General features: G+C 35.3%; 1 protein-coding gene across 3 annotated transcripts; it reads right to left on the minus strand.

Moving 5' to 3' along the window:
- Positions 1 to 10562: 10562 nt before the first annotated feature.
- On the minus strand, positions 10563 to 113205 carry SCN7A (sodium voltage-gated channel alpha subunit 7). Of its 3 annotated transcripts, XR_013402014.1 has the most exons (26): positions 112603 to 112746; positions 92831 to 93075; positions 89601 to 89719; positions 89153 to 89242; positions 81531 to 81659; positions 79952 to 80043; positions 75032 to 75238; positions 74692 to 74761; positions 71665 to 71806; positions 66479 to 66685; positions 56957 to 57053; positions 54295 to 54533; positions 53042 to 53215; positions 50639 to 50995; positions 41568 to 42002; positions 38423 to 38528; positions 36472 to 36626; positions 29642 to 29815; positions 27553 to 27660; positions 23130 to 23408; positions 20179 to 20232; positions 19666 to 19803; positions 17348 to 17452; positions 16796 to 17066; positions 16556 to 16665; positions 10668 to 13738 (listed from the first exon to the last, which is right to left on the minus strand). XR_013402014.1 is itself a non-coding variant. In XM_015110281.3 (25 exons), exons 2-25 carry the CDS (start codon positions 93059 to 93061, stop codon positions 12672 to 12674), a joined length of 5046 nt encoding a protein of 1681 aa, XP_014965767.3. In that variant the 5' UTR covers positions 93062 to 93075; positions 112843 to 113205; the 3' UTR covers positions 10563 to 12671. The 3 variants fall into 3 exon arrangements, 2 of the variants coding, with proteins under 2 accessions (XP_014965767.3, XP_077813269.1); XM_015110281.3 differs by lacking the exons at positions 16556 to 16665; positions 112603 to 112746 and adding an exon at positions 112843 to 113205 and having other exon boundaries at positions 10563 to 13738; XM_077957143.1 differs by lacking the exon at positions 16556 to 16665 and having other exon boundaries at positions 10563 to 13738.
- Positions 113206 to 144179: the final 30974 nt, after the last annotated feature.

A 144179-nucleotide genomic window follows, 5' to 3' on the forward strand; every position in this document is an offset into this window, starting at 1 on the left:
CTGAAGAAATTCCTTTGGCCTTTACTGTAGTATAGCACTACTGGTGGTAAATTCAATTATTTTGTGTTTGTCTTAAAAAACATCTATTTATCTTCATTTTGGAAATATTACCCATATTTTACATTGCCATATATTGGCTCATGGGTCACAGAAGCACTTTGTTTTTTCCTCTCCTTGTTAAATTTAGTTTTTATTCCTACAGCTTCAAGTTCATTGATCTCTTCTGCAGTGTCTAATCTGCATTTAAACCCATTCAGTTTATTTTTCATTTTGGATGATTTTTTTTAAATCCCTAACACTTCCATTTGGGTATTTAAAAAACATCTCCAATTTCTCTTATTATTATATTTAAGTGTTCCTTTATGTTTTTGTTCATAGTTATACTGTATATAATAGCTAGTTTAAGATTCTAGTCTGCGGATTTCATAGTTTGTATTGTAACCAATTTTGTTTCTTTTTCCTTCTAGTTAAAAGTCATATTATCTGCTTCTTCCCTACCTAAATATTTTCACTGAACACTGGACATTGTGAATTTTATAATGTGCTATATTTTACTATATTTCTAAAATATGTCAGGCACTTAAACTCTGTTCAGAGTAGTTTAACCTCTTTGAGGCTTGGATTGAAGTATATTTAAGTCAGGTCCAGAGCAGCATTTCATAGCGAACAGGGATCCTCACATTTTTGTTTGTTCAGGATCCCTTCTGTCATGTTTCACAGTCCTGTGTTACCTACTTTTCAATGTCTAAAAATATTTGTTTCATGCCTTTTATCTCATTTTCTAGTTGTTTACAATGACACAGCAGTTCCCACAATAGTTAATCCATCCTAAACGGAAACAGAAGACCCTAACTTTACTTTTAAAGAATCTTAAATAAATCTAATTTTCTCAGTGATTGCACCCCCACAATAATGACAACCTGAAATTTCATTTTTTTCTCTTCAGCATTAGAATATTTAATTTTTGTGCATTAAACCAATGAAGATGAGCTGGGATAGCTAAGATATGGAAAACATAACCATAGCAGAGTAGTGATTAAATAAAACTTTCTGTAATCAACAACATAGAATCTGCAGAGCACTGACATGAATAACTCTATCTTATAATCTCAGAAACAAAAATATCCCATACAATTAATATTATACAAGATCTATTAACAACAATATTCACCAAGGGAAAACAATCAATATAAAACATACAGACAACATTACAATGTCTTAGACATGCCTATGAGTGTTTACTACATAATAATTCATGGTATAGTTATGATAGTATACCACATTTCCATTTTCTTGTTGATTTGTGTAAAAAGTCAAGAGGCTGATATCTGTAGTATACGATCAGGCCATGGGTGTCATCCACTCTACCCCCATCAATAGCAGCAATTACACTTAGGCAATTGTGTTAATAATTTTGGCTAATTGAAGTAAAAGCACAAAGACTGTTATATTGTACATTTAATACATAGTCTGTTATTGAGGGAAAAATACCCTCTATTTTCTTCATCTAAAATAATAAAAAGGTAATGTGATCATACTGGAGAACGATGATAGCTATTCCAGGAAGGTGCCTGGCATCTTCTGACACTTCTTGTCATCGGTGTTAAGAAAATAGAACAGAGTGGATTCATGTCCTACAATCTATTCCATCAGTGGCACATCAGCGCTGAATATTACATCACAAGCCCTTGTCCAATTGTAAGATGGCCTCATGATAGCTGCTTGTGCTTCTTAAATACTCTAGAGTGAAAGAATTTCTCTGGATTTTCACACTTGAGGCTTTTAAATATTCTATATTTCTGTTTAGTGATAAAATTCTGGTTGTTGTTCTAATTTATGTGAGTTTTCGGTAAAAGTACTGCAGATCAGTGTAAGCTAATGCACATGCAATCAATGCCTTGCAAGGCTTTTCATCACACTTTCTTCCTGTATAGATCGATTGCTAATAAAGGTATCCAATTACTTCCCTCAGAGTGTACTTGGGAATAGCATTAAGTGAAGGAAGCTTGATATGGTCACCTGTTTATAACTGTACATTATTCACAAGACCTTTCCTGTGTGCATAAAACGCTGCAGCAGCAGAGATCCCTAGCAGACCTTGACTGCAGTAGAACCTTTGTGTACACTGGAAGGATCCAGTGTTGTTGTTGTTGTATTTCTGCAGAAAGCAATGTGAGGACACAGAAATAATTTAAATACTTTAAATTATTTAGTAATTTAAAGGTCAAGAGAAAAGTAAACATCTTAGAGATAAATATTCATCACTTCTGTGATGTAAAAATAAAAATAAAAACAACTCATCTCCCTTAATCAAACTGATATTACTATCATGGAATCTTGCTTGTCCTAAATATGTCAGTGCTCCAACTTGGTCTAAAAAGGTTCACTCAGTTGAGAAAACAAATCGTTTTCCTGACCAGAACTATCAACCATGATTGTTAGAACAATTAAAAAGAAATATTTGTTCAGTAAACCAAGGGGGCTCTTTCACATATGAAACAAGGTGAAATAATGATCAAAAAGGTATTCCTGCTTTACATTGCACTGTTTCATGGGTTCATGATAAATTCCTTCCTGTTAGTTTTTGTTTAAGAATCTTGGAGAGATTTCTACTAAGCAAAAGAAGTAAAAGTCAGTGTAGGATTAGCAACTACTGCTTATAATACCTATACTGTTAATTAAGAGTCAATTATAATGGGATATTATGTTAGACAGCTATACTACCTGTTAACACTGTGAAATTACATTCAGGTTTAGGTTTCAGATAATGTAATCATCTTAATGATGATATCTAGTTAGAAAATAAAGTTTTATTCCATCTAAAGCTCCTATTTATTTATTTATTTATTTATTGAGACAGAGTCTCGCTCTGTCACCCAGGCTGGAGTACAGTGGCACGATCTCGGCTCACCGCAATCTCCACCTCCCATATTCAAGCAATTCTCCTGCTTCAGCCTCCTGAGTATCTGGGATTACAGTTGTGCGCCACCACACTCAGCTATTTTTTATATTTTTAGTATAGATGGGGTTTCACCATGTTGGTTAGTCTATTCTCGAACTCCTGACCTCGTGATCTGCTCACTTTGGCCTCCCAAAGTTCTGAGATTACAGGCATGAGCCAACGTGCCTGGCTAAAGCTCCGATTTATTAAGAAAAATATTGAAGACTTTTAATCACTGTGTGTGTCCTGAATTGTTTGCAATTTTGCTCCTCAGAGTGACAGAGCATGGCACTCATTTTTATGAGCAATTCTACTGTGGTTCCAAGCTTGTGCAACATACTCAATAAAATACAAGAATCATAGTATGCACCCTATAATAGTTTCCTTCTTTCTTTTCCTTCCTTCCTTCCTTCTTTCCTTCCTTCCTTCCTTCCTTCCTTCCTCTTTCCTTCATCTTTCTTTTTTTCTCTCTTTATCTTGATTTTAATGAAGAGAAATAAGATTTAAGCTTACCCTGGGGAACACTACTATAGGAGATAAAATTTGAGTTATTTCCGTTTCTAAACCTACTAAAGGCCCAAAGTTCAGCTGATGCATGAAACAGGGATATGCAATTATTGTAGAAAGAAGAAGTCACACTCCAAGGAGACCATCTGAAGAAAAGTAAGCAAAGGGGCCTATAAATACTGTAGGCAAGGTTTAAGAGGAAACCAAAGGATTATGCTTCTAAGACTGAAGGGACAAGGGAATAGTTGCCAAAAATTGCCCTAGAGATTAGATGTAGATGTAAGAAACAGTTACAGAAATTGTGGCCATAGGTAAAGAACGGAAGCTACACCCAGTGACTGGGGAGGGAGCAAACACTTGGTCTGGTGCTTCCCATTGGTCAAACTCAACCAGAAGCCACAGGTCAAGAGAACCCATTGAAACAGCTCTTGTGAGTGAGTCTCTAAGAGCTGAGGGCAAGGAGAAGAAGGGTAAAGAGTAGTTCTGGCAGGGCAAAAGGAAGATATCCAGTACAGATGATAAACTGTTACAAATACACTACTCTGACAAATTTCATTTATTCTTCAATCAATGTTGTTTAGCAGTGCTTCCTAAGATGATGAAAATGTAATAAATTTGTGCTGTCAAATACGGTGGACCCTAGATACAGGCTTTTATTGAATACTTGAAATGTGGCTAGTGGGATTTAGAAACTGAAGTCTTAATTTTATTTGCTAATTAATTTAAATTTGAATAGTCACATGTGACTAGTAGCTACCAGTACAGACCTAAGTAACTGTATCATAAATTTAACTGTGCATTACAATCAGTTGAAGGGCTTGCTAACACAAGCCCCACTCCCATAATTTCTGATTCTGTGGTAGGGTCACTGAATATGCATTTCTGAAAAGTTTCCAGACACATCATATTAAAATGTTGAAAATTAAAGGCAGAAAAATCTGGAATGCAGCCAGAGAGAGATGATGCAGCCAGAGAGAGATGATGGTGATAGAAATAGCTGACTTATATTTTCATTAAACCCCATATTGACTTAAAGTGTACATACAGAGTTGCAAATTGACACTGAAATTCAATCGTAACACATAGGTAAAACTAAACCACAATACACTGATGTCAAGAAATGGTTCTAAGTAAGAAACACAGTAATGTGAAATTGTAAAACACGAATGAGAAACAATAGCCCCCCAAATTCTGTATACAACATAGATGTACTATTTAAAAAGAATCCTCTTAGATAACTACAATTTTCAATTGTGAATGTGCACCCACGGAGAGTAGTTTTGTTTGTTTGTTTGTTTTAAGATTCAAGATGTACATGTGCTTCTTTGTTACATGGATATTACATGAGTAGTGGTGAGGTTTAGGCTTATAAAGTACCCATCACCTCACTCAAATATTGAACATTGTACCCAATTGGTAATTTGTCAGCCCTCAGCTCCCTCCCACCTTCTTCGCTTTGGAGTCCCTAGAGTCCATTATCCCACTTATAAGTGAGAACATAAGATATTTTACATTCTCTAGCAGACATAATCCTTAAAGACTGGCTGAATAGAATTCTTCTAACAGAAAAGATGAATAAAATAAGAGATCATGGAGCATCAGGAAGGAAGAAGTAATAATGCAAAAAGCAGAAATATAGGTCATAATGAGCTTTGTACGTGATGTTTGATGATTGGAACAAAATTATAGCATAATCTCATTCTCATGATGATATTATAAAAATGGGGAAGAAAAGGGAAGGTTAAAATAGTAATACAAGTAGACTCATAAAGAGATAGATAGATAGTGAGAGAGACAAGTAGATACAGGAATACTCAGAACAACCACTACCAAAAATGATACACTCAAAATCACTATAATTAAATCAGATGAAATTCTAAAATATGTTCCAGGAACATGCAGGAAGAAGAGAAAAGATAAACAGAGGTCTGAGTCCAGAGAAAACAAACAGGAAAGAACTAATAAATGGCAATCTTAAGAACTGGCATATCAACAATTGCCTCAAGTGTAAGAATTTTAAATACATCAACAAAAAAATAGATAAAAAATATACCTCAGCTAAAGGCTGCTTACAAGAAACTCCCTTCAAATTCAATGACATATATAGGTTGAAAGTAAAATGGTGAAAAAAAATTGCCATGCAAACTTTAATTAAAAAAAACAAAATGGGCTACATTGTTATCTGATAAAGTTGACCTCAGAGAAAGAAAATTATTAAATACAAAAACGGACATACATAATGACAAAAAGCAAGCTATTAGGAAGAAATAACAGTCATATCTATATGCATCAAACAACAGAGTTTCAAAATACATGTAAGAAAATCTGAGAGTGCTGAAAGGAGAAACAGAAAAATTCATAATTGTAGTTGGGGATTTCAACAGCTCCTTCTCAGGAACTGATAAAAACACCAGACAGAAAATCAAAAAAGATTCTATATCCTGATTATCTGAACAACACAATCAGCGAACAGGATCTAACAAACATATACGCAACACTTCATCCAACAATTGCAGAATACACATTTTCTCCAAGTGTCCATGAAGCAATTACTAAGATAGACCATGAAGCAATTACTAAGATAGACCATATCCAGGGTCATAAAACAAACCTCAATAAATTTAAAAGAATTAAAGTCATATATAGTGTATTCTCTGACCACAAAGGATTAAAATTATAAATTAAATACATAAAACAAAGGAATATCTCCAAATCTGTAGAAATTAAACAGCACACTTCTAAATCCATGGGCCTAAGAGAAAGCCTGTGTATTTCTTATATAAGCAAGAAAGAATGAAATAACAAATAGGATAATCCTATAAAATAGAAAAATGGAAAACAACAGGAAAAATCAATGAAACAAAAGTCTGTTTTTAAAAAAGTCAATTGATAAACCTGTAAATAAAAGTAAAATACATACCATATTAATGAGTAAGGAAAAACAAGGCAAAAATACCCAAACGATTCTCAAAACCATTTGATAGGGTTTTGATGGCAACTCTATCAAAATCCCAGCTTGGCTTTTTTGTAGAAGTTAACAAGCTTATCATAAAATTTATGTAGAAACAGCCCTAGAATAACCTATCTTGAAAAAAAAAATTAGAACAAAGTTGAAGGAGTCATATCTTCTTATTTCCAGGCTTACTACACAGCTACCGCAATCTAAACAGTTTGGTGATGGAAAAAGAATAGATATATAGGTCAAAGGAATAGAAAATCCAGAAATAAACTGTTACATTTATGGTCAATTGATTTCAACAAGAGTGTCAAGACAATTGAATGGGGAAAGAACAATATTCAACAAATGGTGCTGGGACAGCTGGATAGCAATATGCAAAAGCATGATCTTAGACCCCTTTCTCAAACAATACACACACAAAAATTAACTCAGAAGCATAAACTTAAATATAAGAGCTAAAAACACAACACTCTTAGAAGAAAACGTGGGAGTAAATCGTTGTAAGCTTGGATTAGGCAATAGTTTCTCAAATATCCTAAAAGTACAAGTAAAAGCTTGATAAATTGGACTTCAACAAAATTAAAACTTTTGTGTATCAAAGGACATAATCAAGAAAGTAAAAAGACAACTCACATAACGTGAGAAAAATATTTGCCAACCATATGCCTAATAAAGAACTGCTATGTAAAATATAGGAAGAACCGCAATAAAAGATAAATAATCCAACTAAAAATGGGCAATGGATTTGAATAGGCATCCCTCCAAAGACATACAGATATCCAGTAAACTCATGAAAATGTTCTCAACATAATTAGCCATTAGCAAAGTGCAAAGCAAGACTACAGTGAGAATCTACTTCATACTCAGGATTGCTATAAACAAAAATACAGATAGCAAATGTTAGCAAGAATGTGAAAAAATGACACCTACATACATTGCTGGTGGGAATATAAAATGGTTGCAACAATTTTGAAAACCAGTAGAGCAGTTTGTCAGTAAATTAAACACAGTGGTACCAATTTCACCTCTAAGTATATAGTGAAGAGAATTGAAATAATGGATCTACCCAAAAATTGTACACTAATGTTCATAGCAGCATTATTCATAATACTCAAAATGTGGAAACAATCCAAATGATGAATGGATAAATAAAATATAATATATCCACATAGTTAAACATTATTCAGCAATAAAGAGGAATGAAGTACTGATATCTGCTACAACATTTGAAATATTGTGCTAAATGAAAGAAGCCAGTCAAAAAAATCACATATTTACACTCCCACCAACAGTGTATAAGAAGAGAATGTGGTACATATATGCCATGTAATACTATGCAGCCATAAAAAAGAATGAGATCATGTCCTTTGCTGGGACATGGATGGAGATGGAGGCCATTATCCTTAGCAAACTAACACAGGAGTAGAAAACTAAATACTGCATGTTCTCACTTATAAGTAGGAGCTAAATGATGAGAACAGATGAACACATAGAGGGGAACAACACACCCTGGGGTCTATTGGAGGGTGAAAGGTGGTAGGAGGGAGAGAATCAGGAAAAATAACTAATGGGTACTAGGCTTAATACCTGGGTGATGAACTAATTTGTACCGCAAACCCCCATGACACAAGTTTACCTATGTAACAAACCTGCACTTGTACCCCTGAACTTAAAATAAAAGTTAAACAAAAAAGAAAAACGATCACATATTATATTATTTCATTAATATGAACTGTCTAGAACAGATAAATCTATAGAGACAGAAAGTAAATTCATGGTTTTCTAGGGTTAGGTGGTGGTGGAATATGGAGTGACTCTCAGAGATAAAACTGTTACAAACTTGAATTGCTGTGATGCTTGTACAGCTCTGTTAATATACTAAAACCATCTAATTATATACTTTACAAGGATATATTAATCATGTCTCAATTAATGTATTTTTAAAAGAATGATTGATAGACAATACGAGCAATTTAATGTATAAGATAGCCATTGCTTGGTAATTGAGAAAGCCCACTTTAAGTGTTCTCTTTTTTTTTTTAATTTAGAGACAAGGTCTCACTATGTTGTCCAGGCTGGTCTTGAACTCCTGGGCTCAAGCAAGCCTCCCAATTTGGCCACCCAAAGTGCTGGGATTCCAGAAATGAGCTGCTGCACCCAGTCTAAGTGTTCCTTTGAAGTCATCTCAACCTTAACACTCTTGAGTTGTCATTTTTCTTTCCCTCACATGAACACATCCTAGATTCCAACTCTACCATCTCATGCCATTTTTTGAATGCTTTTTGCATAAGTAGAGAGACTTCGGGTTTATGGACTCTATTTTTCACACTTCTATATTTGCTGTTACTTCAGCTTAGGATGTCATTCCTCATTTTCATCATCACCTCCCACAAAATCCCATTTACTTGAACACTTAGCTCAAGATCCAGCTTTTCTGCTAAGTTCAGTAAGACTTTCCACTAGCTCTTGGTGAGGATCTCCATTATTGGAAGGGAGTTAACAAATAGTTCCAACATGGTGTTTTGTCACACTAAGAAATGACTTTAAGGATAAGAGCAATCCTATTTATCTCTAAATTGTTGTGCCTAATACCTAGGAGGCGCTCAACAGATTTCTATAAAATGACAAAATGGAGGGAGAAAATAGGGAAAAAATGGTGATAAAATTGTGTATAAATGTGGACTGCAAACTTATGGATCATTTGAAGGTGTAGACTTTCAAACAGCCTAGGCTAGAATCCAGGAGTATAGGGTTATGCCACCTGGACAGTGAGTAGAACCTGGGGCTGGAGTTGAGATAGAATTCTTTGAGCCAGTGTGTGATTATAAGTAATTGAAGACAGAGGTTTCTATATGGATGAGGAGATGATTAAGTGTCTAACCCTGAAAGTTTTAGTTTACCAAACATAAAGATGAAAATTTCCACTTGTGAAGACTCAGTCATTCACTGGAGTTCTTTATTGACCATTATAGCTAAGAATGCAGACCCAGAATTTATGGAAAGGAACAGATAACAGAAGAGAAAGTTCAAAAACCAAAGAAGAAAATAAAACATGTCTGAGAAGCGATTTGAGGTGTCCAGAGTAATTCTGCTCAGATTTTCTAGCTAATCTCTGCAATAGGGATTTCATCGTCTCCTTGGCTCATATCTCTTTATCCTCCAGCATGAAGAACTATAAGCTGGATGCCCAGGTCTCATCTCTGTGGTGGACTCTTCTCCTTACACATGCCTGTGTGTTTAATAAAATCGCTTCTTTAATTGACAAAGTCCTCCTTTTCTGCAGGGGCCCACTTTACTCACTTCACCTCTGATATCCAACACAGAACCCATTATTCCTTCCTATATGTGTATTACAATGTACACTCATAGTATAAAAATTATCACATATTAGGATAACCAGCTGCATAGTTATGTTTCCCCTCAGTAGTCAGTAAGCTCTTCAGTCTCAGATATATCTTTATCTGAATAGGATCTGAGTTTACCTTTAGTATTCAGCATTCACAAAATGTTGAATTTTTCAACTTCTGTAATTTTCTCTCTCGTGACATCCCTTTTTTTCAGGGAATGTCTCTACTTTTAAAATTCCCTCCACTAAATGGGGAAAGTGGGACAGAGGGAGATGGAGAGAGAGAGAGAGAGAAAGCGAGAGTGAGTGTGAGAGAAAACATATCAAGGTTCTGTAACTGGACCTGGTTTAGAGTCCTGGCCGTTTTACTTATAAGGTCTCTGCCATATAAAAACTTCATGACCTTTCTAAACCTAACTTTTTTCACTCATGAACTAAGAGTGATCACTTCTTCATGCATGATAAATACATAGGATAAGGCTGGGCATAGGAGTGTGCTCAATAAATGGTAGCTGTTACCATTATCTTTAAAACAATTTCAAGTGTATTATATCTATTAATGAAGCACAATAAAATTTTTGAAGATGCAGAAATTGATAAATAGTAGTGTACCAATAAATTTATTTTCAGTATTTTCTTCCAGAAAGCAAATTCTAATAATATGAAAATACATCTAGTAAAATTATCATTATAATTTTGATAGAAGAGTGATCTTTTTATATCTTGTTAATGTGTAGGGGCCTCTGGTAAGCTTACTAAAATTTGTTTTACAAAATTATGTGATCTAAAGAGAGCACAACTGTTTCCAGTTTTAAGCCTGAATTAACAAACTTTAATGTAAAGCTTATTTTTAAAAAGTATACTACACAAGGTTGCCAACATGATTTATCAAATTAAAAACAAACATAGCTTAATGTGGTTTACAAGTTACATTTATTATTTTCTATAGTATCTAAAAAGTAACATATTGTTAAGACTTTGTTAAAAATAACTCTTTACACAGCTTTTGGAAGCTAACTGGCAAACAAGGTTTACAAGTAAAAGACATACTTTTCAAACCAAAATCAGTTTGTTGTCTTTATGCAATCTACAGAAGCAAGTTATGATTCAGTTTAAGTATCTGAAGCAGTTTCCACAGTAAAGGATTCCCAAGAAATAGAAAACAGAGAAGCTTAGATGAAGCACCAACTGTCACATTTTCACCAAGTCAACACTGGTTCCTCACTGGTCCCCATAACATGACAGAGAGCAGAGGGAGAAAGGGAAGGAACACTTAGAGAGGAAAAAAACACCCTGAAATTACATTCATTTAGGGCATCCCCTAAAGGCATCTTGGTTAGGTTATTCAATTTCTGAGGGGCAAAAAAAGATTATAATAATTAAGGCTTGAGATCATGCATTCAGAATAAAATACAATTACTGATCCATAAATTATATGGAATGTTACATAACATACTTAAAGGATGATATTTAAATCAATAACATAAATTTTCTTTCTGAATCTTTTAGGACTTAGCAGGCTCACTGAAATCAATCTTCATACAGTCGGAATAACTTGCAGAATCTCAAACTACATGGAAGTAAATGACTATATTTATATGAATAAGTCAAAGGACAACTATTTATGTCTATATTTAAAAAATAATTTCATAGTGAAAACTAATGTTTAGGATTTTACAGTTCTTTGAATATAAAACATTTTATAGAGTATTGATGTATATGATAAGATTAAAAACATTGAAAATGTAAATATATAAGGGAAAACTCACTTGTACATACTAATGTTATAAAACAACAACAAATTTAAACTTTTATCTCCTAATTCATAGTTCCCATAGTTTGAGTGACCATTGCCTTTCTCTAAGTTATAAAGAATTATAACGTACGGTAAAAAGTACCTTAAAGTTGCCACAACTTCCCAGTTAAGGGTCAAGACACTGTGAGAATCCCTGTACATAATGGTAGCTCTCAACTCTTCTAATTCATGTTTAAACATACATTTGTCAGATCTTATATATTTAATGTTACATTAGAAATAACTGGTAAAAATACATCAATTTCATAATAAGGTAAAGCTTGAGTCTATTAACATATTATCTATTACATCATTTTAGTAAATGTATACTTTTTTAAAAAATAGGTGGAAATGAGAAGAAAATGCAAAAAAATGTAGGCCTTAACTCTCCTTTATGCTTCCTGTTTCATGAATCTGCCCTGTTCGAGAGCCAGAGCTTAGGTGGAACTAGCCAGAGATGAGAAACCAGGAGCTCGAGCACAATGAAATCCTATTCATTCCCCGTTCCAAAATGAAAAGAAAACAAGAACATACAAAAATAAACATAGAGCTCCAACCAATCTTTTTCAAATGCAGTTTTAATCAGCCCAAGAATCTCTGAGGCTGATCTCAAAGGCACTTTCTAAAGAACTGCTCTCTCCTTTCTTCCAATTGACATTTGTCTAGGCAAGTTGATGATTTAATAGCCGGTAGCATTTCACCATCCCACATCAGGAAAGTATTTGCTTACCTGTGAGTCTTAATAGTGGTGACTTGAAGCCCATTAAATTATACATAAAATATACAAGAAAGCCCCTGCTGCTGCTGATCTCTTATCACCACTTCCCTTCATTCCCTAGAAGGCACACATCATATAAGCCATGTAGAGAAAACAAACATGAGATTGTCAAATGGCCACTTTAACCCACTTTAAACTCACTGCAGCAATATTAAGGGTTCTCTGGACTTGTTAGATATAATGCTAAAAAGTGAATTGGCATGAAGTCTTGTGAATATAAGCTTAATTACCACGGGTTGTAAAGAATTGATTATTATCTCTACTTTTTCTGATCTTTTATTCCTGGCTTAGGCTTTCAACATTTTCAGATATGTGAAGAAATATGCAAAGAGGTGGTAAGTGGGATTAGATCTGGCTTTGAATAGGTGACTTTTCCTTAGCTTTGTCAAAATAGGCACCTTCTTTAGTAGCGTGAACATCTCTATCATCATCTATCATATGAATGTGTGATGTATTTTTGTCATTTCGCCTCAAGCGGTAATTTTTATAAGCACGTTGAATGATGGTTGCTGAAACTGCCTCTTGTTTTCGTTTCAAAGTAGTCGTAATTGGCTCACATGTGATCTTAAAAGGGTTGGCTAACAAAAACCCTGATTCTATTTCTGAAAGAAGTTTCTCCATCCTCACATCTTTACCCATAACTCTCTTTGTAAAAGCAAGTAGGATATCGAGGCAATGAATTCTGTCCCCAACAGCCATGGGGAGGTCCAAAGCAATGAGCTGGCCCTTGTTTGGTTTTGCCATGAAAAGAGGAGGATCAAGAGCAGCTGCAAAATCTGAAAGCTTGCTAGAGTCTATGTACTGGGTCCTATCAGGATCAAACCTTTTCCATACCTGAAAGAATTTCCTAAAATCATCTTCACTCAAGGTCTTGTTTTTCTTCTTAGAAGCAATATTTAAAAACTCCATGACAACAACAATATACATATTTACAATGATCAGCCATGATATGAGGATATAACTGACAAAATAAAAAATCCCAACAGAGGGGTTCCCACAATCTCCTCTAACTTGAGTCCCAGGGTTAATTTTATCAGGATCACAGTCAGACCATTTACTGTTGAAAATTGCATCAAGCATCCCATCCCAACCAGCAAATATTGCAACTTGAAAAAGACAGAGCATACTGCTGCCAAAGGTTTCAAAATTAGACACATCATTAATTCCAGCTTCTTTTTTAACATAGGCAAAATTGTACATTCCAAATATGGCATAGATGAACATGACCAGGAAGATGAGAAGAATGATGTTCAATAATGCCGGGAGGGACAACATCAAAGGAAGCATCAGATTATGAAACACCTTTGGTCCTTTTCCAAGACGCAGCATGTGAATGATCCGTGAGAGAAGTATCAGTTGCTCAAATGAAGGAGACACAAGGTAGGATCCTACTGTCATAGGCAGACATAGTCCTGGGGGTGGGAAAAGATAAAGCGGGCTATACAATTATTCAAACACAATTGTATTTTGAGGACTATAAATTATTTTACACTTAATCGTTTTTCCCTATATTTTATTAATCCTTTATTGATCCCTTCCATTTTACTAATCATTCTCATTTAACAGTTAGTATGTTGAAAGTTTGGGTCGGCCAAACACCAACTGTATCAATGCTTATGGTATCTAGCTAAATTTGGAAGATTATTTTTCTGTAACATAATCTAAGAGTAGCACAGATCAAGCAGTTGTGGAATTACAGATGACCTGATTCTGTAATGTAGGACAATAGTCATAATTTTTTATTGCTATTGGATCAAGAAATTTTTTATTGCTATTGGATCAAGAAATTGGATCATAAATTTTTATTGCTATTGGATCAAAAATATGCAACTTTTATTGAATGCCCAATAAATATATCACATCAATATGCAAAGATGAATGACATGATTTCTGTCTTCGGGAACCTTATAATTTAGAAACTAGTGATAGACATTTAAAATAATTATAAGGCAGAAAGACCTAATTGGTAAATGTAATTACAGAAATGTCTGGCATTTCATGATTCATAGATTATAATTTAATTTCTTTATTTCATAAATAGTACTGGGGCTCCAGGAACTTTAAATATGAGTTGAATAAATAAGTCTTTCTTTTTTAGAACTTTTTTGTAACTGAGGTAGTTAGATGAGGGAAGTATGGCAGTGATTAACACAAGAACTATCAAACATGTTAAAATTATAATTACATTAAAGACATGTTCTCTGGAAGTATTAGAGAGAATGTAGTTTATTTTGAGTTGAGAAGGTAGTGGAAGGAAGAATCCCAAGAGACTTCTAAGTGATACGGGAGGTTTGTTGAATCTGGAGGAATCATGTCTCACATTTCTGTTAAACTTGGTCTCTGTCTAAGATAACATTTCTCGCTGATGTTCTATCCTATCAATACCCTATCTCTATAGTGCTTTAGTGAATCTTCTACTCTGACCTAAATTCTCATTTCCCTTCAACCTTCCAAATTCTTTCATTATGATGGAAGTATCACTAAATTGTGAATTAATTCCTCTGCATTCTCATCACTAATTTTTTAACCCAATCTCTTTTTTTTTAGGGGGGGGAGGTTCTTTTTTTAAATTTTGTTTTTCTTTATTTCTTCTAAAAAAACCCACCAGGATACATGTGCAGAACATGCAGGTTTGTTACACAGTGATACATGTGCCATGGTGGTTTGCTGCACCTATGGACCAGTCCTCTAAGTTCCTTACCCTCATGCCCCACCCTCCAACAGGCCCTGGTGTGCGTTGTTCCCCTCTCAGTGTCCATGTGTTCTCATTGTCCAACTCCCACTTATAAGTAAGAATATGCAGTGTTTGGATTTCTGTTCCTGTTTCAGTTTGCAGAGGATGATGGCTAAATCTGGCTCTATCTTGAAGCCTCTATTTCCCTTGCAACCCTCTCAAATACAGGGAGCTCATTCTTCCCCACTCCACTTTCCTCAGATTAGAAAGAAAAAATATATATCTTTCTTTCTTTTCAATATGATTTCTGGTCACTTTTCCTTCCTATTATCTTTATAAAGAAAGAGATTTTTGACACTGTGGGTCATGCCATTCAGCTATATCATTTTCTACCATTCCTTGGCTCTATAGTCTACTCATTCTTCATTCATATTCATTGAATACTTCAATAATTGACTCAACCTCTCTCATTTCACCTTAGCATCTACCATCAACAATCCATTTAAAAGCTGCTTTCTGTCTTTGGTCTTCTCAAGTTATTATATTCTTCTCCATGATTTTACAAATCCACACTTACAATCACATTCTGGACCCAGGATACCTTGCCTTCTGAAATTTCAAATTCAAACTGCTTTCCCTCTGACTGCAATTGCTTTTCGTTCCAGTTCTCTGATGAAGTCCCCTTCAGTCTTACAGGACTCTAATTCCATCCTTCCTCTGCCTTCCTCCTATCAGCTCCCTCCTGTCTTCACATACTTTTCTATCAGTTTTTCTGATAGTTTCTTCTTTTCTAAAACTTATGGTTTTTTTCAGTAGTTAGTTGCATTGTTTCCACTATCAACTGAATGAGTGAATATTTGGAAGCACATCTGGGCAAACAGTTTATCTACATTTTCTACTACTCAATACATAGAATAGTGCTTGATGCAGTAAACCTAAATATTGTTCCTACTCTCATGGAACTTACATCATAATATGTGTGTTACGGGGAAGCAGACAAACTTCTCTCTGCCCAAAACTCTTTGACACTAAATTCTTTGCTTGGCTATCTCCTTATCTGAAAAGTCTCTAATTAGATTTCACGTCTTCCATAAAGTTTTCTCCGACCTCTACTCACTGATTAGGTGACCTCCTTCTGCTATGCTGCTGCAGCACCCTGTGCCTTCCCTACCATAACCTTAATAGCACATATTAAAATGTACTGTTTAATTATCTATATCCTTTAATAGACTGTAAACTATGTATACACAGAAATTATACCTATCTTGTTTACTACTGAATTTTTTGCATATAATACAGCCTTTATTCACAAAGAGAATTATCAAGTATATTTATTAAATAAGAGAGAGATCTCCAAAGTAAGAGAAAACAAGCAACAAATTTATTAAAGCCTGAAACTCTAGTATTGTATAAGTTATAAATAGTTTTAGAGATTAGAGAGAAGGAAATAATAGCAGACTTGAAAGGTTACATCATTCTAAGGCATAAAGATCTTTCTAGCGTCATCCAGAAAATTAATGTATATTACAGAATGAAGGGGTGACTAAACATTCACCTGGTGGCTTGTGATGCAAAGTCTATGTTATTAGTCCAAGAAATATTTTTGAACATCTTATCTCTATCAGGCATGGGTGGTACATGTATGAATACAAATGTGAAGCATTCCTGTTGAAAATAAAAGAAGATCCCTATCTGTTTTGCTTATTAGGAGACTATATTTCATGAGATATTTAGTGTAAGAGCTTGCTTGAATTAATATTATTATGAATAAAAATTTGACTAAAGAAAATCTCACCTGTGATGGAGAAAATAACCACCATAAAATCAAAAATGTTCCACACAATGGTGAAATAAAAACAACGGAGAGCGATGAGCTTCAGTATACATTCCATAGTATATAGCATAACAAAAATTGAGTTAATCCAGTAGAGAGCAATGTACATTTCTAGACTCTGACCATCAGTGTCTATCATCATGGCTATTGCTTGGAAACATATAAGAACCATAACAATGACATTAAAAACTTGGCTTGTTACCAAGTCAAAAACGAATCCTTGGAGTTTGTTCTGTGGGTAAAAAAACAGGTGTAATAGTCCCATTAATAGGATACATATACATATATATGGTCTTTATACTCTACAACTTTCTTCCCAAAATAAACGAGAGTGTGAACCTAAATTTTTGTCAAACTATAACATATAGTAAAAACAAACAAACAAACAAAATGACCATGAAAAGCTTTGTTAAGGGACACAAAAATTTTGTCAAAAGCATTTGTTAAGGCTTTTAAAATAATGTATAAAAAACACCTCCATTGAAGTTTCAAAAAATCTAGACATTTTCTTACTCGTGGGCGAGGTACTGGTCTTTGAGAGTCCTCATACATTAACTTCTTCAGCCTGCGGTACTGTTTTCTCTGTTTAACTGTGATAAAGATATTTGTGCCTCCCAGGTAAAGAAAGGAAAGAAAAATATATTAAAATCACACTTAATCCAAATTTTCCCTTATATTAGTATGCATTTTAAAGACTTGGCAATTATTGATTTACTCTTCTAAAGAAAGGCTTAACTTCAGTGAACGAAATCATGTTTGAACATGTCTGACTTTCTGCCCAAAAATCCATACAAAGCACATACAGAATACACGACGATAGTGACAGAAATTCAGTAATCTCTACGGGCACTCTCTTAGGGAAGCGTCAACTCTATTTTCACATAGGGTTGTAGAAGAGGGCAAAGGAGAAACAGCAGGGGATATCTGGAAATATTTACTAAGAAAGGTTGAGTTCAACAGCTAAAGGAAAAGTTGATTTGTATCTTTTAATAAGCAGAAATAAACAGAAATGATCATATGTGATCATTTTTATATGATTGTATATTGTTTTATTTTTCAAATACTATCAGAAGATTTTTTTTACTATTATTCCAAAAGTACCTTGTGCTTGCTTCTTCATAGCACGTTTGAGGACTTACTAATTTTTGTGTTTATAATGCTAATTTCAGTATCTTATGTAATATATGTGAAGTGAATAATGTCATGTCCTAGGAATTAGGAATTGTTACTGCTCTAAATCAGGACCTGCTCGCTTAAATTGATGGCAAACACCAATTCGAAGCCTAGAAGCAAATCTTAGTATGTTATCCTGCAGGGTTGATATTCGTAGAAAGCTGAAGCATCCAATCAAAATCACATTTGATCACTCGGCTGTCTACTCCTATTTCACTGGTGGAGACTCAAGAGTGATATACAGTAGTTCCCCCTTATCTGAAGTCTCACTTTCCACAGAGTCAGTTAGCCATGGTCAACCACAGCTGGAAGTTATTGCATGAAAAAATACTAAAAATAAATAGTTAATACATTTTAAATTTCATGTGGGTCTGAGTTGTGTGATGAAATCTTGTGCCATCCTGCTCTGTGGAGATTGGAATGTGAATCATCCCTTTGTCCAGCATATCCACTCAGTCTATGCCACCCACACATTAGTCACTTTGCAGGTATCTCTGTTATCGCAGCGATTGTGTTCAAATAATCCTTATTTTAATTAATAATAACCCCTAAAATGTAAGAGAAGTGATGCTGGCATTCGAATATGCCAAAAGGAAGCTGCAAAGTGCTTCCTTTAAGAGAAAAGGTGAAAGTGCTTGACTTAAGGAAAGAAAATATATATATATATGCTGAGGCTGCCAAATCTATGGTATGAATGAATCTTCTGTCCAGGAAATTGTGAAGAATGAAAAATAAATGTATGCTTGATTTGCTGTTATACTTCAAACTGCAAATGGCCACAGTGCATGATAAGCCTTAGTCATGGAAAAGCCATCTTAACGTGAACAGAAACATGTTTTGATTTACAGCAATCAGGTTAGGTACTACCCTGCAGTTTCAGACATTCACTGGAGGTGTTGGAACAAAGTCCCCATGGATAAGGAGGGTCTACTGTACCAGATTTTACACATGGCTAAAGTTTGATTACATGGCTGAAGATAAAATTTCAAAATTAAACTATTCTTTCCTTTGACTTTTTTGGAAGGCTTCCCAAAAGAGATTAGGTGCCTGTGTAAAACAACTCGACTTACATGTCTTTTTAGTCGTTTGCATTTGTGGAGGCCCTGAAGGAAGTCGCTTTTTAGAAATGGTATGAAACAGTAGTTACTCAATTCTGTCTCTGAACTCTGTCTTATCGGGTTCAAGCACTCCTACTTAGGCCACCCAATTAGGATTTATGACTCTCTCTACTTCTAGCAGAAAGAACTACTCTAACTTAGAAAGATGTCCATGCTGGCTGACTCCGAAGGCTTTAAATATAACAGTGAGTAAAAGAGTGCTTTTTTTTCTGGAACTCTTCACATATTTGTTAAGATAGAAAATTTTACTTACAGTATTTATTTTCAGTACATCACAATTTTCAAAACACTTGTAATTTTTACACAGACACTTATAATTTTTAACTTTTAAACTTGACTGTGTAGTACATATTTTGGATTTAAAAGTCAATGTAAAGATGAACATTTTGGCAATGTTCATCAAAGTGCAGGAACATTAATCATGATTTTTTAAGATACATGTCAAATAAAAATGACATTATTTGAAGCAGGGCATTTATATATTTATGTATATGCCTGATTTCCTCAGACATTGGATAAACAAATAATATTTATACTTATCTTTATTTTATGCCTGTTGAAATTATCAATAATAACACTAATCAGCATACTCAGAGGGAGAAATACTCCAAATATAATAAAGTTGATAAAGTAACAATACATGTAGATGTTGACTTCAAAATGAGGCTGTATATTTACCTAGAAGTTTAAAATAAGCAAATTATTGATATCGGCTTTTTAAAACAAGTTTTATAAAACAATTTATGACAAGAAAACCCAACAATGAAACTGTTTTCTTTTTGCTCTTTGGCAAAAGGATATCATTGCTTTGTATGAATGTTAAAATTCATTTCATTCATTTAACCATTGTTGCAAAATCTGGTAACCTTTCAAATGAGCCTATGGGACCTCAATCATTGTATATAATAACTCTAGAAGAATTTCACTGCCAATGAAATATGCAATCTGAAAAGCGTTTAATTTCTATTCATTATTACTGGTGTCCTGTGCTCAAATTGCAAAAATGAGTTTGCTTGTATCCTAACAATGACTTTAAAATGACATTATACTTACAGCAACAGAATCAATTGCTGAATTCATAATAGTGATCCATCCATTAAATGTTGCCTGTAAAAATGACATGCATTTAAAATTTATGCTTCCTGGCAAATAAAAAGTAAAATCTCAATCTGTTATTAGTGCACTGAAACATTTGGCATAGGTTTGCCACACTTCCATATACTGTGTAATTGGGATTCTCAACATTTTCATTATTACATTGTCTGTTAACAACTATTTCAAGTACTTAGTTTATTTGTAGTTAGTAACAAAATATTTTAAGACAGTATGACTAGAAAAAGATAAATAGAGAAACAAATATATAAATGGTAAATAAATACATGCGGCCATGTGTCATGGTGACTTGTAGTTGCTATACATTTTCTTTTCTGTGAGAGACATAAGAGGAATTGTTCAACTCTTCACATCTGCTAGATACTGAGTCACTGAGTAGCAGTTCCTCAAAATGCTACTAAAAAGTAGCAACTTGGATTGGACCAAATAATTATTACCTGTGATGGTTAATACTGACTGTCAACTTGATTGGATTGAAGGATGCAAAGTATTGATCCTGGGCATGTCTGTGAGGGTGTTGCCAAAGGAGATTAACATTTGAGTCAATGGGCTGGGAAAGGCAGACCCACCCTTAATCTGGTGGACACAATCTAATCAGCTGTCAGCAAATATAAAGCAGGCAGGAAAATGTGAAAAGACGAGACTGGCCTAGCCTCCCAGCCTATATTTTTCTCCCATGCTGGATGCTTCCTGCCCTCAAACATTGGACTCCAAATTCTCCAGTTTTGAGGCTGGGACTGGCTCTCCTTGCTCCTCAAGCTTGCAGACAGCCTATTGTGGGACCCTGTGATCATTGATCATGTAAGTTAATACTTAATATATTCCCCTTTTATATATATATATGTGTGTGTATATATATTCACATATATATCCTATATATACATATATATCCTATATATATATATGAAGGAAGTGGAGAAGCAAGTAAATTTAACAGAGGAAATACAGATACTGGCCCAAACTATTTTTACCACCACTGATCAAGTTATGGGATAATGTATTAGTCAGGGTTCCCTAGAGGGACAGAACTTATGGGAGAGATATATATATATACACACACACACAAAAAAATATATATATATAGAATATATATTATTATATGGGATAATATATAATATATAATGGGATAAATAATATATAATGGGATATATAATATATATTATTATATAGGATAATATATAATAGGATATATATTATATATATATAAGAAGATATATATATCCTATTAGTTCTGTCCCTCTAGGGAAACCCTGACTAATACATTACCCTATAATCTGATCGGTGGTGGTAAAAATAGTGTGGGCCAGTATCTGTATTTCCTCTGTTAAATTTACTTGCATCTCCACTTCCTCCATCCAATGGGGCAGGGACAGTATTTAACTTTCATCTCTTTTTTTTTTTTTTTTTTTTTTTTTTTTGAGAGAGTGTCTCACTTTGTCACCAGGTTGGAGTTCAGTGGCATGATCTCAGCTCACTGCAACCTCCACCTGCCAGGTTCAAGCAATTCTCCTGCCTCAGCCTCCCAAGTAGCTGGGACCACAGGCATGCGCCACCACACCCAGCTAATTTTTGTATTTTTAGCAGAGATGGGGTTTCACCATGTTGGCTAGGATAGTCTTGATCTCTTGACCTCATGATCTGCCCACCTCGGCGGCCTCCCAAAGTGCTGGGATTACAGGCATGAGCCACCGCGCCTGGGCTGTCTCTTTAAATTAGCCTAGTGTCGTATGTTGCAGGAAGTCAGGGACCTCGAATGTAGGGACCGGCTAGAGTCATGGTAGAGGAACATAAATTGTGAAGATTTCGCTTTAATATGGACATTTATCAGTTCCCAAATTAATACTTTTATAATTTCTTACGCCTGTCTTACTTTAATCTCTTAATCCTGTTATCTTCGTAAGCTGAGGATGTACATCTCACTGGTACCTCAGGACCACTGTGATAATTGTGTTAACTGTACAAATTGATTGTAAAACATGTGTGTTTGAACAATATGAAATCAGTGCACTTTGAAAAAGAACAGAATAACAGCGAGTTTTAGGGAACAAGGGAAGACAACCATAAGGTCTCACTGCCTGCAGGGTTGGGCAAAAAGAGCCATATTTTTCTTCTTGCAGAGAGCCTATAAACGGATGTACAAGTAGGGAAGATATCACTAAATTCTTGTCCTAGCAAGGAATATTGATATTAATACTCTGGGAAAGGAATTCATTCCTGCGGGGAGGTCTATAAACAGCCACTCTGGGAATGTCTGTCCTATGCAGTTGAGATAAGGACTGAGATAAGCCCTGGTCTCCTGCAGTACCCTCAGGCTTACTAGGATTGGGAAACTCCATCCTGGCAAATTTTTGGTCAGACAGGTTCTCTGCTCTTGAACCCTGTTTTCTGTTAAGATGTTTATCAAGACAATATGTGCACCGCTGAACATATAGGCCCTCATCAGGAGTTCTGATTTTGTCCTTGTCCTGTTTCCACAGAAGCATGTGATCTGTGTTCTGCTTTTTGCCCCTTGAAGCATGTGACCTACTCCCTGTTTGTACACCCCCTCCCCTTTTGAAATCCTTAATAAAAACATGCTGGTTTTAAGGCTCAGGTGGACACCATGGTCCTACCAATATGTGATGTCACCCCCGTCGGCCCAGCTGTAAAATTCCTCTCTTTGTACTCTTTTTCTTTATTTCTCAGCCAGCTGACATGGAAAATAGAAAGAACCTACACTGAAATATTGGGGGCGGGTTCCCCTGATAGTTGTATGTCCCATTACATTTATCTACTAATTGCTAAAATATTTTATAACCAAATGTATTAATCACCCACATTTTGTCCTTTGCATTCAACCTACAATATGGATGAATATATAATTAATAAGGAAAAGTCAAAAGTGTACTTACTACTTGAAGCAGAGAAAGGAAACCATTTCCAACATTATCAAAGTTCATTTTTGCATTTTCCCATGGCATGGATTCATTAAACAGAAGGCTTTCACACTGACTCTTATTCATGACTTCAGATGAAGGAAACCTTTCTCCACTTGTTGGGTCAATGCATTCATAGAATCTGCCAGCAAATAAGTCTACTCCCATGATACTAAAAATCAGCCAGATCATCAGGCAGACAAGAAACACATTCAAAGTAGGTAAGGTTGTTTTGATCAAAGCTCTCACAACCACCTGGCATATATAAAAAATGTAAACTTTAGATAGGAAATCTGAAACTGTTTAGTTTTTGATCAGTTTGAAAAATACTAATTGATATAATGACATATTTTTTAAAAACCTTAAAAGGCTGTATCTAAAGATTTAACAGCCCACTTGCTGGTACTGGAACAACCTAAATAGCAATTCAATTTTTATTTAGAAAATACAATCAAATCAGGCCAGGCATGGTGGCTCATGCCTGTAATCCCAGCACTTTGGGAGGCCGAAGCGGGTGGATCACCATGTCAGGAGATCAAGATCATCCTGGCTAACATGGTGAAACCCCTTCTCTACTTAAAATACAAAAAATTAGCCGGGCGTGGTGGCGGGTGCCTATAGTCCCAGTTACTTGGAAGGCTGAGGCAGGAGAATCATTTGAACCCAGGAGGCGGAGCTTGCAGTGAGCAGAGATAGTGCCACTGAACTCCAGCCTGGGCGACAGAGCCAGACTCCATCCAAAAAAAAAAAAAGAAAATACATTCAAATCCAGATATTCTTAAAATGTTTGTGCTAAAAAAATCATTAAATGACAATAGAGCTTATTAGTACAAATACTAGAAAAATAATTATTTTGCTGACTCAATATGTGTGTGTGTGTATATATGCTTATTGATTTCCTGTATTGTGCCAGAAATGATCATTCAAGATAATTGAACCCATGTGTATGTATGAGGTTATCTTAAAATATATATATTATACATTTTAAGTGAAATAGAATATGTGAAAGAGTAGTCAGGGGAATCAGAAGACCAATAGATTGTACTGTCAATGAAGCCAAGGGAAGAGATTGCTTCAGGAAACTAAACGGGTTGCTGTACTTCACAAAGATTCAATCATCACTGAACCATTTGGTGTCACTGGTGAATCACTCCAGAGTAGGAAGCTTGGGAGATGAATCCACCACCTAAACTTGAATACCAGCAATAATCTATAATCACTGTCATTATTTCCTCAACTGACCTCACTCTTTAAAATTCAATTCAGAATTGTATTCTTATTACTCCACTGAAGCTGCTAAGGCAAATGCAAATCAGTTGCTATATCTAATATAACAATATGTTTTACTATTTCTGCTACTTATTTTTCTCTTAGCTTCTTTTTGTTTGCGTGTGTGTGTGTGTGTGTGTGTGTGTGTGTGTGTGTTTGTTTTTTGTTTTTTGTTTTTTTAGTAGATATAGGGTTTCACCATGTTGGTCAGGCTGGTCTTGAACTCCTGACCTCAGGTGATCCACCCACTTTGGCCTCCCAAAGTGATGGGATTACAGGCGTGAACCACTGTGCCCGGCCTCTCTTTATTTTATACTTTTGCTTTCCCTTTCCTGACCTTCTTTCACTTTCTTCCTGAGGCACCATTGATTCGTTTTCTACCATTCTAACCTTTCCTTCCTTCAGTCATTACTAGATACTAATACTTTGGCCTGCATATTCTTGCTGATATTCCATAGTTGTCTGTCTTTGAATTAATATTTTGGCTTTTAACTATGATTTCAGTAACACTTTTATTTCTAAAACTAGATCTTTTGTTAATACTTTTAAATATTTTGAAAGGTCCATTAATGGTTCTGCTAAAGAAAAATGCTATGTCTTTTAGAAAATCCACATATAGTGAATAAAAAGAGTGGATATAGTTGACACATATATTTGAAAAGTAGACAGCACCTAAGATCTTAAACTTATTAAAAACATAAATCATTAATTTTATAAGCATGTAGCTTCCTAATATACTCAATGATATACCTTCCTAATATACTCAATGATATACCTTCAGCGATAATTTACAGAACTTCCAGAGGTTGAGATGAGGCTTCAGGTCTGAACCCGACTTTGCTCTAAGCCTGGCTACTGTTTTCCTGACCTTGAATTGTCCACAGCCTTGTCTCATTGCCATTCTAATGAACGTACAGCATTAAATAGTACCGGGCCTAATTTCTGACAGAGTCAGTCTCCCTGGCAAATCTCTTCCTGCTTTTCTCTAAATTGGGGCAGACAACTTGCTGATTGTGTTACTTTTTTTTCCTCCCTATATGTCTAAACTTATTAGGAAAAAGAATTGGTATTATCTCGTTTTTTGAAAATAAAAAAGAGTTTGTTTATTTTAGCTACATACTTACTTAGGGGTGTGTGTGTGTATTTTGAGTAAATAGGCCCTCTGTAGTTTACATGTTAGAATATTCTATAATGTTTTCCTATCACTGAACAGTATTTATACTGGAAAGGTGGCTGTCTTTTTTTTTTTTTTTTTTTTTTTTTTGAGACAGTCTCACTCTGTCACTCAGTCTGGAGTGCAGTGGAGCGATGTCGGCTCACTGCAGCCTTGACTTCCCAGGCTCAGGTGACCCTCTCACTTCACCTCACCTCAGCATCTCAAGTAGCTGGGACTACAGGTGCATACACCACACCTGGCTATTTTGTATTTTTTGTAGAGACAGGGTCTTACTGTGTTACCCGGGCTGGTCTCAAACTCCTGAGCTCAAGCGATCTGTTCGTCTTGGTCTCCCAAACTGCTAGGATTACAGGTGTAAGCCACTGTGCCCAGGCTGCTTTGTCATTTTAACTTCAACCTTATCGAACCATTCAACCACCTTATTTTCAGCTTATTTTCCACCTTATTTTGGTTTAAAAGCACTGGGGAATATCACCACCTTGTGGATCTTCATGATATGGTTAATGAAGTCTGTTTCTTAAGTTATTCTATGTTACAATTACTATTTTAGATTTTTTGTTTCTGAAGTGTATAATTAGGATTTTGCCACATTTGGAATTTTTATGTATTTACCACATAATCAAAATATTAATGTCCCAACACAAATAAATCAAATGTATTTAACAAACAGATCAGGCCTAAGCACTATTATTATGAGTCAATGACACATTTGTATGAATTACAAGAATATTATCAGGAATCATGGACTAAGTATATATACACAAATATAATTAATGTACTTAAGTACTTTATACAATCATATAAAAGTGAAATTATTAAAATTTCTGAAATTATTTTTTAAATAAAATACATATTTTTAATTACTTATATTTCTGTTTGTATGTATAATAACCACTCAAATTTTGAGAGAAAAATAAACATTCGCTTTTTACCAAGTGGAAAGAGTTTAAGTGTTATGGTTTCTTAATCAATAACAGTTTAAATGTAATATATAATGTTTAAAATACAGAGATAAAGGTTAAACGTTAATAATTTTCTCACTAGGTTCTACCATAGCAATGAATATGTGATATGAGGTAGTAAAGTGGTAGACTGGTATAAAAAAATCTATGTAAATAAAAATGCAAAAACACATAAATGTATTATAAAATAAAATAAAAGGTACATTTGAATGTGTTCTGTCATTTCTGTATACAATGGGTCACTGTATAGCTACATACTTATACTACTTGTGGTGGTCAGCGACTCCATTTTTTTTCTATTAGGTCGAGCATTATGCGATTTCCATTTCAGGTACAAAAGATTGAACACCGGCCATTTTATAATATTCAATCGATTTTCTTTACATTGTTCAGACACTGGCCATTTTATAATATTCAATCTATTTTCTTTACATTGTTCAGACACTGGCCATTTTATAATATTCAATCTATTTTCTTTACATTGTTCAGAAGAGGTTTTAACATGTGAGTGATGAAGACAGGACATTGCTTGTGATTGTGACATTTAAAAAATTAAATTTATCTTAAAATTCAAACTTTTCTTTCATTCAGTGAGTAATCACTTAGGACATACAATGTTTGTATAATTTTAAAGTTTGTTAACTAATCCAAGTTTCATTTTCTAACAATTGTATTTTTAAAATGGAGACAATTTCATTAATATGCATATGTATATGGGGTAGAAATATACTTTTAAAACTATATTTTCTCTCTCAAATACTAGTTTCTTTTACTTGTCTGTGTTGGTTTTTATACTTTATGAGGAATAAGAACGTAGAATCTTAATAAACGTACCTATTCCTCTCTGTTTCTAAGCAATGAAATGTAAGGTTTTTATTGTATTAATACTGTTAAAGGTACAAATGAGAAGAAAACAAAGCTTCCTAATTTGTGCAAATTTAGTAATTCCAAATAAAAATCTGTAGATATAGCTTAGAAACTTATCTCTTACCTTCATTCTTTCAAATTGAGATAGAACTCTGAGGGGCCGAAGGAATTTCATGGAAATAAGTGGTTTTAGTTCTTCCCGAGTTTTGCCTATTAAGCTAAGACAAAACACCTATATATATTTTTTTAAAAAAGTGAATAGGATTCCGTATTAATATAACATGTAAAATAAAATAAACTTTGCATTTATTACAACAGATATATACAACAAAAACTTACCAGTAAATTTGTGAATTACTTTTACATATATTTCAAAATACATTAATAATCACTTACAGAAAGTTATAAGAAAATCGTTTAGTGTTAAAATCACTTTAAAAAGATAAAACTAAATTATTTTCTGGTAATAAGGAATGTATTTTAGTGAGATAAATAAAAGTTATATATTTTATACACTTTATGATCAACTATTTATAGAGACATCTGTTTTCAGTTTGAAATTAGATTAAGAATCAGTTTCATAATTACTTGTAATACAGTGATCGTATGCAGATATTCATTAAAACAAAATAAGAAACATATTTACAAATGCATTCATATACAAATATAGTTAAGACAATATACAAGATAGGCTTTCAGAGGATAAGCATCAAAGAAGATATGAATATTGTTAAGTCAAAAGTACACACATTACAAAAAGTATAACCAGATACAAAGGTAAATTTTAAAAGTAAATATATTCAAGGTTAATAAATGTTCATAAATACTGACTAAGGTGGTAAAGCTAAGATTAACTTTTATTATATCTTCAGATTTTTCTACATTTTCAAGTCAACATTATGAAAATTTTCTTCTTTTTACCCTTTGCTAAAGAGATAGCCTTGAAGTAGGCTTTGAACTTTGGGTATTATTTTCATAAGCATGAAGGAATCTGGACACAGAACAATGACTGGGAAACAAGAAGACGAGTCGCAGGCATAGTATGGTTTGGCTAGAGCAAAAGGCTAATTTGAAAGAGTAAACTTAGGAAAGAGAGGTCAGCTATTTTAAATCATTAATTGTAGGTTGAGGAGATTCTATCATTATTTACAGAATAGAGAGCCATCCATTCATTCAACAAAAATACTGAGAACCTTCTAATATGACAGAAATTGTTCTAGGCACAGGACTTAAAGGAGGGAAGAAAACTAAGAAAAAATTCTACCCTAATGGAACTTATATGTTAGTGGGAGAAAACAGACAATAAACAAAATAAATGAACAAATGGTACAATATTAATAAGGGGTATGGAGATGAAGGAAGCAGACAAAGAGAAAGGGAGTATTGGAGTGGTTGCAGTTTAAATAGTGTTGTAAGGAAAGACATTCAAAGGTTTCATTTTGGCTAAGGCATCAATGCCAGCCAATGTTCCAGCTGGAAGGAAAAATAAGTACACAGGCACTAAGAAGAAAATAATCTTGACATATTTGAAGTGCTCCATGAAAGCTGGTGCTGATGGATCAGTAAATAGACTTGGACAGGGGAAAGGGAGCATAACAGGGAATATGTTTGGATTACACAGATACTCGTAGAGCACTGATTGCAAAGATTGTTGATTTTACCCTGAATGAGATGGGTGTTTATCATAAGGTTTCAAGAGAAGTGACATGAGCTGACTTCCATTTCACAACACAGTTACTCTGGTTGCTATGTGGAAAACAGAATGAAGGTGTGCAGGGCAGAAGCAAGGACACCACTTTGGAATCTATTGTAGAGATCTAAGTGAGAAATTTGGGGAGCTTGGATCAGCCCAACACTTGTGAACATCATAAGTAGTCTAATTGTGATATATGATTTAAGAGTTAAGCCAACAAAAAAAAAGACTTTAGGGTGCTGATATCATCAAGATATTATGCAACAAACTTACATGATTAGCAGTAAATTCAAGGTGATTATTGTAATAATCCAGGAATAAAGTGCTGAACTTTTAAAATTTTGGAAAGAGAAGAAAATGATAGATGTTAAATATTATGAACTAAGAAAGGTGTTATATACCAATAATGTAGATGGAGAGGGAAAGGAAAGATATAATAAACTGACAGGAAGTGAAAGAGTAAGACTGAGGAAGAAAAAGTAAATCAAATAGCCTTTTAAATTTTCTTTAAAATACGTACAATAACAACCACGAAGTCCAGCCTGTACCAGCCATTAGAGAAATAGGCTTTAAAACCATATGCCATCCATTTTAGAAGCATTTCCAGAATGAAGATGTAAGTGAAGATCATGTCAGCATATTCTAATAAAATTTTAATTGTCTTTCTCTGATCAATATATATATCTTCAAAAGCCTGTGGGTTAAAAAAAACATATGATGATTAGGTGTAGAGGTAACTTCTAAAAACTCTTTTGACATAGAAGGGAACAAAATTTCATATCTAATAGCCATATGGTGAGCACTGTCAGAGGTTGTAGGCTCCAGGGCTGGTTCACTATGCTTGTATTTATTGACATAATCCATAAGTATTATTATTTGACCCCATGCCTATGACAGACATCATTAATTGATCCCAGAACTAGTTCTTATATAGGCTGAACCTGGCTTCATAACTGTTTTAAATAGCAATCCAAAAATCCCCTCCAAAATCAGTTAATCAAACTTAAGAGATGAAACCTTTAGTAACATCTGACATGAATCTTATCTGTAATTCCAGGTAGCAATTCACAGATATATACCACTTATTCATAGAGAAACAGATATGTTTTTAAAATGTCTTTAGAAATCCATAAGGCTATCAGGTAAACCAGTTGAAATACTGAAGATTAATTAAAACTATAATTGTTTCTCCAAAGCTTCTCAGTTTTAATGTCAACCTTAATTTGACTATGGAATATGTAGAGTCTGATCATGTCATTGAAAGCAATTTCATAAATATTTTAGCACTGAACACAGGCAGGCAGACTTTCAATATCAATATACATAAAAGGACAAAAAGTAAGCAAGGATTAAAATAGTCTCGTATAAAGAATGATGTGATTCCTTTTTTTTTTAAAATTAAACTTTAAGTTCTAGGGTACATATGCACAACGTGCAGGTTTGTTACATATGTATACATGTGCCATGTTGGTGTGCTGCACCCATTAACTCATCATTTACATTAGGTATATCTCCTAATCAAGTGGGCTTCATCCCTGGGAGCAAGGATGGTTCAACATACGCAAACCAATAAACGTAATCCTGCATATAAACAGAACCAAAGACAAAAACCACATGATTATCTCAATAGATGCAGAAAAGGCCTTGACAAAATTTGACAGCTCTTCATGCTAAAAACTCTCAATAAATTTGGTATTGATGGAACGTATCTCAAAATTATAAGAGCTATTTATGACAAACCCACAGCCAATATCATACTGAATGGGCAAAAACTGGAAAAATTCCCTTTGAAAACTGGCACAAGACAGGGATGCCCTCTCTCACCACTCCTGTTCAACATAGTGTTGGAAGTTCTGGCTAGGGCAATCAGGCAAGAGAAAGAAATCAAGGGTATTCAGTTAGGAAAAGAAGAAGTCAAATTGTCCCTGTTTGCAGATGACATGATTGTATATTTAGAAAACCCCATTGCCTCAGCCCAAAATCTCCTTAAGCTGATAAGCAACTTCAGCAAAGTCTCAGGATACAAAATCAATGTGCAAAAATCACAAGCATTCTTATACACCAGTAACAGACAAACAGAGAGCCAAATCAGGAATGAACTTCCATTCACAATAGCTTCAAAGAGAATAAAATACCTAGGAATCCAACTTACAAGGGATGTAAAGGACCTCTTCAAGGAGAACTACAAACCATGGCTCAGTGAAATAAAAGAGGACACAAACAAATGAAAGAACATACCATGCTTATGGATAGGAAGAATCAATATTGTGAAAATGGCCATACTGCCCAAGGTTATTTATAGATTCAATGCCATTCCCATCAAGCTACCAACGACTTTCTTCACAGAATTGGAACAAACTGCTTTAAAGTTCATATGGAACCAAAAAAAGAGCTTGCATTGCCAAGACAATCCTAAGCCAAAAGAACAAAGCTGGAGGCATCATGCTACCTGACTTCAAACTATACTACAAGGCTACAGTAACCAAAACAGCATGGTGCCGGTACCAAAACAGAGATATAGACCAATGGAACAGAACAGAGCCCTCAGAAATAATACCACACATCTACAGCCATCTGGTCTTTGACAAACCTGACAAAAACAAGAAAGGGGGAAAGGATTCCCTATTTAATAAATGGTGCTGAGAAAATTGGCTAGCCTAAGTAGAAAGCTGAAACTGGATCCTTTCCTTACTCCCTATACGAAAATTAATTCAAGATGGATTAGAGACTTAAATGTTAGACCTAAAACCATAAAAACCCTAGAAGAAAACCTAGGTAATACCATTCAGGACATAGGCATGGGCAAGGACTTCATGTCTAAAACATCAAAAGCAACGACAACAAAAGCCAAAATTGACAAATGGGACCTAATTAAACTAAAGAGCTTCTGCACAGCAAAAGAAACTACCATCAGAGTGAACAGGCAACCTACAGAATGGGAGAAAATCTTTGGAATCTACTCATCTGACAAAGGGCTAATATCCACAACCTATAAAGAACCCAATCAAATTTACAAGAAAAAAACAAACAACCCCATCAAAAAGTGGGCAAAGGATATGAACAGACACTTCTCCAAAGAAGACATTCATACAGCCAACAGACACATGAAGAAATGCTCATCATCACTCGCCATCAGAGGAAATGCAAATCAAAACCACAATGAGATACCATCTCACACCAGTTAGAATGGCAATCATTAAAAAATCAGGAAACAACAGGTGCTGGAGAGGATGTGGAGAAATAGGAACACTTTTACGCTGTTGGTGGGACTGTAAACTAGTTCAACCATTGTGGAAAACAGTGTGGCAATTCCTCAAGGATCTAGAACTAGAAATACTATTTGACCCAGCCATACCATTACTGGGGATATACCCAAAGGATTATAAGTCATGCTGCTATAAAGACACATGCACACATGTTTACTGTGGCACTATTCACAATAGCAAAGACTTGGAATCAACCCAAATGTCCATCACTGACAGACTGGATTAAGAAAATGTGGCACATATACACCATGGAATACTATACAGCCATAAAAAAGGATGAGTTTGTGTCCTTTGTAGGGACATGGATGCAGCTGGAAACCATCATTCTCAGCAAACTATTGCAAGAACAGAAAACCAAATACCGCATGTTCTCACTCATAGGTGGGAACTGAACAATTAGATCACTTGGACACATGAAGGGGAGCATCATACACAGGGATAGCATTAGGAATGATGTGATTCTTGAAATGTACTGTTAAATGGAAGTAAATACAAAATAACAATAGATTTTATGACTTTTAATTGAACCAATTGTGGTATAAATGAGTCCATAAAGATTATAAACATAAAGTTCTTAAAAATTTTTTATTTCGTTACATGTATTTATTTATTATTCAATTATTCAGGTACATAATGCGAAATATAATAAAAAGATGTACAAAAGCCTCCACTTCAATTAGCATGGGCAGAGTAGATTTCACCAGACCAATGATCCTACTGCAAAGAACCAGAAAAACAGTACAAAGTTTTAAAAGCATTTGTTTTTAAAGGCATCACAGAGCTGCTGTATCAATAAAGAGCAGATGATCCCTAATTGTAGAAAGGAGAAGGTCAAGAATATGTTCAGAACAAAAATATTTAACATGTGAATTCTAATAAAAAGAAGGCTAGTATCAAATTAGGCAAGATACATAACTTAGGATAGTTCATAATAATAGAGGGATCAATACTACAAGTACATACATACTACAAGTACATACATCTGTATGTCCAAAACAATGGGTCACCAAACATATAAAGCAAAACTGATGACACTAAAAGAAGGTTTAGAAAAAAAAGCAATCATAGTGGGATAATTTAACACATTATATCTATAGCTAACCAAAGAAAACATCTTTGCTATATCACTAAGGCTCCCATTATAGATGAGAACAATGGTAATAACAAACTACAATTGCACCCAGCTACACCATATGACACATGCTTTTCAAGTACATGTTGAACACTGTCGTAGATGGTGGAGTTGCCTACAAAGAACTCCTTTACTATCATATCTAACTATTTCACAGCAACCGAGTGTTGCTTGATAACACACAACTAAAGCCCTCTCTGGAGAATTACCTCTGCTATAGGAGAGCCACCCCGCCTGAGAGGCAATCTTTCCACTCCTAGAGGGACCCAGCACAACCAACGGCTGAGTGGAATAGAGATATAAATGCCAGCTCCCTTGAGTCACTCAAGGTGAAATTGTGTGGTGCAGTTTGGGCTCCAGAGCCTCCCTACAAGATCAAGCTGAAATGAGTCTTTCTTGAGGATTATGAAGAGGCCTACAATAGGGTAGGTGTCTTTTAAAAACTCTCCTTAAGGTCTACCTCTACCTCCTCTCCTGGTCACCTGATGTATAAATAGAGTCAACTCTCTTCATTCAGTGGCCTGGGAAGTACCAAGATTGCTAAGGAAGGAGAAGGATTATGTACCAGAAAACCTGGTACCTATGCAGGACCTAGAAACATGTATTAGCAGGAAATGGAGGAGCTTTCCTGGGAGGGGATCCAGAGAGGGCTGCGTATCAGTTTCCTGTTGTGACTGTAACAGATTACCACAAATTTAGTGGCTTAAAAACAACACAACTCTATATACTCTCATTCTTGATGTCAGAAATCACTGGGCTAAAATCGAGGTGATGAGAAGGCTAGTTCCTTTTGGTGGCTGAGGAGTCTCAGTTCCTTCCTTTTTCAGCTTCTAGTGACTGCTTATACATTTTGGCCTGTAGTGCATTCTTGTGTCTTCAAAGGATGACACCCTAATCTCTGCTTCTATCCTCACATCACCTTCTTTTCTGACTCAACTCCTATAGAAACTCTTTTGCAGGAACCATTGTGATTATATTAGGCTCATCTAGATAATTCAGGATAATCTCCTTGTCTCAAGATCTTTAACTTGATCAGATCTGCGAAGACCCTTTCGCCATATAAGTTAACATTCAAAGGTTCTGGGGATTATGTCATGGACATATTTGAGGACCATTAATCAGCCTACCACAGGCTGGATCAAAGGGGATAGAATATGAAGCTGGATAAAGGGAAGAATGTGTTGGTATGGGGGTCACAGTTAACTCCAGCACCACAGGAATTAACGTCATATTGATTCATTATATTGATGATATCATGTTAATTAGACCTGATGAACAAGAAATGGTAAGTTCTCTAGATGCTTTAGAGAGACATATGTGCCTCCTACTCTAAGAAAGAGATACAATGCCTGATAGGTCTCTTTAGGATTTGAAAGCAAAATTTCACACTTGCGAATATTGATCCAAAGATGCATTATCAGGTGATGCAGAAGATTGCTATTTTTCAGTAGAATCTGATGCAACAAAAGATACTAAAATAGGTTGACTATATTCTAAGCAGCCTTTCCATTTGAGCCATATGAAGATCCATGATGCTAGCAGAATCTGTGATGGAGAAAGGCATAGTATGGAGTATCTGACAAGTCCACTAGGGGGTACTTGTGTTTCCCATTCTCTCAACCTTAGGATAGGTGGATTCTGGGGTCTTTGCTCCCAGAAAGGTCATTAGGGTACATGCTATGTCTCCTACTAAAACTCAAGCTTAGATGTCATTTGCTCAATTTTTGATTTATTGTACCAGTCAACTAGTAAGAAAGAAAGAAGTTACCATACCAGCAAGGATAATTGACCCTGATCATTATGAGCAAGTGAGATGCTGTAACAAAATAAGAGGAAGAAGAAATACAAAAGTAACACACAGTTTGAATCTATTTTTAATAAGTCTGAAATGGATAAAACTAATCTATGGCAGTTGAACTCCACATGCTGGCTACCCTTGTGGAATAGAGAAGTAACTGAGGGGTAAGAGTGTTGTTCTGGCATCCTGGTAATGTTCTGTTTCTCAATCTAAGTCTGGAGAGGATGTGGAGAAATAAGAACACTTTTACACTATTGGCGGGACTGTAAACTAGTTCAACCATTGTGGAAGACAGTGTGGCGATTCCTCAAGGATCTAGAACTAGAAATACCATTTGACCCAGCTATCCCATTACTGGGTATGTACCCAAAGGACTATAAATCATGCTGCTATAAAGATACATGTACACGTATGTTTATTGCAGCACTATTCTAGACCATTCTTTTCACTTATTACTCTCTCTTGATGAATTGTAGTGTAAATATGTAGATACCTTCTGAATTTTTAAAATAGCTGCACAGAGTTCCATTGGATGGTTTTTTGTAGTATCAAGTCAGCTATTACAGACCTTCTTTTCTAACCCTTTGCTATTATTACAAAACATTCTTCAGTGAATTACCTTGTAGAACCATTTAATGTGCAGATATTTGTAGAATGTTTTTTAGAATTTATATTCTGGCTGCAGAATTAAGATTGTAGGGTCAAATACATTTGTAGTTCACAGATCCTTTAAAGCATATGCAATAGTTCCCTTTCCTTTGATAGGTACCAAAGTACAAGCATATTATAGCAGTTTTGGATGTACAAATCATTAAAATGTTTCACACGTGAAAATTCATTAAAATCAGAAGAATCCGGTATCTATTCACATTCCATTTTCCCACTGTCATTCATATATTTTGAAATTCAATATTGCAAAATAATATATTAAAAATCAATATTAAATTTAATATTGAGTGATGCATATATAAACTTTCTAAGAAAGTATAATATTTAGATTTTAAAACTAAAATCACAGAATATGAAATTTGGTGCTATTTGGTGCTATACTAAATATCCTTGGAAATGTAATCCTGGTTTTGACTTTCTAAATTAACAGAATCATGATACATTTGTTCCCAGCAAAGTATCAAACAGCCTGGCTGCTCACTTACCAGAGCGCCGGTGCTGAGCAGAGTAACAAGGCCAATAAAACACTTAAACCAATTGTTCTCTACAATCTTGCAGCAGGTTTTCCTGATGTTCTGCCAGATTTTTCCTTTCTTGGATGCTCCACTGGTTTGACCAAGTGATGATCCGCGTCCACAACCTGTTAAGATTGGAACTGGTAAGAACAACAATCTAGAAAACTCATGAAAAAGTAAACACCTGAAACTTTCTACTATGTGCCACAGCAATTATTTATTTACAAATTCTAGTCCAGGTTGTCTCTGATTTACAAACATTTAATTTATACCCATGGTGTAGTGACCACTGTAATCACTGACCAGAAAATGGAAAACTGGACTTAGGAGTTTGGTAGTAATGAGAGGAAAGGCATTGTGAAAGGCAGAAATGACCTAGAACATCTTGTCACTCTGCAAAACAGTCTGAGGGTAGGTATTCACTAATACTGCAAAAGAAAATACACACAGATATTTCACTTCTGAAAGTTACATTTTGATATAATGCCTGAAAATTTACTCTTTGAAGATTCACATGGCATAACATGCATTCCTGTTTAAAAATATAAATACTTATGAGATGTTAAGAGGCATAAAATTAGTTAAATCAAATTAATTGCTTTGATTCCAGTTCTTATGTGGCTGGAAATGGGAATTTTTATTGAGACTATTATGGAAGTAACATGGACTGTGGAGTACTTTCTGGGCATAGTACATGTGTACGGGACTGCACTTTATGCTTTGGCCAAAAGGGTTGGCAAAATGGAAACCTGAGGCTGGAGAAGAGGTTGATATACAGGTGACAAAACGAAGAAATGGAGGTAGGTGGAGTTTAAAGCCAAAACATTTTATTTTAGAATTTTGTCTTCTGTTAAATAATACTATGAGTAGCATTGTGGCAGTGGAATATTATTGATAATGGTGATTCCAAAACACATTTTTCATGCTGTAAGTAATATTGCATAAAAATAAATAATGTTCATATTTGATTTTTTACTGGTAGTTATATCACTGTGTGCTTTAGAACACAGCACAATTTAGGAGTAAAACAGAAAATTGGTATAGTTAAAGCAGCACTGAAATGTGTGTGTATACACATACACATGCACACATATACCTATATATGTTGAAGTCAAATGAAGTGTGCTTAGATCTCATGAAATAGAGCCAATATTTAAGTTACTCATATAAAAACGGCCTATAACTGTCAGAGGAAGACAAATGGTAATGGTGACATTTATATATTTAACATGAATATTAAGAAATGTATAAAGATTCAGTCAACTGACTGACACACTGGATATGGAACATATACATATATTTTTGATATTTGAAAATTTTATTAAATTTGTACCTACATGTTGGTCTGTTTTAACAATGCATAATGATATTCTAGTTTAATAAATATTCAAAGAACAATTAAACTTCAACTTTAAAGATATTTTTCAATAAAATATTCAATGAAAATATTCATATTCATTTTACATATACACTAAAATGTGTACTTACCAAATACAAAAAATTACACCTCACAAATTGTTTTACTAATTTAGCTTTAAACACACATAAAAACTCAGTGGCAACAGAGATGGAATTGAAGTAAGTCAATTCTGTTTTTCTACCATTAGTCACTATACTGTCATTGTTTATTCATAATCTATTGTTTCAAAGTAGGACATAAGTAGTACTGTAGAAGTTACAGAAATGAACTAAGTCCTGAAATGAGCTGGAGATTCCAAATTCTTACTGTTCAATCAACAATTGTTAATTGTTAAAATAAGTGACTTAGCTGGTAGTTGAGTCTGAAATGTGCAATGCCACCTATTTAAGAGAGTTATTTGAATTAGCTTCCAGGTAGAATATGTTTACTAAAGGAACATATACATTTTGACAACTTGTAATTAAAATTAGTTTCCTAGCAAGATTAACACAATTTTCTTACCATTTTTAGGATGCTTTGATCTTTCACTTCCATAGAACATTTCTTCTTCTTCAGAGATAGCAATATCAACGGTACTGCATTCAGATGAGCTAGACTGCTTTATTTTCTAAAAGGTGAAGTCCCACCAAAAAAGTTGTGATTAGTTTCATTTACCCACAGTGGTCAAAGTTTATTTCATTTTCAGAAGTGAGAAAAATTTTGTACAGAAATAATATTGTTAGGTTTAAAAGACCTTAGGCTGATTTCATGGCTGATATTAAAATCATATATATTGATAAGAATTGAAGTTTAAAACACTATTGTATGATACTTACTTTAACCTAAAATAACACTTAGATTAAAATTAATGTTTAGTTAATAACACTTTACTTCTTTAAGATGTATAGGTTGTCTCCAATTCACAAAAGGATTTGGGTTCCAAAGTTTTCTTGAAGTAAGTCACAAGGTTCCCATATATGCTATTTCAATTAGATGAGTAGAATCAAAACAAATCATCCTTTGATGCTAAAGGTGGGTAGATCTTAGGTTTCATTGTAAAAATCAGTCCAGATGGTCTTATGTATGTCATCATAGGATGGGATTTATCATGAAGTAAAATGAGGGAAAGGCACAAGAAATAGGGATAAGGACAGGCCTGGGAAAGGGGCACAGCCTTATGAAAAGCACCCAGATGCAGAGATTGACCTTCTTTCTCTGCTTTTGACTGAAGTTCAAGGCTGGGTAGAATAAGGTGGTCATTGCTTTATACAGGTAATAGTGCAAATGATACTCTTTGCCTTTATTTAAAATTATTTTCTCACAATGCTTTATTTTACCTTATTTTGAAATAACTATACTATAAATCATTCTTTAAAATCACCGAGATTCTAAGGTTAATAGCATATAGGTAATATTTTCTAATTAAAACAAAAATTAAGGCAAGTGTATTTTAACATTTGGAATGAAACCAATCTTACTTCGTAAAAATTAAGAAAAAAATCTAGGTAAAGTAGAGTGCCAAAAAAAAAAAAAGGAAATTGTCAATATTTTGTCCTGCCTCTTAGACTTATACACAGTAAGTGTCAAGGGAATGTAATTAGAAAGCTATTTTTGCTTTAGTCCTTACGTGGTCAGTTGTCAGTAAATCATTATAGTGCTCAATTTAAAAAAGTAAAGTATCCAGCAGAATATTATTCTTAAACAGATATTTTTATTATTTCTATTACTTTTATATATTCTTATTTATTTCTAATGAAATAAAATATGTAGCAATATATTTATGTGAGACTAGGCATTAAGTAATTTAAATATAATATTTGGCACTCAGTAATTAAAATTATACATCATACATTTTTTCTAAAGAGTTGCAAAAAGCCTTGCACATATCCTATTTGATGTGATTTTTCCAAAATACCTGTGAGTAGGTATTATTCTAATTTTACAAATAAATCAATTAAGACTCAAATTATAAATCATTTATTTTGATAGAAGATTATTTAATGGCATAATAAAGTGACCATAATATACTTCTGCATTATAAAAAATATAAGTTATAAAATACGATGTGAGTTTTGATGTTATTTTTATGATAAACACACACTATATATATGCATATATATGTCAATATATATGCTTATTTTAATAAAAATAGGCTGGAAGTACAAATACCAAAGAAACAAGGGAGTGTATCTCTGAATTATCAGATCATTTATATATTTTTGTGTTTTATTTTTGGCTGTGGGTATACCAACATCCTAAGGAGTCATGGGCTACATAATCTAGAAAGCACCTAACTAAATATATAAATAAACGAATACATCTTTTGTGAGTAGTTAATCAACCAGCAAGACCTAATAACTATACAGCATAAATAATGCAATTTTGATATTTACAGTTGTTTTAAGTTACAGCTTTCCTATGTATTTTCATACTCCAGAATTTCTAAGGAGATTAGCATGAAGTTTTCAGGGAGACTCCAACATGATGTGCTGTGGCAAATAGCAATTTCACCCAGAAATGGATGGTAATCAAAATCTTTAATGATGATTGAGAAGTGTGCTGAGTAAGAATTTATGCCTGTTTTATAGTAATGGTATTAATTTAAAAGGTAAATGAACCTTAGACTATTGGGCATGTGGATTAAAAATGTTTCTCTAACTAAAATAATGATGGCTTTAGTAAATGATGGAAGGACCTTGGATAATTGAAACTGAACTCCTGTTAGAAGACAATTTGTGAAGTTATTGTAGAGCGCATCTCCCAAAACAGAAGAGGTCTGGGAAACAAGATGGTGCCAGAGATGATGGGGACCTGTTAAGAGACATTCCCTGACCCTCCAGTGCCCCTGAGTGATCTGAAATGATTCCCCAGTGGGATCCAAAGTTAAAAGCCCTTGTACAGGTGTGATCTCTGTAGGTGTAGCTTTCTATGAAATTGTACCTCCTTCTAAAACACAATGCTGTTTGCAAATGGAGACAATAAGACTGTTTCCAGTAGGGTGTATATTTTAGAAGCTAAGTGAACAACAGTATCTACCCTTCTTTGAATGCGACCCTGATTTTTTAAGCCAGTGCGTTATAAAGCTACCAACTGTGCACAATTCAAACTGGGAGGTTTTAAAAATTCCTTTAGTCCAACTTAACTACAATGTCCAAATATGGGCAGAAATGATCTGACTTAAATCTTAGAATTTTAGCAAGCAAGAAGGAAGTGTAACACTGTTCTAATTCAATCTCCCATTTTAAGATGATAAAGTCCATGGAAATTTAGTGATTTCTTAAATCATATACCTTGATTTTGAAAACTTTGGTTTCCTCAGTATACTTTTCAGCACCCTCAGACTGGTTATTAATTTATAAAATGTCACAATTATATTATCTAATGTTTCCTAAGTGCTTACTCTTTACTAGGCATTGTTCTATGTACTATTATCCCCCTATGGAGTAAATATTATTTTAGCCCCATTTAAATATGAGAAAACTGAAGCTTGGAAAGTTTAACTAATTTGATCAAAAGCATAAATTCAGAGGCTAAGAGTGATGGAGCTCGAAGTGATGGAGTTAGAATTGAGTGGACAATCTGGCTGTGGAACTTCAGTGCTTATTTACTTCCTTATCAACAATACTATAAATCACCACTAAGCAATCAGGATATTTAAACATCTTACCTCCTTGCTGTCTCCATCACCAGACTTACTCTGAATCTCCTTATTATCCGGATTTTCTATATCAGATTCTCCTGAAGCAACTGGTACAGTTTCTGAGACACTAGGACTGGGGATAAGCGATTGGCTCTCATTTTCAGTAGTATTTTTCTCTGTGCCACTGCTTTTTTCCTTATCCTTGAGAAAATCTTGGGCGTTGCTCAATTCAGAAAGGGTATGGTCAGAAATATCTTCTTTAACATATACCTCATTTACATGGTCCATTGTGTCCTTTGGGACATTTTGTTTTTTGCATAGTATTTTAAGCAGCACATAGTTTATTCCTTTTTTAATCCTTGCCACTGCAAGCTGGAGATTTTTTGCTTCATTATTCTCTTCAGCTGTTACATCCTTGCATGAACTAAATGAGCTCACCAATGCCAGAAACAGGTAAACTACCTAAATAAGGAAGTAAAATGAGGCTAAATGTATCCCATTTTGTGTCATTTTAAGTAATGAAAAGTTTGTTTACAAAACTGACTTGAGAACATTTAATATCTACTCTGTTAGCATATTTCAATAATACAATATATTGTAATTAATAACGGTAGTCACCATGCTGTACAATGCATCTTTTGAACTTATTCTTCCTATGTAACTGTAATTATATATACTTTGGCCAATGGCTCCTCAATATCTACTTTCCCCTAACCACCCAACTTCTGGTAACCACCATTCTGCTCTCTACTTCTAGAGTGTGAATATTAACCCATTTGTGCCTAGTGTTCCATTATTGGAAGGCTAAGCTTGTGGGAGTTATTTATGTCCCACTGCTCAAGGTCATTGCCAAGGTCTGAATTTTCACACAAAAATTGCAACTTCTGACATAAATGGGTTAAGTGTTCTCACCATTAAAACGATAACTATGTGAAGTAATGAATTTGTTAATTAGCTCTATTTAGCCATTCCACAATGTATGTCTACTTCAAAACATTACCTTGTACACCATAAATACATACAATTTTATATGTTAACTTAAAAAATGAATTTGACCAAAAAAGGCTGATCTGAGATTTGAAAATGAAGCAGATGAACTACAATACTATTCAGTTCTTATCCATCTACCACAGTGTGTTAGGTGCTGCGCTATGGATTTGTATAGCAAGAATTTATTTTAAGGTCATGACGTCCTATGCAATATGATTTGTTTCTCTTCTACAGATGGAAAAGACAAGGTTTACATATGTCAAATATCAAAGGATCAAAGGTTACATAGATTAGACCCAAGTCTGCTTTATTCCAAAGCTTATTTTCTCACTGAGTCAGGCTGTCTCACTCAAGGTGAGCAAATAAGTTGTTTTTTCCAGGCAGCTCACTTCACTTCAGCCCTGTTCTAGGAAAACATGTAATAATTCTGCAAACCCAGGAAGAACTATACAGGGATAGAGCTATCCATGGTCCTGAATATCATATCTAATGGCTTTTGTGAGATGAAAACACAGATGCTAGGAAGGTTAGTTGATTCTCTGTTGTAGTAAATTTGGTCAAACAAGAAACAGATAAGTGATGGAAGAATCATTCCTAATACTTGTAACTTATTTTGAACTCAAAGATAGTGTATATTTTGACTTTTACTGTCACTTAGAAATATGATTAAGTACTGATCACTTTCCAGAGAATCAGATTTTAAACTTGTTTATAATTGTAAGGCATACATTATAATTTTGGATAATTATGCTATTTATATGTACATGAAATAAGTATGTGAGCATCTCCAAAGACTCATATTTTGAAACTTCTTTCAAAATTTTAGATCTATGTGAACAGTTGGGTTTCTCAAACACTCCAATAATTACTCTTTTTCTCATGGACATGCACATCTGGGAAAATTAGAACTTCCGACCTAATAGTATTTAATCCTAATGGGTTACATTTACTTCTCTCTATATAGATCTTCCTATTTCTTAGGAATAGAGAAGTTTCAAATAAGACTTGTATAGAAAAATCAAAGTATTTTGCAGTGAATAAAGTCATCAAATACATAAACTTAATCTTATCCATAGTTTTAGCATAGCAATAAAATTTTGGTTATAAGATATATCAATATGGGAAATGTTTTGTGGGTGAGAGCATCTGAAAAACTGGCAGATATCTTTTATAATCCCAATGAAAGATTCTCAGAAGAGAAAAATAAAACAGAAAGGACAATGATCAAATTCTAATAGCCTCTGAAATAAAGAAATAAAGCAGACTTAGGTCTACTCTATGTAACCTTTGATCCTTTCTGTTCTCCCATTAGTGTCTCCTTTGGCAATGAGGTTTACTTATAGATAATCTAGGCAGGAGCTGCATGGCCCCCGTAGGAGCCACACTATTAGCAACTCTATTATTCTCAAAGGACAACAGCTTCTTGATATAAAAGGGTGAGACCAGATATAATTTAAGATACTCAATTGTTTCCTTTTCTTCCACTGTTTGGCTAAGTATTAGGCACAGTGTGAAATAAGGGAAGGGTGTTAGTGTGTTTCATGACTGTAAGCTTCATATGAACAAAAACCATGTTTTCTCTTAATTAGACAACCAGCACACTGCTAGACACAAAATAGGTAATAAATATTTATTTTTAAAAATAAGTGATTATAGAATGAATAAAAAATAGATTTTGTGCTAGGATTTGAACAAGAAAAAGTTTATGCTATATTAATCATATTTTTAGGAAATTACATCAAAGATTTCTTATATCTTAGACACACATGTACACAAATATACACACATACATTCATATATATATGTATATATAGTGAAAATGTTCAAAGCCTAAAAATGAACGTAATCTTAAAAGTGCTAAGTGCTCTGAAACTGTAGTGTAAGATAAGAATTTTATAACCCTCAGAAATGCTACTGCTTTGTTCAGATGTGGTCTGAATTTAAAATAGCCTACTCTCTTTTAAGGATTTAAAGGAAAAGACAGGCTGTGTAAGTGGCGCAAGTTACAGAGAACTGATTACTACTTCTAATTTGAGCATTAACAAAAAAGAGAGCAGAAAATGCAGAGATTTGTATTGTATAAACTCAGAGTAACTTTAGTCACAGAATCTGTAACTAGATTAAAAACATATATTTATTATTTTTGTGTTAGGAGAGAAAAGGTGAAATAATGTATATAAAACAAAACTTTTTTTAAATTCCCCTGAATTTTGTTTTCTTGCATCTCAAAGATATCCACATATTGGGTGAGAATTGAGCAACTCATAGCAAAATCAAACAGCATAAAAGAGAAAGAAAGTTCAAGATTTAAGTAATTACTTTCTGATTTGTAATCAACAAATAAACATGTATGAAGGAATTTAACATGTATTGAGGCTACTTAATTTTAAATTTCTTGAATTATATCTTAATATATATTTAATTTGGAATTATACAAATATATATGGAATAACATATGTCTCTACAACCAAATTTTTTATTTTTAAAAAGCAACTGAAGTTTGTATTAAGTTTTCTCTTTCTTTTATTTTCATGTTTCTATCCCTCAGTGTTTGGTTTATGTAACCAGAGTCAGGTACTATATTTCACTTTGTGGCAATCACCTAAATCACAAGTAAAACACCCAGAATGAAATTAAAATCTACCTAACTAAAACTTGTCAATAATATTAAATAACTAACAAAAATCTGGTGAAGATATAGGGGTTAAATTTTTCTAGAGTGCAAAGAAATGATTTGTGTAATTTATGAATTACTTATAGGGTGCCAAATGATTACATTTAAGTTATAACAACCCTACAAGGCAGGTACTGTTATGTTCATTCCTCTGTCAAGTATGGCCAGGTTTAAAGAGGCTGTGTAATATGCACAACATCATTTATTAAGTGATTGAAATGGTTTGTCTTTCTTCCCATCCAAATCTCATCTTGAATTGTAGTTCTCATAATCCCCACATGTTGTGGGAGGGAATCGGTGGGAGGTAACTGAATCATGGGGGCAGTTACCTCCACGCTGTTCTCATGGTGGGTGAATTCTCACAAGATCTGATGGTTTTATAAGGGGTTTACCCCACATTCACTCTGCACTTCTCCTTGCTGCTGCAATGTGAACAAGGACATGCCTGCTTCCTCTTCCACCATGATTGTAAGTTTCCTGAGGCCTCCCAAGCCCTGTGGAACTGTGAGTCAGTTAAACCTCTTTCTTTTGTAAATTATCCAGCCTCGGTTACGCCCTTATTAGCATCATGAGAATGGACTAATACAGTAAATTGATACTGCAGAGAATGGGGCACTGTTGTAAAGATACCCGAAAATGTGGAAGTGACTTTGGAACTGGGTAACAGGCAGATGTTGGAACAGTTTGGAGGGCTCAAAGAAGACAGCAAGATGTGGGATGTTTGGAACTTCCTAGAGACTTGTTGAATGGTCTTAACAAAATGCTGATAGTGATATGGACAATAAAGTCCAGGCTGAGGTGGTCTCAGATTGAGATGAGGAACTTGTTGAGAACTGGAGCAAAGATGACTCCTTTAGCCATGCTTTAGCAAAGAGACTGACAGCTTTTTGCCCCTTCCCTAGAGATCTGTGGAACTGTGAACTTGAGAGAGATGATTTCAGGTATCTGGCAGAAGAAATTTCTAAGTGGCAAAGCATTCAAGAAGCAGAGCATAAAAGTTTGTAAAATTTGCAGCCTGATGATGCAGTAGAAAAGTAAAACCAATTTTCTGGAGAGAAATTCAAGCTGGCTGCATAAATTTGCATAAGTAATGAGGAACCGAATGTTAATCACCAAAGCAATGGGGAAAATGTCTCCAGGGCACATCAGAGACCTTCACAGCAGCCCCTCCCATAACAGGGCATAGGCCTAGGAGGAAAAAATGGTTGTGTAGTCTGGGCCCAGGGTCCCCCTGCCGTGTGCAGCCTAGGGACCTAGTGCCCAGTGTCCCAGCTGTTCCAGCTGTGGCCAAAAGGGGCCGAAGTATAGCTTAGACCATCACTTTGGAGTGTGCAAGCCCCAAGCCTGGGCAACTTCCATGTGGTGTTGAGCCTGCGGGTGCAAAGAAGTCAAGAATTGAGGTTTTGGAATCTCCACCAAGATTACAGAGGATGTATGGAAATGCCTGGATGTCCAGGCAGAAGTTTGCTACAGGGGCAGAGCTCTCATAGAGAACCTCTGCTATGGCAGTGTGGAAAAGAAATGTAGGGTTGGAGCCCCAACACAGAGTCCCCACTGGGGCACTGCCTAGTGGAGCTGTGAGAAGAGGGCCACTGTTCTCCAGACACCAGAATGGTAGATCCACTGACAACTTGGACTGCACCTGGAAAAGCCACAGGCACTTAACACTGGCCTGTGAAGGCAGCTGGGATCAGTGCTGTACCCTACAAAGACACAGGGATGGAGCTATTCAAGGCCATGGGAACCCACCTCTTGCATCAGTATGCCCTGAATGTGAGACATAGAGCCAAAGGAGATCATTTTGGAACTTTGAGGTTTAATGACTGCCCTATTGGATTTCAGACTTGCATGGCAGCTGTACCCGCTTTGTTTTAGCCAGTGAATCCCATTTGGAATGGATGTATTTATCCAATGCCTTACCCACATTGTATCTAGTAAGTAACTAACTTGCTTTTGATTGTACAGGCTCATAGGTGGAAGGGACTTGTCTTATCTTAGATGAGACTTTGGACTTGGACTTTTGAGTTAATGCTGGGATGAATTAAGACTTTGGGGAACTTTTGGAAAGACATGATAGTGTTTTGAAATGTGAGGATATGATATTTGGGAAGGGCCAGGGGTGGAATGATATTGCTTGGCTGTGTCTCCAACCAAATCTCATCTTGAACTGTAGTTTCCATAATCCTCATGTGTTATGGGAGGGACTTGGTGGGAAGTAACTGAATCATGATGGTGGTTACCTCCATGCTATTCTCATGATAGTGAGTTCTCAGAAGATCTGATGGTTTTATAAGGGGCTTTCCCCTGCTTCACTATGCACTTCTTCTTGCTGCCACCATGTGAAGAAGGGCATGCCTGCTTCCCCTTCTGCCATGACTGTAAGTTTCCTGAGGTCTCTTCCACCCTATGTAAATGTGAGTCAATTAAACCTCTTGACTTTATAAATTACCCAGTGTCAGGTATGTCTTTATTAGCAGCATGAGAATGGACTAGTACAGTGACAGAACTGAAATTTGAACCCACGTTTCTTTGATTCTGAACTCTGCTTTTTCTACAACTCAACAAGACATAGAACTATTTAAAAACCAATTCATTTCCTTTGGCGTATAATAATTTTTTGTAAGGTTTCTGCATAAGGCTTAAAATTACTGCTGAGTTTTCTTAGAAAATACAAAACTAATTTTTAAAAATGTGAAATATCTTCCTTTTACACTAAACCACATTAGAACCATGGAGGTTAAAAAGATCAACAGCTTCAAAGATTATCTCCTTATATTTTCCCCCCTTCTACTTATTCTACTGCCATTATCATGATGTTTCAGAGTTGGATGACTACTAAGAAAAATTAAGCTGGAAGGATTTAGTGAGCCAAGAAATATGATGGCCAATCAATTGGAAATGGAGGTTCATGTAACTCCATTTATCCTGGAATCCCTCTGCACACTGATGAAGTTTCTGGTTAGTAGAAACAACAAAAAATAGAAATAGATTGGAGTTCAAAATCAAAGAAGCAGGAATGTTTAGGCAAATATATATATATTATACATTTATATGTTATATCATACATATATGTATATATACATACATGCACATATATGTGTGTGTGTATATAGATAATGCCTTAGTATTTCTGCTTCTTTCCCTTTGAATTATGTGTATGTATGTGTTGTTGTTGTTGCTTTCCTCAACAGCCGTAACTCTTCCTTTTGGAAACATAAACATATAATTTATTTGGGAAATTACACTTATCCCCTTATTAGTCATAGGATTTGGGTTTGATCTTATCCCATCCAGCTGTAAGGGAGAGTTATAAACAGTTTAACATAATAAATGCATTCAACACCCTGGGCAATGGAGACTAGTTAAGAATGGGCATATGATTCAGCTAATGAGATAATAGGAAAAATTGGCTGTGGCTTCTAGAAAAGAAATTCTTTCCTCTATTAGACTTGATATAACACAAAGATATGAAGTTTTAGACTGCAGCAGCCATCTTGATAAAACAGAGGATACTAGCTAGCAACGAGCACAGAGAAAAACAGAATTGAGATCTACAAAGACCTCTCTATAATGATCCCATTTAATCATTTGTGTCACACCCAAACTGAAGCAAGATCTATACCTGATATTTTGAGTTATGAGTTATGTATGCTGATATATATGATCATTTCTTGTTTCAACCAGTTAGAGTGGTGTTTTATATCACTGGGAATGAGAAGTGTACTACTATAACTACAAAGGGCAGAAGATACTGAAGTATCTTTTACATGTTGGGCACTGTTCTAGGTTTTATAATAAAGAGGAGAGTTATGGTCCTTTCCCTCATGGTGCTTACAGTTTAATAAAGAACATAGAGAAGTACATTAACAATTAAATACAATGCTAATGTGACAATTGTATGACAAGGGTCTTCTCGAGGTGAAACACAAGCCATGTGGACAGGCAAGGTAAAATTGAGTCTAACCTGAGATTTTTTTTCAGCCTTTTGGGAAATGTACTTGATCTTTATGACATGAGTAAAAAGAAAATACCAAGTCTTGTATTCCCGTAAGAATCATTTTTTAGTAAGCCATATCTTTTCCATAGATGCAGTGAAAGTTACTTATTTAATTCACTAAAACCACTTCAGTTATTAGGAAACTTATAAGTGAAAGCTTTCTTAGTTAATACGTAACATTTTTATAGACCAGTGGTTTTCAATCTTGACTACACAATTTAATCAACTGAAGATTTTCAAAAAATCCTGATGACTAGGTCATATCCACATACCAATAAAATCAGAATCTCTAAGAATGTATTCTAGGCATCAGCATAGTTTTATTAATTCCCCAGGTAATTCCAATGCCAGGAAAAGACTGACAGCAGTGTTACATTTAAGTGCTTCTTAAAATTTAATGGGCACACAAATCACCTGGGAACAGTGTTACACTGTAGATTATGATTGCATAGGTCTGGGGTCTGGGAGTCTGCATGTCTAACCACCTTCCAGGTGATGCCAATATTACATTGAGTAACAAGGTTAGAAGCTAGTGCTATCCAATGGAAATATGATGCAATCACATATGCAATTTTAAATTTGCAGTGGCCACATAGAAAACACAGAAAAACAGGCAAATTAATTTTACTAATACATTTTATTTAACAAATATATTTAGTTAAATACAATATACAATTTGTATACAATAAATACAAACATATTTGTATTTAACTAAATATATATTTAACTAAATACCAATAAATAAAGGGAGACTATTGCATTTGTATTTAACTAACAGTATTTGTATTTAGTTAAATACAAATACAGTAGTCCCCCTTTATCCAGGGCAGATAAATCCCAAGACCCCCAGTGGATGCCAGATGCAGAGGATGGTACCAAACCTCATGCATACTACATGATCTGACAGCCCAGACAGCTACTAAAGGACCGATAGGTAGCGTATACAGCATGAATATGCTAGACAAAGGAATGTTTCATGCCCAGAGCAGGACAGAGTGGTATGGCAGGAGATTCCATTACACTACCCAGAATGGCATGCAATTTAAAACTTATGAGTTTTATATTTCTGGAATTTTCCACTGGATGTTTTCAGACAATGGTTGACCACAGGCAACTAAAACCACATACAGTGCAACTGAGCATAAGGACGACCTACTGTATTATCATTTAAAAATGCATTCAACATAAAAATCATTAATGAAATAGTTCACATCACTTTTTGTGTAAGACTTCAAATCTGGTGCATATTTTACATTTACAATACATTTCAAATGAGACTAATCATATATCAGTTGATAATGGCCACATCTGGCTAGTGGGTTACTCTATTGGACTACCACAGTTACAAACCATTAGATCCCATCAATGTACATCATGAAAATACCAAACTACATTATGCCAGTTTTCAAGGAAAATGTAAAAGAACTGACTACTCACCAGTAAATTTCCAATTAAAATGACCATCAGGTAAAAAGGAATACACCAGGATTGGCCTGCAACCTCCATACAGTCCCACAAGGTCTCTACCCACTCTCCACAGAGAATTCGGAACACGTTCAGGTAGGAGTGGAAAAAGTCATGCATGTGCCAGCGTGGGAGTTGACAGTTTTGGTCTATGTGGCAAACAAATTCTTCATAATTCTGACCAAACAGCCTCATGCCGAATGCAGCAGAAAAGAACATGAATATGAACAACAACAGGACCAAGTCTCTCAGGGTCACCCATGCATTACTAAGAGACCGCATCAAAATCTGGAATGTTGGCCAATACTTCCCCAACTTGAAAATTCTCAACTAATAGAGCAATGTAAAATCAAGAACAAGAAACAAAGGATGAAAAACCTGGTCAGTGTATCAGCGTTATACACATATACATATATAGCGTTTAGAGTTTTAAGCATTATTAATATTAACTACTGAACATTCATTTTATGTAAAATTCTTAATACATCTTAAATATTTGATAATTTTGTATACTCAGTCTAAATATATCCTCTTCTACTGATGTATTTGTCAATTCCCATTAAGCATTATACTGTTACAATTCCTCTAGCTTTATATTTTCATAACTATTAGGGGAAGTATTCATTCTTTGTTTTTGCTTTTCACAACATATTGAATATTTTTCCACATTTTTCCCATATGTTGACATGAAAATGATATTGAAAGTCTTCCAGGATCCACTGGATTCTGATGAAGGTACTATCATGTATTTCCCTTTTAAAATAACATGTCAGGCCGGGCGCGGTGGCTCAAGCCTGTAATCCCAGGAGGCCGAGACGGGCGGATCACAAGGTCAGGAGATCGAGACCATCCTGGCTAACACGGCGAAACCCCGTCTCTACTAAAAACACAAAAAATTAGCCGGGCGAGGTGGCGGCGCCTGTGGTCCGAGCTACTCGGGAGGCTGAGGCAGGAGAATGGCGGGAACCCGGGAGGCGGAGCTTGCAGTGAGCTGAGATCCGGCCACTGCACTCCAGCCTGGGCGACAGAGCGAGACTCCGTCTCAAAAAAAAATAAAATAAAATAAAATAAAATAACATGTCAAAGACCAAACACAACATTCTAGGTTTAGTTTGGATAGTCCCCTTCCTTTCACTAGATTTTTAAAAATTTCTGTTTATACAGAACAAGATTACCTTAATATTTTTGGTCACTATATCGCAGTAAACTTACAGTCAACTAGATCTCATACATCATTTTTATACAGGCTATACCTTCCTGACACTTTCTTCTCAATTTTTGTTTGTTTGACAGAGTCTCTCTCTGTCACCCAGACTGGAGTGCAGAAGCACAATCATGGCTCACTGCAGCCTCCAACTCCTGGGCCCAAGTGATCCTCCCACCTTAGCCTCCTGAGTAGCTGAGACTACAGGCATGAACCACCACTGTGACTTTTTTTATTTTTTAGAAGTGGAGTCTCACTATGTTGCCCAGGCTGATTTCAAATTCCTTGCCTCATTTCTTGACTTTTTCTAGTGTTCAGTTGTCTTTCTGGACTCAAGAGTGAGATCTTACATTTGTCTATGAAAAAAATTAATCATCTTAAATTCAGTCCATTACCAGCCTTTAAAATATTTTGATACTATCTTTTAGCACATTTTCTGCAATTGCCAGTGCTGTTTCCATAAATTTGGTGACAACACCCTGTATATATTTCTCTTATTCATTAGCAAATATTATGGATGAGGATTTAAGATAGGATTCTGAATGAGCTGCTCTCTAGGAAGTAACCATTAGAATAAGATCGAACGGACTTAATTGTTCTTAATTCCTGCTACATTCCTTCAACCTGTCACCAGAATGCAACCATGTATAACTTATCGAAAGCTTATTATTTCAATAAACATTATTCTAATAACATTACTCCTTTGTTTAATTTTCTGAGTCTCACCATTACCCTACCTCATAGACATACACTAATTTTTACCTAATAATTATTATGGTAACATTCTGCTGGCCTGACTGGTCTTCCTTTGTACCTGACATTTAGAAATACTCACCTTTATTTCGGCTTCTTGGTGTCATATTAGAATTCTACTTTGGAGACTCCTAATTTTCTTGCTTTCCAAAATGTACTCAGTTACCCTGACCCTGCTTTCTAAAACTGTATCTCAAATTTCCTGCATATATGGCATTATTTCCTTTAACGTTGTGGTCAAATAACAGCATTGGAGACTGCTTACTCTTTCCTTGGCAATAAACTCTTTATATATTAATCAATTCATTTAACACTTCCAATGTCCCAATGGGATAGATATTACTGTAGCCCCATTTTATGTCTGCAGAAACTGAGATAAACTTCGATCAAATAAAAGTTAGGTATTGGATTCTACTTACCATCCTGAATAATCGAAGAAGAGCCATTCCTTCAACATTTGCTAGACAAAGTTCTGTTAAACCATGGAACACTATTACACTATCAAAAATGTTCCAACCTACTTGGAAATACCCATATGGATGCATTGCAATTATTTTAAAAATCATTTCTGCTGTGAAAATTCCAATGAAAACCTAAATGAAAACCAAACACACAGGTGAGAATATGATTCCAAGAGCTGTATCAGAATCTTCACACAAAAACTCTGTAACACACACTGTTTACTTGTCACTGTCACATTCTTCACAGCTTCTCTGTCAAGATCTGGTTAGTTGTGGAGTCTGCATTATAAGGACAGACTCATACATTTTATTCAACAATCTAATGTCAAACATTATATACAGAATCTTTTATTATTTTAATAAAATTCATCCTAGAAGAAAACAAACGAATATTTCAGGGTGAAGACCTTTCAAGTTTGAATGATTATTTTTGAGGTACGGAGCACATGGTATGATATTTAATTTTTCAACCTCTGAAAAAACAGCACGAACCTATGGAAGCTGTCCTTTAAAAACTGTACTGGCAGAAATCACTAAATTGCTGTTTTGGTACCAAATAAATGTATAATTTGAAACTTGTTGCAGTTTGGCTGCTTTTATTAGTACCAAGCAACTAAACAACAACAACAGGGAAAGAAAATACATTTAAACAATATACATTTGCTTGAATGTGAACTATTTTTAAACTCACAGGAATTTGCTTTGTCTTTTGAATTGTATGTGAAAAAGGACAGGTGAATCTCAAAAATACCAGGCTAAAATGATAAGTTCCAATCCTGGGCAAAGATACATGGTTAGAACAGACAGGGCCAACTGCTGCTTTAATCAGAATTAAGAATTCAGGAGTCAGGTGCTTATTATTTCACCTCTGCCCTACTCTGGTCTATGAGCTAATGGTACCAAGAGACTGTATATTTGGGAAGGGAGGGGCAATAAAGAATTTCCATGTAATGTAACTGCCAAGCAGCTGGCTATGAATCCCAAATTTAAACTGGGGAATTTTAAATTCCAGCTGTAAAACTATTCAATGATAAGAACCTTTACAAAGCAGGGGTTGGAGAGATAAAGCACAAACACGAGGCTTCATTCAATAATTATGCATATTGCCACACATTGGAGTTACAGAATAAAATAATGGGAATAATGATGAACAAAGAAAAGTTCAATGATAAGAAACTACAAGTGAAAATAATGTACAATGAGAGTCTTACCAGGTTTCCAATGTTGAGAAGATTGTTAGTTGATTTACTCATTGGATAATGCTCCAAGGCCAGAAAACATATGTTTAAAATTATGCATATGATAAGGAAAAGATCAGTAAATGGTGCCATTACAATCCTATGGACAAATTCTTTCAATTTTGACCAACAGGGAGAACAATTCCATATCAAGAAAGTTGTCGCAAATTTATACCAATATAATGGGCATATCTTTTTGGATTTTTCAAGTTCTGAAATGAAAGAATACAAAAGTTAAACATTCTGGCCAGGTGCAGTGGCTCATGCCTGTTATCCCAGCACTTTGCGAAGCCCAGGTGGGCGAATCACCTAAGGTTAGGAGTTCGAGATCAGCCTGGCCAATATAGCGAAACCTTGTCAATACAAAAAATAGCCGGGTGTGGTGGTGCCTGTAATCCCAGCCACTCAGGAGGCCGAGGTAGGAGAATTGCTTGAACCCGGGAGGCAGAGGTTGCAGTGAGCTGAGATTGTGCCACTGCACTCCAGTCTGGGCAACAGAGTGAGACTCTGCCAAAAGAAGGAAAGAGAGAGAAAGAGAGAGAGAGAGAGAGAAGGGAAACCCTCTCTTGGGCAACCCACTTTCTCAGCATGAGGAAGCTTTCTCTCTCTCTCCTTTCTTTTTTGTCTGTTAAACTTTCTGCTCCTTAACCCACTTCACATGTGTCCATGTCGTTAATCATCTCGGCGTGAGACAACTAACCCCAGCCTTGCATTTGCAGGATGAAGCCGACTTGATCATGGTGGATAAGCATTTTGATGTGCTGCTGGATTCGATAAAAACAAGCAATGGGAAAAGGATTCCGTATTTAATAAATGGTGCTGGGAAAACTGGCTAGCCATGTTCAGAAAACAGAAACTGGACCCCATCCTTCCACCATATACAAAAATTAAATCAAGATGGATTAAAGACTTGAATGTGAAACCTAAAACCATAAAAACCATACAACAAAACCTAGGCAATATGATTCAGGACATAGGCATGGGCAAAGCCTTCATGACTAAACACCAAAAGCAATGGCAACAAAAGCCAAAATTAACAAATGGGATCACATTAAATTAAAGAGCTTCTGCACAGCAAAGGAAACTATCATCAGAGTGAACAGACAACTTACAGAATGGGAGAAAATGTTTGCAATCTATCCATCTGGCAAAGGTCTAATATTCAGAATCTTCAAGGAACTTAAACAAATTTACAAGAAAAAACAACCCCATCAAACAGTGGGTGAAGGACATGAACAGATACTTCTCAAAAGAAGACATTTATGTGGCCAACAAAACATATGAAAAAAAGCTCATCATCACTAGTCATTATAGAAATGTAAATCAAAACCACAATGAGAAACCATTTCACGCCAGTTAGAATTGGCCTCATTAAAAAGTCAAGAAACAACAGATGCTGGCGAGGATGTGGAGAAATAAGAACACTTTTACACTGTTGGTGGGAATGTAAATTAGCTCAACCATTGTAGAAGACAGTGTGGCGATATCTCAAGGATCTAGAACCAGAAATACCATTTGACCCAGCAATCTCATTACTGGGTATATACTGAAGGGATTATGAATCGTTCTACCATAAAGACACATGCACACGTATGTTCATTGCAGCGCTATTCACAATAGCAAAGACTTGGAACCAACCCAAACGCCCATCAATGATAGACTGGATAAAGAAAATGTGGCACATATACACTATGGAGCACTATGCAGCCATAAAAAAGAATGAGTTTATGTCCTCTGCAGGGACATAGATGAAGCTGGAAACCATCATTCTCAGCAAACTAACACAGGAACAGGAACCAAACACTGCATGTCCTCACTCATGGGTGGGAGTTGAACAATGAGAACACATGGACACAGAGAGGGGGGCATCACACACAGGGGCCTGTCAGTGGGTAGGTGGCAAAGGGAGGGCGAACATTGGGAAAAGTGCCTAATGCATGCAGAGCTCAAGACCTGGATGCTGGGTTGATGGGTGCAGCAGATCACCATGGCACATGTACACCTATGTAGCAAACCTGCACGTCCTGCACATGTATCCCAGAACTTAAATTTTAATTAAAAAAAAAATCGGTGTGTGAAAAAAAAAAGCTGAATGAATTAAATTTCCTCTATTGTGTTCATGCTTGGCTGAGATAGACAAAAGAAAATGAAGCAAACTGTGTATTAGAAGAAAAATGTAGGGACATCTCTCAAAAAAACAAATATGGAACATAGTTGAGAACATTGTGACTTATAATGTCTAGATTTACATGCTTTACAAATTAATGCCTTTTGATATTGTCCATGATAAATAATTATTGGTTACACATAAAAATATAGAGATAAGTCTAGAAAGGACCTTGAGATATTAATGCTATATACCACAATCTCTATTCTTAGTCACAATTTAATATGTCAGTATGTTTTTAATGTTAAACAAAGAAAATTATTTGGTACTCTTTGGTCACTCTTTCCAATGTTTAAAACACCATGATTCTGAACTTTTTATGCATGGCTTATCCTAATATTCTCAAATATTTCTTAAATTTTTGTTGTGTTACCATCTAAGATTCTAAAGAAATTGCTGAATTTCTTTAAAAGTGAATTTTATGAGTAGTACCTTCAATAGTGAGTATCTAATTATTTAGTACTTTACCTTCCTTATGTCTGAGAGTAGCATCTTCCAACACATCCAGTGATGTGTCTGTGGAAGTTGGTGACCTTTTCTTCATTTCTATTTGTATGGTCTTGGCCTGAAAAGGAATTTGATGGTTTAATACTGGCATCCTCTCTTTGCAGGTCCAAGACTATAAGAAGGTGCACAGCCTTGCTAAAAGCTCCAGTTATTCTCCTGGAGCCTTTTCTTTTTATTAAATTGATACATAATCATTGTACATATTTGAGGGGTATATGTGGTATTTTCATACATGCATACAATCTGTAATGATCAAGTCGGGTTAATTGGAATGCACATCATCTGAAACATTTATCTTTTCTTTGTATTGATAACATTTCAATTCCTCTCCTATAGCTATTTTGAACTATATAATAAATTATTAACTAGAGTCACTGTACTACTGAACACTAGATCTTATTCCTTCTATTTAACCATATTTTTTGCACCCATTAGCTAACCTCTCTTCATATCCTCTCATACATACACTTTGCAGCCTCTGGTAACCACCAATAAACTATCTCCTTTTATGAGATCCACATTTTTAGCTCCCACATACGACTGAAAACATGTGAAGTTGGTCTTTCTGTGCCTGGCTTATTTCACTTAACATAACCTCAAGTTCCAATCATGTTGCTGCCAATGACAAGACTTTATTCTTTTTAATGGCTGAATAATATTCCATTGTGTATATACTACATTTTCTTTATTCAGGTATCCATTGACAGACACTTAAGTTTATTCATATCTTGGCTATTGTGAATAATACTGCGACAAACATGGAAGTACAGATATTTCTTCAATATGCTGACTTTCTTTCTTTTGAGTACATACCCTGCAGTGGGATCCCTGAATGATATGGTAGCTCTATTTTTAGTCTTTTGAGGAACCTCCATACTGTTCCCATAGTGGCTGTACTAATTTACATTCCCACTAAGAGTGTTCCAGAATTTTTGGGTTCTATCACCTGCCAATCTTTAGGCAGTTATTAAACTGATTTAGGAGTTCTTAAAATTAAATAAAATTTTATACTGTGAGCTCTGAGATCAAATATTAAAGGAGCAAAGACCATGAAATGGTTGTGGTATGATCCATATTTGACAAATAATCCAATATATAGATACAGTTTAGGATTATTGCAAAATATCCAATCAGGAAACATACTACTAAGTAATAACAGAGTGTTTTTCTAACATCTTAAATTTTGTTAGGATAATGTTAGCTTTATAACTTTGTAAATGATCTTGATAAAATAAAAAATTGTTTGGCATTGTGATAATAAGTCTTGAAGAATAACGAGCACTGGAATGGATTTGCAAGGGTTGTCTTAGATAGACCGTGTATGATATGAAATGAGTAGGACAGGCATAATTCTGTAAGAGAATTACTTATTTCTGTTTCTCATGTCTCTTGAATAATGGTTTTAAGAGATCTTCTGCTTTACTGATCTTGCATTGGTAAGATAGTTAAAACTCCCAGGCTTTGTTGTAGATATTACAAGTTCTATGCATTCATAACTCTGAGGAGTGTGACCAAAGGTGTTTCCAGTGATCAGATGTAAAACGGTATTTGAATTTAAATGTTAAGAACTAGACAATGGATGGATGATATTACACTATAGTGATCCCCAACTGTTTTTACATTTGACACATGCAAAGGATGACACTATCTGTGTATTTGTTAACTTGGGGAAAATAGGTAAAGACTGCTCTTGAATAGAGTTAACTGACACAGGGGCTGCCACTGCCCCAGCACTGAGGGAGTTAATGGTTGAGGCTTGCCAATACCCAACCCAACATTCCGGCTGGCAAATTCTGCTGTGGTATATCTTCAATGGTATAATAGATACCATGAAAATTGTTACATTATTTCACTATCAGTCAAGCCTCCTGCAATTTCACAAATACAACAGCTAGAGGAGGATAAAGCCAATCATACTGCATACTGGGTTTCCTCAGACCGATGACAGACTCTGTAGGTCTAAATTCCAGTTCCTCTTTTCTTTTTCCCCAGTAGGTAAAGTACATGAACAGACACTTCCCAAAAGAAGGTATACTGTGGTAAACAAATATATGATAAAATGCTCAACCTCAGTGATCATTAGAGAAACAAAAGTCAAAACCACAATGAGAAATTGTTTCCCACCAGTCAGAAGGGCTATTGCTAAAAAGACCAAAATAAACAAACAAACAAACAAAACAGATGTTGGTGAGGTTGTGGAGAAATTGGAATGCTTGTACACTGCTGGTGGGAATGTAAGTTCAGTCACTGTGGAAAGCCGTTTGGAGATTTCTTAAATAACTTAAAACAGAGTTAACATTAAAGCCAGCAGTCCCAATACTGAGTATATACCCAAAGGAATACAAATCATTCTATCAAAAAGACACATTCACGTTTATGTTCATCACAGCACTATTCACAACAGCAAGGACATGGGATCAATCTAGATGCCCATCAACAGTAGACTAAATAAAGAAAATGTAGTAGCCTGGAATACTATACCACTCTAAAAGAAGAACAAAATCATGTCCTTTGCAGCTTGATGAACCTGGATGCAGCTGGAGGCCATTATCCTAAGCCAGTTAAGGCAGGAACAGAAAACCAAATACCATATGTTCTCACTTGTAAGTGACAGCTAAACTTTGTGTGCACATGGACATTAAGATGGGAACAATAGACATTAGGTACTGGGGACTACTAGAGGGGGAAGGCTCGCGGGTGGGCAAGAGTTGAAGGACTACCTACCAGGCACTATGCTCACTACCTGGGTGATGGGATCATTCCTATACCAAACCTCGGTGACATGAAATTTGCCCATGTAACATGTGCACATGTACCCCCGAATCTAAAATAAAAGTTGAGAAAAAAAGAGAAACTTTTAAAAAAGTAATCTAAAAGTTCAAGATGTGGATAGGTGTGGTGGCTTATGCCTGTAATCCCAGCACTTTGGGAGGCCAAGGCGGGCGGATCACAAGGTCAGGAGATTGAGGCCATTCTGGCCAACATGGTGAAACCCTGTCTCTACCAAAAATACAAAAATTAGCTGGGCGTGATAGGGAATGCCTATAGTCCCAGCTACTTGGGAGGTTGAGGCAGGAGAGTCGCTTGAACCTGGGAGGTGGAGGTTGCAGTGAGACCAGATCGCACCACTGTACTCCAGCCTGGCGACAGAGTGAGACTCCTTCTCAAAAAAGTTCAGGATGTAAGGGTTAGATTTTTGTTGTTGTTGTTTAAACTATGCTTATTCTAGAAACTATTTTTAGCTGAACTATAAGTTTACATAAAATGTAAGTTATAATTTATGCAATTTCAAATTTTCATGACATTAAAAACCAATAGAAGTAATTTTTTGTTATTAAGATCTGGCAGGGATTTCTTATATGTGTATCTCCTAAAGACGATATTGTGAGACATAGTGAATAATATCCTTGATTATATCCTTAATGGAGAGGAATTAATTACTCTTCATAGAGCTGTTTCAGATAGGGACAATGTTTGTTGGAATCTCATTAAGAAGCAATTCAGTAAAGATAATTGTCCAGGGTGGGGAATGGGGAATGGGGAATAAAGTACGTGGTAATAATACTGTTGCTGATATAGTTAGTGCTCAATTATCTACTACTTTGGCTTCAACTATGAATAGATTTCAGAATATGAAATGAATAAACCACATGTCTGCTTAGTAAAATATTTACCTTGATTGAGCTTCTTACAAATATTGAATAAATTCCCACACATGGGCCAAATACTAAGGACATAGCTATTTTACAATGAAAATTGAGAGGACTGTTACTCAACACCCTTCCTTTATGGGATATTTAAGAGCTAATAAGGGCATATGCCTGAACTTTTGACAATCCAATATTAAAATTAAACTGTAAAAGGTGACTAGGATTCTTTTTCTCAAAACTAGTTTAAGTATTTTTTGGAGCGGAAGTAGTAATAAGGAAGAACTTGGTCACATGTCTTGCATTTACCTGAATATCTGACAAGTTTGTCATGAACTCAGGGTTACTCTTTCCTGCAGCCATGCTGGCCTTTTTAATTCTCTGACTCACCCTGCCCACTCCATCTATTTAGCCTGGACACATTCTTCACATTTCAGCTCAAGTGTCAGTTTCTCATAGAAACCTTCTCTGACTCAGAGAATCCTTTATAAAAGGACTTCAAAGGACCATGTCTCTCTGTTTTATTCCACTTGCCCCAGTTTCCTTTAATTTATTAAAGCAGAGAATAATAGAGTGAACCACCAAGTAACCAATATCCAGCCTCAACAATTACTAATGTTCTATTCTTCCTTTTTCATTTATTCTTCACTCTACTTATTTTCTGAAATATTTATTTTAAATGAAATTTCAGAGATAATACACTTTTCAGATAAAATATTAAAAATATAAATAACAACACCATTATCACAATTAGCAAAATTAGTAATTCCTTAATATTAACCAGTACTCATATTATACCCAATTCATTACTCAAAAACATCACTACAGTTGATTTGTTCTAATCAAAATACAAACAAGGTCCAAATATTTTATATACTTGGCAGTTTTATCAATTATCTTGTAATTTAATTTATTTTTTCCAACATGATTTATTTTGTAAAGATTCTGGGTTGCTTATACTTTAGACTTTTTCACACTCTGTATTAGGTAGATTGTATCATTTCAGTGTAATTTAATGTACTCCTCTCTCTCTTATAGTCTCTGGGGGAAAAAAAAGCAATTGGATCAAGACGCTTATTAGACTTAACTCAAATTTTGCAAAGAATATATTGTATCTGGTATTTTGTGTTTTCTATTCCATAACAGCAGGAAACACATAATTTATTGTCCTTGAGATACAATTTAGTGTTTATGATCATTTGATAGTCTATCTATCCATTAGACCATTAGCTTCATGAAGATAGACACTCTGTTTGTGTTTATTAAAACTTTTTATATCCAGTGCTTTGTACAATTGTCAATCATGGTTTAGTTAGATGAATTATGACTATCATTTTAAATGTGGCAAATATTTTTTAAAAATATTTGTATTTCTACAATTTTATATACATGATTATCTTTCTGAGATTTTGCCAGTAGTTGACAATTCATAAGAAAGTTTCACCTGCAAGGAGTGCTACTGTTTCAGCACTGAGCCTCCGGAATGAGGAAGTGAAGTGGTAAATGATGGATTCTATTCCTCAGTGTTGTGAAATCAAATATCAGTGAGTATAGATCAATCTCTGCGGCTGGAACTCCTCAGTGAGGATTAAACTCAAGAATTCATGATGGTACTTATCATATGTCTGGTGCATATTTGACCCTCAATAAACATTTTATGTGACTGCTACCGTCACTTTTATTATTCTTTTAATTATACCTAAATAGAATCAAAGACAAGAATTTTATGTTGCTGGGTGTTTCTCTATTGGATCAGCCATGTCTTCTTATGTTTGCCTTCTTGTGTTCTCTATAATTAGTGACTGATTATTTATGAACTTTATTACCATGAATTAAATTTTATAGTGTAATAATATAAACATTTTAATATCTTGTATAATATTATGGCTAGTTCTACATTTCCCACTTTGGAGACTGAACCTCAATTTTCTAATGTGAAATATTGAGATAATTCTAATACCTCAAAGGGTTGTCACAGTAGAAAGGCAACAATGTATGTACAAATTTAGCATTGAGTCTGAAACATAGTAAATAAGCAATAAATGTTGCATGATATTAATGTTATTATATTGTTATGAGATAATTCACTCCTATGTGAATTTATTCAAATGTGAGTTTATTCAATCCGATTTTTTGAATTTTGAAACTCACATTTGAATAAATTGTTTGAATTTATTCAAATGTGAGTTTATTCAATCCGATAATTCACTCCTATGTGAATTTATTCAAATGTGAGTTTATTCAATCCGATTTTTTCCACAAAAATCGTGTTCTTAATATAGATTGCTGAGCACAATAGTTTGTGTAAAAGCTCTCTTCAACATGATGCATCATATTAACATTTCATAATAATTTTATTAATATTCTTCATAATGTTTTTCAGTTGCTCAGTATAGTGTAAGCAATGCTTAGTGCTTTACATGCATTTATTTCATTTGGACCTCACTACAACCCATAAGACAGGTACTTTATATACATTTTGCAGATAAAAAAAGCTGAAGTTAAGAAAAGCTAACAAACTTGGCAAACATCATTCATCTATAAGTAGCTAAATTGGGCTCAAATCCACATTTATCTGACTGCAGAGCTGTGCTTTTGGCCAATATGACCAATAGCTTTCCTATAATGTGAGAATATGAAGCACCTGAGCAATATCCTGGCAATTCCAGCATTGGAATTGACATCTCACTGGTTTGCAAGCAGATCAGTGACCTGTAGAGCCCTCAATTTGTTCCATTTTACATTATTTTTTCCAGTTTTTGTCTTTATAAATAAAACGGGAAAATTCTTGCACAAATAGTGTATACTTTTACTTCCCAGAAAATTCTGCTTGATAAAATGTTCTCGGAATCTTCCAGGAAAAGAAATGGGTTATGATTAAAAATTTTAATAAAAATCAGAAAATGTGATCCAGAGTAGAAAAGTGAGTGGAAATATTGTAAAACTGGGAAATATCCAAGTTCTTCATAAGCAGAGTTAATAAAACATTTCATCTAGGATCAGAGAAGCATTGTTACATTCTTGGATACAATTGAGTGCAGCCATAAGCCCTTAAGATTGTGAAATACCTCTTCAGAACAAATTACACGTTCAACATATCATTCAAACCCTAATCGCTCAATCTGAAGGACCCCGGACTCATTTCTTAGAAACAGAAAGCTTTTGAAATTTGTTTTTCTGTGGCTTACTCATATATAATGGGAATACTCAATAGCCATTTTTATACATGTTTTCTTCACACAGTCCACAATTGCTTCTTGTTCAATGGTATGCATGTTATGGACACAAGCAGCTATCGAGCCATTCAGTATGATCTTACATCATGTTGTTCAGATCCCACTTTTTGGTACAGTAGCTTTCTAAAGTTTCTTGACTGGTGATGACTTAATAAAAGGGTTATATACAGGGGAGTTAACATTTCCCTCTTTGACTTAGTAGGGATGTTTGGTATTAATGTACCTTACTACATATTCCACTTCGTGGCAGAGTGTATCTCGGCCCTTTACCTTTCCCCCTTGTCTTTTTATGCCTTTATGAGAGGGTTCTGGGTATGGCTCCTCTCTATTTTTTGTTCTCTGGCTCAATGTAGACCTTTTTCCCATTTACCAAAAAGGTAGTTCAAGAAAGAGACGTGAGATTGCCAGGTCCTGCAGAATATTAGAAAGCTACTTCTGGTTGCTTTCTTCCATCTGGTCCCTTCTTTAAGCACACTCATGCACAGTTTAGATTTTTAAAGACAATTTTACAAAACTTCCTTAATGCTACTTCTGTCAATACTTTGAAATTAATACACCAAAGTTTTTGCTATGAGGCTAAATAATCTGGAAAAAAAAATTAAAGCACAACACTAAGCTAGTTGAAAATTACAGTAAAACATTGTTAGGTTTTATTCATCTGGATTTAATTATTTCAGGAATAAAATAATTCCCTGTACTATGATACATAGTGCATTACCTCTGGGAAGAACTAGAAAGCCAAAAAATTAATTTTATTTCTGTCTACAACTTCAGTAATGTAATTTTATCCATCCTTTTAGTACTTTCTAATTTCTAAATTATGGAAGATTCTGTCACTTTTGCATTAACACCAGACATTTTTCAAAGTTGTAGCAAAAGCAAGCTCTCTTATTGAAATATTTTTTGATCTTCTGATTACACACAGATATAAACATCTATTAGAAGGCAATGTACTCCAAGACCTTAAAAAGACACCTCTAGCACTGTGATTTTTAAGAAGCATAAAAAAAAAGAAACCATGTCATTTGCAGCAACACGGATGCAGCTGGAGGCCATTATCCTAAGTGAATTAACACATGAACAGAAAACTAAATACTGCATGTTCTCACTTACTAAATGGGGGCTCAGCACTGGGCACACATGGACCTAATAATGGGAACAACAGACCCTGGGGACTATTAGAGGGAGAAGGGACTATTAGATGGGGAAGAGAAGAGGGAGGGCAAGGAAGGCCTGAAAAACTGCTTGTTGGGTACCAAACACTACCTGGGTGACAGAATCATTCGTACCCTAAGTCTCACTGTCACGCAATATACCCACATAACAAACCTCCACATGTAGCCCCTGAATCTAAAAGTTGAAATTTTGAGATATGTTCCATAAATACCTAGTTTATTGAGTGTTTTTAGCATGAAGGGGTGTTGAATTTTATCGAAGGCCTTTTCTGCATCTATTGAGATAATCATGTGGTTTTTGTCATTGGTTCTATTTATGTGATGGATTACATTTATTGATTTACTTATTTTGAACCAGCCTTGCATCCCAGAAATGAAGCCGACTTGATTGTGGTGGATAAGCTTTTTAATGTGCTGCTGGATTTGGTTTGCCAGTATTGTTAGACTGGATAAAGAAAATGTGGCACATATACACCATGAAATACTATGCAACCATAAAAAAGAATGAGTTCATGTCCTTTGCACGGACATGGATGAAGCTGGAAACCATCATTCTCAACAAACTAACACAGGAACAGAAGACCAAGCACCGCATGTTCTCACTCATAAGTGGAAGTTGAACAATGAGAGCACACGGGCACAGGGAGGTGAAAAATCACACATCAGGAACTGTCGGGGAGTGGGGGCAAGGGGAGCGATAGCATTAGGAGAAATATCTAACACAGATGACCGGTTGATGGGTGCAGTAAACCACCATGGCACATGTATACCTATGTAACAAACCTGCATGTTCTAGACATATATCCCAGAACTTAAAGTATAATAATAATAAAAAGATGCTCTAATAAAGCAATTATTTAAAATTCCAAAAACTGTTGAAATTATAAAAAATTTAAAAATTTAAAACTGCATAGAAAAATAAAGAACATTACCATCACTAAGAAAAAGAACTAAAACCCAAACAAAAAAGTATCATAGTATGAACCCAGGAGGCAGAGCTTGCAGTGAGCCGAGATCGTACCACTGCACTCCAGCCTGGGCAACAGAGTGAGACTCTGTCTCAAAATAAATAAATAAATAAATAAATAAATAAATAAATAACAATTTTTTAAAAATCATAAGTGTGGTAGATTATTTGCCATAATAGCCACAGATTTCCTTCTTTTTATTTATACCCTTAGGAAATCCCTTTCCACCTTAACTCTAACCTTGGCCATGTTACTTGCTTTACCCACTGGACAATAACAAAGGTGACACAAGCAGAGCCTTAAAGCACTTGGCATTGGTGCTTGCTCCCCTGCTGTTTTTTGCAATCTGTGACCACAAGACCAGCGATGAACTGTCTCAACTGAGCCTAAGCCATAGAATCATGAGCAAATAAATGGTTGTTGTGTCAAGATAAAAATAAAATATATATATATATACCTCATCTGTTTCATTTCCTTCCTGAAGTTCTTTCCCAGTCTGTTGAAATTTTGGTTCAATCTTCTTAGATGTTTGACCAACTCTCTGCTTTTCTTCTTCATAGGCCATGGCAAGTATGCCTAAGAACAAACTTGCCATATAAAAGGAAAACCAAAAACTTACCATGACAAAAAATATCATGTAGACTTTCCCAGAGGCATAAAGTATCTAAGGAAAGGTAGAAAGTAAGGCAAAAGAGTAAAATGTTATTTATCTTCCGTGATTCTCCTATTTTAAAGTAAAAGGCAAAATTTTGTTAGGAAAATAATGTAGCCATAAATGGAATGTAATCATGAGACTGTTTAAGCACTGGCTCCACCTGAAGAAATAAATGAAAACCTTTTGAACTTGAGACATGCATGTGAAATATAAAATATATGCTGTAAAACCAAGGGAAAATTAGTAATTTAATTAACTTAGGGTAAGTATTTGATTTTTAGTCTTCATTGATAGAGAAAATACATTTGAAATAATTGTCATCTCTCGATATAGAAACTGGACAGCCTCAACATGGAAAGTTATTTTCTTTGCAGAAGAATCTTTAAATATATGAAGTTTAATGAAGTCAGAGAATGTTTGGAGATTGTTTTTTCTGATTATTACTTTATGGAAAAATCACAGCAAACTAAAAAATTAGTCTTTACAAGGAATGGAGAGCAGAATTATTTCTTTACCTGTCAGAGTATCTGCTTTGGTGAACAACCTTTAGACAAGCTACATGGGGAAGTCAAATTACCCATTTACATGAAGGCAGTGCAGTGGGTGACATTTATAGATAGCAAATTACAACATTTTAGATTGCCAAACACAGCACTGACTAGCTTTTTATTTCATAATAACTGCCTAAGACAGATCAGAAAATTAAAAGATTTTAAAAGTTATAAGTAGAGCATTACAAATATAAAATATTATCCATTGATTTGACCTCATTGATCAAAAGTACATAAACAAAATTTAAGAAAACAAACGAGAAATTAAATTAACAGAAAAGTATTATCTACAGAAAATATTGTGTGGATGTAAAGAATGTTTACAGATTAATAGAAAGTTCAAACATTCAATGAGAAATAATTTCTTGACCTAGAGTATATTTGTCTTTAAAAGTATTTTTAATAAGACCTATCATCACAGTGAGCAAACTATTTAGGACTGGTTAAATATTTTCTCACTGAAGTACCTGTTATTTACCGTAGCGCATTCAGCAGTCAGGAACAGGTATTATAAAATACACTGCAAACCCCATCTCTACTAAAAATACAAAAAAAATTAGTTGGATGTGATGGTATTTGCCTGTAGTCCCAGTTACTCAGGAGGCTGAGGTGGGAGGATTGCCTGAGCCCAGGGTGGTTCAGGCTGCTGTGAGCCATGATCACACCACTGAACTCCAGCCTGGGTGACAGAGTGACACCATCTCTCAAAAAAAAAAGTACCCTTCAGGCCATGCACATCAGTAAATAGAGTTGGTTCCAAGTATTCATGGGTTCCATTTCTGTGGATTCAACCAACCATGGGTCCAAACTATACATATTAAAATTTTATCTATATTGAACATATAGACTTTTTATCTTGTCATTATAAACAATACAGTGTAACAACTATACAGTCTCATACCATGTAAAAACATTTAGGTCAATGACCAGCAGCATATACAACAGTCATCTCAAAAGATTCTAATGGAGCTGTTCTATATAGGTATATCAATTTTTTTGTTTTTTTATACTATGTTTTTACTGTATCTTTTATATGCCTACCTATACAAATACTTAGCATAGTGTTCCAATTGCCTACAGTATTCAGTATAGTTACATGGTGTGCAAGTTTGTCGCCTAGGATCAATAGGCTACATACGCTATATAGCCTAGGAGTATAGTAGGCTACATCAACCAAGTTTGTGGAAGTACACTCTATGATGTTCACACAATGATGAAATCACCTAATGACACATTTTTCAGAATGTATCCCTGTCATTAAGTAACACATGACTGTATTTACATAGCGTTTACATTGTACTAGGTATTATGAGTAATCTCATTTAACTTATACAGGAGATAATTTATACAGGAAGTATGTAGGTTATATGCAAATTCTATGCCATTTTACATTAAGGAACTTGAGAATTCATGGATTTTAGTATCCACCAGAGGTCCTGTAACTGATCCCCCATAGATACTGAAGGACAACTATACTTTATGTTTATTATCTTATTCAATATTGCTTTCAATATACAGAAGACAAATGAAAATTAGATAGGAAAAAAGCTACCAAGATCTCACAGTCTATGAGGGAATGCCTGAATTCAGAACTTTTGCTCTCTCCACTATATAATTCTAGTGGAGCATAAAAGCACATCCTCTTGTTAGCATAAAACAGTATACAATTTCTAGTTTTATTACATTTAATTTGAAATAGAGGCTAACTGTGACCTCTATTTCAATGCTTTTTATGAATATAAAATGAAACATTATACACAAAGATCTTAGCACATCCCGAGTTCCCAATAAATATTAGCTATACTGTAAATATAACTTTGTTCCCTGAGGGTTGATACTGTTTTGTCCATTTCTGTACCCAGAGCATGCCAGAATACTTGGATAAAATAAATATATTTTGAATTAATAGAAAACAATAATCTCCAAAACATACACTATACTCTTTGGGAAGAATTGCTAAATTTCCCTATTCATAATTAGTTCAGTTTAAGGCAATGTTCAGCGTACAAATCTAGACAAAATCAAAACAAACTCTATCTACATTAGTCAGTAAAAACTTGGAGTACACTATTCACAATAGCAAAGACTTAGAACCAACCCAATGTCCATCAATGTTAAACTGGATAAAGAAAATGTGGCACATATACATCATGGAATACTATGCAGCCATAAAAAAGAATGAGTTCATGTCCTTTGCAGGCACATGGATGAAGCTGGAAACCATCATTCTCAGCAAACTAACATAGGAACAGAAAACCAAACACCACATATTCTCACTCGTAAGTGGGAGTTGAACAATGAGAACATATGGACACAGGGAGAGAAACATCACACACTGGGGCGCCTGTTTGGAGGGTGGGGGGAAGGGGAGGTATAGCATTAGGAGAAATACCTAATATAGATGACGGGTTGATGGGGTGCAGCAAATCACTATGGCACATGTTTATCTATGTAACAAATCTGCACATTCTGCACATGTATTCCAGAACTTAAAGTATAAAAAACAAACAAAAACTTGGAGTACAACAATGAAGATCCTGAAGGCCCTAACAGCAGGACACTTCCAGACTGTTTCCCTATTTCTTTGGTAGAGGGAAAGAACTATCTTAAAACAATTGCTAATGAGAAAATTAATTCATACATTTTGGGGGTAATAAGTGAAGGGCAAAACCTGTATTATCATAGCATATACTGTGATATAGCCCATACAAATTCACTTATATTTTTATTAAAGTTCCATTAAGCATTCTATGTATAGATGCTGAGAAAGCAACAAAAATTAAAATAAGACAAAAATTCTTATTTTTTTTTTCTCAGATAGATAAAAAGTTAGCAGGTAGTTTCTCAGGCAGTTCATCTCTAAGTGGGAAAATAGCTGGACAAGCAACTAAAACATCACAATCTGAGGAAAGTATAGTGGCCCGTGGCATTCCATGTAGGATGTGCCTTACTCCTACACTGGGCTTGGGGAAAAGCTCAAAGAAGAAATCATGGTTTCACAGCATAAATTTGAAGCATGAAACTGAAGGCAGATAGGAGGAAACTTAAATTTAGGGAGAGGGTATAACATACATGGAAATATGACATTACGAGAAAAGCTCATTTAGGAAGCAGCAAACCTTTTAAATAATTATACAGAGAGCATATATTAGAGTATGTTAAGAAATAAATCAGGAGATGTAGGCAGATGAGACCTTGAAGGGCACTATATATCATGCATATAGAGTTGGAACTTTGGCCTATGGGAATTTGAAAAACACTGAAGGATATTTAGAAGAAGAATAACATGATAAAATTATTTTAGAAATAAGAACCTCCTAGTGTTTTGGAGAAAACACTGAATCTTATCAAAGAGACTCGAAATACCAATGGAGGTACCAGTCTAACAAAATTAGAAAAATATAGTTTGAATAAAAATGTCACTTGTAATATTTTCTTTATTTTTACCAAAAATACAATTATGCTGCATGTATGTTTGGTCTACTTGATTTCCATTTAACAATATATTATGAAACTCTGTGCCCCAAATATATTACTTTAGCCTATCATCATTGATGACCCATTTATACACATATATTGCCCAAAATTTATCAAGTCAACCAAAATAAGCATGGATTGGATGTGTATGAATGTTTGTTTAAAAATAAAGAATGTTCTCCTTCAACTATAAATAACTTCAGAAGTTAGAGTAATGTTGCTTTGAAAATAACACTATTTTCTACTATGATAGAACTTCTCTTCAAAGAAAAACTGCATCCCCATTTTAATGAGCATCATACCTGAGAAACTATGACACATACATAATTAGTTATGAACACAGATTCTCAGAATTTTAATTTCAATTCTCATTACAGTAAGCCTTCTGTTATGGTAACTGGAACATGATTGAATATTGAACTGGATAAGAGGAAATAGAAGAACAAAAAGAAATAGGACACTGTATATATTCAATAAATAATTGCTTAAAACATGGTAATGTCATAAATTCAAAATGTTTTAACTAAAGAATTAATACCTAGAAATGTACTTTATTTAGTGATTATCAAATGCATAATATCACAGGCTTTGAAATAAGACTATGATCTGAGATCTGGGAGGTTCAACTGCTGTAAATTTTGGGAGGCTACTCGACCTCTCCAAATCTTAGTGTCTTCATATAAAAAGCACACACACAAACAAACACATACAGTCTCTCTCTTCTCTCTTCTCTCTCTCTCTGACCTTGTAGAATTGTTTCAAAGATTAAGTAAGATATAATACACATGGCATTGTGGCCAGCTTATAATTTGACATTCAGTAATTCTAGTTCTCTTTTCTTTTGTCTTCCAATTCTTCTGCACGTAAAAATTTAAAAAACTATATTACATTTGACCATTATCTTAGAAGCGAGGGCATGGTGCCATTCCTAACTACAGTACAGATTCTTTCTGTTCTTACCTGGTGATAAAGTACTTCAGGGTAATCCTGAGCCATTAACCGAAAGAGGGCAAATAAGGCCCAGCCAAAACTGTCAAAATTTGTGAAGCCTTGATCAGGATTTATGCCAGCTTTTACACACACATATCCTTCAGGACACTGACTAAAGAAGACAAAGAAAAAAACCTGCTTACTGTTAGGTGACATTATGGCCAAATCATAACTACAGAACATCTGTCCTGAGTAATAAAGAACTCACTTTTCCACAAGGAGAATAATGTCTTCTCCCAAACAATTGCCTGCTAAAAAGTCACACATGAGTTAGATTTTAAGTTGATACAGTGAATGGTGTTAATTAAGCAAAAATAAAAAGGGGCCTCAAAAGTGGTTTTTGCCAAACCATTTTTTTCTATTTCTTTATTTTTTCATTGACAAAGAGAAACTGTACATATTTGTGAAGTACAACATGCTGTTTTGAAATATGTATATATTGTGCAGTGGCAAAATGGAGCTGATTAACACATGCATACCTCACATACTTTTTTTGTGGTGAGAATACTGAAATCTATTATCTTACCATTTTTCAAGAATAAAATGCATTGTATTAACTATATCTTTACTACTCCAATATCAAAAGGGAAATATCTGAACATCAGAGTGAACTGATGGAAAATAGTACTGATAAAAATACAACTGCAATGGTTGAGGGTATAATTTTCAAATGACTTCATGTAAAGCCTTTAGAACCCACTATTTAAGGGTGAGAAAACACTTATTGCATCGATAATTTATAAGCAGTATTTGCACATGGGGAGGCAGATCCAATTAAATATTTATTTTATTTCCTTTCAGGGAGTCCTCATATTTCTATCCATTTAGGAGCTTCGGTACAGTGGTAGCCCAGTAAATCATGCTTCCTCTCTCCACGCCCTTTTGTAGTTTTCTCTCATACTATTTTGGGTTTAGTCATGTTACTTGTTTTAGTTTTAATGGAACAAAGAGAGGTTTAAAAATCATTCGTGCACTGGGACTTGCTAAATTGCTGACCCATAGTATCTGAGCAAATGAAGTTCTGTTGTCTTGTTGTTTTGGGATAATTTACCATGCAGCCAAGTATGACTGCTGCAGTTGAAACACTGCATGACTTTCTTTTCTTGCCTTGAAATATACCATTGTATCCTGAATATCCATGACCACGTACATATATCCAAAATGTATTTCAGGTCATATTTGAGTTTGCAATGTACATAAAAGGAATTAGCTGAAATGGGATGGGACAGATACATAGAGATGGGCTCACCATTTGGATATGAGAATAGAATGGGAGCCCAGCAGGAGCGGGGCAAAAAAATATGTGCTGAGGCCGGGCACAGGGTGCATTGGCTCACACCTGTAATCTCAGCACTTTGAGAGGCCAAGGTGGGTGAATCGCTTGAGTCCAGGAGGTCAAGCCTAGCCTGGGCAACACAGCGAAAACCCACCTCTACTACAAACACAAAAATTAACCAGTCGTGGTGGCACATGCCTGTAATCCCAGCCACTTGTGAGGCAGAGGCACGAGAATCACTTGAACCCAGGAGGCAGAGGTTACAATGAGCAGAGATTGAGCCACAGCACTGCAGCCTGGGCAACAGAACAAGACTCGGTCTCAAACAAACAAACTATATATATGTATGTGTGTGATTGTGTGTGTGTGTGTGTGTGTGTGTGTCTGTGTGTTGAGCAAGTGAGAAAATGTCAAAATCCCCTGAATTTAACTAAACCATATAACTCATGCTCTCCTCCCCCATGAGCCTTTTGTTAATCTGGGCACCAGAGTATAAGAAAGAGCTGAGTTTACAGATGGCTGCCAAGTCATCCCAGCTGAGCAAAGCAACAGGAGGGAATTATGTGAGTCACACACTGCTGCGAAGTGCCCTGTTTCCCCTTTATGAATTGTAATTTTCATCTGAAATTATAGGACAATGAGACATGACAGTTTTGTCATCTCACTTAAGAATTATTTTGAAATGCTGATTTTAAGAACGAGGTTTTTATTAATGTAAATTATAGCCATAAAAACATATAAGAGATTAAATAGGTGAAATATCGGCATATCTTTTCAATTTTTTTTTTAATGGATGTGAGGCTTTCAGTATTGCCCACGTTGGCCTCGAACATGCAGCCTCGCCTCTTTGTGCGCCAGGACAACCGGCCCGAGCTATCGCGGCTTCCATCAGCATATCTTTCATATTTCTTTTCTCCCAAAACTTCTTTCCAATGATAGATTTATATTGTCTCTCTTGGTCATTCTCACTAGCTCTGGAGCACTCTTGAAAACAGAAGATAAGAGCAGCACACCAACATGGCACATGTATACATATGTAAAAAACCTGCATGTTGTGCATATGTACCCTAGAACTTAAAGCATAGTAAAAAATAAAAAATAAAAGATTCTTGTGTAAGTCCCAGCTCTGCCATTTACTAGCTTCTTGACCTTGAAGAAATCATTGAATTAGTCTGACTATTGCTTTTTTTATAAAATTGGATGAATAGTATTCCACATTGCATACTTCTGTTATGGTCTGAATGTTTGTGTCCCCTCCACATTCATATTGAAATTCTAACTCCCAAGGTGATTAGGAGATGGGGCCTTTGATAGGTGATTAGGTCATGAGGGTGAAGTCCTCTTGAATGTGATCGATATACCAGGAGAAAAGGCCTGAGAGAAACCTCTGGCCTCTTCTGCCATGTGAGGACACAGCAAAAAGGCACCATGTATGGGCCAGAGGACATGCCTTCACCAGACACCAAATTGGCCCAGCACCTTGATGTGGACTTCTTAGTTTCCCTAACTGTGAGTAATAAATTTCTCTTGTTTTTAAACTAAACAGTCTATAATATTTCATTAATGCAGCCTGAGTAGACTAAGACAACTTCTCAGTATGGTTTTGATGATGAAATGAGATAATACAATCAAATGGGAAGCAACAGTAAAAACAACAGTCCTTCATTAAGTACTATCAACAGGTGATAATGATTTAATAGAATAAAACTAATACCACTTACCCAGCATCTGTCCTGTTGCCACAAAGGAGAGCATATCTTTCTCCTTCCAAATAATAAAAGTTTTCTGTTTCTGAAAAATAGGCAAGAAATGATATTCTATGTGTAATTATGAGTTAGCGCCACATTGGAAATCAGTTTGGATCTCTGCAGAAGCTAAAATCACTTTCTGCAATTGTGAAGAAAGGTGTAAATATCCTTGCCTTTTTAACCTAACATCCGATACACAAGCCAGCGCCTTTGGGAATCTAGCAAAATGTTGAGTGTTCAACATTTCTGGGAAGACTGCTTTGCCTTTAACAAAAGTTTCAATTTTTTATATACATGGCAAGGTGATTCTTACCTCGAATATAGTATGGGTTTCCAGTTTTGTTGTGCAGGGTTTCATTTTCATTCTCTTGGGGCCATCGAAAACATTTGTGTTTCAGGTTGCCCATGAAGAGCCCCATCCCAATTAGAGAAAATATGCTCAGAAAAAACAGAGTGAGGATAATGACACCAATAAGCTTCTTCAAGCAGTGGGTCAGGACCCCTGCAAGGGACTTCAGACCTGGAAAGAGAAACATTTGCTTTTGAAATAATGTAATATCTTGGAAAAGCACTATTGGCAAACTTCTCCCATAGCAACTGCATATTCCATTGAAATCAATAGTTTTATCTTATAATGTAATTCTAATTATTTGGGTCTCATACATAAAGTGAATAATAAATCAAAAGTTGAGGTTTATGTATTACTGCTAATTTTTAACACCTAACAAAATAATTCAGACACACTATTTAAAATTAATTATTTGCTTGTTTCTCTTTACAAAGAAAAACAATCCCCCTCTCTTGGTTACTGCTTGTCATACCAACCTCCAGTGTTTGTAAGCATAAATAAAGGTATAAGGTTATAAATCAAAATTCAAATGTTCTTGAAAAACTAAACAGCTTGAAACAGTAGTATTCTATATTATTCTTTAATTGACTTCATAATAATTCAATTTTGTGAGCTAATTAAATAAAATTATGAAGAATTTCAATAAACAAGAATGAGAATAACACAACTGTGATCTATGTAAACTGTATTTATAACAGAATACTAATAGAGAATTCAAACTTAAAACTGGCTTTATTTAAGGATATTCATTTTTCTAAGTAATACATGCTGACTTCTGAAAGTAGAAAAGTAGAAAAAACAAAAACAACATAATCATAGCTCATAGAATAAATTACTATTAACTTTTTTGTGTATAAACTTGCTTTCTTTCTTCCATCCTTCCCTCCCTCCTCCCTTTTCTTTTTCACTTGCTCTCTTATTTGCTAGTCTGTGTGCATTAGTTTCCTAATAACTGCTCAGCACAATGATGAATAAGAATATACTAACTCTGTGATGTTAACTATGCAAGTAGTCAACATTTGTATGCTTTAGTTTCATAATTTTTTAAAATGGAAATGATACCTGCTTTCTATCTTATTGTGAGAATTGAAAACTATTCTGTTGAATGACCTCAGATGATTAGGTTTCTTTAGTAAAATATGACAGGGTTGAAATAAAGTCATTCTTGTGACTACAGAAATGTGATAATCTAGATTAAATATACAATTTTAATTTGACTTAATAATTAAATATATGTTTATAGCCTCCTTTTGCCACTTAGAATTGTATCATTCTTTTTATTACAAGCAAATCTTTTCAAAGTATTATACTAGATATATAACAGAACTTCGGTGTCAAACATACAACAGTGGTTTAGCATTGACACACATGTTCACATTGTTTTTGAGAGATGTTGAACCAAAGTATAAACCAGATTATAAGCCTTCACTAAAACTGGAACATTTCAAAATATATTTGGCAGTTCATTAGAAAAAAATTAAATCACTTCAATGTAATTTCTGTAGTTACTATTCCAAACTTTTAAAATAGGTGTATTTGCACGGTGTGCTTATTTGGCAACGGTCATGAGTCCTTAGTGTATCTTTATACTAAATTTTTTTTCATATTGTTTTGTCAGAAATGTTTTTAAGAAGAGCAATTCTTAAAGAAAAATATATGTCTGTGTGTATATATATAGATTATATATATAAAATACATACAGATAGATAATTTCCATTGTATTCCCAATTTTTGGTGGAGCTTTAATTTTAGCACTGACATTTTGTTTGATGGAAAAGAAATGACACCATCACATTTTTATAAAATTAAATCTGCTAATCATTTTCATTAGTATATACTAATTAGATTTTGTTAGAAAGTTCTGGGCCATATGCCAATCTTGATCTTAATTTTCTGGTATAACTTCCTCCTTCTTTTAAATTTTAACCTTCGTTTTGCTTAGTGTAAGTCTATTATAGAGTTTAATTGCATTTCTGACTTCATATTAAAGTCTCTGCCTTGATAAAAAAAATTTAAACCAATTGCATTTATTTTCGTAAATTAGGTTTACACTAGAATATACCTTACTTTTTTGATTTCTATATTCTCCTTATTATTCACTGTGTTTATTTTCCTTTGTCAATAAATTTACTGTGTCTATTTTTTCCTTTAGTATTTTAGATAAAATACATGTTTCGAGAACTTATATCCAATTTAAGTTCCTATTTTGAAATAACATGCATATCTCTACATCAATAAGACTGTGTCTACTCAGTCCCACCACATAAGACGAGAAAATAACTGTATTTATTTTCTCACATTTCTCTATTCTTACTTCTCAGTTTTTGCTAATATAAGTAATGACCTTTGACCTAGTTATAACTGTTGAATTGTGTATTTTGTATCACATATTATCTATCATGATTTATAGAAAGGATAAAATTCAAATCCTTACAAGGGCTTCCCAGGAAGCATAAATTCACACAAACAGGGAGTTGAGAGGACTTGGATGAATCTGCCTGACTTGAAGTGGCAGCTGTTCTTCATCCACGGCAGGTTGTTGTCATTCATAAATGTAGGTGGACCTATCCTGACAATTCATCCAAGTTAAATTGGATTTCAACATAAAATCATTAAATTTTTATAATATTAACATCTATTTCAAAGTTTTCTAAAATGTAAATAAAATATGTCTCTAGTTCAAGAATGAACTACAGAAGTCTGTGTGCTAACTTCTGATTTATATTTGCATTCTGTTTTGCAACTCACTAACAACAGTAATTTGCAATCCATTCTGTGTCGAAATGGTTTCAGAGCTCATTGCAATTACTTTTAGAACTAAATACTCTCATTTCTAAATATTTTATTTTCATACTTATTTTTTCAGCAGATATTCTGAAAAGATACACAGGTACTGTTTGAGAACTCTTGCACAGCTGAGAACATACATTTGTTGACTATACATACAAATGACAGCCAAGTATAGAATTCCAGTGTCTCAACTTCCCTGACTACACTTTCCCCCAAGCTCTGAAACTCCACTGCCTACTTAAGTTTACTATTAACATGAGGTCTAAGGGTGACCTGTCCATGATGTATGTTTCTCACCTTTTTGCTTGAAGAATTTTATAATACTTTTATTCTTTAATACTTTACATTTAAAACATTTTACAATATGTCTAAGTGTATATTGTAGTTATTATTTATCTAGTATAAGCTGATCTCTTTCGTTTGTAGGGTCTTTTTCCAGTTAAAAATTTTTAAAGTTTTTTCTATTGTATATATTTCAATAATTTGTCTTTTATATTCATTCTTGTCTGTTTTCAGGATCACAGTTTATGCATAAGATGAACTTTAGTCTTTTCTCCTTCATTAATCCATTCCATTTTTCAGTTCTATTGTATTAATACAGAATTCCTCTAGTCTTTCTTTATACAAGTGTGCTTGTTTGATGCACTGGTAATACTATTTTGTGGCTTGTATTACCACTGAATATTCATCTAGGGTAGTATAATTTTTATCGCTTTTCTGTCTTAAAGTTAGTTATATTTGCCCAGATTACTCTCTCACTTCATCATTTGTTGAGAGACTGCAAAAAGATAATTTATTATGTATGCTTCTATTTTAAGCACATTTATTTTAAAAGAGGATACTTGCTTTCTATTAAATATATGTTTCTCTTTCTATATTGCAAAATATTTTCATTCACTCCATATTGCTGGTATGTGCCTAGTACATTCTCCCTTGAAAAAAAGAGTGAGAGGTCTCTACTAGCCTGTAGGCTTCCAACTCCAGTGAATGAATTCTTCTTGTATTATTACAACTTGAATTCATCTGATGTATTTAATAATTCTTACCTCTAGTCTTAAGATGAAGATGCATGTGAAATATGTGGGGAGTAGTAAGGGAGCTAGAGCTGTGAAATTCCCATCAGGTTAACTCTCACTAATTGATTCCTTCACTAGATTTGATAAAGCTGCCATGCCACAGACAGTTTTTATTAAACAGCTTTACTGAGATATAATTCACAAGCTCCACAATTCAACAGCTTAATGTGTACAAATCAATGTTTGAGTATATTACAAGTTAGGAATTATCACCATACTTTCCAATCTGTTTTTCTCATTTGTTCTGCCTGAACTACAAATACATAGCCTATATATATTTAGCCTTCTTTCTGGTCTATGAAAGTTGTCTGTAGGCTTTGTTTTTGCTTTTATTACATTCCTTATTTGCTTTCTTGATACAGCTATTTCATAACACTTCCGAATTGCAGCTAAAACATTCTGGGTAGCGTTGTTCTTATCTAACTGTTCTTATTCATTCACAATAACAAACTAGAAGGTGTTGGTGTGTTTCTGTTAGAATGTCTTCAGAAATGGGAGCTGTAACTTAGTCTTCAGCATCTTCCATCAATGTGGTAAAGTTGCAACCACACTGATAGAAGATGAATTTTGTGGTATGTGAATTGCACCCTATCCAAACACTCAAAGCAAAGGGGAATTCATCTTATTTTATATTACTTTGTTCATATCAACTGGTTTCTTGATAAAATGAGGAAAAGAAAGAGGCAGATTAGATATGTCTAGACCACTATTTCTCTCAGAAGTCTAAGAAGAAGTTTTTAAGTTCAAATATAATTTGTAAGAATTACAAATTAAAATATATTTTACTGATGTCTATATTTTGGTTTTGTAAAAATTGAGCCTACACCAAATAAATAACAGTCAATGTATTTTTCTCCTCTTTCCTAGAGTGACATAAATGTAAATTTCAGATAACTCACTGGTTTCAGAGTGGAAACATTATTCAATATTTCCTCTGAACAACAACAGGGAAGTTCAAGTGAATACATGGCAGTATATAAAACAAAATGAAAAAAAGATATTCAATGCAATTTCTTACCTTGATTTAAAGGAATAATTTTTAAAATTCTCAAAGTTCTTGCAGTTTGAAGCATTGGAATGAAGTTTAGAGGTGAGTATCTTATAATAACCCTGTGGAATTAAATTAGAGTTACCTAAAAGTCACATTAAGTCTTTGCGACTTATTCTTGGCTTTTTATGGTTTTTGAAACTTATTTTTAAAACCATATATGCAAACATTTCCCTTGATCACATGATTCCATATTGCAAACAGTTTTATTATTTATTAGAAGACAAAGATTACTGCAGTGGAAAGTGGCCAGGTAAATATTAATCTGTAAACTTATGAGAGTTTACAAAAGTTTGAAACTGTGAATACTCTTAATTTCTCATCAAATATTCTACACTATGTTCATAAATCTTTTGTTGTCTAATTACTGAAAAGATAGTTACAATGCAAAATGAATATCTAGTTTTTTAAGGAATAAGATTCATTTTAAGTATTTAAACTTACGATGATGGTAATTATGATGGTGACATGAGAATAAAGATGAAGAGAGGATGAGAATGAGGATGATGGTGATGACATTGATGATGATGGTGATAATAATGACAATGGTATTGGTGATGATGATGAAGGTGTAAGGCAGACTGTGTGTTGATTAAGGGCACAGACTCTGAAGCCAGACTGCTTGTGTAGAAATCCAGGCTCTACCATGAACTAACTGTGCAAGATGAGCAAATTATTTAAATCTTTCTTGCCTCAGTTGCCTCAACTGTAAAGTGGGGTTAATAATACTTCCTGATTCAGAGGGTTTTTTGAGAGATTTAACAAGTTAACTTATGCGAAGTATGTAGAAGACCACCTGGCACATAGTAAGGGCTCTGCAAGTGTTAACTAACAGAAAGAGCAAAACAGCAAAGAAAATGGTAATAACAGTAAAAGTAGTGATGGTAATGATTACAGTGATATGATACACTATTTTAGATTGCTTAAAATATAGCAGACACGCTTTATGACCTTTATAAATGTTATTAAAAATTGACCCAAAATCTACAAATAGAAAATCACTTTAAATTATTTCTAACAAGAGTTTGATGCCAGTAATGATTTCCGTAGCTAGAATACACTAAATAGAAGTATTTTAAAAAGAGACATGAAATTGTTAGAATTGTCTGAAGCATTCCAGAAAATGTGTGTGAGGGGGTGGGTGTTTAAGATACATTATTCTGATCTCTAGCATATTTACTGGTCTTAAGCAATGTAGCTACATGCAACGTAGATTGGGAATTGAGAATCAAATCTGCTAGGACCTTCTAAGTATTCAGGGGATTTGCTCACTGATCACTAAAAGGCACACTTAAAATGCACAAATTCAATATTTATCATTCTTGCTCCAAATAGAAAGCAGAAAATAGCCCACTCCTTTCATTTTTATTGCATCTTCTGAGGACTAGGTCAGAGGCAGCTGAGAGAGCTCACTATGACTATAACTTTGAAGTATTCTCCAGTTGCAGACTATCTTCAGGCAGAAATCTTTGCAGATGTCAATTATTTTTTATGAAAAACATTTGCTGAGCAAAACATTAAAATAGACTCAATTTAAAGAAATACTCACTCAAACATAGTTACGCTGAAATCAAGCCAGTTCCACGGATCACCAAGGAAGGAAAAAGATCCTGCCCAGACACCTCTTGCAAAGAGTTTTACAAGTATTTCAAATGTGTAAATTCCAAGCAAAGTATTCCTGCAGAAATTTTTTCATATAAATATTATTGGTGAGAATAATACATTGTCAACTCTGAAATACTATGTTTATGATAACTAGCTGGCATTTAAGAATAAGTCATCAGGAAGGTGAGACCAGGTCTACTTGGTAGGCCAAAACAAACCAACCACCAATAAATTAGACAACATTCAAGAAAGCAAGTGCTCCTTGAGCCTTAATTCAATGTTTTAAATAGGGTAGGCTGTGTCTTACAGCATTTGTCATGACATTTGACTTTTTAATTTGTTTATTACTGTAGTCATGTAGTATAATTTGAAGTCAGGTAGCATGATGCCTCCAGCTTTGTTCTTTTTGCTTAGAATTGCCTTGGCTATTTGGGCTCCTTTTTGGTTCCATATGAATTTTCTTTTACAGGAACATGGATGGAGCTGGAGGTCATTATCCTTAGCAAACAAAGAAACGGAAAACTAAATGCTGCATGTTCTCACTTAAAAGTCGGAGCAAAATGGTGAGAACACATGGACACATAGAGGGGAACAACACACTGGAGCCTTTTGGAGGGCAGAGGATGAGAGGAGGGAGAGGATTACGAAAAAAATAACTAATGAGTATTAGGCTTAATACCTGGGTGATGAATAATCTGCATAACAAAACCCCATGACAAAAGTTTACCTATGTAACAAACCTGCACTTGTGCCTCTGAATTTAAAATAAAAGTTAAAAAAAATTTAAAAATCAATAAATCCTAGCTGAGAGGTAATAGCCTTTACATATTATGTAGGTAAATGATAAAAACATCACATATCAAATTTGATCCCTATAGGGATTACACAATAATTAATAATCATCATTAAGGGCATGTGTAAGATCTAATTTTATTATATATATATAATATATATATTGAAGCATGTTTTTAATGGTGATATTGTTATAGTCAACTTCCAAAATTAAAGTTCAAAAGGTGGGGGCGGAGCAAGATGGCCGAATAGGAACAGCTCCAGTCTCCAACTCCCAGCGCGAGCGACACAGAAGACCGGTGATTTCTGCATTTTCAACTGAGGTACTGGGTTCATCTCACTAGGGAGTGTGGGACAATCAGTGCTGGTCAGCTGCTGCAGCCCGACCAATGAGAGCTGAAGCAGGGCGAGGTATCGCCTCACCTGGGAAGCGCAAGGGGGAAGGGAATCCCTTTTCCTAGCCAGGGGAACTGAGACACACAACACCTGGAAAATCGGGTAACTCCCACCCCAATACTGCGCTTTAAGCAAACGGGCACACCAAGAGATTGTATCCCGCACCTGGCCGGGAGGGTCCCACGCCCATGGAGCCTCCCTCATTGCTAGCACAGCAGTCTGCGATCTAACCACAAGGCAGCAGCGAGGCTGGGGGAGGGGCGCCCGCCATTGCTGAGGCTTAAGTAGGTAAACAAAGCTGCTGGGAAGCTCGAACTGGGTGGAGCTCACAGCAGCTCAAGGAAACCTGCCTGTCTCTGTAGACTCCACCTCTGGGGACAGGGCACAACTATACAACAACAAAAGCAGCAGAAACCTCTGCAGACGCAAACGACTCTGTCTGACAGCTTTGAAGAGAGCAGTGGATCTCCCAACACGGAGGTTGAGATCTGAGAAGGGACAGACTCCCTGCTCAAGTGGGTCCCTGACCCCTGAGTAGCCTAACTGGGAGACATCCCCCACTAGGGGCAGTCTGACACCCCACACCTCACAGAGTGGAGTACACCCCTGAGAGGAAGCTTCCAAAGCAAGAATCAGACAGGTACACTCGCTGTTCAGAAATATTCTATCTTCTGCAGCCTCTGCTGCTGATACCCAGGCAAACAGGGTTTGGAGTGGACCTCAAGCAATCTCCAACAGACCTACAGCTGAGGGTCCTGACTGTTAGAAGGAAAACTATCAAACAGGAAGGAGACCTACACCAAAACCCCATCAGTACATCACCATCATCAAAGACCAGAGGCAGATAAAACCACAAAGATGGGGAAAAAGCAGGGCAGAAAAGCTGGAAATTCAAAAAATAAGAGCGCATCTCCCCCGGCAAAGGAGCACAGCTCATCGCCAGCAACGGATCAAAGCTGGACGGAGAATGACTTTGACGAGATGAGAGAAGAAGGCTTCAGTCCATCAAACTTCTCAGAGCTAAAGGAGGAATTACGTACCCAGCGCAAAGAAACTAAAAATCTTGAAAAAAAAGTGGAAGAATGGATAGCTAGAGTAATTAATGCAGAGAAGGTCATAAATGAAATGAATAAGATGAAAACCATGACACAAGAAATATGCGACAAATGCACAAGCTTCAGTAACTGACTCGATCAACTGGAAGAGTATCAGCGATTGAAGATCAAATGAATGAAATTAAACGAGAAGAGAAACCAAAAGAAAAAAGAAGAAAAAGAAATGTACAAAGCCTGCAAGAAGTATGGGATTATGTAAAAAGACCAAATCTACGTCTGATTGGGGTGCCTGAAAGTGAGGGGGAAAATGGAACCAAGTTGGAAAACACTCTTCAGGATATTATCCAGGAGAACTTCTCCAACCTAGTAGGGCAGGCTGACATTCAAATCCAGGAAATAAAGAGAACGCCACAAAGATACTCCTCGAGAAGAGCAACTCCAAGACACATAATTGCCAGGTTCACCAAAGTTGAAATGAAGGAAAAAATCTTAAGGGCAGCCAGAGAGAAAGGTTGGGTTACCCACAAAGGGAAGCCCATCAGACTAACAGCAGATCTCTAGGCAGAAACTCTACAAGCCAGAAGAGAGTGGGGGCCAATATTCAACATTCTTAAAGAAAATAATTTTAAACCCAGAATTTCATATCCAGCCAAACTAAGTTTCATAAGTGGAGGAGAAATAAAATCCTTTACAGATAAGCAAATGCTTAGAGATTTTGTCACCACCCGGCCTGCCTTACAAGAGACCCGGAAAGAAGCACTAAACATGGAAAGGAACAACCGGTACCAGCCATTGCAAAAACAAGCCAAAATGTAAAGACCATCGAGGCTAGGAAGAAACTGCATCAACTAACAAGCAAAATAACCAGTTAATAGCATAATGGCAGGATCAAGTTCACACATAACAATCTTAACCTTAAATGTAAATGGACTAAATGCTCCAATTAAAAGACACAGACTGGCAAACTGGATAAAGAGTCAAGACCCATCAGTCTGCTGTATTCAGGAGACCCATCTCACACGCAGAGACATACATAGGCTCAAAATAAAGGGATGGAGGAAGATTTACCAAGCAAATGGAGAACAAAAAAAAGCGGGGGTTGCAATCCTAGTCTCTGATAAAACAGACTTTAAACCAACAAAGATCAAAAGAGACAAAGAAGGCCATTACATAATGGTAAAGGGATCAATTCAACAGGAAGAGCTAACTATCCTAAATATATATGCACCCAATACAGGAGCACCCAGATTCATCAAGCAAGTCCTTAGAGACTTACAAAGAGACTTAGACTCCCATACAATAATAATGGGAGACTTCAACACTCCACTGTCAACATTAGACAGATCAACGAGACAGAAAGTTAACAAGGATATCCAGGAATTGAACTCATCTCTGCAGCAAGCAGACCTAATAGACATCTGTAGAACTCTCCACCCCAAATCACCAGAATATACATTCTTCTCAGCACCACATCACACTTATTCCAAAATTGACCACATAATTGGAAGTAAAGCACTCCTCAGCAAATGTAAAAGAACAGAAATTATAACAAACTGTCTCTCAGACCACAATGCAATCAAACTAGAACTCAGGACTAAGAAACTCAATCAAAACCGCTCAACTACATGGAAACTGAACAACCTGCTCCTGAATGACTACTGGGTCATTCGAAATGAAGGCAGAAATAAAGATGTTCTTTGAAACCAATGACAACAAAGATACAACATACCAGAATCTCTGGGACACATTTAAAGCAGTGTGTAGAGGGAAATTTATAGCACTAAATGCCCACAAGAGAAAGCGGGAAAGATCTAAAATTGACACTCTAACATCACAATTAAAAGAACTAGAGAAGCAAGAGCAAACACATTCAAAAGCTAGCAGAAGGCAAGAAATAACTAAGATCAGAGCAGAACTGAAGGAGATAGAAACACAAAAAACCCTCCAAAAAATCAATGAATCCAGGAGTTGGTTTTTTGAAAAGATCAACAAAATTGACAGACCACTAGCAAGACTAATAAAGAAGAAAAGAGAGAAGAATCAAATAGATGCAATAAAAAATGATAAAGGGGATATCACCACCGACCCCACAGAAATACAAACTACCATCAGAGAATACTATAAACATGTCTACGCAAATAAACTAGAAAATCTAGAAGAAATGGATAATTTCCTGGACACTTACACTCTTCCAAGACTAAATCAGGAAGAAGATGAATCCCTGAATAGACCAATAGCAGGCTCTGAAATTGAGGCAATAATTGATAGCCTACCAACGAAAAAAAGTCCAGGACCAGATGGATTCACAGCTGAATTCTACCAGAGGTACAAGGAGGAGTTGGTACCATTCCTTCTGAAACTATTCCAATCAATAGAAAAAGAGGGAATCCTCCCTAACTCATTTTATGAGGCCAACATCATCCTGATACCAAAGCCTGGCAGAGACACAACAAAAAAAGAGAATTTTAGACCAATATCCCTGATGAACATCAATGCAAAAATCCTCAATAAAATACTGGCAAACCAAATCCAGCAGCACATCAAAAAGCTTATCCACCATGATCAGGCTGGTTCAACATTCGCAAATCAATAAACATAATCCAGCATATAAACACAACCAAAGGCAAGAACCACATGATTATCTCAATAGATGCAGAAAAGGCTTTTGACAAAATTCAACAGCCCTTCATGCTAAAAACGCTCAATAAATTCGGTATTGATGGAACGTACCTCAAAATAATAAGAGCTATTTATGACAAACCCACAGCCAATATCATACCAAATGGGCAAAACCTGGAAAAATTCCCTTTGAAAACTGGCACAAGACAGGGATGCCCTCTCTCACCACTCCTATCCAACATAGTATTGGAAGTTCTGCTAGGGCAATCAGGCAAGAGAAAGAAATCAAGGGTATTCAGTTAGGAAAAGAAGAAGTCAAATTGTCCCTGTTTGCAGATGACATGATTGTATATTTAGAAAACCCCATTGTCTCAGCCCAAAATCTCCTTAAGCTGATAAGCAACTTCAGCAAAGTCTCAGGATACAAAATTAATGTGCAAAAATCACAAGCATTCTTATACACCAGTAACAAACAGAGAGCCAAATCAGGAATGAACTTCCATTCACAATTGCTTCAAAGAGAATAAAATACCTAGGAATCCAACTTACAAGGGATGTAAAGGACCTCTTCAAGGAGAACTACAAACCACTGCTCAGTGAAATAAAAGAGGACACAAACAAATGGAAGAACATACCATGCTCATGGATAGGAAGAATCAATATCGTGAAAATGGCAATACTGCCCAAGGTAATTTATAGATTCAATGCCATCCCCATCAAGCTACCAATGAGTTTCTTCACAGAATTGGAAAAAACTGCTTTAAAGTTCATATGGAACCAAAAAAGAGCCCGCATCTCCAAGACAATCCTAAGTCAAAAGAACAAAGCTGGAGGCATCACGCTACCTGACTTCAAACTATACTACACAAGGCTACAGTAACCAAAACAGCATGGTACTGGTACCAAAACAGAGATATAGACCAATGGAACAGAACAGAGTCCTCAGAAATAATACCACACATCTACAGCCATCTGATCTTTGACAAACCTGAGAGAAACAAGAAATGGGGAAAGGATTCCCTATTTAATAAATGGTGCTGGGAAAATTGGCTAGCCATATGTAGAAAGCTGAAACTGGATCCTTTCCTTACTCCTTATACGAAAATTAATTCAAGATGGATTAGAGACTTAAATGTTAGACCTAATACCATAAAAATCCTAGAAGAAAACCTAGGTAGTACCATTCAGGACATAGGCATGGGCAAAGACTTTATGTCTAAAACACCAAAAGCAGCGGCAGCAAAAGCCAAAATTGACAAATGGGATCTCATTAAACTAAAGAGCTTCTGCACAGCAAAAGAAACTGCCATCAGAGTGAACAGGCAACCTACAGAATGGGAGAAAAGTTTTGCAATCTACTCATCTGACAAAGGGCTAATATCCAGAACCTACAAAGAACTCAAACAAATTTACAAGAAAAAAACAAACAACCCCATCAAAAAGTGGGCAAAGGATATGAACAGACATTTCTCAAAAGAAGACATTCATACAGCCAACAGACACATGAAAAAATGCTCATCATCACTGGCCATCAGAGAAATGCAAATCAAAACCACAATGAGATACCATCTCACACCAGTTAGAATGGCGAGCATTAAAAAGTCAGGAAACAACAGGTGCTGGAGAGGATGTGGAGAAATAGGAACACTTTTACACTGTTGGTGGGATTGTAAACTAGTTCAACCATTATGGAAAACAGTATGGCGATTCCTCAAGGATCTAGAACTAGATGTACCATATGACCCAGCCATCCCATTACTGGGGATATACCCAAAGGATTATAAATTATGCTGCTATAAAGACACATGCACACGTATGTTTATTGCGGCACTATTCACAATAGCAAAGACTTGGAATCAACCCAAATGTCCATCAGTGACAGACTGGATTAAGAAAATGTGGCACATATACACCATGGAATACTATGCAGCCATAAAAAAGGATGAGTTTGTGTCCTTTGTAGGGACATGGATGCAGCTGGAAACCATCATTCTCAGCAAACTATCACAAGAACAGAAAGCCAAACACCGCATGTTCTCACTCATAGGTGGGAACTGAACAATGAGATCACTTGGACTCGGGAAGGGGAACATCACACACTGGGGCCTATCATGGGGAGGGGGAGGGGGGAGGGATTGCATTGGGAGTTATACCTGATGTAAATGACGAGTTGATGGGTGCTGACGAGTTGATGGGTGCAGCACACCAACATGGCACAAATATACATATGTAACAAACCTGCACATTATGCACATGTACCCTAGAACTTAAAGTATAATAATAATAATAAATAAATAAACAAATAAATAAATAAATTTTTAATAAAAGCTCAAAAGGTAACTTCAAGAAAGCCTTTTCCCCCAGATAATTTAATGGGTCTTTCCATCCTTACAGTCTAATGCAAGCCAGATGACGGGTATGTCTTCAGAAAGAGAGGAACAGAACAGAAAGGGAGAAAGGGATTTTCTTAATGAATGAAAAGGAATGAAAGTTACCTGATTTAGAAGCAAATCAGAAATGAGATTGCAACAGCAAAAAAAGTAGATGTGAAGCACTGAAATATTATCTTTATCATTAACAAATATTAAATTTATTATAATATAAAATATAATGTATTATATAATTCAATATTATTAAAATAAAATGTAAAATATTAAAAATATATAATTATATATGATATGTATAAAATAATCATATAACATACTCTAATACTGGTCTCCATTTTGGCAAATTAGTCAGGGACATGAATATGCAATCAAGCAGGACACTAATTAGAATAAACAGTCGGAAAAAGGTAGCTTATAGTCAAGGAATAATAGTTAATAAATAATATTGGAAAAGATATATTTCTATTATATATATTTATATACATTGAGCTAAAATATTTTCTTAAATGTTGAAAAATATTAATCTTATTGAACAATGGGCATTAATATTTGTTAATATTTACTGTTGGTGTGTATATTAGAAAATATACTTTATATGTATTTTCAAATGCGGAACACTTAATGAAGTATAATCTAGATTTCAATATGACCTAACATGAGACATAAATTGAAAAGAGAAAAATACTGCAGAAATAGTTGAATAACAGTATAGTTGCAGTTAATGTCAGCACAGTTTAAAGTCAACAAGTCACCAGAAAAGGATATGGATGTGCCAAAACCTTGATAGTTGTTCCTCTGATACAATTGAAAGGAGACAATGTACACAAGATGGAAGCTGCATTGAATCTGAAGATTGTTCTGTTTTTATTTAATACTATGAAAGTCTGTAAGAAGAAAAGCGATCAAGTGAAATTAGAACTCAGAACCACAATCTCATCAATTATGCAACAAATTGTCAATCAATCATCATTATAGTCTTCGACTCTAACAGCTATACTTTTCTTTTTTATATATATTTTTATAGACTAAGTCAAATGGAAGGATTTTAGATGTTTTTATTCGCATTGAGGCTTGTCTGTTTCTCTACCATTTTTGCTTTTTTGGGTTTTTTGCTACTGTTACACCCAAGAAAGTTGTTTGTCTCAAGCCAACCTCTGGTCTCCTTAGAGAACTAACAGAATAGGAAGAACACAATATCCCAATGGCTCACGAACATCCATTTAAAAGTGCCGGAGCCGGTGTATCTGAGAACGTAATGAATGCTAAAAGTTAGATTTTATTTTAGAGCAAATCAAATGTGGGATTATGGTAGCAAAGAAGAGTCAATGAATTGAAATAGTACTTTAATTCTTAACAATTGTCTATGAAATCAAACCAAACTTGCATGATATCATTAACATACATATATCTAAACCAGAAATTTATAACATGTAAACCTAATACGTTGAGATATTAAAGCATTAAAATTCTAACAAAAAATAATGAAATATCAGAAATATTCCGAAATTAAAATTGAGTCATATATCTAAATACGTGTACATCCTTGTGTATGTACATGAACATGTACATACATATTCAAGTGTATATATATAATGTGTGTATATATAATATATATTCATGTGTATATATATATACCTGCATATGAGCAAGTTTGTATATTTTTATATTTGTGTGTAGAGAGATATATATATGTGCACTCATTGAAAGTGTGTATATATATATCCACTATATATCCATTTGGAAAAATTTTATTGTGGGGTATAAATAAATACAATTAGCAAATATTTTATAGCTTACAGTCTAAAAGAGTATATTTTATAATTTATAATATATAACATACTGAAGCCCAATAAATTATAGTATACTAAAATTATATATTAATCTATTAGATGCTACAGTATTATATGTTATGCAGAGGTGATTATTTCTATTTTGTATATATACAGAAAAATAGACTACTTAGTATAAATATATATTCAACAATATTTCATGAATAAATGTTCTAAATGGAAACCAAATTGTGATATAATTCTTCTTAATAAAATATTTTCTAACACACAATCTGTGAACACTTTGACCTATACTGTAGCTATCTTCCCTCTATTTTAAATGCAAACAGAAAATAAAAACTTAAAAGAGCCGAAGTAAATCTGATTTTTTAAAATGTGCTTTTCATGCTATTTTCCAGAACAATCTCAAACTTCATACAAGATGTAATATATGTGATTGTAATGAGTAATTTCAGATATAATAATCTCCCAATTTAAGAGCTGAAATTGTTTTATTAATTATAAAAGTATTTATTTTATGCCACCTTTAACAGAATAAACCTAATATAACTCAAATAAATTGTCATTTATAACAGCACTTTTATACCAAGCTATCTGTGCAGTTCTTGCTCCAGATGTTTCATGGGAACTAGACCAAGAGTAAATCTGGGCCTTGGTTTATTTTTCAAAATATTTGGTTTTGTCTTCAATAACACAACTAGCACTTTACCAACCGTGTCTGTACACACCGCAGGGTACTCAGAACTTTGCAATATTACACCTATCCCTACGGTTACTGTGCCATATCAATTATTATGACATAAACATAGCAAAAACTGAATGTAGAGGTAATTGAGATGAGGGCTTAACTTATACTTTCATTAAAATGCTCTCAAGATTAAGCATGTATATTATAACAATGCTGCATAATGCCCATGGAGGCTACCAGAGATACTGGAGTCTTTTAAGTTAATATATACATTTCTACCATAAAATGTCAATACTCTTCCACCATGACAAGTATTCCAAAGAATTGTAATTTATTTAAAAAAAAATCACTTTGTCTTCCATCCAGAGAATGTGGTGCAATTCCTTGTCACCCATTTGATAATATCATTGAATGCTCTACAAATTAATTTTTTTCACTATGAAGCTAATTGTCACCTTCCCCAAATTTGATATTCTTTCTAGTTATTTCATTTTGTCAGTGGCATCCCCATTCCTCTACGCTGAAAACCTTGGCATTTTTAGCCAGTCAAATCGTGCTGTTTCCTCTCAGCTTTGTTCTCTCTGTCTCCTCTTGACTTCAGTCCTGGATTACTCTCTCTGTTATTTCATCTTTCTAATCCTGTCTCTTCCATGCAATAGTCATTTAGAAATCTGTTGGGTTAATGCTACTTAAACATTATATTCATTGCATCAAGCCTTTGATCACCATATTAAATCCATGTTGACATCTCCATTATCTCACCTCATATCTCACAACTTGCAACAGCTAAGTTTCCAGTTATAGCATCACTTTTTCTTTTCCTCCTTCCAGAATCATTCTCTGCTCTTACCTACACATAGGTCTTCCCTTTCCCTTATTAAAACTTTGAAGTATTCTTTAAGCTATAACTCAAATTCTGCAGGATCCTTAATGATTCTTTCAGCTTCATTGGCTCACACCAATCTCTGATTTCTAAATGTGATTATTTTCATATTTAACATTTTGTGCTTGTTCTGGGGTTGGACATATAGTAGCAGGTGCCTAAAGTCATTCTGGAGATAAGGAGTAAGTGTATGCATGTATGAATGAATAAAAATGATAAATAACATACGGGTTGTATTTACTTTTCTAACTTCTGAGTAAGCTCATCATATTGAACATTTTAAATTGTTGAGCACATTCTAGGCATTTTACAGGCATTTTAAAATTGAAAACCACAAATGGACAATCATCATGTTCCCTTAAAATATTTCACTTACATTAAGGCATACTAATACACATATTATGAAGTAAAGTAATCCAAAATTTACTACCTAACCAGGTAAGATATCAGTTTTGATAAAAATCTCCAATATGTGTGCTCCCAAAATGAGACATCTTATGTAGTTCTGTATAATTTAAAATCAGATCTTGCCCTGTTTTTCATTATCTTTTTGTATCCTATCTCAATTACATTTTTTAATGTCTGGAAATAAAATAATAAAAATGTCATCAAAATAATCTCAATTAAATCTCACATTTTTTTTCTTGTAGTAGTATGGGTCCACATCTTCCAAGGGCTCTGACACCATTCCTTGAGAAAGGTTTCCATAAATAAATGGAAGCTCTTTGCCAACTTCCAAGTCAGGATTTGGCTTTAAATCTTCTTCATGTTCCTCATTATGTGTTTTAGCAATATGCTGTTTTATAAGTTCAAAAGACTCTTTAGTGAAGGGAACAAGGCCCTTAGGTTCTGGTGAAGCCAACATTTCCAATTTTGTACCTGCAAAAAATTCTATATTAAAGTTGGGTATACTAATAAAACCATAAAAGTACAAAAGGTTGGGACATGAAAAATAGAGACCAGTAAACCGAATGCATGCATTTAAACAACATATTCCTTAGTTTTGTAGAAATCTAAGTTGTCCTGAGTTTTACTGTACTTAATATCGAACTTAATTTGTAATTTCACGAGTAACTCAATATACTTCACTTATTCATTGTTTTAAACTCTTTCTTTTACTGAAATCTACCTTTCAACTTCTCCATTATAATGAAAGAGATCTTTTTTAGAAAGATCTTTTTTGCTAGAGATACTTTTTCTGGTCAAATCCAATTATTTCCCTGGGAGACACATTTAACAATTGACTACACTTTTCTTCTTTAAACTTACTCTGCATTGGCTCTGCACCCTGCTCTTCCATGTCTCTTTTTGTATCTCTGATTACTTTTTAAAAATCAATTACAGTATCGGTCAAATATTAACCCAAATTTTAACTCTGATATCTCTTAAGGGTTTGCCTTCTTCCTCTGCTATATCTATCATTCTGATGAATACATGGGCAAACAGAGTTTTAATTACTCTTTGCATACAAACATTTATCAAGTACATGAGAATATTTCCCAGATGCTTTCTTCCCCCAGCTGTCTATATAGTAACTTCACCAAAGGCAGCAACTTAACAGGTAAAAACAAAATTATTTATCTTTCTGTGTTACTAGAATTACTCTTTAACCTGTGAGCCACTGTAAAAATAAAAACTCAAACTAATCACCTTGAAAATTACTCATGGTATTTTTCTCTCTGTCATCAATCCTTACACACAAAATATTTTTCTTTCAACAATTTTCTATTATGATTCTTGAATACTATTTATTTATATATGTCCTTGAATGTAATCATCTTTATAATTCTATCTTTGGGGTACTCCAGTAGTCTTCACATATGTCAACTCTAGTCTTTACCTATTTCAAGATATCCTATAGGCAACTCAAAGTAGTGTTCACTAAATACAATTTCATGCATCAATTCCCCATTCATGAACCTGGTTCTTTTTTCACACATACAAACATTTTATTTTACTAATTTGTTCCAGTCCAATTCCTGTCAAAATTTACCCTTCCAATGATTCTATTCAATGTCAATTGATTGATTTTTATTCATTTGTTTGTCTAAACACTCTTTGTAATTTTATTATTGCAATTAAAGATAATAAATTTTGGTTTTGATATTGTGACATTTTGCATCTGTGTATTTTCTTTCACGGTGCTGGCACTAGCTGAGTTACTTCCATAAGATTTTCCCAAGACAGAAATCACTCACACATATATATACTCACACATATGTTCTACTTCAGAATTTTTCACTGTTGTGCAATTTTCACTGTTGTGCAAAAAATACTTTAACACATTACTTGTTTATTAATTAAAAGTAAGCAAAAGATAAGTTATTTAATATTATTGGGACACCATTCACTGCAAGAATCAGACTTCACTGCTAGCATAAGTAAATGACGAGCAGGATATATTTTAAATATACAAAACGCAATCTTGTAGACATTCAAGGGGAGGATACATGGTACATTTCTGTGTCATAAATGTTCTGTGGAAAATAAAAATGAGAAGTAAAGATGAAAATAACATTTTGGGATGACTACTTATGCCTTTTGTGGAATCAAGTTTTCTGGGTTTTGCTTTGCTTTTCGTATCTGCTGCATTCTACTTAAAGAATGGCTTCCTTTTCTTACTTCTAAGAATGCACATAGACTAAAAATATTGACAGTCTGTTAACTTTATTTGGTTTTCAGTTCTGACCACATACCTATAACATATGTCTCAAAAAAAAAAAAAAAGATAAACAGAAATATACTTTGACTGAGCCCAGCCTCTGGATTCATTTACAAGAACCAGTCACAAATGACTGGTTCAGTCATTTGTAATCAAAGACAGGGATATTTTTGCAATAGCAGTTGTTTCTTAAGCCCAAGAGATGTTTCAGAGATACGGCACGAGGAAATTTTCAAGGGAAGAATATGTACTAGGAAGATCAACATATATCTACTTAGAGTTGTCTTCCTAGACTAATGGTATAAAAACTCACCTAAAAATTTACTTATTTCTAAATATCTGAGACGTTAAAAATTTGCTAAGATTATCTATAGATACCATATAGATACACACATTTACAAACATGCATATGGTCACATTTCACATATTAAACTTCATTAAGGGGAGAGAAGATGCTCTGAATAAGTACAATTTATGAGTATAAGCTACAGATAACTAAGTTTTCTCTTACATATGAAATCTTTTTTCCTTTAAAATAGCCTTTCAGGCCGGGCGCGGTGGCTCACACTTGTAATCCCAGCACTTTGGGAGGTCGAGGCGGGCAGATCATGAGGTCAGGAGATCCAGACCATCCTAGCTAACACAGTGAAACCCCGTCTCTACTAAAAATACAAAAAAATTAGCCGGGCGTGGCGGCGGGCGCCTGTAGTCCCAGCTACTCGGGAGGCTGAGGCAGGAGAAGGGCGTGAACCCGGGAGGCGGAGCTTGCAGTGAGCTGTGATCTTCCCACTGCACTCCAGCCTGGGCGACAGAGCGAGACTCCGTCTCAAAAAAAAAAAAATAGCCTTTCAAAATATTTTTACACAGAGATCCTTGGATATATATTAAATAATTTATAAATAACTTATTGGTTATCTTTATAAACATTCTTTACTATATTATGATAAAATATAGTGATGCTCCCAAAGGCAACTGCTGAATGATCCTGTTATACTTTTAGAGTTTTGTTTCCTGCCTTAGCAATTAACTGTGACTTGACATTTTCTTGGTATTTCTAATCTCCTCCTTCTATGTGAAAAGAGAATATCTAAATTTTCTGGGTGAAGAACTAAAGATTGTTGAACCTCTTCAAAGAAAAAATTCATGGGCTTTGTGACAGTTACTGGCTGCTCAGGTACTTTTATTTACATGAACCAACCCTATTCATGCTCTATTTTCTCACCATAAGACTTGATTATTTAATAAGGAAAATGAAGTAAAATATATGTATTTGAATTTTAGTAAGTCAAACTGTAAAATGTCTCACAAGATGAAAAAATACATGCTAGACAGCATTAAAATAAGATAGGCCTATAAGGACTCAGGGTTTTTGTCTAAAGGCTGGTGGCCAATGGATACAACATACCCAAGTTATCTATATTCTATATGACTTATTCAACATATCAACAATTTAGGTTGTGATAGAGAAACAACCTAGTAGAAACAAATAAAATCATGATCTTTGAACTCAGACCTACAGTCAAATCCTGAACTCTGTTACTAATGTTCTAAGAAACCTCAGTCAAATTATTTAATAAAAAAAAAAATTATTTAATATCCCTGAACATATTTTCTCAGTCATAAAATTGGGATTCCTCCTCAGGTTAAATAAGGATAAATCAAAATAATATAAGTAAAAATACCTAGTACAGTGTCTGGCACATAATACATGGAAAATAAATATAAATTTTTAACTGTGATAAAATTTGCTATATTAGAATGGTGAGTCAAATTTACTAGAAAAAATGCAATAGAAATACTTGTAAAACTTCAAAATTTGGACTAAAATACCCATCAGCACAAGTACAGTAGAGCTATGCTTTTGTAACAGAGAAAATTGTCAAGGGATTTTACTTAATAGTAACTGCAATACAAATCAATACTAATTTGTGTCTGCCAAGAACACTAATATAACCTCTATCTGTGTTGATGGAAGATGCAGGAGGCAGTCCTTCTCTACTGTGCTGTAATCCAAGAACACTACAACTAAAAGGCATGTACATAAACTGAAGGGTCTTCAAATGGAACCAGAAGGTTGATTAAGTAAAATAGAACAATTTACAGACAAGCTAAAAGAATGGAGAATGTATAGTTGAGGTGGAAAAAACTCAAGTACAATCTTACTATTTCCAAGTATCCGAATGGTTCTAACGTCGAAGAGAAATTAGACTTTCATGTTGTTCAAAAAATATGAACGAGAATCAATGAGGTGAAGCCAGAAGAGATTTGGCTCGAGAAAATAAAGATTTTTCTAATAGCTGTCAAAAATGAAATGGGTTGATTTGGACATCAGACCTTCCCCTACTACCAACATGGAAACACATACTTCTTGACAGGCAGTGGGATGATTTAAATAGATCTGAATATTGGTTGTTAATTTCCACATCTTATAATTTTGGAACATTCTAAGGTTAAGATCATTGGATTGAATTTGTTGCACAGTTTCACATGATATAAAAGTCTGACTGAAATATTAGCTAACTAAAACTATGCAACACTGAATTAACAAAATCAATACATTTTTGATATTTTTAGGGATCCGTTCTGATTGCTAACAAATATTACTAAACTAACGTAAGTTAAGAACATTGGCCTTAAAAGAAGACACAAAAAGAGGTTACAAACTTCTTGCATGGATGCTGTCATTAATGAAAATGGTTTAAACACCTTCTATCGAAACCGCAAGACCCAATTTGCCAGCCTGTCTTCCTATTGCATAATCCTAGTATAATATCCCTTTTTTTTTTCTTTTACTACTCCATAAAAAATAATCTTGGACTCTTCATTTTGCCACCCCCCAGCTATAAGACCTTAGTAACATCACCTGACCTTTCCTCATATGTAAAATTTGGGATTCCTCATATATCTCACAAGGTTTTAAAGATTCAATCAAACCACAAAGAAATCCTGGACCACAGTAGTGGTTTCATCAGTACTGATTCTGTCATTCAACTCAGTCACTTATCCTAGAAGACTGTTTTAGTGATAATTGTGATGCTGAATGAAACTACCCTGGGTTGTTGACTAGATGAATGAATGAATGAATAGACAGCAGGCATTGCCTTCTGTGATACTGCAAAAAAAAAAATGCAAGCACTTATCAAATGGAACTGGCATGCATCCGACTTCTAGATGGTTGAGTGCAGACTGTTAAATTATTAATCATTAAATCATAATTCAGTAAAATCATTTCTGTGGGGAATTTATGTAATATGGTCCAGGCACTATGCTTTCTGGTGAGCCATCTTAATACAGCACTAAAGTCTGAAAAAATATAGAAAGATTAATAGTTAATCCATCCATTAGACTTCTTTCTGAAAAATTGAATAGCTAAAGTAAGCTTTTGGCAATAATTGTATAAAAGTCAATTGTATCAAGTCCAGATTTGGACACTAACAAATTCATTGTACCAATATTTTATATTGTTGACTGAAGTGGAATCCATTTCTGTTGAATATCAGTTGACATTTGCAGGAGCAGCAGAAGTACATGGAAATGGGGTGAATTCTTATAGAAAAAAAAATTCTCCTTGAAATGAATTTCAAATTTAAGTATGAGTGAAAATTTATTTTAATCTTTATGGAAATTATGATTATGGCCATGCTTACCAAGTACCATTTTTAAAGCACTGAACTAGATGTTTCTAATTAAATTATCTTATCTTCTCACATATCTTCCTTATGATTACCATTTTAAGGATGGGGAAACAGTGTTTGATCAGTATAATGACTTTTCCATCATTGTATAGCTCTTTATAAAGGTGGTAGAAATAAATGCTAATCTAGGTATTTAAATCTAAATGTTGGTACACTTAAACTACCCTGCAAAAATACATATGATATATACTTTTGGGGGGCAAGTGTAAACAATTGATACTTCTGTATGGCTACTTTAGAAACGTCCAAAAACCAGCGAGCTCACTGGGATAGTTTAGCCACCAACATGCACAACTGAGTAGCTGACAGGTTGATGTAAGTTGGGAGTGTCTAGAAATTTTCTTTAGGTAAATGTTGTCAAAGTAAAACATTTTCTGTTTTGTAAAACCGAAGGTGAGCAAGAATAGAGGACATTAATTTAAAGGGGACATAGTACTGCCTAGCATGGTAATCCACTGTCTGGATTTAGGGAACTCATTATTGTAGGAATTGCAGTTGGAGACCTACTGCAATAGAAGTGAAAGAAAGCATCAGATAATAACTTGACCAGCTTCTTATGGATATAAGAGGTGAACACATGACTGGCCAATCCAATCAATGAACCAACTCAAAATTTTGAATTTAGATCTAAAAACACAAAATAAGAGGGGAGTGGATAATCCATTTTTGCAAGAGAAACAGAAGCTTCAGTAGCAATTTGGGAAGCAGTAATATCAATGGAGCCTACAGCTGTCTCCAGTGTGACATTTTTGGTGGTTTTAGGATGAAGTATTATTTACGTCCACTGGACTGGTTTTGTCATTTGACATTGGCTGTGGTCTTGGCTACATCTTAGTACCTGTCTGAGCACAGGTAGTAGTTTTAGTTTATCACATAATTTCATTTCCCCATGCCAATTTTGTTACTGTGATTAAGCATAATTTGAAGTATTAGTATAATATGGAATCTACATAACAATTGACTAGTTTATTTCAGAAGAAAGTAGAGAAATCGAAGATATTCAATAACTGATAGAGGGAAGCTTGTAAAAAATGCTTTTTCATTGGTATATTCACACTTAGGTGGACATTCTATCAGTCACTGAATCAGTGTTAGTTCCCACCAATCACTTTTTCTCTCTTCTATGTCTCGATTTTCATAAAGGCTTTGGAGCATAAGATATAGTTCAAATGAATTTGGGTTTACTTTTCTTTTACAGGCATTTTAAAGATTGAGTATTCGCTGTCTTTTAGTTATGCGGATAGTGTGGGTTTTGTGTAGGTTTGTTATATTTAGTTGCATAGTTTTGTGTACATATTATATTGTATTTGTTTTTCTTGTTGTACTGCATTGTTTGTGGAACACCTACAGGAAGGTTCAGAAGTGGGCAGTTCTCATTATCCCTGGCTCCATGTACTACTTGCATTAAAATAAATTCCAGATGGCTCGACTATGTAAATGTAAAATAAAATTTAAATTTAAAATAACAAAACTTATAAAATCAATCATATATAAATTTATTTTTAATAATTTAAAATGGAAATCTTAGTTTAATGAAGTAAAGTGCTGATTAGGGTATGAAAAAAACACTCAAACTTTTTTTGATCATATAAAATAGTATAATTATTCTAAGAGGAAATCTGGTACTGTTTATAAATAAAAGTGTTTACACTTTATCCTAGCGATTCAAGCAACAGAGACTTGACCCTTGGGTACAAATGTCAAACCAATTTATGCACTCAAATATGTTCACAGTAGTGTAATTTTTATACATGAGAAACAGTCAACAGGTATCTCAGGTGCAGCCACTAAAAAAGATTATAGTTCATCCTTAAAAGGAACTACTATTATTTTTTGTTATTCTGTAACTATATTGAATTTTAAAGTTAAATACATATAGAATGACTTAAAAATAGAAACAAGTGTTAACTGGGAAATAATGTGTCTCTTGATATCTTAATAAATTTTTTTAAAAGACTAATAGCTTGTTTCTAAGTTTCTACATAGATAATGGGTTCTCATAGTGAAGGCTATATAATCTGGCTTGTATGACTGACAGTCATTCATATAAAGAATATGGACTATGGGGAAAGCATCGGCTTAGAAATTAGGGAAAGATAATGTCTTTTATTTTTTGGTGAGTTTGAGGTACATGTGAAACAACTAAAAGAACAATTCAGATATTGGAAATATAAATCTGGAGGTTAATATATGTAATTAAACTGTATGTACGTGTACATGTTTTACATGCAAATATAAATAGGTATATTTATGTACATATGAGTGTGTATATTAATGTATATATAGTATATGGTTGTATGGTTATATAAATATATAAATAGCTGAAACAGAGAAATAAAAAGATTATGTGCATCTGCAAAATGTGTGAAATTCTTTATGGAGTGATTACAAGGGTAGCATATTGAAAAGCACCTACCTATTATAATTTATGATTTAAAAATCTAATCTAGAAGGCTAAAGATTTTATATATCATCACTAATACATGTTTTAAGTCACATGGCTCATATAGTAGTAAGGTATATCACAGCCAAATCTTGAAAAAATTTGGAAAAAATGACACATTATAAATTAGGAAATATTGATTAAGCATGATCACTGCCTTCTTAGCAGAAAATAAAAAGGAAACCAGAAGACAGTATAACAATATCTTTAAGGTGTCAAAGGAAAAAGAAATTTAAAACTAGAATTCTACATACAGAAAAAATACTCCAAGAATGAAGACAAAATAAATATATTTTCACATATTTCAGATGGAAATTTCTGTGTTTAAGAAGGAATGAAGAGAATGAAAAATAATAAATATATGGGAATATATTTTTTTTAAAGCATAAGTACCCAAAACCGGAAATAGTCCATCAAGATGAGAATAGATTTATAAAAATAAAAATGGAAGTCTATTTATCCAATAGAATAAAATTAGCAAAATAATCAATGAACTACTAATACACATGACAATGAGTGACAAAAACATTGTGCTGAGTGAAAGAAGTCTTATATCAAAGACTACAAACTATATGATCCAATTTATATGAAGTGCTAGAAGAGAGCAAGCTAATCTTGGGAGTAGGGTAGGAATTGACTGCGAAGGTGTGATGATCTCTGTGGTAATGATAATGTTCAATATCCTGTTAGCGACTTGCAGCACACCGGTGCACACATTCGTCAAAACGATAAAATAGTACACTTCAGATTTGTGCTTTTACTTTACCTTCAAAAAAACAAACGAATACTGAATTCTAGTTACTTATATGAATCACACAGTGTTTACGTATAAGATTTACTGTGGTTTGCAATGTATTTTGAAAAGTATCAAAAAATAAGAATTGATGCATGGTTTGAGGGATGGACACAGGGAAAGATATATGATCAAGTAAATACAAAATAATAATTGAAGACACTAGTTATTGAGAATATAGTTATTCTTTGCTGTTCTGCCAACTTTTCTAGGTGTTTGAAATATTTTATCATAAATATTTGGGGAAAAGATTTAATTATGGAGCAAAATTGTCTAGATTCAAATCTGGGCTTTATCATTTTCTAACTGTAACCTTAGGCAAGGTGTTTAACCTCTCCATGCCTTAGCTTCCTCCTCTATAAAATGGAAATAATAACGGTACCTACCTCATAGATTAATATTAATATTGAATGAGTTAAGACATATAAAGCACTTAGCACAATGCCTGCCAGGTACTCTGCACTCAAGAAACATTAGCTATTACTAGTTCTAATCCTTTAAAGCACTGTATTTTTATTTTTATCCATCTTTTTAGTGGAAATATTACCTTAATAGAGGATATGCAGAACTTAATTTTCTTTTACTGATAACTCAAAATGATAATAATAATAGTAATAAATTACAATGATAATCTGTCACATTTTAACATTCTTATTTTTAAACTCAAAGGGCTCTGCTTTTTACATTCTTTCTTGCTTTATATATTTGTATGTCCTTTCTCATCATTTTAAGATTTTAATCTTGCTAATTTTGAGTTGCTTGTTCATATTTGCTTCATCTTCTAACAAATGTCTGTAACCTGCAACCCATAAAGACCATAATAGTAGACCGCAAGTGACATCCATGATGCCCAAAAACAACAACAAAAAATCAACCACGCTGTCAAACGTTTTGCTGTTAAGAAACTCTCTTCCTTCTGCATGCCTCACCCCCGCCAACCTGATGCCCCAGTATTTTCTTGTCCTGAGCTGTAGCTTGAAGGGTAGAGATTGATGGATGATGACTGCTGGATAAATAAGGCATAGCATGCTTCTCTCTAGATTCCCAGACTCCACTCAGGTTTAGAAGAAATTGATGATATCACTTTTCATTCTAAGTGTAATCTGAAACATGTCATAATTATTACTCAATGACTTAAAGTCCCAAGAGCAGACTGTTTATCTGTGGGAAGATTGAGAGGCAGTCAGATGGACGGATGTAATATCCAATAAAAAACAGTCATGTACTGCTGTGAGTATTCAAGCTCTAGTCTTCAATACTGGCTCAGGCTTGACCCTATTTGTTGCATAACTCATTTATAGTCTTGGATTCTTTTTTTTTTTTTTTTTTTTTTTGAGAGAGTCTCGCTCTTTTTGCCCAGGCTGGAGTGCAATAGTGCCATCTCTGCTCACTGCAACCTCCGCCCCCTGGGCTCAATCAATTCTCCTGCGTCAGTCTCCTGAGTAGCTGGGATTACAGGTGTCCACCACCATGCCTGGCTAATTTTTGCATTTTTAGTAGAGACAGGGTTTCACCATATTGGCCAGGCTGATTTTGAACTCCTGACCTCAGGTGATCCACCCATCTCGGCCTCCTAAAGTACTAGGATTACCAGCGTGAGCCACCGTGCCCAGGCAGATACTTTTTGTATTTGCATTTCTTTACTCTAGTGTGGCTATGACTTTCTTTACTCCAACTCCTTTTCTTGCCACAGAGATTGTTCAACTCTTTTACAACTTAATAACTTCGATGTATGGCTCTAATCTTTAGATTCCTTACAATTGTGTTCTGCCCACAGTTCAGCAGTTTTGCCTAAGGCTCCTCAATCTCTCTGCCTGACCTAGGATTCATCTATTTTGGATCCCAGTTCTAGGATTTAGGCTGGCTTTTGATTTCTAGACTGTGTAAGTAACTCTATCCATTCTTATATCTCTTGTCCTAATCTGTCGCAGGACCCTTGAAACATATTATTAGAATATGCTATCTTGCAGAAAGAAGTTGTGAAGAAGTAAGTCTCTCCATAATAAAATCATATTCATTAATTTTTATAATTATATATTTTAACATTTTTATTTCAGATATATTAAAAAGCTATAATTTTTCTTTAAGAGATTATTCTTGCGGGTTATATTTGGCAATAAGCTTATCTACAGTTGTTAAGTTTGACATTCATTTGTTGAGCAATCATTTGTGGAACATGTACTTATTGAGTGCCAAGTATGTTACCAGGCAGCAATACACTAGAAATAATAAAGTATAGTCACTAAATTTATGGACAATGGATACAGACTTGTAAACAAATAAGAACCAAGTCTTACCTTGTTAATCTCTCAAAATGATTAGTTTCAAGAGGAACAGAGACTGGAATTAAAATCATCTCAAACACTGGTGGGTCTGGTTCTACAGATTATGTGTTAAATCTCCCAATAATATGGGACAATTAATAGCTCTCTTCTTGAGAGAAGGAACAGTTTAGGACATTAAGCTTCAGAATGAGAGTCAACAGACACAATAGGATTAGAAGTCCACAAACAGTGCCAGATAACCAAAGCAAATCACACTGTCACATTTGATTGCAAATATGCTAAGATCAATGAGCATAAGGAAGGCTTAGTGGCAGTTGAAACACTAGAAAAGGACACGAATCACTGGGAATAAGATCTTTTTGAGGGTCTCCTGCCTCACTGAGAAATGTGAGTATGACAGTGATAAAGGCAATAGAAAGGGAGGTTTCTAGGAATAAAAAGTAAAGCTGGTTCTGCCTAAAATGTTGCTGCTTGAAGCTTCAAAACAGTAAAGATCTTTGATTCCCTACCAGTAGCCCTGGGAAAGTGGTTGACCCCCACATTCTACAGAACTCAGTGTTCCCAATTTCTCCAGATGTTCTCAAAACTTCCACTGCTTTGCAAAATAAGCCTCTATAACTCTAAATTATCCTTTGTTATCTCATCAAAAAGAGCAAGTTGTAAGGGAGCCAGGACTGTCCTGGAATTCTATTTCTAGTGGATCCAGTCTGTTAAATCTTTGACCAAAAATTCCTGGCTAGTGGCCACATTAGGATTCAACAAGTGAAGAAAAGTAGGCTGTGCTGCTTCTCAGAGGAATACAAAGGAGGCTGTATGATGCAACCAGACTATAACTTGCCCTTCATCCTGAGGTCTTTGATACAAAATGGTCCCCTGAGATGCAAGACCTGATCTCTCAACTTCTGTTTAAAAAATTCCAGAACTAGGACTTCCCTGGGACTCTTGAGGACCTCTCAGAACTAGCTGACCTCCTTGAGTATCCTCTTAATCTGTGGTTAGCCTTAATCTGTAGATTTCCTTGACCCTTCACTGTTGCCAGCTTCTCCTCAGCAGTGGAACTAAGCTCATAGATCCACAAATGGTACCCTAAATCAGTGAATAGACAGAAGAGTTCTAAACAGTGTCATATAAGGTCACTCATAAACCTCTAGCACCAAGTCTGGCTCAGTGTTAGATTCAGATAGACACAAAACCTTCAACAATGTACCAGACCCTGGAAGGTTGACTAGATGTGACCGTGTCAAATCTGCAGTTCACAAGTCCTGGAGCTTCTAAGAGGACAGAGAAGATGAGAGGATGGTGACTTCTGGTTAACACGCTGGTCCTGAGAGCTATAGATAAAGACAATCTCAGTACAAGTGATTTCAATCATGCAAGCCCTGAACTGCATATCAGAAATCTCCTGCGGATAATATTGAAAATCTAGGAGCCAGTGGCCCAATCCAGACAGACTATTTCAGAATAGCTTGTGCTGCAGCCCATTGAGATGAATCTGATGCAGACTGCTAGGCAGAAAGATGCCTTGGTTGATAGCTAAGCTTCACCCAACCACCTTTATAAAGCAAGCAGACACATCATTACATTTTCTTGTTTGTTTTTTCTCATCTGATAGCCTGAGCATGAGAGATAAAGCATATACAGGAGTTGCTGAGACAAATATACCTGTTCAGCAACAGCCCTTCTCCAGAAGATCCACACTCTTTTCGTATCTTTGGGCACTGGTTTTCCCTCAGCTCTAATGACCTTGCAATGTTGGCATTCACATGGTGGAGGACCTGTTGCAAAACAGCTCTAAAGTTTGAAATCAAAAAACACAACTGGGACATTCACCTTTGCCCGTGGCTCCCACCCACCTCCAGGATAACAACTGTCTTTTCCCTTCCACTCTGTCCTCTCCTTTCCAACCCATCCAATCTCATGTTTAAGTAATGTGGCCTGAAGTTCGAGGTTACTTGGGGGCAGTTTGGGTTTATGCCTGTTGTTGAGGATTAACTATTAATTACATCCTTTCCTTTTCCAAAACATCCTGAGTTGGATGATAAATTACATGGCCACCCAATCAGTGAGCGAATGCTCTCTCTAGAGAGCCCCGTTCCCATGCAAGAGGCTGCATCAACAGCATTTCGTAACAGCAACTGCAGCTGCATCTTCTTAGACAATGAAGGACGGGGAAGAAAAGGAATGCCAGAAGTCAGTGTTTTTCTTCTTCCTTACTCACAATTCCCAATTGTTTCCCCTGTCCATCAGTTTTATTTCTAGAGCACAGCCTGCCAGGAATGCACTCAAGCTGTGGAGACAGATTCTCCATCTGTAGGAGATGACTGCCCAGGTCAGGCACAGCCTCCTCACTTCCATTTATTCCCATCTTAGGGAATTGAAAATGCAGCACCTAAAGAATCAATCTCTCTGCTTTTTGAGAAAATGGAGTTGATCCTAGGGGAGATAAAACAAATGTTAGATTAGCTTTGCCAGATAGAATTGTGGAATGTTCTGTTCTATATCAAATATATATATTCTTAATGCATTCCAAAAGGATTGAGGTTCACATTTAAGAATGTAGACCATAGAGCAAGATAATATCAATTAAGAAAAATGAAACAAAAAAGTAAGGACAGTGGATCAATAGACTGAGGATAATATTGCAAATGCCAATTTCATTCTGTGTGCAGCAGGAGATAAGGATAAAATGACTTCTCACTTAGTTGTTTTCAAGCTACTTTGAAACAATTATGCTGTATATCAGATATGGACAATGTATCATGCCTATTGCACCAATGACATTTAGATAGGTATAAAACCAAAGCAGTGATGACAATAAGGCTAAGTTAACTCGGGATTAGAAGGTACCATTTGCATAAGTAAAGATACAGAGTTAATGCAACCATTGTATATAATCTGTATTGTTGAGAATTTAAGACTCATACCTGCTGACCAATTTAGCAATTTAGTGACCAACTTATATTGACATTTTTGTTGGTTTGGGCAACTTGACTGCACTTAATAGATACATTATGGCTTATATTTCATCTTTCTCACATTCCATAATGATTACAGCTAAATTCTCTAATGCAGGGCCTTCTCCCATAGAGCTTTCTGACTAGAATGCTTTTCCCCTCAGGGCTTACATACCAAATGATATTAAATGCATTTCTTTTTAAAATTTTTATGGAAGGCTATGAAAATTTTATCATTGACTTCTAGGAAGCAGAAACCTATGAGGAAAGATGACTGAAGCTAACAAAATTCTAAAGGATATACATAAAATTACTCAATCAGTAATTTTAATAGTCCAACTCTGTAGAGACATAATTGAGATTCATCTCAATGAATATGACCATTTACAGGCTGGGATACGGAGGCAAAGGCTACCCTCACACAGTGCAGGTGAGAATATTACTTGGCGCAGTTTTTTAAAAGGCTACTTGTCAACAGTTTCCTTTTTTTTTTTTTTTTTTTTTGAGACGGAGTCTCATTCTGTCGCCCAGGCTGGAGAGCAGTGGCACAACCTCGGCTCACTGCAACCTATGCCTCCCTGATTCAAGGGATTCTCCTGTCTCAGCCTCCTGAGTAGCTGGGATTACAGGCTCGTGCTACTACACCTAGCTAATTTTTGTATTTTTAGTAGAGATGGGGTTTCACCATGTTGGCCAGGCTGGTTTCAAACTCCTGACCTCAGGTGATCTGCCCACCTAGGCCTCCCAAAGTGCTGAGATTACAAATGTGAGCCACTGCGCCCGACCAACAGTTTCTTAAATAAAGTTTCGTGTACTCTTTGGCTCAGCAATTAAGCTGCCATGTAGAAATCCTTGCTGAAGTTTGAGAAGTCATATTTGCAAGGATGTTTATAATAACATAATACTTTTAACTCCAAAGAGTAGAAATAAAATATCTACCCTAAGGATCTAATAACAAAAATTCTAGTACATTGCTATCATGGAATACTAGTTAGTTACAAAAAGGAATGAGATGGATATGCCTGTGCTCATATGGAAAGTTTCACCAAATCAATTACTAAGTGAAAATGTAAAGTTGAGAACAACTTGCACCATTCACCTTTGAATAAAATGTTGTATAATGATTATATACACAAAGTTGTATATGTTAGCATGTGCATAATGTTTTCCCCTCTGGACATGAGTAAAGTGGTTACATCTACAGAAAGAGTCCAAAAAGGTGTCAGAGGATTCTGTTGCTTTCCAGTTAATATTTCTATACTACTTGAACATAACTCACCATGTATATGTATTATCAAAGCCCAGAAATGGAAAATTTGCACACTGAAGTTTGAGGAATAAAGGACAGCTTGACTAAAATGACATCAATCCACTTGAAATTTTGCAGCCATCTGTGTGAATAAACGTTCTTTAAATACCTCTTGACTTCAACCCACTTGGATTTTGCTTTTGGATTATTTTTTTCACTTGGGTTGGTTACCTCCCATTTGGAGTTGATTATCTGATGCCTACTTTTTTACTTGTCTGTGGCAAACAGTTTATTAAGGCTGACTTAATTGACTTTTGCTACTTTCTCCTTGGATTCTGACTGCAGCTATGTTCTGCTTCCAAGTCAGTCCAATTTGGCTTCAGGTTCTATTCTTCAATATGTCCACTTAATTCTAGACTCAACTTTCTCACTCTGACAATTTCAGCCAACAAATTCCTAGAATATGTTATCTTGCAAAAGAAAGTGGTAAGTAAGCAACTTTCTCAAAAGCATAAATATGCACTGCCATTTAAAAATTATTTTATCTCTAATTGATAAATAGTAATTATATATACTTAGGGGATACAAGGTGATGCTATTTTATATATATATAGAGTGTATATATATATGTACGTATACACACACATTGTGAAATGATTATATCAAGCTAATTAATATACCCACTATCTCACAAACTTATCTTTGTAGTGGAAACATTTAAAATCTATTCTTTTAGGATTTTGAAATATACAACACATTATTATTTAACTATCACCACCATGCTGTTCAATAGAGCACTTATACTTATGCCTCCTCTCTAACTGAAATTTTGCACACTTTGACCAACATCTTTCCTTTCCCCATTCACCCCCTCACCCCCAGTCTCTGGAAAGCACCATTCTACTCTCTACCTCTAAGAATTTGTCTTTCTTAGATTTCACATATCTATGAGATCATGCGGTACTTGTCTTTCAATGCCTGGAATATTTCACTTGGCATAATGTCTTCCAGGTTCATTCATGTTGTCACAAATGATGTGTATTCAAAAGAACTGAAATTAGTTTGTCAAAGAGATATCTGCTCTCCCATGTTTGCTGCAGTATTATTTACAATAGCCAAGATATGGAAGAAACCTGAGTATCCATCAACATATGAATAGATAAAGAAAATGTAGTTTATATACACAAGGGAACATTATTCAGACTTTTAAAAAAGGAGACTCTGTCATTTGCACTGCCATTTGTTTGGATTATAATTCTTAAAAGTTTTTGATCCAGGCATTTTCTGAAATAAAAAAATCTAGAACTGGCACATTTACTGAAACCCTGGAGGCTTCTTAGAACTGGCTATTTACCTCTGCTTCCAACAACTCCAAAAATGTCTGTATGTTTTTCCAGGATTCCAACCCACCCTCCCCGCAACACTCCCAAAAGCTTAATGTGAAACCAAAAATACAGATGTCCATCCCCTTCTCGAATTGGAGAGAAACTAGAGAGGTGCCTTGAAACATATTAGGGTGAGCATAATTTAGTTTTTATCTCACTCTGAGTTGGGCAAAAATGTCCAACATAGAGCCCCAGGGCCAGAGAAAGAGAGTAGATATGGGCAAGAACCTGTAATCAAGTGCTTAGACCATGTCGCCTCTGGGAGAACTCAGAGGGTGAGCAGCTGGTGGACTGGAAGCCTCACCTTAGCATTTAAAATAGAAAAGACAGACTATTCTACTCAACACAATATATTCACCCAGGGTCTAGGGCCCCCAAATCAGTATCACCTCCTGTTGTAGTTTAAAACCAAATGCCCTATCATACTATCAGACCTTTCTAGGCAGAATTTCCATGAGTGGGGCCCCAGATTCTGCATTTCTATCAAGCTCTTTGATGTCTAGGCAGTCAGTGTGGCACCTGACTCACACCACCATCAGAGCCGTCCATTGAGCTGGTTATCCTTATCCAGCACCAGGCTGAGTCAAGCCAATTACAAATACTGCAGAGACAACAGGGATACCTGTTTGCTAGGGATTCCAGGATGGAATATAAGAAGATGGAGCCTCATTTGTAATAAACAATAATTGAACAAATGTATGTAAATGATAATCTCAGCTGGGTCAGGAAATACTCACCAACTGAAAAATAACCTCTGAAGCCCTCAGATGAAATCTTATCTTTCAACTCAAAGGCTCCCTCTTTCCATGTTGCTGCAATGAGACCTCACTTGTCTGGGTGGTTAGTCCTCACTAATAGAAGAGAAGGAACCAACGCGGGAAAAGAAAAGTGGTATCTGTTTGTACAAGATTTTCTCATGTGACAATGGGTGACTGTGCATTGCTGATATCTGGGGTGGGGGTAGGGGTGGGCAGAGGTTATAGATGCTCTTCTCACACTGACAAATACTGAAAATGGTTAGTGGAAATAATGGGATCAGACTCCCAGAAATCAAGAATGTCCCTTTTACTCCAATGCCTCTACCATAAGCTTTCAGGAGGGAGCCTAAGGTGGTAGATAGATGGTGAGTCAATCTCTGAATACCCCAGTTGTGATGCATATCTCAACCCAATGAGATCTAGGGCTGGAGTGTCGATTTCCCAATCCCTGAGTAAGGGATTGGGGAAAATACTGTTATTTTTATTTCTAGTATGCTTTAGACAGGTATTTATCCTACTTTGGGAAAATCAGTGAGAGTATATATCCCCTACCAAACCATCTACCACACAAGGCTATGGAGACAGAATGTCCAGTTTTGAAGTGCTTGGCTCTGCCTCCAGTTCTCCAGTGGAGACTGATATGCAGCAGCAGGTCTAAGGGTTGTGTGCCATCTGGGATCTGTTGACCCCTTTTCCTGAGCCCATGTTCAAATTGAGGTCTTTCTTCTATTACTTTAAACATATCCATGGGAAAGAAGGGACTCACAGTACCTATCCCCCAGGTGCAAGACTTTAATTAATCTCTGCAGTCAAGAGTAGAGTATTTATGCCTAAACTTTGATTTCTCCTATGTTAAGTAATGGACCAAATACATTCAGCAATATCCAATATACGTGATGGCTTCATCCCCAGAAAACAGAACTACACATCTAAAATCAAATTTAAAACAAAAAACAGAAAGAGAGAGGGTAAAGCATATTTGGAGAATATTACAAGGTATTTAAATATGCAAAGCTATCCAAAGCACACACTTTTCACTTTTTTGAGGATAAAGGCTTTCAGATTAGAATATGCTTTAAACTGTACAGGTGGCAAGAAATGGATTAGAATTTCACTTCCTCTAGTGCATTCTAGAGCTGCATGTCAAAGTCCTCTGTATGCTTATATTGAATCAGACTTAGAAGGAAAACCAGCATAGTGAAGCAGATAAATACACAGAATAATCCCTTATGCAATCAACAGTTATACATATTACTTTCATAAACCCTTTATATCATCTCTGTCAATTAGTTTTTATCAAGACTTTTTGAGTGTCATTTATAAATAAAGAAAATAAAGCTTATTCAAGTTAAATAATTGGGTTAATGTGTACCCAAATTGAAATCAAGTTTTATAGTTCTAAATCCCAAAGACTTCTTCATTGGACTTCCCGCTCAATTACTGATTGCCAGGTAGCCTCAGCAAATCACTCCTTACAGGTCTGTCTTGTAAAAACAGCAGTTGGATTATAGAATCTTTAATTAAGGCTAGTCATAGCAGGTATGGTTCCCAGGATTCTGTTTATTACAGGGCCCAGTTTCCTTCTACTTTGTCATAAACTGCTTTCCTGAATGAACAGCAGTGGGGGAAAGTATCCACAAGAAGCATCACCCACCCAAACTCTTTCCCATTTCAAGATATTTTTCAGTCCAATATCCAAACCGGAACCCATCATTTTCATTAATGAAAGGGGCCCATCGGTGTGTCATTCCACATGTGCTCATCATTTGTCTTGTTTTGACCAAAGTCATAAGTTTTGAAGCTAATACAGTCAGTCACACTATCACTTGTAAAAGAAAACCTCCAGAAGATACACATTTTATAGAGCAAAACAATGCAAAAACAACCACCACCACCATATCTCTGTTGATCTAGTCAATACCAAAATGCCCAACTGACTAAATCGACCACGCTGCTTCCAATCACATCAATGCCTCTACTTTTATACTGACTATTCTTTTGGGAAAATCAGTCTTGAAATCTCTGTTATTTAGAATAAGAGATAGGATTCCTAGAAGTGTACACCAATCTGCATAACCTTTCCTCCATTTTATACTATCATTGTATCATGTAATGTAAGTCATCGTCATATAGGGTGTCTAGAATTTTACACTAACAGAGAATGTTGGTTTCAAAAGCTTACCTGATGGAATTAGAAAACTGACTGCACATGCCATGCAAACGCCCACAGACTACGGCTGCTCTTGAAGTGTACTCTTGAAGTAACTCTCTCAATGCACGTTCAAAATTTAAAATCTCTATCCTCCTGCTGGGAACCCTAAGGGTGTGTATGGGATGGGGCAGGTGGGAGTGGCTGGGAAAGGCTGGCAGCAGATAGCGGCTATCACCATTAAGGACACAGCAGCAAGAAAAACGCACTTACTTGCTACGAAGCTACAGGTCTCCACCAGTGCCTGAGGGAATCTTCAGGAGCAGGGCTCCTTGGAGCCCTTTCCTCCTCCTGGGCTTCTCTTTCTCCACGGATCTCTCGGGTTTTCTGAGCTCTAGTTGTGGAGAAGCTGCTGTTAGGCTGGCGTCTGCCCTCACCAGCTGCGGCTCTGCAGTAAATGGGCCCACTAAATTTCCAGTTAGACACCGACTCCCTGGGGCGGCTCTCCAGCCGCTCACCCGGAGACCTCTCCTGCCCAGATGTCCAGTTGAGCCGCGCCCGCTGCTTGGAAGCTGTTTTCGTCTCCTTTCCACTCCTCCCTCCCCTCTCCCGGCCACTCCACTCTCTCCCCCGCCCTCATCTCCAGGCCAGTGCGCGACTTCAGCATCCAGATCGCGCGTGGCCGGGTGATATTGACAGAGACCTGCTGCAGCGGCAGTAACAGCAGCAGCTGTGGCGTCTCCTCCAGCCGCTGCCGGGAAGGGAGGGAGGAAGAGGAGTGGGGGTTGATGAGGAGGGGAAGAGGGGAGAGGGTCTTCAGAGCCTGAGGGAATGAAGGGGCTAGGGAACAGCCAAGGGGGAGAGGAAAAGGAAGAGCGCGGTGCAGCTAAGTTGGGGGGGAAGGGAGAGTGAAAATGAGGGAGAGGAGAGGAAGACAGCAAACTCTGGTACTCTGGTTCTTTAACCTCCAGTTGTATTCTCTCTCCCCTTGCCTAGGTGGTCCAGCAGAACTTAGAGGGGCAATTGTCAGCCTGCAGCATTCAAATCTGGGCATTGCTGTAGCTAAGAGTTTGTAATCTTGTTGTTGTCGTGTGAGTCTGTGTGTAGCTGTTAAGTCAAGAGTCGGCTGGAGCTGCTTTGTACTCTGGATCGCTTTCCCACTCTAGTGATTTGAAACACGAGGGACAGAGGAAAAATTATGTTTACTTTAGAGAACTGCGGCAATACAGTTTAGTTTGGGAGTGAAGGCAAGAGGGGTTGGACCTTCTTCCCAAAGGCCACACCACAGAACCTTCATTTTGTCACCCTATTTTGTGCACACATCACATCACTTACTTCAAAAATATATCAGCATATGTCTCTGAATGATAAGAACTTCTTAAGATTTTAACTCAATACCCTGGTCACATCTAAAAATTAACAATAATTATTTTGTAGCATCAAACATTCACTTGATTTCTTTTTAATGGACAACTGACTGATTGCAGGCTTCTCTTCTCCACACTCTGGTGATGATGCAAATGAATTTTCTAGAGCATAAAACTTTCCCTTAGAGCAGTCTGACACATATATCCCTTTTCACCCAGTAAAATTCTACACACCTTTCCGTACATTCAAACACAATATAAATTTAAAGAACTTAATAATATCAAATATTTCAAAGTTCAAATATGATATTTAAAATAAAAAGAAGTACTGCTTTTTATAATGTGTAATGAACAGGCAGTTGATCCCAAGATATTGTACAAACCAATCATATAAATGAGAGGCAAATAGATGGGAAACCAATGGTGTTGGTTTTATATTCTGAGTTGGCCAGCCATTTTCTTGTTTTGGAACAAATATTTGTTTTGGAACAAATATTTGGCACTACAGTTATATAATGGTTATATAATATTACCAGGTGGGATCTGAAAAGTTTTGGCAATTACTGTGCCCCTAATAATGAGCTGAGGATCCTTCCTCCCCTATTGAGTTTCTCAGCAGGAGGAACTATGCAGTGGAGAGTCTGTTTTCAACATTTCTGCCTTAAGAACTTTATAAGCATATTTCTAAACTGTGCTTTCTAGGAATGTATTCAGCAGGTGGAAGCTCTAGACCCTGCATACTCTCCCATGTCAGGAGAGAAGCTGGCTCTATCACTCTACACTTGAACCAGATATGTCCCTGTGGGCATTGGCTTCCTTTCAGTCTGTTTAAATGGGAGCTGTTATTAGAGATGTCAGTGTCAGAAGTGTGGATGGACCCGATGTTTCAATTCTCAAAAAACTTCTCTACATCCAGAGTTGATGAAACCCTGTATAAAAAAAGACAAGCAAACAGCTCTCCCAAAACACACTCAAACAAACCCAAAACTCTTTCTTTGGAGCTATGTTCTCCAGTTGCACCATCTTTTTCTACCTGGCTACATGGTAGCCATCACATTCTGCCTTTATGGACACTCTTATTTGTTAACAATTTATTTTGTGGTTGATAGTCTTTCCCTCCATTCACACCCTTGCTTTCCTTCTTAAAAACTTTCTTATCCATTTGAATACCAATAACTATTTGGATGAAGCGTCCAACAGCCTAACTTCTGATTTCATCCCTAATGGATTATCATTTTCTCCACATCATCTCTGCTATCAATTCCCACTTTCACCGTTTGAATCCTATCATAGTTAGCAACTGCTTTGTATTTCTTCTTAGCGCTTATCTGGCATGCTAAATATCTGTTGCTTATTTGTTTATTTTCTGTCTTGTTCCACTAGAATGCATTCTGCATGACAGCTGATACTTGTTTATTCCCTGTTCTACAATAGGGCTTAGAAGAGAGGATGTAGTAGAGTAGGTACCAGTATATTTGCTAAAGTATTGAGCATCATGCATGACCTAATCTACTCTATGCTTTGTGTGCAAATGTGGAGATTCACTATAGGAATAGACCATAGATCACATGTAATATAAAGAACATGAGAATTGTTTGTTGGTCTGTTTCATTCTTAAACCCTGGTGCTTGGATGCTTTAAATCTTCTATAACATATAGGTGTGAGAATTTCCTTTGGCTTCAGAATCTTGACATACAGCATGGGTCTGCCTGAAAAGAAATGGTAAAAATAAGAAAGTTCAGTCCTGTCTATGGGGAATACCAAGGGATGCAGAGAAATAAAGCACTCAGCCTCAAACCTAAGCTGTTTTTGATAATAGCCATTCTAACGTGTGAGGTGATATCTCATTCTGACATTATCAAAAAGATGAATGATAACAAGTGTGGGTGAGGATGTAGAGAAAAGAGAACCCTGTCCAGTGTTGGTGGGAATGTAAATTAGTACAGCCATTTTGGAAAAGGGCAAACTCAAAAAACTAAAAATAGAATTACCACATGATCTAGCAGTCTCACTCCTGGGTATATATCCAAAGGAATTTAAATTGCTATGTCAAAAGGATAGTTGCAGTCCCATTTTAATTCAGCGTTATTCACAGTAGCCAAGATATGGAAGCAACCTATATGTTTATTGATGGATAACTAGGTAAAGAAATGTGGTATATACACAAAATTAAGTACCATACAGCCTTTACAAAGAAGGAAATTATGTCCTTCAAGACAAGGTGATACTAGTGTACATTATGTTAAATTAAATAATCCAGGCAGAGGATGATAAATGCCACATGATCTCACTTATATGTGGAGCTAAAAAAGTCAATCTCATATAACAGAGACTAGAAAGGTGGTCTCCAGAGGCTTGGTTGGGAAGGGGAGGGAGAAGGAAATACAAAATGTTGATCAAAGGGTACAAAGTCTCAGTTAGAATGGATGAATACATTTTAGTGATCTATTGCATTGCATGGTGACTACAGCTAAAAATAACGTATTGCATATTTGAAAATTGCTTAAAGAACAGATTTTTTAACATTCTCACAACAGAAAAAAGGAGAAGCTGGTGAGACAATGGATATGTTAATTAGCTTGATTCAATGTTTTACAATGTATATACAAATCAAAGCATCACAGTGTACCCCATAAATATACAATTATTTATTAATTTAACATAAAGTAAAATAAAATAAAATAAAATTCAAAAAAGGGAGCTGTGCTTCTTAGAATGCATTCAGAAGGTAGAAGATCTAGACCCAAATGTTCTGTCTTGTCAAGAAAGACACCTCCTCTTTCACACTGCACTTGAACCAGATAGGCCCTGGGAGATCCACTTTCCCTTTAGCCCGTTTAAATAAGGGTTGGTTATTCTTACCTCAAACACATCAATGTCAAGAGTATGAGTGGATACTTCCCATAGCTTTATTATAGGATAATATAAAATAGAGGCTGATTTTGGATCGCTGTCACAATGCAAGCCTAGAAAAATGAATATAATGTGAACCATATTGTAGAATCATGTCTTTCTGAATCATTTGAATTTTATGATTTTTTATTTTATTTTATTTTATTTATTTATTTATTTTTTTGAGACAGAGTCTGGCTCTGTTGCCAAGGCTGGACTGCAGTAGTATGATCTCAGCTCACTGCAATCTCCGCCACCCAGGTTCAAGCAATTCTCCTGCCTCAGCCTCTCAAGTAGCTGGGATTACAGGCGTGTCCCACCACGCCTGGCTAATTTTTGTATTTTTAGTAGAGGCGGGGTTTCACCATGTTGACCAGGCTGGTCTTGAACTCCTCACCTCAAGTGATCTGCCCTCCTCAGCCTCCCAAACTGCTGGGATTACAGGCGTGAGCCACCATGCCTGGCCTTTTATATTCTTAATACTTCATATATTCTTTTGCAAATGCAGGTTATCTTTTCAAGTGCTATGGGCAGTATCGCTGGCAAATACCTATTGTCTTTTTTTTTTTTTTTTTTTTTTAAATAATACATTTAGGGGCTGCAAGTGCAGATGTCTTATATGGATTGTGTTGAAGTCTGGGATTTCAGTGTACCCCTCACCTGAGGCAATTTTCAACCCTTACTCCTTCCCATGTTCCCACCTTTTGTAGGCTCCAATGTGTTTTATTCCACTCTGTGTCTATATGTACCCATTGTTTAGCTCCCACTCATGAGAACGTGTAGAAATACATCTTATTTGTTCCTTTCAGTTTTTTATCATCCTTACATGCCTGCACAAACACAGTACTGCCCAGAATCAGTTTCTTGTCATTGTTCTTATGTGTACAACATTCAACTTATGATTCTAACTATTAATACTCATGTGTTTGAGTTCCTTGGAATTGCTCTAGAAAACCTTGCTGCAATCTTCAACCCTGTCCTAAGTTCCAGAACTATAAGAATCTGTACCTGATCAGTGAAAAAAACTGAAGAGCTGTTTGCGAATCACAGAGGAGAAAAATAAACAACTTGTTTCTCAGGGATTCTCAGAAATGAAAGAACAGGTCATAGATGATAAGAGTCACTTGGACCTCTCTCCAAAAACGTAGACAAAATTCCCTCTAGACTATTGATAATTCATTGATACATTTCTAAACTGGTTTCGATTTTCCTTAGATTACGTAAACACATTGTCCCAGTTCTACTTTTCAAATATGTTCCAAAGTCAGGCATAGTCAATACAAATCTTAGAAAACAAAGTCGACTTAACATTAGAAATCAGCAGAGAAAATATGTCAAACATCTCTTTGAGAAAACAGACTCATAATATAAGTTGGACATTTTATACCTGTATTATTTAATACTTTGTATTCCCTAAAACAGATTCCAAAAATCATAGGAACATCTGGAGTTTGTGTTCAAAATGTTCCTGACCATAATACATTCCATTACCAATTTCATGTCCAAAAATTCTCTCTCAAGTAATTCCCAGTCAGGCTTGGCAGAAGCCCAGGATAGTATATTTTCAAGTGAAAAAATAAAATACAATTACACAGATAATTACAAAGTTGTAATCTGTCATTTATCTAGAAGTCCCATTGTTACTTGTGTGTATATACATGAAATAGTTGAATATGTGCATGCCATGTGCAAAAGTCAGAATTGACTGCTGTAATAAAAAAAAAAAAACTAAAATAATAGTGGCTTGAATAAAACAGAAACTTATTTCTCTCAAACCTATGATTCCAGGTATAAGCAGTCCAGGGCTACAAAATACAAAGGAATCAGGACATTTTCAATCTTGTTGGTTTTTCTACCTCTAGAGGACAACCCCCACTTGCATGAATGAGGATGGATTAACAACACTTTTACATTCCAGGCAATGGAAAAATAGAATAGAGGAAACTAGAAGTATTAATTAATACCTTCTTGAGTTCATATCTTTTTAGCCAGAACTTAACCCCATAGACACAACTGGTTGCAAGGAAAGGTGAGTAATGTCATATTTATTTTGGTGCCTATTTCAAGAGCTAAAAATTGAGATTTCTAATAAGGTAGATAAAGGTAACAGTAAGTTTGGGGGGATGACCAACACTTCTGTCATGCCATGTCTGTGTCTACAGTTGACATTCTGTTTGGACTGGATGTCCCTGCTGAATTAGGAAAAATGTGTGACTTTCAAAGATTTTAGAACCTGCAAAAGCATAATCAAATTTACCAACAAACCTTTCCTCTAACCTAAATTAGAATTATGAAGCAAGGAATTCATATTAAATAATTGAATACTATAATAATAGATTCTAGTTTATTTCCTCAAATTCACTAGGTTTCACAGTTACATTATTTCATTTATTTCTACCACTTTGTGTTTGGTTTGATAAGACACCAGCTCAAAATTTTTCTCACGTATTTTTTCCTTCCCCAATTATTTAAGACAAGGAAAACAAACCCCAGAAATTCCTAACTACATTTTCAGTGAAACTATGAAACATCTGTAACATCAAAATATACAATATTAAATAGAATATAGATGGAAAAGTTAAAAATGATTTAGTAAAGTAAAACAAAGAAAGTCTAACTTAATTGTCTGTAAAAAGTGAAACTGGTAAGAATCAAGCCAATTCTATCTACAGACAACTATGGCATCTCAGTCCTTGAAGAGACCCTGTTATTTTGCAACTGGACAAGGTTGGATGCTGAAAACAAAGTTGTTTGAACATCTTTAGGCCGCCAGAAGGCCAGCTCCAACTTACCCTGACTACTGCTCTCATCCTCTACTTAAGGTGAGAAGTATGTTCTCTAGAAAATCTGCATTATAGAGTCTTGAAATCTGAGGTATTAAACACAGAAGATGAAGAGAAGTGCTGCCCTGGAAGCAAGAACATTAAAAAGTTTGTATTCTAAATCATGAGATTCTTCCCCTCACTCCAGGTTCTTTCCCTTACTCAGAACCCAGAAATCCAGTCCCCACATTTTATATTTCAGAAGGACTGTTCTAAAGTCTTCCTCTGAAAAACCTGACCTGACCCATAGGGGTAGACCCACTGATATTGGCATTTTAGTGTCCTCAACAAAAAAGTTAACTGATTACAGGCTCATCCTAGAATAAAGCCTTCTAATCCTCAAGATTGACTTCCTAAACTCCCAAACATATGCATAAATACATAGAGTATCCTGTTGGTTTCTTAGTGATCACTAACCAAGAATCACTGGATATTTGAGGAATGCCTTCAGCATGGCAGAGAAAAATTGAAACAAACTTATTGAAAGAAGTGATTTAGTGGAGGTAGAGATCGTAAGGCACAGAAGAAAATTCAAACATAGTACGACCAATATGAGAAATAAGAGAGGTATATTTATGAAGCAAGAAGAGGATGCCGTATTTTAAAGGAACAGAATAGACAAATACTGTTATGATCTCATTTACATGTGGAATCTGAAAAACTCCACCTCATTGAAGCAGAGTGTAAAAATGTGGTTTCCAGTGGCTGGGACATAGGAGAAATAAGGAGAGGAGATGTTGGGAAAAGGGCACAAACTTTCAGTTATAAGATGAATAAATTTTAGGGATCTTGTGTACAGCATGATGACTACAGTCAGTAATACTTTATTTTTTTGTCAGAATTTGCTAAGAGAGTATATCTTAAGCGTCCTCACCACAAACACACACCCACACAAATAGTAATTATGTGTAATAATGAATGTGTTGATTAATTTGACCATGGTAATTATTATAGAATATATACATATGTTAAATGATCTCATTGTACACCTTGAATATATGTAACTTTTATTTCTCAATTAAACCTCAATAAAGCTAAAACATAAAGGAGCAGTATATGAAAGAGCTCTTGGAAATTTAATCTATGAGAGTTTATTATTATTATTATTATTAAATGGTTTGGTAATAAAATTATGGAAATTATCAAGAATGTATGGGAAAAAAGGACAAAGAGAACATTTAACTTCAAAGTGAAGAAATGCGACAAACTCTATTTCTGCCAGGTGATCAAGGTCAGCATCAACAGTCATAAATCATATTGATTGTAGGTACCTTCGATATGTGATATCATGAAAATCGCACTTTACCTCTGTGATATTCCTCCAAAATCCCTTATCATCAGACTAATAATGAGGGAAACATCAGACGAATTCCAATAGAAGAACAACCTACAATATACCCAGCACTCTTCAAAACTGTTAAAGAAATAAAACAAGGAAAGTTTAGGAAACATCCATGTCCAAAAGGAGCCTAAGAATATGACAACTAAATGTAATATGGCAAGTTGAATGGGATCCAAGAACAGAGAAAGGACATCAGGTAAAAACCAAAGAGATCTGAATTAACCATGTACTTTAGTTAATAATTATGTCTCAACATTGTTTTATTGATTGCAACAAATGTACTCTATTAATGTAAAATGTTAATAATAGAGTAAATTGTGTGTATATCTTGGGGGTATATGAGTATTCTTTGTAATATTTTCTCAATTTTTTGCTAAATTTAAAACTTTTCTAAAAAGTAAAGTCTATTATTTAATTTTTTAAAAAAAAGTCCTGTTTGTGTAGGCAAGACTCATTGATGGATGCCAAGATTAGTGAAAGAAAGTATTTGCACAGTCTCAAAGAATCTATAGGATAGGTATTCATTACAAAGTGGAAAATAGTAACTTTATAGTGGATTATCCTGACGAAGGCCAACATAATCAAATGACCAAAGTTAATATCACCAATAATAAGACTTCGGGTACCATGTTTCTCTGATATAATTCACTGTAAAGGCATCAATATAATTTCTGTGGTATTTTCCCAAATATGCATAAATTCAATATAAGCCAGAGAATACATCAGAGCAGCTCAAATTGAGGAATATTTCACAAAATAGTCAGTCCGTCCTCTTCAAAGTGTCAAGGTTTTGAAAGGCAAAGAAAGACCAAGGAACAATCATGGATTATAGGAGACTAAGGCAATATAACAATTAAATATAGCATGGAACTCTGAAACTATCTTTTTTTCCATTGCTCTTTTGTATCAAACATTTATTTTATTTTACATTTTATTTTAAGTTCTGGGATACATGTACAGTATGTGCAGGTTTGTTACATAGATATCCATGTGTCATGGTGGTTGGGTACAGCTATCAACCTGTCATCTAGGTTTTAAGCCCCACATGCATTAGGTATTTGTCCTAATGCTCTCCCTCCCCTTGCTCCCCACGCTCTGATAGGCCCAGAGTGTGACATTCCCCTCCCTGTGTCCATATGTTCTCATTGTTCAGCTCCCACTTATGAGTGAGAAGATGTGGTGCTTGGTTTTCTGTTTCTGTGTTAGTTTCATGAGAATGATGGCTTCCAGCTTCATCCACTACCCTGCAAAGGACATGAGTTCATTCTTTTTTTATGGCTGCATAGTATTCCATAGTGTATATGTGCCCCATTTTCTTTATCCAGTCTATCATTAATGGGCATTGGGGTTGGTCCCAATCTTTGTTATTGTAAATAGTGCTGCAATAAACATATGCATGCATGTGTCTTTATAGTAGAATGATTTACAATGCTTTTGGGTATATACCCAGTAATTAGATCGCTGAGTTAAGTGGTACTTCTGGTTCTAGATCCTTGAGGAACCACCACACTGTCTTGCATGATGGTTGAACTACTTTGCATTCTCACTAACAGTGTAAAAGAGTTCCTAATTCTCCACAGTGCTGCCAGCATCTGTTGTTTCCTGGCTTTTTAATGATCATCTTTCTAACTGACATGAGATGATATCTCATCGTGATTTTGATTTGCATTTCTCTAATAACTAGTGATGATGATTTTTTTATATGTTTTTGGCCACATAAATGTCTTCTTTTGAGAAGTGTCTGTTCATATCCATTGCTCACTTTTTGATGGGGTTGTTTTTTTCTTGTAAATTTGTTTAAGTTCCTTGTAGATTCTGGACATTAGACCTTTGTCAGATGGATAGGTTGTAAAACTTCTCCCATTCTGTAGGCTGCCTGTTCACTCTGATGATAGTTTCTTTTGCTATGCAGAAGCTCTTTAGTTTAACTAGATCTCATTTGCCAATGTTGTCTTTTGTTGCAGTTGCTTTTGGTGTTTCAATCATGAAGTCTTTGCCCACGCCTATGTCCTGAATGGTATTGCCTAGGTTTTCTTCTAGGGTTTTTATGGTTTTAGGTTTCACATTTAAGTCTTTAATCCATCTTGAGTTAATTTTTGTATATGGTGTAAGGAAAGGGGTCCAGTTTCTCTTTTCTGCATATGGCTACCCAGTTTTCCCAACATCATTTATTAAATAGGGAATCCTTTTCCCACTGCTTGTTTTTGTCATGTTTGTTGAAGATCAGATGGTTGTAGATGTGTAGTGTTATTTCTGAGGTCTCTGTTCTGTTCCATTGGTTTATATATCTGTTTTGGTAGTAGTAACATGCTGTTTTGTTTACTGTAGCCTTGTAGCATAGTTTGAAGTCAGGTAGCGTGATGCCTCCACCTTTGTTGTTTTTGCTTAGGATTGTGTTGGTTATACGGGCTCTTTTATGGTTCCATATGAAATTTAAAGTAGTTTTTTTCTAATTCTGCAAAAAAAGTCAATGGTAGCTTGATGGGAATAGCATTGAATCTACAAATTACTTTGGGCAGTATGGCAATTTTCATGATATTGATTCTTCCTATCCGTGAGCATGGATTTTTTTTTTTTTTTCATTTCTTTGTGTTCTCTTTTATTTCCTTGTGCAGTGGTTTGTAGTTCTGCTTGAAGAGGTCCTTCACTCAGGGAAAGTGCTTGTAAGTTGCATTCCTAAGTATTTTATCCTCTTTGTAGCGATTGTGAATGGGAGTTTACTCATGATTTGGCTCTTTACTTGTCTATTATTGGTGTATAGAAATGCTTGTGATTTTTGCACATTGATTTTGTATCCTGAGATTTTTCTGAAGTTGCTTATCAACTTAAAGAGTTTTGGGGCTGAGACAATGAGGTTTTCTAAATATATAATCATGCCATCTGAAAACAGGGACAATTTGACTTCCTCTCTTTCTATTTGAATACCCTTTATTTCTTTCTCTTGCCTGAAGTTCTGCCCTGGCCAGAACTTCCAATACCATGTTGAATAGGAGTGGTAAGTGAGAGCATCCTTGTCTTGTGCCAGTTTTCAAAGGGAATGTTTCCAGTTTTTCTCCATTCAATATGATATTGGCTATGGGTTTGTCACAAATAGCTCTTATTTTAAGATATGTTCCATCAATACCTAGTTTATTAAGTTTTCAGCATGAACAGATGTTGAATTTTATCAAAGGCTTTTTCTGCATCTGTTGAGATTATCATGTGGTTTTTGTCCTTGGTTCTGTTTATGTGATGGATTACGTTTATTGATTTGCATATGTTGAACCAGCCTTGCATCCCAGGGATGAAGCCGACTTGATAATGGTGGATAAGCTTTTTGATATGCTGCTGGATTTGGTTTGCCAGTATTTTATTGAGGATTTTTGCATTGGTGTTCATCAAGGATATTGGCCTGAAATTTTCTTTTTTTTGTTGTGTCTCTCCCAGGTTTTGGCATCAGGATGATGCTGGCCTCATAAAATGAGTTAGGAAGGAGTCTTTTTCTATTGTTTGGAATAGTTTCAGAAGAAATGGTACCAGCTCCTCTTTGTACCTCTGGTAGAATTTGGCTCTGAATCCATCTGGTCCTGGACTTTTTTTGGTTGGTAAGCTATTAATTACTGCATCAATTTTAGAACTTGTTATTGGTCTGGGATTCGACTTCTTCCTGGTTTAGTCTTGCAAGGATGTATGTGTCCAGGAATTTATCCATTTCTTCGAGATTTTCTAGTTTATTTGCATATAGATGATTTTAGTATTCTCTGATGGTAGTTTGAATTTCTGTGGGATCAATGGTGATATCTCCTTTATCATTTTTTATTGTGTCTATTTGATTCTTCTCTCTTTTCTTTTTTATTAGTCTAGCTAGTGGTCTATTTTGTTAATCTTTTCCAAAACCCAGCTCCTGGATTCATTGATTTTTGAAGGGATTTTATGTCTCTATCTCCTTCATTTCTCCTCTGATCTTAGTTATTTCTCATCATCTGCTGGCTTTTGCATTTGTTTGCTCTTGCTTTTCTAGTTCTTTTAATTGTGATGTTCTGGTGTCAATTTCAGATCTTTCCAGCTTTCTGAAGTAGGCATTTAGTGCTATTTCCCTCTTAACACTGCTTTTGCTGCATCCCAGAAATTCTGGTACATTGTATCTTTGTTCTCATTGGTTTCAAATAATTTCTTTATTTCTGTCTTAATTTCGTTATTCACCCAGTAGTCATTCAGAAGCATGTTGTTCTATTTCCATGTAGTTGTGCAGTTTTGAGAGAGTTTCTTAGTCCTAAGTTTTAATTTGATTGCAGTGTGGTCTGAGAGATTGTTTGTTATAATTTCCGTTCTTTTGCGTTCACTGTGGAGTGTTTTATTCCAGTTATGTGGTCGATTTTAGAATAAGTGCCATATGGTGCTGAGAAGAATGTATATTCTGTTGATTTGGGGTGGAGAGTTCTGTAGATGTCTATTAGTTCTGCTTGGTCCAGAGCTGAGTTCATGTACTGAATACCCTTGTTAATTTTCTGTCTCTTTCATGTCTCTAATATTGACAGTGGGATGTAAAAGTCTCGCACTATTATTGTGTGGGAGTCTAAATCTCTTTGTAGGTCTCTAAGAACTTGTTTTATGAATCTGGATGCTTCTGTGTTGGATGCAAATATATTTCGGATAGTTAGCTCTTCTCATGGCATTGATCCCTTTACCATTATGTAATACCTTTCTTTGTCTTTTTTGATCTTTGTTGGTTTAAAGTCTGTTTTATCAGAGACTAGGACTGCAACTCCTGCTTTTTTTTTTCAGGGTTGGGGGAGGCTTCCATTTGCTTGGTAAATATTCCTCCATCCCTTTATTTTGAGCCTATGTGTGTCTTTGCACATTAGATGAGTCTCCTGAATACAGCATACTGACGGTTCTTGACTCTTTATCCAATTTGCCAGTCTATGTCTTTAAATTGGGATATTAGCCCTTTTACATTTAAGTTTAATATTGTTATGAGTGAATTTGATCCTGTCATCATGATGCTAGCTGGTTATGTTGCACATTAGTTGATGCAGTTTCTTCATAGTGTCATGTCATTGGTATTTATATTTTGGTGTGTTTTTGCAGTGGCTGGTACTGGTTTTTCCTTTCCATACTTAGTGCTTCTTTCAGGAGCTATTGTAATGCAGGCCTGGTGGTGACAAAATCTCTCAGCATTTGTTTGTGTGTAAAGGATTTTATTTTTCCTTCACTAATGAGGCTTAGTTTGGCTAGATAGGAAATTCTGGGTTGAAAATTATTTTCTTTAAGAATGTTGAATACTTGCCCCTACTCTCTTCTGACTTTTAGGGTTTCTGCAGCCTGATCTGCTGTTAGTCTGATGGGCTTCCCTTTGTAGGTAAACTGACCTTTCTCTCTGATTGTCCTTAACATTTTTTCCTTCATTTCAACCTTGGAGAATCTGATGATTATGTGTCTTGGGGTTGTTCTTCTCAAGGAGTATCTTAGTGGTGTTCTCTGTATTTTCTGAATTTGAATGTTGGCCTGTCTTGCTATGTTGGGGAAGTTCTCCTGGATAATATTGTGAAGTGTGTTTTCCAACTTGGTTCCATTCTTCCTGTCACTTTCAGGTACTCCAATCAATCGTAAGTTTGGTCTTTTCACATAGTCCCACATTTCTTGGAGGCTTTTTTCATTCCTTTTCGTTCTTTTTTTTCTCTACTCTTGTCTTCACACCTTATTTCAACAAGTTGACCCTCAATCTCTGATATCCGTTCTTCTGCTTGATTGATTCAGCTAATGATACTTGTGTATGCTTCTGCTTCACAAAGTTCTTGTGCTGTGTTTTTCATCTCCATCAGGTCATTTATGTTCCTCTCTAAACTGGTTATTCTACTTAGCAGTTCCTGTAACCTTTTATGAAGGTTCTTAGCTTCCTTGCATTGGGTTAGAACATGCTCCATTAGCTCAGAGGAGTTTGTTATTACCCACCTTTGGAAGCCTGCTTCTCTCAATTCATCAGTTCCATTCTCCATCCAGTTTTGTGCCCTTACCAGAGAGAACTTGTGATCATATGGAGGAGAAGAGGCATTATGCTTTTTGGAATTTTCAGCATTTTTGTGCTGGTTTTTCCTCATCTTTGTGGATTTATCTACCTTTGATCTTTGAGGCTGATGCTCTTTGGATGAGGTTTTTTTGTGGGGGTCCTTTTTGTTGATGTTGATGTTGATGTTGTTGCTGCCTGTTAGTTTTTCTTCTAATAGTCAGGTTCCTCTTCTGCAGGTTGGCTGAAAATTGCTAGAGGTCTACTCCAGACGGTTTAGCCGGGTATCACCAGTGGAGGCTGCAGAACATCAAAGATTGCTGCCTGCTCTTTCCTCTGGAAGCTTCGTCCCAGAGGGGCACCCGCCTAATACCACTGGAGCTCTCCTGTATGAGGTATCTGTTGACTCCCTTTGGGAGGTCTCTCCAAGTCAGGAGGCATGGGGGTGAGGGACCCACTTGAGGAGGCAATCTATCCCTTAGCAGAGTTTGAATGCTGTCCTGGGAGAATCCTCCTTGTCAGGATCAGCTGCTCTCTTCAGAGCTGGCTGGCAGGAAAGGTTAAGTCCACTGAAGCTGCACCCACAGCCATCCCTTCTCCCAGGTGCTCTGTCCCAGGTAGATAGGACTTTTATCTGTAAACCCCTGACTGATGCTGCTGCCTTTTCTTCAGAATTGCCCTGCCTAGTGAGCAGGAATCTAAAGAAGGAGTCTGGCGACAGCTGCTTTGCCACATTGTGGTGAATTCCACCAGAACTCCCAGCCTCCTTAGCACTCTCAGGGGGAAAGTGCCTACTAAAGCCTCAGTAATGGTGGATGCCCCTCCCCCTACCAAGCTCCATCATCCCAGGTCAACTTCAGACTGCTGTGCTGGCAGTGAGAATTGCAAGCCTGTGGTTCTTAGCTTTGTGGGCTCCATGGGAGTGGGACCTGCTGATGAGACCACTTGTCTCCCGGGCTTCAGTCCCCTTTTCAGGGGAGTGAATGGTTCCGTCTTGCTGGGGTTCCAAGTGCCACTGGGGAATACACACAAAAAACTCCTACAGCTGGCTCAGTGTCTGCCCAAACAGCAGCCCAGTTTTGTGCTCGATACCCAGGGAGGCACACGAGGGACTCTCTTGATCTGCAGATTGCAAAAACCACGGGAAAAGTACAGTATCTGGGCAGGGCAGCACAGTCCCTCATGGCTTCCCTTGGCTAGGGGAGGAAGGTCCCCTGGCTCCTGGCACTTCCCAGGAGAGGCAATGCCCCACCCTACTTCTGCTCGCCCTCCATGGGCTGCACCCACTGTCTAAGCAATCCCAATGAGATGAACTGGGTACCTCAGTTGGAAATGCAGAAATCACCCGCCTTCTGTGTTGGTCTCGCTGGGAGCTGCAGACTGGAGCTGTTCCTATTCGGCCATCTTGCCAGATTGCCTGAAATGGATCTTGAACCAGAAAAATGGCACTGATGGGCACTAGCGAGATTCCAATGAAGTCTGTAGATTGAAAACAAGAACAAGGGACTGGGCTATAAATGGTATCAAATGTATCAATAGCAGCATTGGAATCCAGAAGACAATGGAGTGGCATATTTAAATTTCTATACAAAATTTATCTCTAATCTAGAATTCTATACACATTCAGGCCACAAATCAATATGAGAGATTAAAAATAATTTTTAAACATGGAAGTTCCCCAAAATGTATTTTATATTCACTTTTTCACCTTTATGTATTCTTGCTAAATAAGTTATTGGAAAGTGTAATATATCCAAAGAGGAAGCAAAATGAAACAGTTCCTGGTATCAAATAAACAGGATTTCAATATATGAGAAATGCAAAGAGGCATTTCCTCATGATGTGAATGGATGTGCCAACAGGGAGATGCACAGGAGGCTCCAAGGGCACTCGCTGCAGATTGGAGGTGGAGGAACATGGTGTATTACAGAAATGAAAGGTGTGAGGATACTTGGCCAATGGTTAAAAAAAAATACATTTAAAAAGTTATCCAAATATTAACTCTAAGAAAAACAAATACATCTATATATATATACCTATATATTTGAAGAAATATGATTATAGTACTCTCTGACTCAACAGAATCATAATTATGAAAATAACCAGTGTGGACTTAATCAGTGTCATATAGCCACATGGCAGAATGACTGCATGGAAAGTGAATGAATGAGAGGTAAAATGTTCATTTTATATAATAGAAATGTGATAGATAATATCTCATATGGATGAATTAGAAGACAGCAGTTTTTATGCATTTTTTGTAAATGTGGTAGAACATTACAGGTGAAATCACTAAAACGATTGAAATGAGTGGTTATCAGGAAGAGAATTCAGGACAATGAGAGAGTTTTATGTCTTTTAGGACTATTTAACTTTTTAAACTATGTTCATGTTTTACCTGAATAAAACATAAAAATAAATTGAAAATAAATATATAATTTTTAGGCCACAATCACACCAACATGAAAATAATAAACAATGTCCCAGCTTTTGTCCTGATTGATGCTTTATCTCTTAATCCACCTGAAAAAAAAATAAACGTGGAGTAATATATTTCACAAAACGGCAATTCAAGAGGTGGCTCTCCAAATAGAGGGTATCCCCATCTTTTCACCTCAGCAGGTATGAGGTGAATTTCCAGAAAAATAACCAGGTCATGAATAGGCTTTTCTTTTGTTAAATCAATATTGCATTTATAGCTATAACCCAAGAAATTTCCTTCCATCCTCCTTCCAAAGCCCACCACTCCATTCAGCTGGGCCCTCAGGATGAGTTACAGACCTTACCTTATCACCTCCCCTGCATTGGCAACTCTCTCCCCTCTCCCAAAACGAATTGCCTTCTTCAAGGAAACAGAATAGAATTGTCCTTCAGGACTCCTCCCTCAATATCATAGCTTAGGGAGGAACAAATCTTGAAGGAATCATCAGTCAACTTGGAATGAAATGCTCCAGGAGGAGCAACAGCATCTGTCTGCACAACAAATACCAGCTGGGATAAAAAAAAAAAACCGATCATCTAAATCCATTATTCCAGAATGTTTACAAACAAAGAAATTAGGATTTTTCTTCAACATACTAATATGTTTCTTCTGTTTATACAAAAGCATGGAAGAATTAATTATTACTTAATCATGAGTCAGGGACTTCTCCAAAAGTATCTCAAGCTATTTTGCCTCTTGCTGTATTTTCTTTTCAATTGTTTGTCCATTTTTAAAGTCCTTAAGTTATCCTTTGCTGCATCCTACCAGACTGAGTTAGCTGGCCAAGTTATGGGCTTTCATATTACATTTATAACTAAGTTATTCATTTTGTCACTATTTGTTTAATTGCACTTTCTTCCCAGAGTGTGACACTGGAGGAGACAGAGAATGTATCTTTTTCTTACCAGGAGGTCTCAGTGTTTTAGACACTCAGATATATGTTTATTTGTTTTTGACTGATAGGCTGTAGGAGCGAACAGCTAAAATTATGAGCTTTGGAGACTCAAGAATTGTTGCATATATTAAGTCATCTGTAAAAAAAGATAATAATGTACAGTACATATGTCTAAAGTAATTAGAAAGACTGACTACATGATGCAATAGGGCTCTTCAAGATGGTAATTACTTTAAAAATGTCACATTTTACTTATTTTTGGATTTTTGATAATAGAGTCCTTCGGGACAATCAAAACAATAACAGAATAACAATGGTTTCCAAATATATACTTTAGAGTAAAATTAATCTGGACAAGCTAGAGGAAAATAGCACTGCATCATAATTAGACAGGCTACCTAGGAACTGTGACTGCTTATTGTAAAGTACAATGAGGACTTTGGACAGGCTGGAGACAGGTGGAAAATAAATGATGTAACATGAGCAACAAAGGAAAGGAGATTCTCAAACATACTAAATGTTTTCAAAACATTACAGTTATACTGCATCTAGATCTCTTTTTGGAGGGTTCTGGTCTTGGTACAAGATCACAATATTAAAACATAGCACTGATCACAGTCAGCTTAAGTGCTTACTTAGTATTTATTGATAAATTAGTTTATAATCAATGTTTATAGATATATTCTATACAATGTATTATATGGTTTTAGAGATACAGTTTTCTATGTAGCGACTATATATAGGAAAAAATATTTGGAGAAAGCTTGAGAGAAATCAAGAAGACATGTGAAGGTCTCTAAACAATTTTTCAGGCCTCCATGATCTGATTATTCAAGACCGTTTCTCTGCCTATCTGCCTTTCTTCACTTTAATGACCAAAACTGAGGCTTTTGTAACTCTGAGAGGGAAGACTTACTTCTCCCTCTCTTCCCGATTCCTTTTCTTACCTGCTTGCTCATGGACCTTGCTCAATTAGTTTTTACCTTTTTTTCTTTATTTTCAAATCTTCCCATTCAACAAAACTATAGATACACTATGCACTCTATCTACAGAAAAAGAAACAAATGCCCAAACCTAGAAAGCTTTGTACGTAGTTTCATAAGATCTGTGAACTTGTCTGAAGCTTGTCTGTTAATCTTAAAGTCGTCAGTACAGTGAAACAAACTCCTGGTCTTTAATAGTTGATGTTTCTACATTCATCCTATTTGTTCTTTCATTCTACTCTGGTATTTGGCCTTAGGCTCTTTCCAGTTTAATGCTGTTGCCTGGGTCACCAATATGAGAATTTAATGTGAAAAAATACCTTGCAGAGGGTACACAGTGCTTGTGTACCACTGAGGTAGTGGCCAATGTCCTTATAAGGTGCCATATTAGTTTAGCTTTCCTCCAGTTTTTAATTTCACAAGCGTTTTGTAAAGTTTACATGACAAAAAATTAAAATTGGACATGTGTCAATGCTAATTAATTGATATTATGTACAATTTTGTCTTACAATTTAGTACACCTCATTTTGTTACTATTATTTTATCTTTCTGGAAAATCAGAATATTATGTCAGGATCCTGGGATTTGAGAAGCACTGTATATAGTTATTTAACGAGATTCCTGAAACACCAGAATCAATGAACACTTTTCATTTTCCATCTGCTTAACACTCCTGATGTATTATTTCCTTCTTGAAACTTTCTTTTTCTTTGTGTTTGCTTGACACCTCACTTTTCTGGCTCAATTTCTTTGGCACATCTTCTCAAGAGATCTGGTTTTACTCCAGCTCTTTCTCTGGTTTAGCACTGTTTTAAAGAACTTTATAAAATAATCTGCATGACAAACACCAGTGACAAGTGTTTACCTGTATAACAAACCTGCACATGTACTGTTAAACCTAAAATAAAAGTTAAAAAAATTATATGCAATTTTGCATGTAAGGTGTATATAAAGGGCCTGGTAGTTGGTAGTAATTAATGTATGTTAGTTATTATTATTATTGAATTACAGGAGCAAAAATTTCTCCAGCATTGACTGCTCTTACAGTGATCATACCAAGGAATCTGAAATGATAAAAGCCTATTGCAATAGTGGCTATAGAAATGAAGATGGGGGAGTAGACTTGGGAAAATACTCGGAAGAAGTCTATGGATAAGACACAATTTTTTTACATTGGAATTAGGCAATGTAAGTAAACATAAATTACAATGTGGTTAAGATAAATGTATATTTTTTTAAATGAAAACAACTTTATGCAAAGAGGAAAATGTTTGGTATCTGTCTGAATAATACAGTAGTCACTAGTCATATGTAGCTATATTGAGCATTTGCAGTGAAATTGAGAAACTGCATTTTAAAATTTTATTTTATTGTAATTTATACTTAAATAGCAACATGTGGCTAATCGCTACTATATTGATCAATGTAGCACTTGAAAATAGTGTGATATTAGGAAGATACTTCTCTTCTCAGCTGCTTCATCCACAAAATAAAGAGGTACAAAAAGTTAGTTTACATGATCTTTTCTACTTTCTAGCTCTAAAATTTTGCTTGTATTTCTTCACATGAAGAAAAAAAAAGTGATTTTCTGAAAACTATGATGTGAAGCAGGTTGAATACGGGAGAAGAGAATTAGCACTAATTTAGTCACTGTCATTTATTCAGAAAGAATTTGGACAAAGAAAGTAGAATGCCACTCAGTAAATTATAGTCTGATTCTAGAAGACGCATGAGCATTAGTAACTTTGGTTTTAACTGATTTAGGAAACATTGACTTAAGAAAACATACATTCTGTGGTGGATATAAAAGTTATTGCATTTTAAATCTTATGAGCTGTATATATTATTTCTTAAGAAATTTCCTCAACGTATTATTCAAGGTTCTGCCCACAGTGGCCATTCAGTAAAGGTGGTTGATTTCAAATGCTTTTTTACAGCAAGAATTTAGACTGTATTTCAAATGAGAAAATGCCCTACCGCCCTCTGGTGTTCAAATTTAGCCTTGTATGCCATACAGTCAGTATCCCCTTCCCTTACTCCCAACATTTCATTAAGCTTTTTCCTATTGCAGATAAGGTGTTGTGCATAATTTTGGTTCAGCAAGCAGATCTATTCTTATTCTAGCTATAACTTTGGTGATATCAGTAAATGTATTTGACATGTTTAAGTTGATGCAATTAGTATATCTGAAATAATTCCAGCCTGTAATACAAAATTTAGAGTTTGTATCGGCTCTCTCTTTTTCTCACCTCCTTTCCCTCCCTTGCTCCTTTCCTTTTCTCTCCCTCTCATTAATTACTTGGCATATTAGTCTCTGTTCTCCTATATTTATTGATATTTTGTTAATATTTTCTCTCATAATAATATATAATCTTATAATACATAGCATATATATCACAAAATTACAATACATATATATTTAATGAAATTATGGAGGTTGAGAGGTCCTGATATTGGCACTCAGACACATATTATGCTAGGCACAAGGCCGACAATTTCTGTAGTCTAATAAAGGATATAGATAAATAAGTAGGACTTACAGTGTAATGTGATAAGTGCATTAAAAATAAATATAAAGTGTTATGGAGGATCAAGAAGAATTGTTCTCAATATAGATGACAGAAATTTTAAAACTTCTCATAAGAAATTATGGCTAAGTTTTGGCTAATATAGCAATTTCAATCACAAATCCATTAACAGTTGGCTTGGTTGTATCTGCAATAAATTTGACCAAGAGGTATAAGAGTAAGGGGCTTATATTTCCAGAGACCATATTTGTTTGGAAATAGGGATGTGTTTGTAAAGAAAAAAAAAATAAAACCTGAAAATCATTATCTTCCTCACTAAATAGTTGAGTCTCCCCTAAACTAGGCTTAGGGGAAAATAAGGAAAGCGATAAAGAACCAAGTTGGCAGGAAGGATAATAGAAGGCTTTTAAATCATTTCAGTAAAAAATAATGCACTAAAGTGCTTTAGGGAAAGGATCACATGTGAAATTCTAGCAGACTATAGGGAATTTATATAAAATCAACGCTCAGACTTTATTTAAGAAAACTTGTTTAGAGAACTCAGACTCCCAGGAAATCTTTGCTACACTTTGGGGGAGGTGAGTGTGATCTTATAAAAATACCATTTTATATTGGAATCGAGAAAAAAAACCCATCATACTGGGAGTCGAAATTAGATGTCAAGTTCCAGATCTTTTTTAAAAAATGCTTTAGAAAATCATCTTTTGTATTTTACTGATAATTGAGAAATTATCATCCAAGACATCTACAATTTCAGATTTAAAAATTTCTACAAATGCTGTAATTGTGACTAAAAGAACTTTCTGCATACAATCGATTGCAATAGCTTTTTGGCTTCCACAGACAGAGTCATTAAGAATAAATGTCAGTGTTTGTAAGGGTACAAAAATTAGTCTTGCTGCAATGGTAATGATTTTCAATAGTCCAAGAGTGAGGAAGAAGAACTGAAAATGCATTTAGATGCTGAGGATAATGTAAGAAATAGATTACTGCCCCAGCAGTTTCTCCAAGTATTGGGGACTTGAGACCAAGAAGACTGTAATTGCTAGCTGAAAACTCACAATCGTATGTGGAGCACAATCACTTCATTTTACCTAAAATCAATTGCTTAAAAATAGTATTTATTTTTTAAATTTGTATTAATGACATTAGATATATATGGCATTCATTTCATAGAGAGTTAGTTATTTTTGAAGTCAGAGTCAGAATGACGTGTGTAAATAATGCAATACATTGTGCTCAAATAATTTGTTTCTATGAAAATAGCCTAGATTCACTTTTCAGTGGGGATCCTCTCTCCTCAGCTAGTTCCTTCATTCCTTGTCCCTCTGAGATCTATTCTTCACTTGTTTTCAGACTGTAAATAATTCTGAATTGCTTACTTGTGTGTCAGTCACTTGGGGGCAACTCAGCCTGTGCTTCTCTGACATTGAACACAACTGGACAAAGATGCTTCTACTTAAAGAAGTCTGGGCTTTCTCAAGTGTGGTGACATAACTAGATCATAAGAAAGAAACCCCTGGCCTCTGAAAAAAAATGCAGGATGCTTATTTTTTCCATTAAAAATATATACCTAATTCTGTAGGTTTGAAATCCAGTGAAAATGATCATTTGGAACATTCTTAAAGGGGAAATGAGTTTATTAAAAGTCAGCACACAAGAAACAAAGACACTGGAACTATGGAGCTTTGGCCTGACGATTGTCACTATAGCCAGCCTTCATCGAGCATACATCCTATGCTGTGTTAAAGACACATAAGAGAAATAGAATTATCATCTCAATGTAAGTACTGAGTCCATGCTTTTAATCCCTAGAGGATAACCTCTTAACCTTTAGATTCTGAGCCAACCATAGTACTCAAACTTCAGTTTTCATTAAAATGGCTTGAAGAACTAATTGAAAACCTAGCAAATATTGAGTGGGAGAATGGGGTTCAGGGATCTCCATTTTAAGTTTAGACCAGGTCACAAGTTTAGACACACCAGAGTCTGTCCTTTACCGATTTGGCAAGGATCATGAATATAATAATGGAGTAATTTTGTACGGTGAGCTTAAGGTATTTGTTTGCAAGGAGTAGAAGGAGCTGCCTCTTTACGCCCCTCCCCCTCCTGCATGAGCTGCCTCCCCGCATTACTACTGAGCACCAGCCAAGCACCTTCTTAGGGGCTGCTCTATTTTCTCTAGAAAAGTGGCCCCGCTTCATCCAAATATCCACTTTTCCTAATGTAACTGCTTTTAAGCATTAATATATTCTTAGGACGCTATGCCAAGAGTCAGAAGAACGTAATACTCCTCTCATGCCCTCTGGGACCTGCTGAGTGGTGAGTTGAAAAATAACTCATTCCAAGTTTTACTAAGAGCCATGAATGGCAAGTTAAAGTTGAATCCATTTTCTAAACGCAATTAAATGGAGATGATAAAAGGAAGTAGTCATCATTTATGGCAATAACACAATTTCCAGTATTATTGTAACTTGAATATAAAAGAAGTGTTAAATAACTTGTAAAATCAATTAGCATATCAGTCATTTTTATTCCTTATTGGTAACCACTCTCTTTCCACTTTCACTGATATCTAAATGTACTTGTAAATTTATTTTGCAGTGAATATTGTTTATAACCATCTAAAAGGAATCCAGGTTTAGTCATCACACCAAGTTTTGTAATGTCTGAGAAATGCATAGCGCACTTAAGAAATGTTAACAGAAATAATGACTGTACTGTAAGTGCTATAAAATATGAAAAATATGTGTTTAGGTGAAGTTGTTGGTTTTGAAAAAGCTTGGCATTAGCACTGGTCTTATTAATATGTTCAGAATTTCAGCTTATGATTTATTATCTGAAAGATCCATTATTTGAGGATACTAACCTGGTATGTGCTGCTAGGATGGGTGAAAGTATGCCCCAGATATGAAAAATAAAATAGTGTGGAATTTTTTTAAAAAGTCAGAAAGTCAATCTAACAGTATTCTTAAGTATCAAGTTCAAAACCAGCAAATAATTTTGTTCATTGGAAAGGCAACACTAGATACAAAAATTAGCAGGCATGGCATCTCATGCCTGTAATCCCAGCTACCTGGAGGCTGAGGCAGGAGAATCCTTTGAACTCAGGAGGCGGAGGTTGCAGTGAGCCGAGATCACACCACTGCACTCCAGCCTGGGTGGCAAGTGAGACTCTTCCTCCAAAAAAAAAAAAAAAAAAAAAAAAAAGGCAACACTGTAGAAATACAGAATATCTTTCTAGAGTATAACAGGCAAACTTGGGCTATATGAGTGCATCTGTCACCACTTATGACCATGAGAGAGACCAGTTCTACGGTCCTAGCTGCTGTCACTCTACCAACTTTATGTAAACTTTGTCCTAACTGTGGCAACATTACCTAATGCCAAATTTTGTAACCTTTGGTCTTCCCATCACTACCTATCCAGAGAAAGTTCCACTTAGCAGTTGGAAGGATTTGGCTTCACTTACCAAAGATAAAATGGTCAGGGGAGACACCTGGAAGTAAAAGAAAGTTGCTCTTTCATAGAGAAAGTTTTGATCAATGAGAAGTATGAGACCAGAAGTAACCAGAATAAATTATCTCTCAATATATATCCTCCTGTTTTGTACTATTTGAAAAGCAAAAACTCATCCTTGCTACAAAGCTGTGGCCACTTATTAATGAACTCCGGTAAATCTGTTCTGCCTCGGCTGGGCGTGGTGGCTCACACCTATAATCCCAGCACTTTGGGAGGCCGAGGTGGGTGGATCACTTGAGGTCAGGAGTTCAAGACCAGCCTGGCCAACATGGTGAAACTCCGTCTCCAATAATAATACAAAAATTAGCTGGGCATGGTGGAGCACACCTGTAATCCCAGCTACCTGGGAGGCCGAGGCAGGAGAATTGCTTGAATCCAGGAGGCAGAGGTTGCAGTGAGCTGAGATTGTGTCATTACACTCCAGCCTGGGTGACAAGACTGAAACTCCATCTCAAAATAAAAAATAAAAACAATCTGTTTTCCCTCACCCCCTTTAAAAGAAAAAGAAAAAGAAATCAGAACCTGAAGGAAGCATAAGCTTATCTGCATGTGTTTTCTGGTGATTGCCATCCTTCAGACCTACTCCTATGGAGTTGCAATCATTAATAGGCACATAACCTTCTACCTCATATTCTGTTTTCTGTGTAATTCCACCTGCTACAATGTGGCTGGCTGGGTAATGCTTAATTACATAATTTCAGTCCTAATGCAAGTGTCAAAGGGTGCAACAATTTGTTCAGCTTCCACTGGAGGGAGCATAGAAAGCTATACTGAAATATGCTTCACCAGAGAAAAGAGTCAGAGAACTCAGAAACTGATCCAATAGGGAGAGTTATATGCCCGACACTGTTTAAAGACTGCCTGAGTATTGTTAGATTGAGATTTGGAATTGTGATTGAAGGATACCCCAATTTGGGACTAGAAACACTTTCAAAAGGCAATAGAAAGGAAAATACAATAATATGAAAAATGACATTGAGGCTGCACACTTTCTATCCCAGCACTTTGGGAAGCTGAGGTTAGAGGATTGTTTGAGCTCAGGCACTGAGGCTGCAATAAGCCATTTTTGTGCCACTGTACCCCAGCTTGGGCAACAGAGTGAGACTCCGTCTCAAAATAATAATAAGAAGAAAAAGATATAAAAATAAAGTTGAGGCCGGGCGCAGTGACTCACGCCTGTAATTCCAGCACTTTGGGAGGCTGAGGCAGGCGGATCACGAGGTCAGGAGCTCGAGACCAGCCTGGCCAATGTGGTGAAACCCCAACCCTGCTAAAAAATACAAAAATTAGCTGAGCATGGTGGCCCGTGCCTGTAGTCCCAGCCACTTGGGAGGCTGAGGAAGGAGAATCGCTGGAACCCGGGAGACAGAGGTTGCAATGAGCCAAGATCACGCTACTGCATTCCAGCCTGGGTGACATCTCAAAAATAAATAAATAAATAAATAGATTTGAGAAAATCAAGAAGTAAAAGAGGCAAATGGTTCAAAATTCAGTTGAAAGAAGGACTCTGGCCTGGAGATGGAACTCTGCTATAGACTGTCATACTATCTTTGCATTCCTGCAAATAACATAAATTTGATTATGGTTTATTATCCAATACATTGACTTTGATTTACTAACATTTTGCCCAGAGTTTTGGGATCTATGATGATAAGAGACATTGACATATAATTTGTCTTTTTATAATATGCTTGTCAGATATTGGATTTGTCATTATGCTGATCACATAAAGGAATTTGAGAAGTTCTACTATTTCCTGAAAGAGTTTATGTATATGTTTAGAGAAATTCACTTGTGAAATCAATTGGACCTGGTATTTTTTGGAGGGTAATGGTTTAATGTTTTATTTAATTTTTAAAAAGAAATAGAACTATATTGTCCATTTGTTCTCATGTTTTATTTTGAAAATTACATTTTAAAAAATTTTGTCCATTTTAGTACAAAGTTGTCCATTATACCCTTGCCTTATTATCTTAAACCTATAGAATATGTAGTAATGACCCATGTTTAAATTCTCAATTTGGTAATTTCTCTTCTTTTTTCTTGATTAGTTTTCTTTTCCTTTCAATTTTCTTTGAGAACTAAATATGGTTTTATTGAATCTATTATTCATTTATTTTCTATTTCATTGTGCACTTATTTTATCTTTATTATTTATTTTATTCTCTTTTACTTGGAATGGATTTGCTGATATTTTTTATCTTCTTGAGATGGATTCTTCAATTATTAATGTTCAGACTTTCTTCTTTTCCACAATATACATTTATGCCTATCAATTTTACTTAGCTCTGCTTTAGCTGCATTTCTCAAGTCTCTGTTTTATTTTCATGTTCATTTAGCTCAAAATATTATCTAATTTCCTTGACAACTTGTTTATCCAATCAGCTAGTCAGAGTACTTTATATAATTATTAAACAGTTGAAGATATTTTTATTCCTTGTTGTTGTTTACTACTAGCTTAATTCCACTGTGGTCAGAGAAATATTCAGTGTGCTTTTCAAACCTTAGGTTATGGCCCAAGACATGGTCTATTTTGTTAAATATTTCATAGCCCTTGGGCAAAAAGGTGTATTCTATTATTGGGTAGAAGGATCTTATGTCAGTGAGCTCATTTTTGTTAATGGTGCTGTTCAAATATTTTATATGCTTCATGATTTTTTGCCACTTTTTTATGAGTTACTGAAAGAGGCATGGTAACATAGGTTAGTATGACTTTTGGATTTGTGTATCTTTCATTTAATTTACTCCATATTGGCTCTTCTATTTGAAGCTACATTTGGAGTATACAAACATATAATACTGTGTCATTTTATCACTGTGTTTAACCTTTTATCATTATGAAATGCCATCGTTGTTTCCTGTGATGCTTCTAGCTCTAAGTCTTTTTGTACGATTTTAATCAGGCTGTTTAGTCTTTGTTTGGTTAATATTGCATGGCATATCATTTTATATCCTTTTATTTTCATCCTTTCTTATATTTAAGGAATGGCTAACATCCTCTAAATCAGCAATCAAGATTGTAATCAACAAATAGTTAGGTTTGGTTTTCATTCAGACTGGAAAATCCTCATCTCTTAATGTTATCATTGGCATATTTGGATCTAGCACTATTTGCTTACTCTTTTATCCATCTTTCATTTTTGTTCCTGTTTTCTTTGTCTTTTTTGACTTATTGTAAATTAAAAGCTCATTTAAAAATATTACTATGTTTCTTTTACATGAACTTGTTGACTATAGATTGTGTTACTTCTGGGGAGGGGAGAATGAGTTTTCGGAAGATTACAAAATGAACCCATGATTTATTAAATATATTTTAAATTAGCATTTTACTTCTTCTAAGGAGTACAAATTTCTCCTAACACTTTAATCTGTTTACTGCATTCCCAACTTCTGAGTTCTCTTCACCATGTGTTTTAAATGCACAGATTAGTATTATTGTTTTAAATAACCAGTGTTTATTTACATTTGCTAACATATTTATATAGCGTATTTAGATTAACCAATATAACTATACCTTCTAAAAATTACAGCAATTCAGTAAATACATGAGAACCAGGAGAAAATTATAACTTTAATAGTATTTGTTGATTAGAAGAAAATTAAACTCAAGAAAGTAACAGAAGATCATAACAACCTCAATCATGTAGTATGAAGGGATTAATATTAGTAAAAGTATAAACTAGTAATAAAATTTAAAGAAAAATTAAAAGGCACTATAGACTTGATGAATAAAATTAAATGAAAATCCAAATAAAATAAATAAACTATCTGCAAGCCTATAAAAGGAAAAAAAGGTACAATAAAACTAGAATAAAGATTAGCTATATTTTCAGTTGCAGAGAATGCTAAAAAGTATGAAGTAACTAGTGTCATTAGAAGTACATTACATTTGAAACTGTAAATGAATTGAGCTAACAAAAGAGAAAATATCCAAAGAGATCAATAATTAGAGAATAATTTGAAAAGATATAAAGATTTACCACTAATACTGATACCAGCCCAGGAAATTTTATTGGAGATTCCAAATATATTTTTAGAAAACAAGTAATTATGTTATGTACATTTTTTTTAAAAAGTAGACAAATCTAACATTTCACCTAGGAGAACTAGGAAAAAGATCCAACCTTAAAGCTAGCAGAAGAAAAGAAATAACTAAACTCAGACAAGAAATGAATGAAATAGAATTCAAACAAAAGATCAGAAATCAAAAGTTGGTTCTTCAAAAGAATAAACCAGATTGATAGACCACTATGTGGATTAACAAAGAAGAAAAAGAGAGAAGATTCAAATAAGCACAATCAGAAATGACAAAAGTGACATTACAACTTATCCTACAAAAATACAAAAGATCCTTAGAGACTATTATGAATATCCGTAGGTGCACAAATTTAAAAATCTAGAAGAAATGGAAAAATTTCTAGAAACATAAAATCTTCCAAGATTTAACCAGGAAGAAGTGAAAACCTGAACAAACCAATAACAAGTTCCAAAATTGAATCAGCAATAAAAAAGAATTTACCAACCCCCAAAAAAGTCCTGTACCAGATGAATTCACAGCTGAATTCTACCAGACAGACAGAGAAGAGCTGGTACCAATCCTACTGAAACTATTCCAAAAAATTGAGGAGGAAAGATTCCCACTTAACCCATTCTATGAAGCCAGCATCACCCTGACACCAAACTCTGGCAAAGACAAAAAGAAAACAGAAAACTTCAGACCAATATCCCCAATGAACATAGATACAAAGATCCTCAATAAAAGACTAGCTACCACCATTTGGCCCAAAAATCTCATTACTGAGTATATACACAAAGAAAATAAATCATTCTACAAAAGGACACATGCACCCACATGTTCATCACAGGGCTATTCACAGCAGCAAAATCCTAGAATCAACCTGAGTGCCCATCAGCAGTAGATTAGATAAAGAAAATGTGGTACATATACAGCATGGAATACTATCCAGCCATAAAAAAAAATAAAAAGAATAAAATCATGTCTTTTGCAGCAACATGGATGAAACTGGAGACCATTATCCTAAGGAAACTAATGCAGAAACAGAAAACCAAATACTCTATGTTCTTACTTATAAGTGGGAGCTAAACAGGGGGTACACATGGACATAAAGATGGGAATAGTAAACAGAACTACTAGAACAGGAGAGTGGGAGGAGGGAAGGGCTGAAAAACTACATACTTGGGACTATACTCACTACCTGAGTGACAGGTTTAATTATACCAAGTCATGGCATCATGCAGCATACCTTTGTAAACAACCTGCAGATGCATACCCTGATTATAAAATAAAAGTTGAAAATTAGAAAATAAAAATAATAAATGACAAAAAAAGATAAACAGGGATATATTCTCAATTCATTCTATAGTGAATCATGTTAAAAGAACAACATAAAATGTCTACATAATGTTCATACCGGGAATGCAGCATGAGGTAACATTAAGAAAAATATGAATAAAACTCTCTATAATAATTCCAGGAAAAAATATGATTGTTACATGTCATTTATATAACTCATAATTCATTTCTGTTTAAAACTTTAAATGTTACAAGAGGCTGACTTCATTTTATTTAGTAAGTGGACATTTTAATGGTCCTATGCTGGGAATATATTTTAAACTTAATACAAGTCAAAGATACATCATCTTCCCACTATCATTCAGTAGTGTTTTAAAATTTACTAGCCAATTGCAACTAAAGAAAACAGGGAAAATTTGAAAAGAAGCAGGTAAAATTAATATTATTTTATTTTATGTGATTTTATATCAGAAATACTTAACAGAGTAAATTAAATCATTGTTACAAAGAATAAGATGATATGGTGAAATGATTGGGTTGAGTATTAATTTACAAACATTAGTAACTTTTCCATACTTAAGAAACAATCAATTAGAAAAATACAACGAAAGGAACAACCCATTGTAATAGCAACAAAAAATCTAAGAAACACCCCAATAAAAATGTGGAACACTAAATAAAAATAATATATCAATAATATATTAATCGATTTTATTAATCATTTCATATAAAGACTCAGTATCATAAAAATATTATTAATAGGTCCAGACCTTCAAAAATAAATTTATAAATGCAATATTATTCTTGTAAAATTTCTAACATGATTTGTAAAAATGATTTTTTTTTTCCCTATTGAATGGTCTTGGCACTATTGTCAGAAATCACTTGACTGTATGTGTGAGGGTTTGTGTCTGGGCTCTCTATTCCATTCCATTGGTACAGATGTCTGTCTTTATACAAGTACCACACTCTTCTGATAGTTGTAGCTTTGTAGCAAGCTTGGAAAATTGGAAGTGTGAATCTTTCAGCTGTGTTTGTTCTTTTTAAAGATTGGTTTGGATATTTTGGCCCTTGAGAAACTATATAAATTTTAGGATAGATTTTTCTAATTCTGTAAATGCATTATTGTAATTTTCACAGGGATTACATTAAATCTGAATTGACATCTTAATAATATTTTCTTCTAATTCCTAAACATGGGATGTGTTTCCATGTATTTAGGGCTTCTTTTATTTCCTTCAGCAATATTTTGTAGTTTTCATTGTACAAGGTCTTCACCTCCTTGATTAAATTAATTTCATTAATAGAATCTTAAATATTTTATTCTTTTTGATAGTATTATAAATGGGATTGTTTTATTAATTTCCTTTTCAGATGGTTCATTGTTAGTATATGGAAATGCAACTGATTCTAGTGTGTTGACTTTTTATCCTGCTACTTTGCTGAATTCATTTATTCCAACAGTTTTCTTGTGTG

This window comes from Macaca mulatta, chromosome 12, assembly GCF_049350105.2.
Source record: "Macaca mulatta isolate MMU2019108-1 chromosome 12, T2T-MMU8v2.0, whole genome shotgun sequence".
NCBI lineage: Eukaryota > Metazoa > Chordata > Mammalia > Primates > Cercopithecidae > Macaca > Macaca mulatta.

Coding starts and splice junctions, on each gene's coding strand:
- SCN7A (XM_077957143.1), bottom strand. CDS start 112,636: ATGGCATGTGCAGTCAGTTTTCTAATTCCATCAG. Junction 80,044..81,530: donor TTCAGCGTAACTATGTTTGA/GTGAGTATTTCT, acceptor TTAATTCCACAG/GGTTATTATAAGATACTCAC. Junction 36,627..38,422: donor ATCAAAGCATCCTAAAAATG/GTAAGAAAATTG, acceptor CAATCTTAACAG/GTTGTGGACGCGGATCATCA.